This window comes from Salvia miltiorrhiza, chromosome 2 (genome assembly GCF_028751815.1).
Source record: "Salvia miltiorrhiza cultivar Shanhuang (shh) chromosome 2, IMPLAD_Smil_shh, whole genome shotgun sequence".
Taxonomy (NCBI): Eukaryota; Viridiplantae; Streptophyta; class Magnoliopsida; order Lamiales; family Lamiaceae; genus Salvia; species Salvia miltiorrhiza.
In genome coordinates, this window is record NC_080388.1 from 55,637,603 (window position 1) to 55,781,781 (window position 144,179).

A 144,179-nucleotide genomic window follows, 5' to 3' on the forward strand; every position below is an offset into this window, starting at 1 on the left:
TAAGATTAAAAGTAATTGAGAAATATAAGGAAAGGATATTTTAGTAAAATCATAAATTAGCAAAAAATCGGTTCAATAAAAAATTCATATAAAAACCGGTTAAAACCAAGGTGTCTAGACACCTTGGTGTCTGAAAATCATTATTGTACCACTCTTCGATTCTCTCCGACACGTGGAATGTTTGCGTAATATAACTTAATTATGAAAGATAGGCAAGATAAAAAAAATGGCTATACAAAAATATATAATAGTCATTTTTCATATAAATAAATTACATTACTACCTTATTTGGTGTTGTATATTTTTCAAACTTTATTAAAATAAAAATAAATCTTTTGATATCAATATCCTCCCCTTGGCAAATTTTATATATATATATCTCAAATACTTAATCGTAGCAATTAAGTACACAGTACACACAGTCATATGTAGGGTTGTAATCGAATCGAATACTGACGAATATCTCAATATTCGATTCGTATTCGTGAAATAATTCGTATATTCGATTCGGTATTCGTTTAGATTTCGAATACAAAATGCGATTCGATATTCGATTCGAATTGATTTTGAAATTATTCGCTTCGATTCGTGTATTCGATTCGTTTTTTAAAATTACTCTAAATTAAAAAATTCGAATATTCGATTCGTTTTCCCTTCTATTCGATTCGATTCGAACTATTCGATTCGAAATTTTAGAGAAAAAAATATGTGAAATAATATTCTAAAAAATATAGTGATATATTTCAATACATCTACCTAATAAAGACACCCATAAAAAAAAAAGCTCATTTGATGATTCCACCATTTAAATTCTCAATACACATCATAACATTCAAAAGTTTGCAATACATAAAATAAAGATAGGTTTCAAATTCATCAAAACAACACTTCAATAAAACAATGTCAAACATTCAATCTTCCACCAAGCTTGTAAACTAAGTGGACTTCAACATCACATGGAAAGGTTCTTCTTTCTCCTACAAGAAGTAATAAAATAATTAAAACACAATTTTATGAAAACAAACAAATACTTCAAATAAATTGGACTTACATGAGACATAATAGGCTTCTTGACTCCATGAAGATGACGAACCCAATCTGCTCCACAAATTAAAACTTCTATCACATCAGAATCTAACCTTGAACGATAAGGATCTAACACTCGACTTCCTGCACTGAATGTGGCCTCTGATGCCACAGTACTAATGGGAATAGCCAAAACATCACGAGCCAAAGTGGATAAAATCTTGAACTTCAATTCTTGAGATTTCCACCAAGCTAAAGCATCAAACTCAGAAGCTACAGCTCCATCCCCATCTTGACTTCTTACAACCCCCTCATCCAAGTAAATGTCCAACTCCGACTTCGAAGGACCATTCACCTCAACACTGTCTAGATACTCATCAAACATAGACAAACCACTAGGCACTAATTTTCCTTGAGATGAGGAGTTTGCACATGTAGAAGAGGAGTCAGAGGATTTTTTAGGACAGTAACTTAGATTGATTTGGAAATTAGGACAATAACTTTCGGACTTGTAAAAATAGGACACTAATTTTTTTTAGAGTAAAAATAGGACACTAATTAATAAGCGTCGTAAAAATAGGACATTTTTCAGTCGATAATTGGCCGAAAAATGTCTTGCGGATGCAACATTTATTAATTAATGTCCTATTTTTACTCTAAAAAAAATTAGTGTCCTATTTTTACAAGTCCGAAAGTTATTGTCCTAATTTCCAAATCAATCTAAGTTATTGTCCTAAAAAACCCTCTAGCATCTGTCAGAGGTAGTAGCCTTTCGAGACTTTGCATTGTCAACTTGAACATACTCAAAGTACAAGCTATACAATGCATCTCGAACCTTCATAATATTCGTGCGAGCTTCAACCTCATTATATACCTTATTGAAAGCAAAATCAACCAACCTCATTTTGAACCTAGGGTCAAGTATTGCTCCAATAGCCATCAAAAGATTGCAATTTCCCCAATATTTATCAAATTTCTCCTTCATCTTTTTAATCATCACTCTAATAAACTCATCAACATGATTTTCTTTTTCATTCAATACATGCTTAACTCTCCAAATGACAGCAAGATAGACATTAGAGGTAGGATAATCAACTCCAGAAATCACATGAGTAGCTTCATAAAAAACCTCTAAAATGTCAAGAACATCTTTCACTTTCATCCAGTCATCAAGACTAGGACAACAATGATATGAAGGCTCTCTTTGTTGAAATATAGGAAATGCATCTTTAACTCTATATGCCTCAAGTAACATCTCATATGTAGAATTCCAACGAGTTGGACAATCAATGATCAACCTTTTCACAGGAATTCCTAAGTGATGCACAACATCAGAGAATTTGTTCAACCTAGACTCTGATTGATTAATAAACCGCACACTATTTTTGACATCTTCAATGGTTTTTTTTTATCTCCAAAAGACCATCTTGAACAACTAGATTCAATATATGTGCAGTACACCGAACATGAAACAATTGACCTTTCAATGGCAATTTACGGCTCCTGGAAAATGTTTTTTTAGCAATTCGAATTGCCACATCATTATTCGAGGCATTATCCATAGAGATGATAAAAACTTTATGCTCTATTCCCCAATCCTTTGTACACTTTGTAAGCCCATCATAAATATCAACACTTGATAAAAAAAAAAAGCAAACTATTATCAACAAATATGATGAAAGACAATATTAAACAAATAAACAAATAATATTAAACACAGTACACACAGTCATATCATATGTACATATTATATGACGTCGTAACCCTACGCATGAGACGTAGACATCACTGAAATAGTAGCATACGAGTTGGCAACCATGGATTTCCACCTCAAAACGTGTTAGTCTCATCCATTAATGAATACTAGAAGAAGCAAAAAAAAATCATTAGCATACGTGAATTCCAATACACCTTTTGATTAATTAGGTGCAGCTCGACATTATTTAATTATGATGAAAAATCCATAGGTTAAAACCCCAGTAACTCATATTCGAATATAATGTGTGAGTTTGATGATTTTTCTTTCTTTTCTTTTCTATATATATATATATATTTTTTTATAAAGTTTGAAGATTTTTCTTGTAAATGTAAATTGTAATTGAAGGAGCGCCTGTTATTTCATTTATTAGTCACTCTATTTTGTCTGATTGAGCAGTCCTTTTCAATGGCGGAAATCAGACCCTTGTTTTTTGTATGATCATTTTCTTCAGGTTATTTAATTGGGGTAAATAAATAAAAATAGGTGCAATTATCAAATTTTGGTCCCCCACGGAACAGGTACAGATACATTACATGCCCTCTTCCTGAGCCATCAGACTCTGACTAAGGGGGCATGGCCATTGCTCGCCTTCAACTCTCCTTTATCATTATACTCACGCACACGCCTATACGAATAATATACTTATTATAAGAACTGTATATATTGGATGTATAAAGATATGGTATTTGCAGTGAATTAAATTTACTGCATTCCAAGAAAATAAAAATTTTCGGTTTTTCCAAAATTCGAATTCAAATGTGGCTTTCTCAATTTAATTAATCTGGATTTTATTATATATATATATAGAGAGAGAGAGAGAGAGAACTATATTATTTGTGAGAACGGGAGAACCATCAAATCTAATGCATCCACTGTAAAAATTAATGTATTCGCTGTTAAAATTAAGGGCAAATTGCATGAAAATACCTCACTTTATACCAAAATCTGGTTTTTTGACAATCTTTTCAATTGTAGCAAAAATTTGAACTACCTTTCAATTTGTTGCAATTGACTTCCGGAGTAATTTTCCGGCCAACTTAATGCTGATGTGGATTCCCGTAAAGTTGATGTGGCACGCCTCGCCGGCTAATCAAACGACAAATTGCATGAAAATACCCCACTTTATACCAAAATCTGGTTTTTTGACAATCTTTTCAATTGTAGCAAAAATTTGAACTACCTTCAATTTGTTGCAATTGACTTTCGAAATAATTTTTCGGCCAACTTAATGCTGATGTGGATTTCCATAAAGTTGATGTGGCATGCCTCGCCAGCTAATCAAACGACAACGTCTCTAATTACCTTAAACGATGTCGTTTTCCACGATTTTAAGCAAATTACAATTTCTAGTTTTATATATTTGTTGATTAGGGCTTCAAATGTCCTCATTTATTCCCCCAAATTTTCTCATCTCAGTTGAAATTCTTGTTCCATAAATTTTCTAAAGAAAAAAAAAATATATGAATTAAATAAAAGTATATTTTAAAGAGTACAAGATACTTGATGTGGGTATTTTTGTACATGATGAGAAGTAGCGCCTCTCCGGATTAGTCACACTATTTGAAGCCTGCAAGATGCACGGCTCTGGTTCTTCGCATCTGCAGAATTTTGGAGGTAAATGGAAATTGTATGAGCTCAGTCGTCCCGTTTGAGAAGAAGAATCCACCAGTTCAAAGATTTTTGCTACAAATGAGAATTTATGGAACAAGAATTTCAACTGAGATGAGAAAATTTGGGAGAAGAAATGAGAACATTTGAAGCCCTAATCGACAAATATATAAAACTAGAAATTGTAATTTGCTTAAAATCGTGGAAAACGACATCGCTTAAGGTAATTAGAGACGTTGTCGTTTGATTAGCCGGCGAGGCGTGCCACATCAACTTTACGGGAATCCACATCAGCATTAAGTTGGCCGGAAAATTACTCTAGAAGTCAATTGCAACAAATTGAAAGGTAGTTCAAATTTTTGCTACAATTAAAAAGATTGTCAAAAAATCAGATTTTGGTATAAAGTGGGGTATTTTCATGCAATTTGTAGTACGGCGAGGCATGCCACATCAACTTTACGGGAATCCACATCAGCATTAAGTTGGCCGGAAAATTACTCCGGAAGTCAATTGCAACAAATTGAAAGGTAGTTCAAATTTTTGCTACAATTGAAAAGATTGTCAAAAAACCAAATTTTGGTATAAAGTGAGGTATTTTCATGCAATTTGCCCTAAAATTAATGCACTAAAAAAATAAAAAAAAATGCTCCCTTCAGGATTCGAACCCAGGATCTGCATTCATCCAACAAGATGATGCATCCACCGTAGATCTTGATGATCGAATGGCTGAAAATGGTTCTCCGGTCTTCTTTTATTTATGGTTCTTTCTTGAACCTCTCCCTATATATATATATATATATATATATATATATATATATATATAGGGTGAATTCGTAACCATGTTGGATAAAATTATTTTTCACAATTCGTAACTATGTTGGATGAATTCGTAACCCTGTTGGATAAAATTCGTACATTAAAAAACGTTTATATTTATATTTTAAGAAGTGTTTTTACTGTAGCCCTCCCCTATATATATATATATATATATATATGGTGCGGTTATAGTGAGAACCACAATTATCGTGAGAACATAAGAATCAATAAAATTACTGCATCTGCTATACAAATTAATGCATCCGCTATTAAATTTAATGCATCCGAAAAAAATAATTTTTTTGCTCCCTTCAGGATTCGAACTCAGCACCTGCATCCATCCACCAAGATGATGCATCCACCGTAGATCTTGATGATCGAATGGCTTAAAATGGTTCTCCGTTCTTATTTTATTAGTGGTTCTTATTTGAACCTCTCCCTATATATATATATATAAATGTTCAACAGAGAATGCTAAATATTTAGATAATAGAGAATTCGTGAAACAAAAACGAACAGATCTATAATTTTTATGAACAAATCAATGTACAATTTGCCCCGCGTTTTTCTCTATTTTTACTAAATACGTCTGTTCATTACTTATGTTGATCTGCTCGTAAAATGTATAGATTTGTTCATAATGAACAAAAATATAATTCTCTATACAACTCAACCCTATATATATATAAAGGTTTAATAGAGAATATAATGCTATATATTGAGATAATGAAGAATGAATCTGTGACCTTTCGAATTAATAAGTCAATAATTCTTTTGAATAAATCAAGGTTCTACACGAATATGCATTTTCGTCTGGGTTTAATCCTAGAGGAGGCGTGTTTTTTTAACTAAAATATATTAAATTTGTTTGTTCATGATTTTTATTAATTTTATTTGAAAAAAAAATTATCGATTTATTCGTCATTTTCAAGTCTCTAAATATATAGCATTTTTCATAAAACGACACCATATATATATTTATATATATATATAGGGGGCCGCTCCAATGAGGCCCCCTAATTTTAGTGAGATCTAGGGCACAATCTGGTGCGTTTATTTCATCAATCCTATGGCTGATATTGTATCTGGAGGGTGATTTTTTTTTTGCAGGGTTCGAATCCTGGAGGGAGCAGAATATTTTAAATTTTGTTATTCATCGGTATATACTGCATTGTTCATCAGTATATATTGTCTTGTTCATCAGTATATATGTCTTATTCATTACCATTTTTAAAAATTTTATTTTTCATCAGTATATACATCTTGTTCATTAGTATTATATGTCTTATTCATTGTCCTCATGTTACACAAAAAATAGAGGTCTCACTGGAGCGCGCCCCTATATATATATATATATATATATATATATATATATATATGGGTGAGCTAAAATAAAAACACATTTTAGAATATAAAATAAGAACTATTTTCAACCCTTAGATCATCAAGATTTACAGTTAATTCATCACATCCAATATAGGCAGAGAAAGGAGACGGAATCTCAACCGTTGATCTTATCTAATCTAAAGGTCAACATTTGTTCGTTCAACGTTCAACGCGAAATTTTATTGAACATGAATGTCCATCGAACCCCCAGTCCCCAAAAGTTCAACAAATTATTTGTACGTTCAACACAACATTAACTGCCATATTCAATGTTTCTGATTTTTCTGTATAAGCTATGTTTCTATAGAACGCAACCCTATATACACACACACACACGTGTGTTTGAAAAAGGTGAGAATGGCTACATGTCTTTAGTGTTCTGCACAAACTTGTACTCCATCCGTCTCACAAAAACATGAACAATTGGAAGTGGCACGGGTCTTAAGAAATGTTAGTTGAAAATTATTGTGAGTGGAAAATTGGTCCCACTTTATAAAAGTGTTGTGAGACTAATGCATTAATTAAGGAAAAGTAGTAGTGGTGGGCGATGATGGGCTTTTTTTGTGAATAAGTATAAAAAGGAGGGATAAAAAGTAAGGGGGTAATGTACAAAAAAGGAAATGTTCATGCTTTTGTGAGACACCCCAAAATGAAAAAATGTTCATATTTTTGTGAGACGGAGGGAGTAAAATTTATGAATAATAAATAATTAGAGTCACCAACTAGATTTAATACATAAATAATTATTTGATAAAAAATACACCAAGTTTTAATTCTAATATTTCTAATTATATATTTGACCAATTCATTTACTCATTCCGTCTCATAAAAATATGAACATTTATAAGTGACACATATTTTAAGAAATTTTAGATAAAAATGTATTATGAGTGGAAAATGATCACACTTTATGAAAAGTAGAGATAAAAAATAAAGGAATTATGGCGGGATAATGTGCAAAAATAAAAATGTTTATGTTTTTATGAGACGACCCAAAATGACAAAAAGTTCATGTTTTTGTGAGATGGAGGGAGTATTATTTACTCATAATTCATTCTATATGTATAATGATATTTATTTCACTATGTATTTGTGATTATTTAGATCATTCTTTATCATCATAGATGTATTGATATTTATTGTTATTTCATACTAAATTGTTATGTATAAATTGTTGTTAATCGATTGATTTATTTTTATAAAGATTAAGTTCGATGATTAATTATTTTATATTATTAATTATTTCATTATATATATATATATATATATATATATTTACGTTTTCAACACACAAATGCATATTTATAAATTTAATTTTAATATTCTATTAATATATTGCATATATAATAAGTATTTATCTATTTAAATTATGAAATTATAAAATATCATACCAATAAATTAAATAATTTAGGTACATATGTAATAGGAACTATGTTAAATAGTAAATAATATTATACAGTAGTATATTTTTTATAAGGTCATATTATAATTGCGATTAAATTAAAATTTGATGTATTTTATGATCAAATTATAAAGTCATATTATAAATAAAAAAAATTGGCAAGCTGTAGATATTTTCCGGGAATAACCCAAAATTGATAAAATCTAGGTTAAACTTTCCTTGATGTATCAAGAGGCAGATTATGTCTGTGAAGTGTGCGACTCTAGTAAAGAATTCAAGCTGATGAATACCTAAATATAATTCTGCGCTTGTATGTATCATATTAATATTTCAAGATGTAAGTTTTAGATAATAAAGATAAGAGCATCTGCAACGCTCCTACTCGAGCGCTTACTCGAGTAGAGCGTTGCACTCGAGTAGGGCGTTGCGGGGGGGCCTTACTCGAGCCTTCAGGTATACCGTATACACGAGCGATCTAATTTTTTTTTATTTCTCTTCTCATCTTTAAAAATCTTTCTCTCCTCTTTAAAAACTAAAAAAATTAAGTAGACTATCAAATAACTCCAATTCAGCACTACTTACTAACTGTGGTCCTTCACTATCAAGTAGGCTATCAAGTAAGCCCATTGCGGATGCTCCAAGAAAGAATAAATATTCCTTTTTGTGTCTTTACTCAATGAGGCTGCTTATCAATTGCTAGGGTTGCACGTGAATGTCGTATTTTATAATGAAGTTCCTTCACATATGATATCACGCGTATTGTGTAATTTTATTTTATTTTTAATGAAGTGAATTGTTTTACCTCAAAAAAAAAAAAAGGTTTCAAAAACATAAAATTGTGTACTTAGATTGCAAGACAAGATATATGAATATGTCCTTATTAACCTGACTAGTGCGTAGTCCGTCAAAATTCGACGAAAAACTATTTTAAATTATTATTTAAATTATATGATACTCTCTTCATCCTTTAAAATTATGCATACTTTTCCTTTTTGGTACGACCCTCAAAATTATGTATACCCTATTTTTAGACATTATCCCACACATAATTCTTACAATTTTACCCTTTTAACTTACACTAATTACTTATAATCTATTTAACAATACCCTCACCGTGGGACCATTTCTCCACTATCATTACTACAAACTTCCATGCATAATTTTGGGGGAAAGGGGAGTATTATTTTTGTATAAATAATTATTTATATATGAATTATTTTTAAATTTATTTAATTTAAAGTAATATAGTTGAAATTATATTAATTTGAATCATATTCCTCAATTAAATGTTAAACTTTTGTTAGAATAATAAATATTCTTTTTATATAAATTTTTATTTAATAATATTTTGAAAATATGTCAATATTTTATTTCATCTGAGCATCATCTCGTCTGAACCACCTTGTAGGATCATATCATCATCTAAAGTCCGGAAGACGACATCTAATGTTTGAACACCAGATTTTTGAGCATCATCTGGTCTAGACCTTAAAATACAAAAAATAAACTTTTATGCGTCAATTTTTTTAACATCACTATCTAGAGGTTTAAAAATCAAATTTGACTTGTGAGATTTATGATTTGGAGCTTTTAATATCATAACTAACTTGTAAACATCATTTTGTATGGAACTTGAAAAAATCTTGACAAACTTTTATGCATTATTAGCTTCAAATATTATAATTGGGCTCCAAGAATCATCTCGTTTGGAGTTTGAAAGAACAAATTTAACTTGTAAGTATCATCATTTAATTGGGTTCCGAGAATCATTTCGCTTGAAGCAATTCAAATTGTATTAGTCTCAATCATTCCGTCAATTAAATATAGATTTTTAATTTGGAGAGCAAGAGCTTCTTCTTGTATAAGTTTTATTTTAGTGAAAACCTTATAAAAAAATCAATGTGAAATGAGGTGATTTATATGAATTCTTCACTCGATTGAGATTATTATAAATTTAATACATAATTAAAGATTTCTAATATTGTATTTTAACATCATATCTTCTATTGTTCTTTATTTAAATTCTTCATTTATGCATTACTGTTAGAGTCAATGTTGACTGCGACAATGTTGGGACCAATGTTGATAACAAACGTATTTTCAATGTTGGGTGGAATGTTGATAACATTCATGGTGTCAACATTTCTGGGTTGCAACCAACATTCCGGAGTCTGCCTTGACTCCATACTTTGACTCTCCATTGGTAATTGTATATATTTAATCTTTACCTTCCTTTCACGTTTTTTTATTCTTTGGTTGTGAAATAACAGTTCTATGCTCGTTGACCACGTTTCTAATAAGTGGATAGACGGTTATGCATGGTTCAAAGTAGTGGGCATGTTGTTGCTATTTTTCAGGGACCATGATCTCGTAACCAACATTCCAAGGCTGGTCGACTAGCAGTTATTGAAGACGGATTGTAGCAGTTATAGGAAGGTTCTGGAAGTGGGAAGTGGATGAAACCAACCACGACATGAAGGCCTATAAATGCAGCAAGAAGCTTCAATCATCATTACGTTTTGGAAGTGCAAAATTAGCGACTTAACTTTCACTCACAGCCAACTCGTCATTTTCCTGTTGCAAACGTGACACCGGTTCTTCAAGGATTGCTTTGACAAAGTAGACTTAGGCAGCGTATCTAAAGTCTATCTTTGTATCGACGGGACGTCGAGAGCAAGATTTGAAGTACAAGGCCATTGGAGCTTAGCAGGTTGTTTGCTTTGTCCGATTAACTCTTGTTATTCGGCTGATTTGGGTTCTGTGTTGTTTCAACATCGTTGTACATAAAGTAGATATGTTGATTTATCCTAGGCAGGAAATCTGTAAAGATAGATCTCCAAGAGATCCAAATCTGTACCTTGTATTGTTGTTTCATCATAGTGAATTTAGCCTTGAGGCACTCACGGGTTATTTATAATCCGTGAAAAAGTATTTCTGTGTGTTATTCTTTTCCGTTGCATGTTGGTTATAATGTTATTAACATTCTGTTGATAACATTCATTCCAACATTACTCTTTACGTTATACAGTTTTACTTTGTTGGTAATTTCAATTACTAATTTCATTATTTATTATTATTATTATTATTATTATTATTATTATTATTATTATTATTATTATTATTATTGACGAAACTGAAAAAAATAAGGTTTTTAGATATGAAAAATATATTTTTCTTCCCTATACAAATAAAATGTACGGATATATTTTATAAAAAAATAAAAATAAAATTTTAATTGTTTTGATAGACATAAAATAAGATTTTGTTTTAAAGTAATTAATTAGGTCATAGAATTTATGCCTTATTATTCAAACATGTAAATCAATAGCCAAACCCGTTTATAATTTACATACACGTGCATGTCTCAATTCAAATTCAATTTAAAATTGATTTTATTGAAAATTAAGAAGATAAATATTACACACACACACACACACACACACACACACACATATATATATATATATATATATATATAAATTCATACAGTATAATATATTGCAACATATACATATAATATATATACGCTTTTGAGAAATATAAAATTAATAACAAATATACATCTAATCACTAACATTCAATTAAAATCATTTATTGTATATAAATTATAATTTTTTTTCTTGTCAGACATGTAAATCTAATTTTTATCGAGATAAAATAAATAATAAAATTTATTAATTTAGATTATATGTAAGTTATTAATAATAATAACAATAATAATAATAATAATAATATTATTATTATTATTATTATTATTATATATATATTTATTATTAAATATATTTATTAAGATTAATTTTTGTCGAGATAAAATACATACTAAAATTTATTAATTTAGATTATATGTAAGTTACTATTATTATTATATATATATATTTACATTTATTATTAATTATAGTATTTATTAAGATTAATGAATCTTTATATGGAATGTAATAGTTCATTAATTAATAAATGATGAAGATTATATATAGTAAATTATTGAAATGGAACAATTCAAGCATGCTACATAGGTTAAAGTAAAACTTAATCAAATCAAATATATAATACGGTTAAGGAATCATGCGCTCTACTTAATCTGGGGTCCTACGTGGCATCATAAGAAATTAGGATTTTAAATCCCAGCAATTCTAGAGCATTTGAGTTTATAATATCTATCCTATGTGGCAAAATACCTCTTAGATGGCATATCTTATTTTAAACAATCTCTTAAAACACAAAATGAATATTTCTCTTCCTCAAATTCAATTTCCCTAACCCCCGTCTCCACACAGCTCTCCCCTCTCCCGTCTGAAATCGGCGCCGCGATTCGCGTCACCGCCGCTGCAGGCGTCGTCGCTCCATCTCCACAGCAGACTCCCCCTTCGGCCCTTCCCTGCCCCTATTCGCCGACGGCGTGGCCACAGTCCAGCCCCAAGTTGCGCCGCCGCCCCTTCCCCCGCAAGCCCTCCCATCTGCATCGCCGCCTCTTTCTTTCTTCAATCGGCGGCTCCACCCCCCACCGCTCTCTCCGCCGCTCCCGCAGCCTCAGCCGCTTCTCCCGCCCCATTGCGCCGGAGCCGGAGGCCGAGATGGACTACATCAAAAACGTGCCCAGGGGAAAATTCGTCAACACCACGAGGGGCTCGACCTCGCTGGCACCAACCGCGAATCGCCGAGCCCCTAGATCCCCAAAGTCTCACCGCCTCTTTATGATTTCCGGCGACCACGGCAGCCATGTCCGCCGATCTGCCACCTCCCTTCCCCCATATGGTAAGTATTAAATGTTTGACTATTTTAAATATATAATGATTTTTATTTTAGAAAGAACAAATTTTGGAAAGATTTTTAACAATGGAAACATAAACCCTAGATTTTTATGTTAATTAATTTTCGGTAGCTGCAAAGAAATTTTTTTGGAAACAATTTTATCAAAGGAAACTTAAACCCTAGATTTTCATCTATAAATTCATTAGTTGAATTATTAAAGATACAACAGACGCAAGGTAACCACCTTCTTCTTCTTCTTCTTTTGTTGTCTTTCTTTTCTTTTGTATTAACGCGGCAATACCTCCTTCTTCTTTTTCTTCTTTTTTCCAGATTTTTTGTTTAGATGATTAAGGGATTGCTTACTTCCCTGTTTTTACAGCCACACAAGGTATCTTTCTTTCTTCTGTTGCTGCGTTTTTTCATCTTTTGCTCTTCTTGAATTTCGACTGAATTTGGTGGCTATGTGTAGATTAGTTGCTTTACATTTCCTTTTAGTGATGAATAAGTTTTGGGCTTTGAACTTTTGCTCATTTTGTGATTGAACTTTACATTTTCATCTTTACATTTTTGTGTTGAATTGCGATTACATTTCATTATGGTTAGTACTAAATCTTAGAAATATGAAAATTTGGAAAGATTTACGTATCGATTAATAATTGGAAACTTTATAACCTAAATTTTTAGCTATAAATTCCTTAGTTAAAATGATTTAGGTCGTGTTTTTACAGCCACACAAGGTATCTTTCTTTCTTCTGTTGCTGCGTTTTTTCATCTTTTGCTCTTCTTGAATTTCGACTGAATTTGGTGGCTATGTGTAGATTAGTTGCTTTACATTTCCTTTTAGTGATGAATAAGTTTTGGGCTTTGAACTTTTGCTCATGTTGTGTTGAATTGCGATTGATTCGTGGATTGGAGTGTAGGAGGTCAAGTATTATCAATCTATAATACTAATAAGCACACGCACATACCTTTGAACATTTCTAAGAGTTTGATTGAATTTGGAATCAGTAACTGGAGGTGAAGAAGAAACTTCTTGCCGCTGTGCTCCAAAACTCAACGAGGGCCGTCGTTCAACCTTGCCTCCCCTTCCTGAAGACCCGCCATTGTCCCTGTGCCGTCGTTGGAGACTCCTCTGCCTCGACGAAAAAGGCAGCCACCCCGGGCTCTCGCAAGTGAAATGAGAGTCTCACACAAACAGGTAAACTAATAATTGTTTATGTGTAGTATGTTGGGAACAAGCTTAGAAATTGATTGAGTTCCACATCTATCACTTCCGTCTATTGATCATTGCTTCTGGTAGGGGTAGTTTCGGAACCCATGGTATTCTGATCTGGTGTTTTTCGAGATGATGAAGAACTATATGATTGGTTTTGGTTGAATTTGCGGATCTGATGGATGATTGATTCGTTTATTTTATAATTGAAACAGGTGCTTTCAATTTTGTATCTAATATTGATATATTTGTGGTGCTTTCAATTTGTCGTGATTCTTCGTGTTTATCAAATACTTTTTTTTTATTAAATATGGGGGCTGATTTTCGATTGAAGATGGGCTGATTTTCGATGGGTGTTGATGGGTGATTTAAATTTAAATATGGACAGGTTGGATTGAAGATTGAAGATACGAGGGAAGAGGAAGAAGAGGAGGAAAATGAGCAAGATGAATGAAGAGGGCTAACATTTTAGTGTTGTTGCCTCTGCAAATGGCCTCAATCCGAAGTAGGAGAAAACCAAGAACGGCCCCAAACCGGGCAGTCTGAAGCAGGAGAAAACCAAGAAGTTGATCTCCAGCAGCGCCCCAGATCATAGTGATCCAAAGCTGTCAAGTTTTCTACCTAAAAAGAAAGTTAAATGGAAGCCTGATGCCAAGGTGGTCGAAGCCACATTCCGCCTCGAGAAGCTGGTGGTTTCGTAGGGCGGAGAAACGACATTAACTTGATAATCACTTGGGTGTTGTTTATCTGTGTAAATCATTGAACTACTGTTGATAGTTGATTACAGTTCATAGTTGAGTAGTTTTTTAGTTAGATTTTTTGTTATGGTGTATTAATCTTTGTGGTAATTTTTGTAATTATTGCCACTGAACTACAGTTTATAGAGGATTTTGAAGGTTCTCTATTACAAGTTAGATTAGTTGTAGAGCTCATAGATTAAATTTGGCCATCTCTTTTCTCTTTTTGTTGTGGGGAAGGTTGACTACTATTTTATTGGTGAATTATGGATTTATAATAGATATATATATTTTAAATAAAAAAAATAAAATGTATTTTTGAAAGTATCGTATCATGGTTTTTGAAAAAATGACGTATTTATGTTCCCGTATCGTTTTCGTATTATGTATTCGTCCCCATACTTCATAGAATTATTATTCTATTATTCAACTAATATTTATCGTTATTTTCAAGCCTTGGCGGGTATCCGATAGGTAGCGGGTGACGGGTATCTGGCAGGTGGCGGGTTGGTGGATACCCGACAGGTGGGGGTATCCGCGAGTCGTGTGTATGGGTGACAAATAGTAGTGTACAAGAAGTTGAATTTTTTTCTAAAATTGTTGCAGTTTCGTGGTGATTTATTTATGGGGTGGTTTATTGCATTTGTTGGGTGCTTGATTGCAGGATGTCGACATCGAGAAGCAGCAATGCTCCTACCTCTCAAGTCTTAACGGGTAGCGGGTGATGGATATTCACGGGTTGCGGGTATGAGTGCAGCAATGCTCCTACCTCTCAAGTCTTAACGGGTAGCGGGTGACGGGTATTCACGGGTCGCGGGTATGAGTGGCAAATCTCAAGTCTTAACGGGTAGCGGGTGACGGGTATTCACGGGTCGCGGGTATGAGTGGCAAATCTCAAGTCTTAACGGGTAGCGGGTGACGGGTATTCACGGGTCGCGGGTATGAGTGGCAAATAGTAGTGGGTGGAAATAATTTTTTTTAATGTACGTTTCACTAAATCATGTTAAGGAGATTAGTTCTCTTTAATTTATTTTTTCATTTTAGTTTAATGTGTAATGTAGACCTATATCATATTAATAATTTTTTTAGTGAATAATCTCCATAATTTATAAATATATTAAGAAATAATTTTTACGCTTTTTTATATATAAATTATAACATCAAATGATACCCGTCGAAATTCGACGGGTTACACACTAGTTCTATTATAAAGAAGATTTTCACCCTTTGAGTTAAGCTATCTATCTCTCAAACACAGCGATTTCAGTACTTTCTAAAGTTCTCTTCCAAGTTCGAATTAAAGTTTTTTTATTTTTCTTTTCTTCGGTTTCAGGTTTTTCTTTGAAACACAAAAATACAAAGTAGCGTTGATAATTTTTTTTAAGTAGTGTGTTTATTATAGGGAACTGTCTACGCTGCACAGTGTTCATGTGAACATTGCTGCTAAGATTTCGACACGTGGCCCGAGATGTTTTTGAAGACCGATTTAGCTGGACCGAATTTCATGCATTTCCGTTTCTTTTTTATAAACTGCCGTTACTTTACTCATTTTCAACATTTGCTTTTATTTTTTATTTTTTTAACTTCATCCATTTTTTTTCTTCTTTATATATTTTATCCATTTTCTTCTTGTTTCTCTACGTCCAAAGTTCCTCAAAATATAATGGCAATCAATACAAATACCATTTTAATATATATATCCCCCCAATATATATATATATATATATATATATATATATATATATAGAGCATATAGATCGATAGAGAGATTTTTAATAATTTTTTATTTGTTATAAGATTTAGCAAATATATTAGTTATTGATTCATCTTCGTCTTCTTTTTAATAAAATTGATTCATCTCCTTTAATATTTTAGCACATATAATATATATTAGAATAAAGTAGTAATTTATTATTAAAATAATTAAGAAATTAGATTTAAATAAATATTTAGGAATTTCAATAATACGACTAAATTTCAATGAGGTAGTTAACAAATTATCGAACTTAAAGTTAGTGGTGCTCAACTTAATTTGACTCGAGCTCTAATTTTATACTAACTATTTTGTAGTATATAAATTAATTAATATTGAAACTTTAACAATTTATTGTAGTAAAACATTGACATGATGATATTCTGCTATACATGTCTATATATATACATGGTACACGGTACACGGTACACGGTTGCTTAATTTTTGGAATCAAAACCATTGTACTCAATATTAGGTTGCTTAATTAAAATATTAACGCAATCCGTTATAGCAGCTTAATTAAAATATGCACACGTTATATTGAACTCAATATTAGGTTGCTTAATTAAAATATTAACACAATCCGTGTGACCGTGTATAATTCGAAATTGAGAATTTCAATTCAAATTATAGTAATTTGTTTATATCTTTTAATGCTCATCTAAATTTCACTATTTTTTTACTAATTAAATTTAATATAAACCACAATATAACATTCACGGCTGCACGCTGCACGCTACACGCTACACGGCTGCACGCTTCACGGCTGCACGCTTCACTCTATTTTGATAATATGAAATGGTTTCACAATATAATTATTTCATTATTGTATTACATATTATAGTATGTTGTGTATCATAATATTAAATAGAACCAAAATGTAAATAATGCAAAATATATTTCAATAAATAAATAAAAATTTCATATACTTAACATAAACAAAAAGTTGTAAAAAAACTAGAGAGAAAACATAATATATTTTAAATTTTGAAATTTATTTGTTTTAATTTCATTTTTGATGATTCTTTTATACCATATTAAAGATCTTTTCACACGAACTTAAATTTAAGATGAGTATTAGATATTTTATCGTGAATCAAATCTAAGGATATTTAGTAAAAAATTAATAAAAGAGCAGCGAGAAAATTTATAGAGAACGGAGAAAAAATTGGTGGAAGAAAAGAGAGAGAAAAAAAGAAAAAGGAAAGAAATAGAGGGAAAACTCCTCTCTTTCATATATATATATATATATATATATATATATATATATATATATATATATATATATATATATTCATATATTATATATAGATTAAACAAATAAAAAAAATAAAACCAATGCATTTAATGCACAACCACGGTACACCGCCGCATATAGCGTGTACCGTGCACGATTTCTTTTTCAGCGTGGCCGATGAACTCCCCATCGTGTGCCCTAAACCCTAAGCGTGAGTCCTAACCGTGACTTGTTAGGGAATTGGCATTGATTTAGTGATTTTCTAATTTTGTTTGATATGCCTAATGCAGTATGACGAAAAAATGTGATAAGCTTATTGTTATGAATGTTTTTTTAGCTAATAATGGTTCGTTAGTAATCACATATGTTGATGGTTCTTTATTAGCTTCCACTATTAAGTCTAGGTTTCCACCTAATTTTGACTAAGATTTTCAATCAATGGCTGCAATTAGATGCCAAGATGTCACCATAGTAATCGTTCCACCGCATAGACGAGCCAATCTGTACCTTGGGAAACTAGTAAACTACATCAGTGATGATAAATTTAAAATCTAATTAATCAAAACTTAAAAGGAAGCTATGCATTTAATGTGAACACGGTTACACGATTGCACGACACTCTTCACGTTCATCCGCACACGGCCCACGATCGCCTGTAGCGTGTACCGTGCTTGAATTACGTACTTAGCCAAATTATATATATGAAATTCCATATGAGAATAGATAGTAGATTTTTTTTGCATATGAATAATAAATTAATAGTAATTCTTATTAGGTTGCTTAATTAGAATATTAACACAATCCGTGTGACCGTGTATAATTCGAAATTGAGAATTTCAATTCAAATTATAGTCATTTGTTTATATCTTTTAATGCTCATCTAAATTTCACTATTTTTTTACTAATTAAATTTAATATAAACCACAATATAACATTCACGGCTGCACGCTTCACGACTGCACGCTTCACTCTATTTTGATAATATGAAATGGTTTCACAATATAATTATTTCATTATTGTATTACATATTATAGTATGTTGTGTATCATAATATTATATTTTCTAATAAACTTATAATTAAAATAGAGCTTATATTTTATAATAAACTTATAAAACACACACATATATATACATATATGTATATATATATATATATATATATATATATATATATAGGGAGAGGTTCAAGAAAGAACCATAAATAAAAAAAGAACGGAGAACCATTTTCAGCCATTCGATCATCAAGATCTATGGTGGATGTATCATCTTGTTGGATGAATGCAGATCCTGGGTTCGAATCCTAAAGGAAGCAATTTTTTTTATTTTTTTGAATGCATTAATTTTAACAGCGAATGCATTAATTTTTACAGTGAATGCATTAGATTTGATGGTTCTCACGTTCTCACAAATAATGTAGTTCTCTCTAGAACCACACTCTATATATATATATATATATGTATATATATAGACATGTATAGCAGAATATCATTATGTCAATGTTTTACTACAATAAATTGTTAAAGTTTCAATATTAATTAATTTATATACTACAAAATAGTTAGTATAAAATTAGAGTTCGAGTCAAATTAAGTTGAGCACCACAAGTTCGATAATTTGTTAACTACCTCATTGAAATTTAGTCGTATTATTGAAATTCCTAAATATTTATTTAAATCTAATTTCTTAATTATTTTAATAATAAATTACTACTTTATTCTAATATATATTATATGTGCTAAAATATTAAAGGAGATGAATCAATTTTATTAAAAAGAAGACGAAGATGAATCAATAACTAATATGTTTGCTAAATCTTATAACAAATAAAAAATTATTAAAAATCTCTCTATCGATCTATATGCTCTATATATATATATATATATATATATATTGGGGGGATATATATATTAAAATGGTATTTGTATTGATTGCCATTATATTTTGAGGAACTTTGGACGTAGAGAAACAAGAAGAAAATGGATAAAATATATAAAGAAGAAAAGAGAAACAAGAAAAAAAAATGGATGAAGTTAAAAAATAAAAAATAAAAGCAAATCTTGAAAATGAGTAAAGTGACGGCAGTTTATCAAAAAGAAACGGAAATGCATAAAATTCGGTCTAGCTAAATCGGTCTTCAAAAACATCTCGGGCCACGTGTCAAAATCTTAGCAGCAGTGTTCACATGAACACTGTGCAGCGTAGACAGTTCCTTGTTATAGTAGTAGTTTGAAAGCTAGGGTGATATATATGGATATGATGGAAATGTTGGATGAAATCAAAATTCTGATTTGAAGATGATACCGTCCAAAATCAGTATCATGAATAGATGTCGGCAGGAAAATACTTATTTTAAATTTTAATAAAATTATTTATTCGTCATGTTGACAGCGAACAACAAACCTTTTTGGTGAAAAGGTTGAAAACTCCAGTGTTGTGCAATGGTTTTCAAGTAAAAAAAAAAAAAAAAAACGAAAATGATTCCTTTTTTTCAATTTTTTTTTTGTTTTATTGCCAAGAGACAAAGTTGATTTCGTTTTAACAGTTACAAATTAAAGTCGTAGTCATTGAAAAAGAATTGTTCTGGAACGATTTAAACAAGTGTATATATAGGGGAAATGTACCTATATTAAAACTCCGTTATCATTAAAAACTACTCCCTCCGTCCCCAAAATAAGTTCCTCTTTGGGGACGGCACGGGTTTTAAGGAAAATGGTAAAGTGTATTGATAGTGGAAAAAAATATGTTATAATTAGTATTGGGAGTGGTGAAAAAGTGAAAATGTGTTATAATTAGTATTGAGAGTGGTGAAAAAGTAAAAAGTAAGAATAAATAAAGTATTATTAGTGGTGGGGTAGTTGTCCAAAAATAGAAAGAAAGAAAGAGGAACTTATTTGGGGGACGTACCAAAATAGAAAAAGAGGAACTTATTTCAGGGACGGAGGGAGTAGTACATTCGCCCGTGCGATGCACGGCGAACGAACATAGTTTTGCATCAAAATTAAACGATGTAGCGTGTGTATCGGTTAAGCGATTAGGGGTTAATGTCTAAAATCGAAGGTCTTGGGTTCGAGCCCTGTGGTGCGGCCTTTAAATTTCTTTATTTAATCATGTTAATTTATCAATAATAAATAAATTAAATGATGTATCAAATAAATAAAAAATAAATATTAAATATAGTTAAAATATAAGTAAATGTAATTTTTTTTAAATAAAATAATCTACATCAATTACTCAGTAAAATCCTTAATTTTATTTTATAATTTTGAAAAGTATCATTTTTAATTTTCCATCTATTTGATGGAAAACTTTATTTTCTTCCTTAAAATTATAGAATAAACACATCATTAAAATTAAAAGAAACGAAGAAATAATAAAAAAGAGTTTTCACATCACAATATATAGTTTTAAAACATAAGTTAATCATGCATAATTTTTTTTTTCTAAAGTTAGGTCATTACCTATGTCATCTTATTAGAAAAGCTTCAATTGATAAGTAGAAAAATAAATTATATTATTAGAATTTATTAGAATACTAATAAAAGAGTTGAATAAATAAAATTTGATTTAAAAAAAAACCCATCAAAATATGAAAAAGAGAATATGAGAGAAAGAAAGAAAGAGAGAGAGTAGAAAATTGAAGAATGCGTACGATGAAAGAGAGTGGAGAGAAAATATATGGGATATGAGATTTGTTGAGTTTTATAAATACCATTTGATTGATTCTTTAATTACAATTTTGCCACAAACTGTGTTTTCATATAATAAATAGATTTTTGTGTATGTTTTTGTCCGTTATTGAGTATATCAAAATATATGTGGAGGTGGTGCATATATCTTTGAAAATTCATGATGTTGGTTTGTGTTTTGAAAAACGCATGTTAGTGATGAAATATGCAATTATGCAAATTTGTAGTGATACATGTTTCTTAGAATAACAAACTGACTACTTTATTTATTTAGCTGTCAATTTTGGAGTAGTGGAAAAATACGTGTCTAACTGACATTTAGATAGATGAATAATGTTTAATTTTTGTATTTATTTTTTAAGTTGGTAAACATTGTGGGTTAGTGGGATACATATATGAGTTAAAAGTTAAAACTACCGTTCAATAATATGAGTAAAATGTGATAAATAATGTGAAACTGCCGTTAAATAGTTATTGAGATTCCGTTAAAAATTTAACACTAAACATGTTTCCGTTAATTTTTCCGTTAAACTGCTTCTTTATATAATATATAGATTGTTTGATTGGAAAAAAAAAATTGTTGGTTCTGGAACGATTTATATATAGGGAAAGTATAAAAAAAGTTCGACCTGAATTATGAGTCAATTTCGGGGATAGTGAGCCTCATAGAGTTAGTGTCAAGTTTCAAGTAAGCTCTTGGTTGAGTCACCTTGAAATGAAATATGGAGTAATTATTGATCTTATTTAAAAATAATAATACACCCTCCGTCATACGAAACTTGAATAATATTTCTTTTTAGATTGTCTCGTGAAGCTTGAACACTTTTTTTATATAGTATTTTTTCCCCTCTTTATCCACCTACCACACTTAACATAAAATACAAATTAACTCCTTAAAACTCGTACCAAAAAAAAATTGCTCAAGCTTCGTAGGACGGAGGGAGTAAAAACAAAACTACTACTACTCATTTGGGTAAGTTTGTATTTAATAATTGGGGTTTTTGCAAATAAAATCACGAACAATTTTGAATTTGCAATTTTAACGCGACTTTTGAAGTGTGGCAAATTAAATCATAACCTTTTCAATTTTTACAATTTCGTCCCCTCAATTTTTTCCGGCCACCGGAGTGATGAGTTGGAGCTTATTTGGATTATTTTTTCCACATAATTAATTTCTGACTAAGATTAAATTGCTGACTAAGATTAAAATAAAATCAAAACCTAATTCTTTTATTTTTCTTCTTTTTCGTCGAACTTATTTCAGTATCCCCCATTTTCCTTAAACTAGTACGCCCTCCCGTGCGATGCATGGCCACGGTATATTTATTTATTTTTTTAAATTTGAAATTATGTTATGAATAAAATTAATTAATAACAAAAAATATATTAATTTAAATATTAGTATTTGATTTAAAATAGTGTATAGTAATAATTTTATCAACTTAATGAGTAGGAGTATAATATTAAGTTCAATGAGTATTGTACAATAATAGTTAAATTTACCGAAAGTTTTTTGTTATTGATTATTATTTTCTATTAAAATTAAAATTAATAAATACTTTTATAATATTGTCTAGATATTTGTTGGTGATTGTGCATTATATTTTTTAATTAATATTTTTAATTTAAATATTTTTATGTATGCTTTGATAAAATAATTCAACAAATAAATATTATATTTTTTTAATCAAAAGATAAGAGAAGATATATAAATTTTGTAGGAGAAAGAGATACAAATAGAAATAATATAATAACAAAATAAGGAGAAAGAGAAAAAAATAAAGAATATTGTAAAAGAGATAGGACAGAGAAAAATAATCGCTTTAAAATTTTAAATTATAATTAATTATTTATTTCAAATTCATATTTAATGAATTTTAAATCAAATTGAAGATGTTGTCATGATCTTTAACTTAAGATACACATCAAATGTATTTTTATAAAAGACGAAAAAGAAGTAAAATAAAAGAATTAGGTTTCGATTTTGTTTTAATCTTAGTCAGCAATTTAATCTTAGTTAGAAATTAATTACGTGGAAAAAATAATCCACATAAGCTCCAACTCATCACTTTGATGGCCGGAAAAAATTGAGGAGACGAAATTGTAAAAATTAAAAAGGTTATGATTTAATTTGTCATACTTCAAAAGTCACGCTAAAATTACAAATTTAAAATTGTTGGTGATTTTATTTGCAAAAACCTCTTAATAATTTCTACAATTAGAATCGAGTCAATCTTTGCAATAAAGAACATATATGAGAATTGGTTCACTCGTCTTAGTTAGAGTATAAAATTGTTATTTTCAAGTCAACTCTACGGTGTCATTGGAGAAAAAATGTCCTACTTATATATATGATTCTAGAAGAAACAAATACACCTCCAAATCTCCAATACACAACTTCAATCATGATCTTAGATCATATATTTTCAGCTTTTACATATTTGTACTCACTTTGGAGCTTTTGATTAGTTGTAACTTTGTTTTCTTTGGTTTTAGTGTGTTAGTTTGTGTGGCTACTTTCATTGTAGAGATCGAGAGTAGATGAATTGTTGGTTTTAAACTTAATTTTAATAATTTATAATCATGATCATTTCTTCCTCTTCATATTCATAGTTTGATTGATTGCATGATTAATTGGCTATTTATTTTGTATAATCAATTGTGTTTAATTTGTTATCGAAAATTTGTACTTAGAACTAGAACAACTTATCTACCAATATTAGCCTAAAGGTCTTAATTAGATTTATATGAGGACTTATAATCTAATGAATTTATTAGGAATAGCGAGTTTGAATACGATTTGAGAAAATTCGATACGAAAGTAAGTTTAAGCTGTTTATGTGACTGTCTTAAAAAGCATGAATCTCTAAATGATTGGTTTATTTAACTTGTTTAATCCATGAGTCTTTAAAATGAAGTTCTATAATAATTTCTCCCTTACTCGAATCTCTAATCTCCTTCATTCTATGTAATTTGCATGTTTTAGGATTTAAACTACCATTTGAATTCGATGTCTAACTAGAAGATCACAACTAATTAGAATAAATTGATACTTCCGAATTCAACATTGTTCCGGTATGCTAAAATATTCGTATACTAATGACGTGTGGAAAAATAAGCAAACAATAACTCATGATTATTCATATATGTAATATGATATACATAATGATGAATATAAAATATCTCTCCCCGATATCATGTAAAAATTTACTATTTTCCCTTTTTCTGGACAGAAATCGAAACTAGGTGTATTGAATTGAGAATCTGTAGAATTTTAAAGGATTTCGAAAGTCTGAGTGTATTCAATCCAGACTTTTAAAAGTCCTTTAAAATCTAGAGGTATTCGATTCAGATTTTTTAAAGTTTTTTAATATTCAGAGGTATTCAAACCAGACTTTTTAAAGTCTTTTAAAATCAGATGATATTCAACATTTCATGGATTTTAACAATCCATGGATTCTGATGGATTTGTCAAAAAAAAAGGACGAAATCCGAGCTTCAAACTTGAGATTTCGATGGATTCCTCTAAACTCCACGCGATTTCACCCGGAGTCTATGAATTTTGAAAGTCCTTTAAAATCCATGAACTTTTTAAAATCATATAGAATCTCAATCCAATACAAATATTGACATATTCGGAGGAAAACTATATTTGAGCGTGCACAAATCTTATTGGGGTGATTTTATGCATCGCATTAAAAAATACTCCATCCGTCCGCCAAAAGTAGACCATTTTGGTTGGGCACGAGATTTAATAAAATTAGTGATGATTTTGATGTAGTGGAGAAAGGGTCCCACCAATTTATGAGATGTGTGATTGAGATTGAATTTGGTGTGAGTTTTTTTGTAAATAAAGAGTGTTTGTAAGGATAAAAGATTAAAGTGGGTGGTGAGACATTTCCATAAGAGGAAAGTGGTCTACTTTTTGCGGACGCCCAATATAGTAAAAGTGGTCTACTTTTGACGGACGGAGGGAGTAATAAAATTATTAATAAATATCGTTCACGGCAGGGTGACACGAATTTTAAGAAAATTCGTAGATTTATTTTGTGAGTAGAGTAAGGAATTCGCAAATTAGCAAAATCATTAATGAAATTAGATTATGATATATTTTTGTGGACGAATGAAAATGATAAATTATATCATATTTTGGTGGAGGAAGAAATACTATTTAACTTTTATAATCCAAAATTAAAAGGCTATGTTAAAAAAGAAAAAGAAAAAGTGGGCTTCACATAGAAGGACCTTTGTTGTGGACCTATGGTGTATTGAGTGGCCCATCTAGCTACAGTAGTGAAACATGAATGGGCAAAAGTAAATGGGTAATTCTATACCTAGCCTCCATTATACTCCCTATAGCCTCTAACATTAAAAAATTAATAAAATAATAAAAAAAATACTATTTTACCTTCATATATACTAAACTAAAAAATCCAATAATAATTAACTGTTCTTTGCTTTATACTTGATATACCCAAAATCAATTTGGTGTTCTCCATCACATAATTGAAGTTACAGCCCCACATATTTTATTAATAAAGTCGAAATTGTTGACAAGAGCTTTTTCATAATTATCAATCAAAAAAGGATAAAAGAGTTGAGATCGACGGAAGAAAATTAACAGAGCTTTGGTTGTGAAACTATGAAAATTGAATTTGTGCGAGAAGTTGAATGATTGCTTGTCTCCCACTGCTTCACCGCCATCAATTTCAACCAGTTTGTTCTAGTAATTTTTTAGCTCCCTTCGTCTTTATCCAATACATTGTTCTGGGCAAAATTAATCTGATTTATCATTGTAAATTGAAACAGAGTGATTCCAAATTGAAAGAGAGTGATTGATGGTGGTAGTTGAAACCTACCTATTGAGTGAAAGCAAAAGTCAGATTGGCTGCTGCTTCGTTTCTGGCATTTAGGATAGCTTCAAGCTTTTCCAGCGTGCACGAGCACTCCGGCGCCGACCTCCAATCGTCAATCACGCAGCTTCATTCTTTCGACTGTAATTTAGTTTGAGGCTATGAAATATAGGGTAAAATAGTAAATATATATATTTTTAATTAGTATTAATTTAAATAAGAGGGCTGTAAAGAGTAAATTGGGGGGTGTGAATAGAATCACCCAAAGTAAATTAGTGAAAAAGAGATTTTCCAAGTGGGCCGGCCGACACTAGGTTTTCTATTTCATAACTTCAACCTTTGATTGATAGTAGGAGGAGTGGGTAAAATCCGTACAGGATCTTTTCCTTGTCTGTGTAAAATCATCTAAGCCTCACAAATTGAGACAGAACCCACGAATTTTCTCAGCAACTCACTGTTATTCCTCAAAATTTGCGGATTCTAGTAATCTGGAAAATATACAATTGTGTTAATCTTCCTCTCTTCTTACTTCACTTCAGTAAGTGCTGCATTTGAAATCCCTGTTTTTGCTTGAATTATTATTGTGCCATTTTGGGTTGTCAAGTCGTCCAGTTTATGTGTAACGACGTCGTGTCAGATACTTGTAGAATTTCTGAAACGTCGATTCTATCTTTTCTTTTTGTTGGGGTGGGGTGGTTTGTGGTGTGGAGAGAAACAATTATGCTTAAATACGGTTGGGAGGCATGTTTTTGGTCATTTCCTTGTTGATGAACTACGCCAGTTCCTTAAGCTTGGTAGATTCAAAAAATGATGGTGAAATGGACGACGATTGAAGTATTCTTCAGATTAGCTTGATCATAGACCCTAGAATTACTGGTTTTTTCTTCTTCTCAATATTTGGTATTGCTGCGGAAAGAATATGCTAGGGGTTCAACCTTTAAGTTAGCGCCTAATTTCTTGTGATAAACATTGCAAAGAGCCTAGAAACTCAAGATATTGTTTGTGATGTCTGTTCATTTTTCACGTTCCGAGTAATTGCTGTTTCTGTTTTGAGTTGGTATGTAGGAGTTTCGTGATGTCTAAGGCCCTGTTTAGTTTCAACTTAGAGAAAATTGTCTTTAGTTAGCTTTTCAATCAGTGTATTATGCTTAAGCTGAAAGAATTTAAAGTATGTGCTCTGAGTATATTACGTGGAGATCTCAGATAACGAGGAATTGAAGAAATTCTGTTCTTGATGAAATAGTGTACTGTTTTTCCCCTTAATATGATATTTTCTTTAATGTAAGAGTTGCGTGTACAGTTGTGTTGTTTCATGACGTGATTTTTTGTTTGAAAAAATTAGGTATGACCATCACAATCATCCTGCTGGAGTTTTAGTCTTCATTGGACTAAGCACCGAACACTTATTATTGTTCTTCATGAGTAATATGGTATGTTTCTACCTTCACCGGGTGCTGGTTTTCTATGTTTCATTCATTTTGATCTTATAAACAACAATGACATGTGTACTTGGTGCCGCTATTGGTTCCTTCGTGGTTCTAGACCGAGTAGATGTTGTTAGGCAATGACAAAGTGATAAAATGGCATGCATTGCTTTTGATTTACAAAGCATATATTTGTGTAAGTATCTTATTTCTCTGAACTTCAGTCATCACTTTGTTTGATCATCAAATGGCGTGTCGTTATCGGTGTTATGCGTTCTGCTGCTTCTGCATCTCTGCTGTGCTATTTTAAGTGTATGTTGATATTTTATCGAGTGCATGCTGCCCTCATAATTTTACTTGTATGATAATATCACTGATCTTGTTTTGTTTAAATCTACAGAAGCAAAGAGAACCTCATGAAGTTCCTTGCAGTTTAAAAATAGAGTTTGACACAATAAGCAACTTACCAGGGCACATTGTTGACAAAATCCTGTCACATTTATCTCTGAGGGATGCCGTTCGAACAAGTATTTTGTCGAGCAAGTGGAGATACAGATGGGTTACCCTCCCTTATCTTGTTTTTGATAATCAATCGGTTTTAGTCTCTACCCAAGATCAAACACTTATAAAGAACAAACTAGTGAGTATTGTTGACCATGTCCTATTACTTCACACTGGCCCGATACACAAATTTAAGTTTTCCCATCGAGATCTCCAAGGTGTTAGTGATATTGATAGATGGATTCTGTACTTATCAAGGGGTTCTGTCAAAGAATTCATTCTTGAAATATGGAAAGGTCATCGATACAAGCTTCCATCATCTATATACTCATGTCAAAAGCTGATACATTTAGAACTTTTTAACTGTCTCTTAAAACCACCACCACACTTCAATGGCTTTAAGAACTTGAAAAGCCTTGACCTTCAGCACATTACAATGGACCAATTGGCCTTTGAGTATATGATATCAAGTTGCCCTTTACTGGAGAGGCTGACATTGATGAACTTTGATGGCTTCACCCTTCTTAATATTCATGCTCCAAATCTCCTTTTCTTTGATGTTGGAGGTGTCTTTGAAGACGTCAGTTTCCATGATACTTTCCATCTTGCCGTTGTTTCTATTGGTCTATATGTTAATTCTGGAATTGAGAGAAATCTAGCTTTTGGCAGCACAGGGAATTTGATTAAATTCTTTGCTTGTCTACCTCATATTCAAAGGCTTGAAGTGCAAAGCTTTTTTTTAAAGGTATGATCTCCTTTATCGTCATCACTGATAGTCAGAGTATTTTGATAGCATAATTTTATTTTTAGTTGTACTATTACCAAGCGTTAGTAATGTAACCCCAAATAAATTTACACAAAACTAGATTTATCAGAAGAGTTATTGTAAGCATTCATACAAGTGTTCATCTCAGGTTATAATTATGTCATTCTTATTATCTCGTTCTTCTTCTCTCATTAATGTTTATCTCCAGTATTTGGCTGCTGGTACTATTCCTGGAAAGCTACCAACTGCATGTCTTGAGCTTAGTTTTCTTTCAATTCGCATCAACTTTAATGATATGGAAGAGAATTTGGCTGCTCTTTGCCTTCTGAGAAGTTCTCCCAATCTTCAGGAGCTTGAGCTGCTGGTGAGTTTTCTTGCAATGTATTGATCTTAGTATATTTCATATTTACTCAGCTCCAAATCACTGGCATTGGCATTTGTGTCTATGTTGCTTGTGTATATTAAATATAACATGCTCATTTTTGTTTTGTTTTCCTCCTTTTTAGTTTTTGGTTATTATACTTTTTTATTTCCTTTAGACATTGAAAATTACAATATATAAAAAGAAAGGTTAATCATGTTTTGTGTTCTCATTTTGTCGCCGGATTTTGTGTAGCGGGATATTTTTTGAAAATTGTTGAAAGTTGGGGGTTATATAGAAAACAGAAGTTGGGACATATTCTGGAACTCGCTGAAAGCTGAGGACACAAAACATGATTAACTCTAAAAAGGAAGCTCAGATTATTGATTATTTTAAGTATAAAAAAGTATATATTTGTATCTTTTCTCTTTGTAAATCTTTTTTTTATGAATTCGGGATGGGGGATTGGGACTCGTACCCACGTCTCTCGCCCTTTTGAAGTGGAGAAATACTAGTAAGCTGCAAGGTTTGTGCTCTTTGTAATTATTTAGGACCAAACAGGGCCTTTATGTATGATGACATTGATCTGTTGATCATTTTACAGGCTCGCCCGGAGGAACAGGTTACTGCTAGAACGGCTGCCAATGTAGACATTTTTCAGAACTGTCCTTTCAATCAACTGCGGCTTATTAGGATTGTTGGAATATCTGGCATTAGACAAGAGCTCAGTTTTATCAACTTCTTGCTTGCAAATACACCTGTTCTTGAAAGAATGACTGTGAAACCCTCCTCGGTGGATAGCGGATGGGATTTAGTGAAGGAGTTACTCCGCTTTCGACGAGCGTCCATGTTTGCAGAGATCATTTATCTCGACCCGTAGCTTAGTCGACCATCGTTGAACTCAGAACCACGTTAAAACAGTTGATGGATTTCTTCTTTTGATGTGAGCATTCATGCTGATGTTGAAAGAGAAGGAAATACGATTGTTGTCCATTTTCTTTTCTAGTATTATCTTTTTACTTAGTTGAGACATTCTTGATAGGAGAATGCTAAGTATCAGTTACTTTTCGAAATATTGGAATGTGATAGCTTGCTTGGAATTGGTTGCTGCTGAAGTCTTTGATTCTTCTCGTGACCATTTTGTTTTTTATTTGTAGTAAATGTTATTGTGAAGAATAGTCTAATGTATATGGTTAATTTCTTCAAAGCTTACTGAGCCTATGTTGCTTGTGTCAAGTTGAGTACTGTACTTTAATATGTTTTAAGGTGAATTCTAAACATGTAATTACTACGTCCACAAAAAATAGTTATTTATTATTATCGGATTTTCACAAAATTAGTTCTTTTCTATTTTTGGACAATATTCATCATATGTTATAATACAATTACTTATTATTATTATTAATTACTACTTTTGAAATGAGACTTTTTCTTCACTCACAAATCACTCAATCATTTTTATTAAAATTTCTACCATTCTTTTTTAAAATTATTTTTTGTGGATGAAAGGAGTATTTATACTATTAATAGTACCAATTCAATTTTTTAATCAATTGAAATTCTTCAATCTGCATAGCTGCCATATTTTTTATGAGCCATAGCACACCATTTTAGAGTAATATTTTCTCTGTTTTGGGCATAAAAATTAAGAAGGTGTAAATTGGTTAAAAGTAGTTTGACCTACACCTTTTGAAAGGTTAATTATTACTCTCTTCGTCTAAGAAAAATATGGCACTTTTGCCATTTTGGGTGTCCACCAAAAGTATGATACTATCCTTTTTTGAACATGGACTCGCATCTTTTCCTTATCTTTTGTCCTTATAAATACTCGTTATTTACAAAACAAATCACCATCAATTCAATCTCAACCATTCATTTTAAAAAATGGTGGGACTATACAAAAATCACCACCAATTTTATTAAAACTTATGTCCACCAAAAGTGTAACACTTTTGGTGGACGGAGGGAGTACCTTTTATGAAAATGAGACAATCCAAAATGGTAAGTGAAACAACAATAATGAGACGAATAGAGTAGTTTTTAGTACGTGTGCAAAACTATGAAACCACTCATTTGTTTTGTGGGTGAAAAGTGGTTGTCTCTTTTTGTCGAAAAGCAAAAGTCTTAATATACAAAAGTAACCAAATAAATAAGAGAGCATTCTTATTTAGCATCGCTTATAAAAAACATAACAAAACTAAGCCAAAATGGAGTAAAGTGACATAATTGCCCCTCTTGAAAGTGACATAAAGTAAAAGTAAATAAAAAATGAAAATAAAATTAAGAATTTTTTCAAGTACACAACTAACACAAATATTAAGTTGGACTTATATTATTCCAAAAGTGGCAAACTTCAACACCATGGGAAATAATTGGCAGATTGAGTTTTTCATCAATTTTTTTTTTTTTTTGCATGTATTAACTTTTATATTGATTATTGTAAGCATGATTGGTGAGGATTTATTAACATAAATAAGATTATATTGCTATAACATTTACAATATCCATTTGTAAGTAAAAATTCATTCTTCAGTATGTGATTTAAAAAATTCATTCATGAGTAAGGTCTTCCATTCATTCACGTCGAGTTTCGGAAGGTCTTCCATCTTGGAATATCGTGTTTCATTGTGAGTAAGATACATAATTTAAATGAAAGAAAACCCAGAATGCATAATTTAATATTTTAAGCTAGATACTGGATGTATAATATATAGATTATTTAGTTCATGAAGGATACAAAATTTTTGAATACATAGAATGGATGACTTGAAATTGTGCACAATGTGTACACTATTGAGTTTTCGAAACAAATATGATTTTATTGTTGATTTTATGTTGAGGAAAATCTATATTATATGTATAACACATTAGTTAGCAATTAAACAGGTATACGAAATCGAACACGACTAGGGTTTTTTTATACACAAAATTGTACACGAGTACTATTTTCGTGACATTGTTATGATGTATATAATTATGTGGATGATTATGTTCATTGTTAAGGTTTTGCGATATTGTTCTTAAGTACACGAATTGGTGCAAGAATTTTTACACGACTAGGGTTTATTTGTACATGAATATGTATACGACTACTATTTTTATGATATTGTTCTAATACATATAGTTATGTAAATAGTTCTGTTCATGATTAGGGTGGACGAAATCCCTTGTTCTTAAACACACAGATTGGAACATGATTTTGTACACGATTAGGGTTACGCTGACACGATTTATGATTTTTGTATATTGTTGTGATTTCGCTAAAGCTTATTATGTTATGTGTATATTGTTGCAACACAGATGACACATCAACCTATCATTATACGTCATGGTGGTCATTGAGAAAAAGTCGAGTACACGGGTGATACGATGTTGTTGTATTCATAGATGTGCAACAACTTTCTCGTGCTAGTCTATTGCGAGATATTCATGAGCAGTTAGATGACAATGATTGATGTGACTATATGCTTTTCTACACATCGAGCACTGATGAAGGGAGAAAAGTTAAGGTATCATTTAAGGTAGGGACTACTGTTTGGGATGCATCAATGATGTTTGCCAAATTTATGGTAAAACTCTTCTATTTGATTCTCTATTGAATATTTTTGATGCTTTCTTTCAATCAAATTATTGATGTTATCACTGCAGATTGTTGAATCTTCTCATCCAGGTATAATAATTGAATCTGATGGAACTTGAAATGTAAACTAGATTTCATTATTGGTTTAATCAGCTTTGTTGACCTTATTTATTTAATCATGTAGGAAGAGGAGATTTTCTCCATCCAAACTGAAAGGGAAGCGTGTGATTGAATCTTGGCAATTTATTAGATGGTGAAAGTCATGTACAATGAAATTGCTTTTGATCAAGAGCTCGAATAAAATTATGAGTCCTAGATTAATTGCGAGTTGTAGATTAATTGTGCTTAGCTATTTATACATTTAAAATTATACGTAGTTAGTCATTTCATACATATATTTTGATTTTTGTTGAATATTTGTTATGTAAATGTCCTGTATAATATTCTTGTTATATTTAATGTGTTGAGTATTATATTTAATTTTTGATTTTTGATTATAATTATGATTATGATTATAGTTGACTAATAAAAGGTTATAATATTTGAAAATAGTAATATTTTTTCTAAAGTTCAATTACTAAAAAAAATATTTTTCTCCACACATATAAATATACCTTTAGTGACATGTTCTACAGTACATGAAATAATACACAATAACAATTAAAATTCATCCACAATATCTAAACAAAAGATTCAACAAAAGATCCAACGATTCATCCACAACTTCCAAACAAAGGATCCAACAATTCATCCACAACATCTAAAAAAATTATCCAACAACATAAACCAACATTCATACACAATAACAACATTACAACACGATCCAAAACATAGTGTAAAGTGATAAAGTAGAAATCAACATAGTATGTCTAAGGGCAGTACACATGCAACTATTATATCAAACATAAGCTCTACGAGCTATCTTCAAACAAAACGAATGAACAATCATCTACTTGTTTAATGTGTGGATAACGTGTGACAAATCTATCCAAGGACATGCAGGTATAGCTCTCCAGCTTGAATATATATATATGCTTAGGTATCATCTAATTCAACAATTTTTTAGTGTTTGAATAGTAGAATTTTGTTTTCGCAATCGATTGTTTTGAATTTCACAATCGTGTTGTTTGTAACAACATAATCTTTGATTGCATAAACACTTTCCTTCTTTAATAGTGGCTTCAATTTGGTTACCGAAGAACAATTCACAGTGACATGAATTCTATTACCCTGCATTGAAAACTTAAGTTAATTTTTGTTATTTAGATAAATAGTATTGAAAATAATAAAAATATAGAAAAAAAATTACCTTCATTATCACGAAAGATATATGCATTCATACACATCGTCTCTATTGAATTTCAGAATTTCATAACTTCTAATGAGATGTAGTTATAATGCTATCTTACTTTTTCCAGGCTGTAGGTAGGGATGTCAATCTAGCCCGAAACCCGTGGGCTGACCCGATTAACCCGCCACTCGAGAGGGTTAGGGTTGAATATTTTCAACCCGATAAAAGTTACAACCCGATTAGCCCGTAACCGAATAGCCCGGCACCCGATAGGGCCAGCCCGACTGACCCGATTGGCTAGCCCAGAACCCGAATACTTAATATTAAATATTTAGATATAAAAATAAAAAAATGACAAAATATTATAAAGTCTCATCATTTCACTTTTCTGTATTTTTGAGATGCTTTGCTTCGATGAATTTAAACTATTGTTGGATATTTTATTATTTTTTTGTTAACAAAGTTGATCATTTTATTATTACCAACTTATTTTATATGTTATGCAATCTTGATGTTTTTTTTCAATATCTTATATTTTTGCATTTCATGCTTGCTATATAATTTATATCTTTGATTTCTATGTATATTTTATACATTATACATTAGATCATTAAAAATAACAAAATACAAATGATTATTTTATTTTACGCATTTAAGTCGACTAGGCCCCTCGTTCCATTATAAATGTCTCATTGCTTTTGGACGGGGAGATTAAGAAATGTGTACAAAATAGATAAAGTGGGCTGATGAAAATTGTTTAAATATTAGATATAGGGAGAATATATTGCCAAAAATGGAATGAGACATTTGTAATTGGACATCCCATTATAAAAAGTGGAACATTTATAATGGGACTGAGGGAGTATAACGTAGACATCAAAATTAATTTAATTAATTTAATACAAGAAATTTATAAAAATGATCATTTTTAATTTTAACTTAGTTAATATGGTCATTTTTCATTTCCACATGTAGCATAATTAATACCAATAATAATAATAATGATGATGATGATGATGATGAAGATGATAGTCCAATTAGAGTAGGATGGCAATGGGCCGAATTTGGATCGGATCCTATAAGTATCAGATCCAGATTAATTTCATTTTTATAGATTCAGATCCATCCCAGATCCGACGGGGTCTGAAAATTTGTGATCCAGATCCATATCCGTCAAATCCGCGGGTCCACGGATCTAAATCTGTGGATCAATTGTTGTATTGTTTTTAAATATTTATTTATGTTTTAAATATTTATATTTTAATATTTATATTGTGTAAAGTATTAGTATTGTGCATTGATTTTTAAATTATTAGTATTGTCTATTGATTTTTAATATTTATATTTATGTTTTATATTATTAGAAAAGTAAATATAAAATATAAATAATACTCCCTCCGTCCCACTTCTATTGACACTTTTGATTTGGGCACAAAAATTAAGAATAAAGAGTTAAGAGTGTAAAGTGAGTAGAGTCCACTTATTTTATGTGTGTAGAGAAGGTGCCATTTTTGGAAAGTGCCATTATAAATGAGACAAACTAAAAAGGAAAGTGTGCCAAGATAAGTGGGACAGAGAGAGTATATATATATTAAATAAACGGATCCATGGGTCGAATTTGAGGCGAATTCGGATATAAAAATTTAAGATCCAAATTTAAATTCGTTTTATAAATTGAGATCCAGATCCGACTTAAATTCGTCGAATTCAAAATTTTAAGATCCAAACTCTGAAAAATGAATTTGAATCCACAAATCTGAAGCGAATCCGAATCCAATATCCATTGCCATCACTAAGCTAGAGTACCGCACTATATATAATGATGATGATGATAGCCCAACTAGAGTACCGCACTACATATAGGCTCAGCGCTCTATATAGTGTTTGCACTTTGCACTAGAGATTTACACATGTTATAATTCACGATAAGAAAGACTTATCCCATGCTAAGAAGGTCCCATTACAATATTTAATGATGCTTTGATGTATAATTAAAGAATCAATAAATCTATGCAGCTACATTGTGGCCACCCACAATTTAGTTGAATAGAAAAACTTTCAATTAATTTAATTTATTTTTTAAAATAAAAATAGGATTTAGTTGTTTTATTGTAGTATCTATATTGTAGTTATTTTTTTGTAATTTTTTTTGCATTTTTTATTTTTAATTTATTTTTTAATAAAAAAATTACAAAAAATTACAAAAAATTATAAAAAAACTCACAATATATAGAATACAATAAAATACCTAAATCTTATCTTTATTTTTAAAAAATAAGTTTAAAAAATTAATATTTTTTCTATTTAAGTGGATTGTGGGTGGCCACAATATGACTGATTAACGAAGATTAATAAAAAAAAATGAGTATTTGGTATTGTAGTTAGATGCATCTAATTGTGTTTGGTATACATTGCATTCTTTACCTCTATTGTTAAAATGACATTTCTATCCCTCTATTATTTATGAATATACGAGATTGCATATTTTAGATGCATATTGTAGTTTAGATGCGTCTAAAATGACTCTTGTGTATTTTGAATCACAAAAAACGAGGAAGGGCAAATAGGGGAGAGCTTTACCATTGAAAAATTCCAGCAACCGCATCAAAGAGGGGGTGGTCGGATGCATAAAATGGAGTGAATAGTGATTTATTACCGGGCCGCATGATTTTTCAGGGCCAGACTTAATGAATATAATGGAGGGCCAGACTTAATGAATATAATGGAAACCAAATTTCCGTAATATGTAAGATTAGTACGCTAATCCAGCGCATTCTATCTAACCAAACTAGGCCTTAAAGAATAACCCCCAAATACGGTACCAGACTTAATTAAATGAATACATAATCAATTAATACCAATATAACATAGTTAATTAATGGCAACAACTATTGGACGATATTTTTATTTCCACAACATGATCATGTCCAAAAAAAAACACATAAAAAAAACAAAGCAAGCCAGTCACTACTACAGTACACCAGGTTTGGTGAGCATTCAGGCGGTTTGCCCCAAATTTAATTTATAGTACTTGAAATGAAACCAAAGCGAAGGCAGCTGACGAAAACATTTTTCAAATTCCAGACTTGAAGCTCTTGACGAACTCAGGAGAAACATTCAATGCAGCCTCCAAAACTGATGAAGACAATGCTTTATATGCTGATGACTTCCCACCTACATGCATCGATAAAGCTCTACAACAAAAATACATTTAATTACTCTTTCATTTAACTAATTTAGTTAAGCAACAATAACTGAGATCAACCATCCCCTCTCCCAATTGTTTACTTAATAGCCAAAGTTAATATATTTTCAATCAACGTAAGGCTAATTTGTCTTAAAGAAAAACATCAAAACTAATAATACCCCTACAAATTTGTAGGGGTATTATTAAACAATTATTAAAATGCTTTAAACAACTTAAAATGCTTTTTTAAATGCTTTTTAAACAACTTAAAATGCTTTTTTAAATGCTGAAAAAACTACGAAAACTTTGTTAAGTTTCACCATAATTGTGGAATTAGGTGAACAACGAGATAAGTACAATTTATAATTATAATATTTAAAATTCAAACAGAAAAAAAATAACATATGAATACAAATTTGGTGTTATAATTTATGAATAACCCTTTTTGCCACCCACGTATATAGCACAAGAACGAATCTAAATATTGAAAGTGTACATATATACCTTGGAGATGTGGAAACACAGAAGAATTCGAAGCCTTTGTGGGTAGCCATGAAAGCAGCAAGAAAGAATTTGGGCACAAAAATGAGGTGGCCCTCCTCCACAACCTCATCCAACACTCTCGCACCATTCAACCCCACCATTTGAATCCGCCCCCCACCTTTCGTAACATACATAATCTGATGCGCCATGCTGTAGTAAGGGTCGAGCATCGTGTCAGCTTCGAGTCTCACCAATTTTGGAGTAAGCCCGACTTCATCCACCAAAGGAGACGTCATCTCCACACCTACACCTAATGAACTGATGATATATTCTTCTTGCTTGCAGTTGGATTCCTGAGGCAAGTGAATGGTTGCGCCAATCTTTACGACCAATGCGTTGGATTGACTTTCGACCAACTCCTTGGACTGCTCGCCGCTCAGACCATACATTTTGCTGACAAACTCGGTGGAAAGGCCACGGAGAATGCCGATGGCGCCGCTCAGAAAAAAGTAGTCGAACTGGCCTCGACTGTGCGATTGGCTGCTTTCGCCTAGGAATATAATGCTCACGTCTGAATCTCCGCCGTTGTACCACCACGAAATGCTTCCGATTTTAACCGGAATGGCGTCTCCTTCATTGATGATAACGACTTTCTCTTCTGGCTTGTCTTTGTCTGCCAATATGAGTCCTACGGTGCACCTACCTATATCATTCAACGTTAGCCTAATTAAATTCATTAACCTCTAAAATTTTCATTAGAAAAAAATTAATAAAAATATATTACTCTTTCGGTTCACAAAAAAGTGTCCTATAATTTATCGTTAATTTTGACCTTATTTTGAACTCTTGCAATTAAGACTCAATTTTTTTTAGTTTTATTTTGTAACAAGTGAAAGTTCCATAAATTTCCAGTTGCACGTCAATTAATCCATGACCGACAAATTTGAAGCTTTAATTTGTTATATACTAAAAAATGTAAATTGTGTATAAATTACTCAATTTTTTTAATAAATTCTCATTTTACACACTTTAACTTTAAAATTAATAATAAAATTATTTAATTACTATTATTTTTTTTTCTCATTTGCATAATCACCTATTTTCTATATGCTGACATGTTATAACTATACTCTCGTAACATATATATGAACGCTTGAAAAAATAAAATTGACGGCATCATATTATATAATTGGATGGTAATATTTTAAGGCACAAAGTTTGACTGACCGGAAAATTGGTGAGTATGCAAATATATTAATTGACTGACGTCGTATACAATTAATGGAAGCGAATTTTTACAACAAATGTAATACTACTAATTATAATATTTCTCACATTGCTACAAAATTATAGACACACACATACACACATATATATAGTATTATATATATAATACAAAAGAGAATATAGTATATTATTTTAATAATTATAGTATCCATGTTAATTGCTTAATATTTTACATTGATTTATTATATTAATTTGTTAAATTTATACTCTCTCCATCCCATTACAAATAGTGTATATATATAAAAATATTGTCTATGAAAAATACCCACCCCTACAAATACCTCATTCCTTTTTTGACAAATTATTAAAAGATTAATTAACTTATGGGCCCACCACTTACTCTCTCTATATATATATATCTACTTTTACAAATTTCAATACATTTTTCTCTTTCTACCAATTCACTTTATCTACTAATTTCACATTTCTTAATTTTCGTACCAAAAGTAATTAAATGAATGAAGTATTATTTTTGTCTCATTCCCCTTTCTTAATTAATTTTCAATGTTGGATACTTAAATTTGAGGCAATCCTCATGGCTCAGATTAAAGTAAAATTATGAACTACTATTAATAATAAAATTAGTACCTCCGTTCCGCGAATCTTGAGTCAATTTTTTTTAGTATGAGAATCAAGAAAATACGTATTTAGTGTGTTAAGTGTGGTAGATGAAAAAGTGAAAAGGTGAATAAAGAGGTTTTTTTTTTGCCATATAAAAAAATGATTCAAAATTCGTGGGACGGCCGAAAAAGGAAAGTGATTCAAGATTCGTGGCACAAATGGAGTAATTTTTGTTTTAAAGATGAAACATTTATTTAAAAAAATTGCATAGAGGTAGGTCTTTATATACTTTGAATGTGCTTATTGTTAAATTAATGAAATGCAAACAACTATTTACTATAATAAGTGACCGAATTTTAATTGTAAGCCAATTAAATTCTACTTAAGACATTTTTATGAATATAAGAAATGCTTAAAAAAAAGTTGACCAAGAGTCTCCCGGCCGAACTCCTTGCAAATACTTTTAGACCATATACTTCAATAAATTTAGCTCTCTTTAACAATAAATCTTAGATCTGCTTCTATTTAAATTTAATAAGCTCTTTAAAATAAGCTTAAGCAAATTAACACCCTCCAAGGCTAGCTCCAAATATACCCAATTTTATGATAAAATGTTTATCTTTTATTTTATCAAAAATTGTGGACGCCGGACTAATTAATGGATCAAAATTCATAAAATTAAGCTTAATCATATTCAATAATTAATTTTTATGATGTTGGATGTGGCTATGAGGCGTAAAATTACGAATCGAGTAGATTTGATGAGTTGGATATTAAAAGCATAATTCTGAATCTACACTTACCTTGGATGACGTAACCAATCTTGGAAGCGTCGGCATAGTGAGGCAGAGCGAAGCCTTGTGGCTGTAAAACAAGTCTACCGGCGCCGATCACCGCCTCCTCAACCACCGGAGTTTTGGGTGGTGTCCATGCGTAGTAACCGCCACCTTCTCCTTCAAATACGGTGGTGTCAGCCTTTTGGGGTTGTAAATGGAACTCCATCAAATTCACTTCAATTCGCCAGATGCAATATTGTTAGAGGTACGAACGTAAGATGGCCCCTGCCCCTATATATAATAGACACAATATTTAAATTTCTGTAAACTGTCGCCATTCGCCAATAATATATAATAGACAAAAATATTTAAACTTCTGTAAGATAGCCCTATCCCTATATACTACTCCCTCCGTCCCAAAGTAAATGTCCTCCTTCTTTTGGGCACGGTTATTAAGGATGCATAATTTGCCTAATCTAGTAGAAACTGAAATGATGCATAATATGTCATTGAATCTTATATGCTGCCTAATCTAGTAGAAACTGAAATTTCTTTAATATTCTACTAGATTAAGTAGATTATGCATCCTTAATAACCGTGCCCAAAAGAAGGAGGACATTTCCTTTGGGACGGAGGGAGTATATATTAGGGTAGTATTAATCGTTTTGGATTTGGACAACTACGGCATGCAATTCAGCTTCCCTCACGCTCCGCCGAATAAGCTGTGTACGATGCGCACTATATGACAGCTAGCATTACAAATTAAATTTAAAAAAGTTATTATATGATCATATAATAATATCTGAATATTAATTTAATAGAAAATGAGTTATTACTCTCCATACTCAATCATCTCATCTCTTTTTGGCATAAAAATTAAGAAAAATGTAAATTAATTAGTTAAAAATAATAGGATCTATACCTTTTCAATGATTAATTATATTACTCCCTCCGTCCCAGCTTTTTGTATCCACTTTTAGTTATAAATACAACTAAAAGTGGATACAAAAAGCTAGGACGGAGGAAGTACATTTTATGAAAATGAGATGAGAAAAATGACAGAAAAAGTATATACTAAAATTTAGAGGAGTAAATAAATAATATAAAGATAATGAGGCGACATGATATAATAATAATAATAATAATAATAATAATAATATAGTTAGCAAAGAAATATAATATAATGTACTCATGATAATTAAGTCTTACCGACCTTGACTTTCTAATTAGAAAAGGTAGATTTATTGAGAACTTTTTTCTATTAATTAATTACTAGATGGCGATTGAAATGTCGTTTAACGCAGAAGAAGACATTTTATCATCATTAATCACACACTATTTAAATTTTGGCAAACTTTTCCTGCTTTCCATAGCTTCAGTTCAGGCGAGCAAAGCTATGAGCGGATAAGTCTATATGATCGTCTGATCTTTACATTAGTGCCATTGCCACAATCCACTTATTTTTACACAAAAATGTATATAAGAAATTGTAATGAAATATTCCTTTATTTCTCATAATGGGTTGTTTTATATGTCAAAATTTATAAATTCGGTCTAAATCGTTTCGAAACTTATACTATGTGATAATAATAATTATATACTTGTATAAAAGGTCTCACACGATAAAAGTATCTCTCCTTTGTGAGATTGAATTGGGAATATTATTACTATAATCACAAAGATTTGAGAAAACGACCGCAGAGATTTTGCTATATCTTCTTGAGAGAAGAAAACGGCAACTCAGGAATAAGGATAATATTGTATATTCGTATTCCACGTAGGGACATTGAAGAATGGTCACCAGAAATTTTGTTAAAGACTATTATTCATAATCCTCACCAATTCAATTTTTTAATAAAAAAATTATTTCTCCTTTTTCATATATATAATACTATATAATTTAATTTAACTCTATAACTTTTATACTTATCAATAATCTATATTAATCTAAACATATGTTATTTTTTATTATTTATTATTATATTTTTTAATAATAAAATGTCAAGTAGTATATCTCTTTTTGATAAAGTAGGTTGTTAGGTCCTGAGGGTCTCGAATAGGTGTATGGGGGGAGGAATACACCTATAGGCTATTTTTAACTTAATCTACTGACCTCAATCAGAGGGATCTCAGTCAGAGATCAAAACGAAACTTTGCACGCAAACAAGGACTCCTGTTTTACTAAAATCAGTTTTGACCAACATGGTTGACGACTGATACTGAAAGCTCTTCAGTAATGAGTTATCAGTTAAGTTGCTGGAACTTAATTGATGCAAGTAAGGGCTTCAGTCGTGTTTGCTAAAATAGAGATGATATCACTCTTCATGACTATCAGAGGATAATTCAGTCAGATCGATATCATACGCAGCCAGGGACGGAGCCAGGAATTTAGTTCGGGGGGGTGAACTTGTACGGGGGTTCGGGGGCGGTAGCCCCCGAGAATTTTTTTTTGGGCATTCAGTATATTTAAGGTATTTTTTTATTAAAATACGAACATAATACTAATAATAACGAACAATATTTTCATAGATTATATAGTTTCAATATATCAGAAAACTTTTTCTGGAAATTCCGTATATTTAAGACATTTTTTATTAAAAGGCAAGCATAATAATAATAATAACAAACAACATGTCCATAGATTATATATTTTCTATACATTACAAATTAGTTTCAATACATTATAATTTTGTTTAGCATTTCGTACATATTAGGCATTTTTTATTAAAAGACAAGTATAATAGTAATAATAACAAACAATATTTCATAGATCATATAGTTTTAAAAAACAAAATTATCCTTAAATTAAGTATATATGAGAGAATATAATTACCAAATACTCTTTTATAAAATAAAATTATTTTATAATAGGTATAAACATATATCTATATATATTTTAAAATTAAAAAAAAAAAAACTCAAAATTTGGGAGGGGGCTCTAGCCCCCTGGCTCCGTCCCTGTACGCAGCGGAAATTAAACTTAGTTTCGTAATAGCCTCGGTGGAGCAGGTTGTTGGATTAAGGTTTCTCTTTGTTGTTAGTCAGTGTTCAGTTTTATCAATTGAAATAGCACAAGTAAGAATGTAAAACTGAAAGCTGTAAATAACACAGAGACTTTTACGTGGTTCGGAAAAATCCTTTCCTACATCCACGGTTGGTTGATCAGACCAACAATCCACTCCGCAAGTGCTTCACTGGTGCACTGCAAACCGTACCCGTGTGCTTGCCTGGTGCACACAACCGTGAACTGAAGAAAACCCTTCTTCAGCACCCACACAACCTCGCGTAGGATTTCCCTGCTAAGCACACCTCGTGCTCAGACTTTTCACTCAGAGTTCAGAGTACCTTCCTGAACTCCGAACCACTCAAACACTCTTATGGGGGGGAGGTTTGAACGAGTGCCAACTATACTTACAAAGAACAAGTTCTTTGAAGCAAGTTTGACCTTTGGCTTCTGGGTAAACAGATATGTGCCTAGGGTCTAAGAGAATGTATGTAATCAGCAGTGACTGATTTTGGATTTGGAATTCTCTTCTTCGATTCAAGCTTTGGGGAGGTTAAGCTTTAGACTGAGTAGCAATTTTGGCAGAGCTTCAGCTTATGTCGTTGAATCGGTGAAGGTTGAAGTGATCCTCGAGCGCTATTTGTAGGAGAACTCTTGAATAGATCCGTTGGCGTAAATCGTCCTCAAGATTTCTTCCGTTGGAGAGCAATTCGAATTTGGGCTGAGGCTTCAATCTTCGAGGTTCCTTGTCTGTGTGGAAACGACTCTCTTTGATGGACATGAGATGTGACGTCTCTGAAAAGTTACCACCAGATAGGAATGACCTCTGCAGAGATAAGATATTCTGAGATCTCTGCATTTAATGCGGCTGTACTTGTGCGTACGTGGCTTCCTCTGAACGTTGGAAGATCAGTCCTAGGAGGAATGTTCAACTGATACTTGACTTTAGTATCAGTCCATTGCGCGCATTAAATAATCAGTCTTCAACTGATTCTTCAACTGATACTTCAGTTGGTATCTGCAGTCTTCAGTCTTCGTTCTTTAGTCTTCAGTCTTCAGTCTTTGACACCGCAAGCTAAACTAGAAACGAACTCTAACACTTGAGTTCAAAACGATTCTAGTCTATTACATTTAAGTCCTATGAATTTTGGTATCATCAAAACAAGGGTTAGGATATTCCTCAAAGTTCCCAACATAGGTTGTTGAATCGCTTGGTATTCTATCATTTTTCTACGACCGATTATTGATAAGAAAATATTTCATCCATTTTTTTCAATCAAATACTTTGTCTTTTTAGTATGAACAGTTGGTGTGGTCATGACTAAAGAACTAAATATAGTCTAATTGAACACTTGCACTCTGAGTTTAGGGATGGTAATTTATCCGCGGATAATGGATATTCGTGAAAATTTGAATCTATTAGGGTGGGTTTGAGAGGCATTTGATATCCACGAATAGTTTCGTGGTTGCAATTCACTATTCATTTAGTTCGTGGGTATGAGTTTGAATACTTACTATCCATACCCGCGAAACTCATACCCACGAAACCCGTTTACCAACAAAAAATATCCGCGAAAATACCCGCCAATTACTCGTGAAACACCCACAAAACAATTCTTAAAATATAAGCTTTGAATATCCAATTGTAGGATTTTATATTTTAGTTGATGAATTTGAATTTAAACTTTGTTATTTGTGGATTTCAACATGGATGAAAGATGTGGATTTGAACTATGTTATTTGTATTGATTTTTTTTTTGTATTAAATTTGTTATAAATTTATAATTAAATTTTGTTTCGCAGGTATCCAATAAATAGTAGGTGGGGTTATCCGACAGATAGTAGGTGGCGGATACCCGGCGGATAGCGGGTTCGTGGATACCCGACGGGTAGCGGGTATCCGCAGATCGCGAATGATGGGTTTGGATACCATTTGATATCCATAGATAATTTTGTGGTTAAAAATCATTATTCATTTTATTCGTGGGTATGAATATAAATAATCATTATCCGTATCAGTCGTACCCGATTGCCATCCCTATCTAAGTCATTTCTTTGACTTTCAGCTATTGAATAATTAGGCAATATTTTATGGCCGGTGGTCACACCATAATTTCCAAATACAACAACGCCACCAACATCGGATTCTTGCCACATCAAAAGAGATAAGAGAAAATACCAATAATTCAATTAAATTATTATTTATCATTTTAATTGAATGAATTATTTAATCATTCACCAACTTTATAATTAATTTTATCAATCTTACATTGAAAAAAGAATTATATGAGCCAATGTGCGTTGAGGAGGACCTTTTTCATTTAATCTTATATCATTGATTTTCTTATATCATCAATAACAAAGTACAAATTTAGTGAATACACAGATGGTAAAAAATTTAGATTGCAATTTTAAAGAAAAAAAACGCAGTTTAATAAATTAAAGATATGGACATGTTGCACAAAAATCCAACCTATTGGGAGACCAAAAAAAAGGAGGAATATAAATTAAGAAATAGCTTTAGATTTGTCTTCGATGTGAGACCGCATTAAAAAAATTTCAAGTTAGGCAATCATTAAAATCTACCTAATTAATTAATTGAAACGCCAAAGTCTATAAAATGAAAACAAACAAGGAAAGTGGCCTCCTCTCTCTCTCTCTCTCTCTCTCTCTCTCATGTTTTTTTAAATGGTGCAATAACTAAACAAGGAGCCCACCATTGTAATGGGAGTAAGTGAGATTCCAGCTGTATGTATTCACGTGCTACATAGTCTTTAATTTCTCAGAACATAAAAAATGTAAGTAAATTTATTAATTAGTTCATAATGTACTAATGTGTAACCCGTCAAATTTCAACGGTATCATTTGAAGTTATAATTTATATAAAAAAATATAAAAATTATTTCTTAATATAGTTACAAATTATAGAGATTATTCACTAAAAACTAATAATATGATGAAAAAATAAATTAAAAAGAACTTTGATCCTTAACATGTATATTCGAAAAAATTATCACCCTCTACTATTTTTCACCCAAACTCGCAACCCGCGAATACCCGCCACCCGTCGGGTATCCACCATTCGTTACCTGTCAAATACCCGCCACCTACTACCCGTCAGATACCCGTCGAGGCTTGAGAGATAGTCGGGTATCCACCACACGCGGATACCCGCCACCCTCTTTCTGCTTTTTGTTATTTTGAGACAGACATAAGATTTGTTCATTTTCATTTTTGAAAACTTTCTATCACATAGTAAATTATTTCTCTACTCGTAAAATAATTAATAATCATTATTGACATTATTCTTTAATGTCATAATTTATAAGAGAAATTTTGTGAAATTATTTCATAGTATATATATAAATTGTGGATTTTTTTAATGACAATGTATATCAAAGAGAACTTTCATCCCACCTTAATGTAACTTAGCAAAATATATATTCAAAAAATAACCCTTTTCCTCTTTTCCATTGGCTAATTATCACCCCACATCACAAGTATGAGAAATAAAAATTAAAAAAAAAATAATCAAAATCTCAATAAATTGTACAAAAAAAAAAGATTTAGAATTCGACGGGTTACACGCTACAAAAAAAAGTTCTATAACTAATAATGATTCGAACTTCAAGCCTGTTGCGGTTAATATGTTGGGTACTGTCAGGGAATTATTCTCCATTTACGAACTTATCACCTAAAACCATTTAAAAAAACAAACAAACAATGAGCATGCATAGAGAATGATAAAATATAACACAATATCATTTACATGTTAGATTATAAAATAAATTTAAGAAAATGACCAGCCTACCCGTTGAAGCTTAAAACGCCAGGGAGAAGAATATAATTGTTGATAAGCTACTCAAAGAAGACCCTTAAGTGAAGAATATTCCATTAAGAAAAATAGAGCTGGCAAGCAATTAAACTCATATTTTACAAACTTAGCGAATTCAGCTATTAGATAATTCGTTTCCCTATCCGAATGCAACAACGACGACATCATAAACAAACTCGTGTTAATGAAGAGAAAAGTGTATAGTGAATACATAGAAACACGATAATTACAGTTTCATCAAGAATAGAACTAGTGGATTAGTCAAATTTCATATGGGACTTTGATAACCAAATATTTCTCTTACCCTTTCCCATAGTTTTTCAATCACATTATTCATGACTTCATGCAAACATGATCCAACTGTAAAGATCCAAAAGTGAGGATCACACTCGTAAGATTCCAGCAGCCTGCAAGCGTAACCAATAGGGGTGAGCATTCGGGCGGGTTGGGTTGAAACCGAACCGAAATACCCAACCCGAAACCCAAACAGCCTAAAAAATTTCGAACCAAACCAAACCGTTTGACTGGTCAAAACCGAACCGTAAATTTTCGGTTCGGTTCGGTTCGGTTTGGCCAAAACCGTTTTTTTTTTTTTTTTTTTTTTAAAGCTATAAGCAAAAATTAAAGTACTATGAATAAGCAAAAATTACCACATCTAGATAAATCCATTTACTTCTACAATCAAGAGTTTGTAAAAATTAAAGAACAAGCACAGAATAAAAATCTTATTTACTTTTGAATTTAATGTAAAGTGTAAAATTCTAAATTTATTTTTTAAATATTTATTAATTAATTATTTAAAAATAAATATTTATTAATTATATTTAAATCGGGCGGGTTCGGTTTATAAACCAAACCGTTTTTCTCAAACCGAACCCGAACCGTTTTCTGGCAGTTTGAAAATTTTCAAACCAAACTAAACCGTTTTCTCTACATAAACCGAACCAAACCACCTGGTTTGGCGGTTCCGGTTTGGTTTTGCTCAGCCCTAGTAACCAAGACACCATTTCAATTTTCAAATATGAACATTAATTACAACTATCATCAACTCTTAATAAATCCAAATTCACACATATAGCCACCAAATTGAGTTGTGATTCAAGAAGAGCACTCATGTCCTTGATAAACTGACTGTTCAATTTTGAGAAGCACCCATAACCACAAAATAATGATAAACATCCAAGATTACTCACATCAGTTAGTTTTCACTCAAGCATTTCACCTCGATCGCAATTTTACTATTAATATTTAATCATCTAAAAAAACAAAAATATTCAATTTTGAGACATCCCACAAACACAAAATGACCAAAGATTCATCAAGATTACTACTCACATCAATTAGTTTCCCAGAAAATTCACCTAAATCTAAGTTTTAAGCAGATATATAACCATCTAAAAACAACAAAAAGATTAAAACTTGAGACATCATACAACCACAAAATGACCAAAGATTCATCAAGTTTACTACTCACAGCAGTTGGTTTGCCAGCAAAGTCACCTCAATCCCAATTTTTTATAACATCTAAAAACAACAAAAAGATTCAATCTTGACAACCCACAACCACAAAATAACCAAAGATCCATTAAGATCACCACTACACTAACATGCGATAATTATTTTTTCATCTTTTCTATCTCTTATAATAAATTTGCAATAAAAAGAACTCAATCTTAATGTATATTTAGATGAGTGTATTTAAGTTCCAGCAGTTATTACCATGTAAATATAAGGATCAGAGCGTCCTCCAGCTCCAAATCTCTTCACTGCTTGCAGCTTCAGCAACCTATTGATAACAAACAAATTTTATATATAGTAATCAAATTCACAGAATACAAATTCGAAATAAATGAAAATCTGAATTCAACAGACTCTATGATTTGCTGATGTTATAAGTCCAAAGAAGAAGTAAAGAAGTTCCAAGATAGCTTGAGTTGTGATTCAAGAAGAGCACTCACAATTGTAGATGGAAGGAAGCAAAAAATATTCGATTTGGGTGCTGCAATATGGAGAAATACAGAGAGAAATCAATCCAATGCAGAAATACATAAAGAAATACAGAGAGAAAATACACAGAGAAACCAAAACAGGGAAGTAAAGCAATCAAAGTCAGCATCGGTGAACTCTTTCAAGTTTCAAAGTTTATTTTCTCACCTTCGATTCCTTCCTCGATAATTTCCAGAGAATGAATCGGAGGTGAAAGCTCGTTGCTTTTATAGATCAAAATCTAGGGCTTAATTTTCCTTTGATAAAATTATTTCCAAAAAAATGTCTTTCTAAAGTTTACCATCAATAATTGTATATTTCCAAAATTTGTTATTTCTAAAATTAAGCACTAATCATTCCATATTCAACCCAGTCAAGCATAATCTTTAATACTTACCATGTTAGAGCAATGGTGGTTGAGGCGGCGCCGACGTTTTAGAGCAATCCGTGCGTCTGTAAGAGTGGATACAAAGGTGAACTAATGAATTTATCACTAAAAATCTAGGTTTTGAAGTTTCCATTGTTAAACAATTACCTAAATGATTGTATATACTTTTAATCTTTCCAAAATTTGTTCTTTCTAAGTAGAGACCCAATCATTCTATATTTACAATTGTACTTTCCTAATAGAATACTTACCATGTCAGAGGAGGTGGCAGCGGCGGTAATGGCGATTTCTAGCCAGACGGCCGAGTGGCGGCCGACGAAGAGAAGCAGACAGAGGCGATTGCGGCCTTCCCGTACGCAACATTCATTGAAATATCTCACTCGTTGATGTTCACACGAAGAACGGGCCATCGGCGACGGGGGAGAGAATGAATTTGGGGACGAAATTGAGGCTTGAGCAGCAGATCACGACGGTGGGAGGGGCAGATCACAGCGGTGGGGGAATGGGGAAGGAGGGTCGGGTGGTCCAGCGAAGCAGATCGCGGCGGTGGAAGGGAGAGTCGGTGTGCAGAAAAGACAATGAAGGGAGAATCTATCGCAGCGGTGGGCGAAGGTGGAAGGAGAGCCGGGTGGTCCGGCGAAGCAAATCGCGGCGGTGGGAGGGGCAGATCGAGTGATTGGGGAATGGAGATCCGGTGGGGGTGGGGAATGGAGAGCGTAGACAGAAAAGATTGCGAAGGGGATTTAGGAATTATGAGTGATAAATTATTTCATTAGTGTTTTAAAGATTAAATAGCAAAATATTATGTGGAATTATATTGCCACGTCAGCTATAGAGAATTGACCTAGAGGCTCTAGAATTGCAGGGATTTTGAATGGTGAATTCTTAGACATGCCACGCGGGACCCCGGATTAAGGAGAAGCCAGGAATCGCTAATCGTATTATATATTGATACTTGTATTGGGTCAAATTGATTACCTTTGCTCCCTTTTTCCTTGAAGCCAGCGGTCGGGCTGGGTCTCAAGCGCTCGCGTGAACCTAGCGCTCGCGGGGCTTGCAGCGCTCGCGAGATCTCCACCCTCGCTGGTTTTGTGGATTTCAACTCCTAAAAAATCACGACAAATTTTTGCTAATTCATTAAAAATTCGATCAAGAATTCATTCAAAATCATAAAGAATCCATGAGAATTCTATAGACTTTTAAAATCCACGGACTTTTAAAATCTACATAAGTCTTGAACTAATACACCCCTCTTAATGTCGGAGTACATAGTAAATGCATCCAAACTATTGAATTGCAGAATATGTATGAAATATTATACATTTTGTGTTACATTCAGTATTTCATTGTAACGAATTAAATGCGTGTTACATGTATTGAATATGTATATTATCTTTCTGTTTTTTAAGTGTCCTATTAAGAAGTAAATTTTGTTCTTAAAAAAAGTGTTCCATTTATTAAAAAGAAAGCGTCCCATTTTAAAGTTTCATGATAAAATTATGCACACTTTTTCATTTTACCCTTTCTTTAGTGGCATTTTTCTTTTACTTTGTTAATTTTTCATGCAATAGTTCAGGATAAAAATGAACAAATAATCACTTTTTTAGTACGTGCATTTTAACTATATGAATGATATGGAACACTTGAAAAGACTGAGGGAATATATTATAAAGGGAAAATTAAGGTGCACATTGCCCCCTGAATTACACCCCCTATAGCTTTTAACATCCCATACTCGGTCAAAGCGCGTTGACTTCCAGCATAATCTGTTATCAACAAATTCATACAGGGCTTCTCCATTTCTGTCCTTCTGCTGCTTGAACAAAAATTCAACATTAAGAGTTCTCTTTGAGTACCTCAAAATATACTTTAAAGCCTCCTAATGAGCTCTTCCTGGATTAGACATGAACCTGTTAGTCACATTGATTGAGTAAGCTAGATCAGGTCTAGTGCACATCATTGAATGCATAATGCTCCCAACCAAATTTGAATAAGGAACACCTTCCATCTCTACCTTCTCTCTGTTAGTTTGTGGCCTTTGATCTTCAGATAATTTGATATGTTGAGGCAAAAGAATACCAGCAATCTTTGCTTCGTGCATTTTAAATTTCTTAAGAACTTTACTAATGTAATCAGACTGAATGAGAATCAGCTCCAACTTTTCTCTATTCTTCTTAATATCCATTCCTAAGATTCTCCTTGCTTCTCCCAAGTCCTTCATATCAAACTCTGAATTTAAAGCTTCTTAACTTCATTTACTTCCTTCATTGATTTGCTAGCCACTAGCATATCATCAACATATAATAGTAGATACACAAAAGTACCATCTTTTGCTTTCTTAAGATATACATGATAACACTCATGTTTCCATAGTTTTTAATGTTCATATGATGTTAATTTTATAGGAAATTGAGTATTGAATGATTGTTTTGTGCTTAAATTGTTTTATCTTGTGAAATATGTTACTTGCTCGTACTTTGATGAATTTTATAGAAATATGGAGTTTGAATTTGGACCGATGGTCTTAATAGAAGATGTATATCGTCTCAATACGAGTTCTTAGGCGCAAACGGTTTACAAATCTGAGTTCGAACGAGCAAGATAAGGCCGAAACAAGAAAATCGCGCGCAGTAGTAAATAGTGCCCGACGAGAATTTCCAAATTTTCGGGATTTTGCGGGATTTTCGGATTTTATCAGTATTTTCGAATCCTACACTGTATTGATCTCCTATGCCTATATATAGTTCATTTTCCTGACTTATTAGACACATCTCTTCACCTCATTTTCTCATCTTTTCATATTTTTCAGTTTTAGACTTAGGATTTTAATGCTTTCATAGATTAGATTTCCTTTCCTGCAAGATTCAAGATTCAAGATTTCCAGTTGTTCATCCTGAATTCTTTCCGGGTTTTATCTATTTTATTTATTTCAATTGCTTTATTTTATTTTATTTTATTTTATGATGTCTAGCTAGTTCTTTATCTGATTATAGGGTTTGTAAATAGTTAATTAGATTCATGTGGTTTATTTTTTAGTACCTATTTACCTTCCAGTTTATGATTCATAAATCCTAGTGCTTGATTTCTTGTGGATTATCTGGCCAATAATTTGCATGTGTAGCTATTCGGTTTGAGACCTAACGGAGATAACTGTTTAGCGGATTCAGGAATGTACGATATGATTTTAACCTTAAGACCTAGCGGAGATAGGTGGATCATAGGGAGCTATTCTTGTAAGCTTTTTGGAGTTAGTAGATTTTCTTGAGACCTAGCGGAGATAGAGAATTTATTAATCTACTGTCATATGCTGCTCTAGCGAGAGTGCTTGATTATATTTGTGATCTCTCATCATAACTGGATTAAACTGGTAATTAGGATTAATAGGTTGATTATGAGAATTTGATTAATGAATTTATATCCCTAGGATCAGTCGTTTTATTTATCTGTTTTATTTATATGATTTTATTTGTCTTGCCTTGAGTTTAGTTTTTATTCTCCTTCTTATTTTTGGTTGCCTGAATATTGCTATAGGAATTATTATGATTACTTAGAGTAATTTTGTTTATCAGTCCCTGTGGATAGGATACGATACTCGTTTACTGATTATTTGCTACAATTGCACCGTGTTAGTTGCGGTTTTTGTTGCTAATAAAAATAGTGATCAATACACACCTATCATAAGAAGACCTTCTGAAATTTATACTCAACATAAACTCATCAAACCGTTTGTTTCACTGCCTTGGGCTTTGCTTGAGTTCATACAAGGATTTCTGTAACAAGCATACTTGAGACTCCTTTCCTGGAACAGTAAAGCCTTCAGGTTGATCCATATAGATTGTTTCTATTAGTTCACCATTGAGGAATGATGTCTTTACATCCAGCTGATGTAATTCAAGATTAAACTGAGCTACTATTGAAAGTAGTAGCTTGATTGAACTGTGCCTAACAACTGGAGAGTAGATTTCATTGAAGTCTATCCCTTCTTGTTGAGTAAAGCCTCTAACCACCAACCTGGCTTTATATCTCACTGTTTCTTTTCCATCAATAACCTCAACTTTCCTTTAAACAACCATTTGCAGCTTACACACCTTTATGTCTTAGGTTTAGGAACAAGTTTCCAGGTCTTGTTATTTGATTAGAGAATTGAATTCCTCGTTCATGGCCTCAATCCAGAATTTTGACTCTTTGCAGGATACAGCTTCTTTGTAAGTTCTGGGTTCTTGATAGCTAATCTTCTCAGCAACTGTTAGTGCAAATGATATTTGATATGCTTCAGCAAATCTGGCAGGAGGCTTGATGCTCCTTCTGATCCTGTCTCTAGCAAGTTGATATTCATCTAGATCATTTCCACCTTGATCTAAAACTTCTTCTCCTTGTTCAGCATCAACTTCTTCCTTAACTGCCACATCTTCATTTGCATTTTCAGTACTAGCTTATGCCTTTGAGGACTCCACCTCAAAATCAATACCAGAACTTTCCCTATTAAAAGGCATGATATCCTCTCTGAAGATAGCATCTCTTCTTATCAGAGCTTTTCCTTTTCCAGCCTCAATACACCACAGTTTGTAACCTTTTACTTCACTAGAGTATCCTATCATAACACATTTCAATGCTCTTGGTTCCAACTTATCTTTCTTTATATGCATATAGGCAAGACATCCAAATTTTCTCAAATTTGTGTAATCTGCAGGCCTTCCAGTCCATCTCTCTTCTGGGGTTTTGAACTCAATAGCTGATGATGGACATCTATTGATGAGATAAGCTGCAGTAGCAACTGCTTCACCCCAAAATCTTGCTGCCATTCCAGAACTAGATAACATACATCTTACCCTTTCCAAAAGGGTTCTGTTCATCCTCTCAACAACCTCATTCTGTTGGGGATTACCAGGTACAGATTTATGCCTCTTGATTCCCTTACTTTTGCAGTAATCTTGGAATTTTTCAGATACAAACTCTAGACCATTATCTGTTCTTAAGCATTTAAGTTTGAGATTTTTCTCATTCTCAACTACACTGCACCACTCAACAAATTTGTCAAATATATCTGATTTATTCTCAATATTATACACCCAAACCTTTCTTGAAAAATCATCAACTAAAGACAAGAAATAGTTTCCTCCACCTACTGTGGTTGTTTTAGAGGGACCCCATAAATCAGCATGCACATATTGAAGTGGTACAGTAGAAATATGTTTACCTATTGGATATGACAGCTTTTTACTCTTACTTAACACACATGCTTCACAATCATTCATTTTAATATCATGTTGTATCCTAAGGGCCCGTTTGGTTTTCATTTATGGATTACTCAAGACTAGTATCCCCCTAGATAATTAGCGTGGATAACTACGCATTACTAATAATGGTTGGTTGTTTGCTATTATGGCTAATTAATCCTAATTTATGTTTGGTATTCATTGTAACATGTTGTATAAACTTAATAATGGACACAATTGTCCCTTTAAATTTTTGAATATTCCAGGCGTGTCCTCATGAAATCGACCCACCCCATTATCACACTCAAGCCTATTTTTTGGAAGTTACTTTCGTCCGCCAATAAAAACCTCAGAAGAAGAGGAACAGGTGCCCTTCATTTGTTGAAGCAGAAAGGTTGTCGAGCAGCCCAGGGAACAACCGCCCTCCATCGAAGCAGTAAGAAGGTGGTCCGACGTCTGCGACGATGAGTCAAGCAACTCAAGGTTCGTCCCATTGTTCTCAGCAATCCCTTCTCTTTACTGAAATCTGCTATAGTTATAAAATCATTTGGTGAAAAAGCAACGCTATGTATTGATTCTGTTTTTTGATGTGTGTTATAAATCTTCTAATATTACGATATGCTAAAGCTTTGTTCTTATGTTATATCATGTTAAGAAGAGTTTTTGGTAGCGTGTTCTTCGATTGTCTTCGCAATGTATTATAGTGAAAAAAGCCTTGTTGTTTGCCATATTCAATATTCTGCATTAACAATTTGTTCTTCGATCCGTTTTATATTGTACTAAAGCTTTGTTCTTATGATATATCATGTTATATTTCCCATATATTGCCGTGTTATATATCATGGTAGATTACAGTACTTTGATGTATAGTAGCATGAAAGTGTACGTGCTAAATGTTGGTGGTTTAGGTAGCACAGGAACTACACGTCCTGGCCGTGTTAACAAGACGGACCAAAAGCGTCGTAGTTGGTCGAGTCATGAAGAAGAAGTTCTAATTGCTTCACTGAAAGAGCTCGTTGCACAAGGCTGGAAATCCGACAACGGATTTCGAGCCGACTATTTGAGTAAGTTAGAGGAGGCAATGAAGAAGGAGTTTACCAACACCGATTTGAGAGGAATGCCTCACATAAACTCGAAGGTGACAACGTGGAAAAAAACTTACTATTCATTATGGAATATCCTCAAAACTAGTGGAGTTGGCTTCAATAGCAACGGGAAGCACATGATTGACTGTGATGACGAACAGTGGGAGAACTTTGTGAGGGTAAGTTTGAGAATCAATATTTATGTTCGTGTATACCCTTTTTGTGATTGTTGTATGAACCTTTGTCATTACAATTCAGGTTGATAACAACGTACGCAATTTTCGCAAAAAAAGTTGGCCTTACGTTGAGGATTGGAAGATTATATTCGGCAAAGATAGAGCTACGGGCGATGAGGCGGCGGATATGATGGAGGCGGCACATGAGCTGTATCGGAAGTTAGACGTTAGCCAACTGAATAAAGATGGTGATTACGAGGTCTCTCTTGACGATATAGTTGATACCGGCGAAACGGGTGACAATGTAAGCCAAACTCAACATCATGAAGCAAGTATAGATGCTGAAAAGGAAGTTCAGACATCCGGCAAGAAGCGGCGCCGTAGTGTCGGTTTCGATGACAGGTTTTTCAAGGCTCTAGCTAATATTGGTCGGGGCACGGAGACTAGACTTGAAACAATATCAAGTCGGATGGGGTATGACTATGATATATCAAAGGCAAGGAAAGAAGTTTTCGCTCAGTTGAGTGGTATTCCGGGGCTATCGAAGACCGAGAAGTTCGACATCTGTAATATGCTTGCTAAGGAGGTGGAGCTTCTGGACGTGTTTTCGAGCCTCCTGGAAGACTCTAAGGAAGAGTACGTGCTCTACTTGCTTGCTTTGAAACATAAGAAAGTCATCGGCATTTGAGAGTGATTTAATCTTTTTTTGTGCATATACATCGCTGCTTTTGTTTGGTGTATACTGCAATGAATTGATTAATAATTATTTCATCTTTGAATTGCTTTTTGATGGGTATTAGTTGTCCCATATTTTGCTGTTCTTGGTACTCTATTTTATGGATGTTCGGGTTCTATTTCTTATGGTTTGAATTTATTGTTTTTTCATTTGATGTTGTAGCGGTTCTTGGTAGTTGTTCTTGTAATTTTTGGTATATGCTTTGAGTTATATTTATACCTATTTGAAATCTTCGTCTGGCTTTAACTTAAATTTGTTGAAGTCTATATCATTTTTTGGGCAAAAAAAGAACTTCATAACAATTCACAAAAACCAACAGGCTAATGTGATGGGAAAATTGTACGAAAATACTAAAAAACAAACGACATGGGAACAACCTTAGCCGTGAATTAACTTCAGAAAACAACAAAAAACAAACTTCAATATTCAAGGGATGAATGCTCTATTTGAACGACGAAGAAGAGGCGCACGAACTTGCGCCATATCCGTCATCGGCCTCGCGGTCATCTTTTAGCTTAACGGGACGAGCAGTTGGCCGGCGAAATTTTTTTTAGCGACATCCATAGGACAGCCACTTTAGACTTGAAGGGGTTTGGAATGGACACCGAAACACTAGAGCATGCATCGTCCGCGAAAAGCTTCCTATACACCGGTGGTTTTGGAATAGGCGATATGACCTCGTCGTCGCTTGAATCACATTGTTTCTTAACGGTAGACGAGTCTTCAATTACGATAACGGTATGGGAAAGCTCTATCTTAACGTCATGAATGCCAAACAAGTTGCACATTAGTAGAAATTCAGGATTGCCTTGATGATAGTATGCTCGAAAGAAAGCATTTTCCTATTAACAAAAAGAAATGGCTTGAATCTTTAAAACACAAAAATTTAAGTACTTAGCATCGAGAAGAAATAAACCTTAAACAAAAGTTCCCACACTTCGTCTGTGGTGTAAATGACGTTGTTTGCTTGATCCCAATCGGTACCTCGAACATTGCACAAATACTTATGGCACACATAGCGCTCGTGCAGAAATTCAACACGGCCCTCGACTTCATTTAGCGACATATCCGCTTGTAGTTGTGAGTTTAGCTTCAACATGGCATGAATTATAGTGTGTGGAGATAGATGTGGTGGGGATGGGCGGCATTCTTCAATTTTTTCGATAAGAGAAGCGATGAGCAATTTGTCTTTGGTTGAATCCCACTTGAAAGGATATAGATACAAAGATTGCGATCCTACCGGAGGGAAAGACATTTTGGTGCTTACGAAAATGGAATTTTCGAATAGTACTTGTGGGGCTTGTTTTTTGACATGAGCTTGAGTCTTGATTTGAATGGTTTTTATAGATAGGTATTGATGCTCTTTTTGAGGTGAAACAAATCATGTTGTTGGGAGTTAGTGGTTAGGTGTCCTCTCCTCAGCATAGGTAATGACAGATGGTATTAATTCATGTTTAGGGGTTGACAATCACCAACATCAAACTTTTTGAAATTGGTGGCTACTAATCTGATTCCTATGAAAAATTGATCCACTGTTCCCCACTAATCTCATATGCATTTAATAGCAATTAACAATATTTGAATCACAAAATAATGGTGAGCTTTGACCGTATAATTAATAACATGAGAAGTTTGAAATAGGGTACAAATAACAGGTGGCGAATCAGGGAGTCATAAAGCCAATTGTCTTACAAACATTACCAGAAATTGTTTGAACCTAAAGCAAAAAAAATAAAACCGAAAACTTCAAAGGAAACTGTAGCAGAGTACCAACTCAGAAGCCCTCACATAATTTTACCAATAGCAATACCGAGAATTATAACAACTATTGTAAGATATAGAACGGCGCAAGATAACTCCAAATATCCACGGGCCGACGTCAATCCGTTTCCAAGGAAATCAACATTGTTGACGGCACGAGGGGATCTTGGCGGAGATGTTGTTGGTTGGCTGAAACCTAAGCTTCGAGGAGAGCCGATAGTCGAAGTAACAACTTGTGTGCCAAGCCGGTGGTACTCGTCATACCAATGAAAATCATTCCAATGATCCTTACCCGTTGGACATTTGTAGTATAGACGCCCGGGATTCCGTGATCCATATCCGGCGCACTTGAGGGTCATATTTCCATTGCCACAACTACATTGAGGGATCTCGGAAGAGGCGACCATCCTACCAATGAGGGACACAACAAACACAATGTTATTTAGATTGGAATTAATAAAATCTATTACAAAACATAACAACACAGCAGCAACAACTATAAAAAAATGCTGAAAAAATTGAACTTTATTAAATTGTTATTGCAACACACCTAATTAGAATTCAAATATTGCAACCACATAGCTTCGGCCAAGGCATTACGCGCCGCATTCCATTGGGGGGAGCAATCAACGACTTCTATGAATTCATCATTACTCGCATCTATGTCCATACCCCCATTGTCTTGAGGCGTAGCGTCTAGCTGTTGTTCTATGGGGTCAATTGGCATTTCCATTCGAACGAAATTGTTGAGTAAGAAGGCTGCCATGATGAGTCTATTCTGAACCCGAATTGGATAAAATGATGGGGATCTAAGGATACCCCATCTCATCTTCAATATGCCAAATGCTCGCTCTATCACGTTTCTTGCCTTACTATGTCTCAAATTAAATAGCTCTTCTTTATTTTGTGGTCTTGCATGGTTCGGCTCCCACTCTTTTAAATGGTATCTAACACCTTTGAAAGGAGTTAGAAAACCATCACTATTCGCGTATCCGTTATCACACACATAGTATTTCCCTAGCAAATAATTAATCAAGTTAAAACATCAATCAAGGTTCATGTAATGATTTAAACTTAACTAAGCATTGATTTATACCCTTTGGGACCTTCAGGCCATGAGGCCTATTTATTGCATCACGTAAGATGCGAGAGTCCGCCGCAGATCCTTCCCATCCGGTTAGAACATAACTGAAATTCGAATTACGATCACAAACACCAAGCACATTTGTAGATATTTGTCCTTTCCTTGTTCTATACCGGGGTTTGTCTTCGTTAGAAACCATGACACTTACGTAAGTGCCATCTAAGGCCCCTAAACAACCCTAAGACAAAGTCAAAAATATAATTAGTTAATAGCATATTTGGTCTATAAATGCACTTGTTGTATTGAATATTGATATATATTATGTATACCTTAAACCACCGCCACCGTGGGTCAGTACAATCCTCGGGAACTGGCTCAGGTTTGGCTAGGAATATGTCATGGATGCGGATAATTGCTCCTAACACCACATGTACATAATGCGAGATCGTTTGGCCAGACCTCCAAAAGTCGAATCTTACTACTCTATTTTTTTTATGATGGGCTAAAACTGAAAGGAACATTGCTACTTGTTCCTCAACGGTAACAAACCGGCCATCTACTAACCCCCCCCCCGTTCACGTAAAATCACACAAAGCCTAGCAAAAGTGTTGCGGTCCATACGAAGGTTTGAAATACAATCGACATCATTTAAACCAACTAAACGACATAAATGCTTTTCCTGATCGGGAATCTTACTTATTATCTCGTATGTCAAGGCTCTTTCACCACGCTTTCTTTTTCTTAATTTGTACTTAGCATAATATGCAAATAATATATCCACTTGTATGAGGTGATCACGCAAAATCTCTTGCAACAAAACGAAACGCATGTCACACACACGACGATTTTCCAACCCAGACATTTCAGACAACAAGCACAGATTCTAACAGGTAGTGGAGGATCCTAGATGCAAACAAATATTTCAATTAATTACCCACTTTATACTGGACAAAAATTGATTAGTATGAACAAAATAAGACTGAACAAGATAACCAGTATGGACAAATCAAAAGATCAAAAATCACATTTCAAACACACTACAAATCAAGAATCACTGCATGACTAAAATTAAAAAAGACAATCCAGATAATCAGCATGGACAAATCAAAAGATCAAGAATCACATTTCAAACAAACATTTCAATTAATTACCCGCTTAATTGCAGAATAGTAAAACTGACCAATACGGCAGCATGACCCAGAATCATAGAACAACTACAAATCAAGAATCACTGCATGACTAAAATTAAAAAGACAATCCAAGCAAAAACAAATGTAATCTTGAATCACAACATGCTCAAATTTGTGTAGACAACGGAAAAGGTAAATCACATAACACCCCACTTCAATGACAAGATGCCCCGCAATCACACATATTGACAAGTTATTTGGGTGATGGAACTGACCTTGTGTTATCCGGGGCTCTGATTTATTCCTGCCTTGGTTACCCTATATATGTGTGTCCATAGAAACATACAAATTTCAAAATGAAATTAGAATAATCATAATATATGAAATTCAAGTGAAAAATAATCACATGATTTGAATGGAAAATTTTCAGAAACTAGAATTTCACAGGGAATGAATCAGTCGGCAGGAAACGAGGCATTTCATTTGGAATAGATTATACAATCCCCAAATGTAACCCACACATCACCAATTCACAAGGACAGAAACAAATTTTCGAACTTTCGAACATTGCACAAATCATTGGCGAGCCCAAAACTTCAATTTATGCTCTTACGCAGAAGGATGCAGGCACACAAACAAGAGTCCCAAAATCCCGAGCCCTAAATCACATATAGGAACCATAAACAGTTTCGAATATTTTTTTTGAAATCCTAGGGCATGCAATTCCATAGAACTAAATTGTGGAAACCATGAAATCGGTGGGAGATTTCGTTACTTCCTAATGAGCGACCCCCAACCAATGAGTTCCCAAATCAACAAACCAAAGACAAAGGAATACCACGAAACCAAAAACCCATCAAATGCTGTTGCTTACCGTTTTTTGCACCTGCCGAGGATGCATTTGAAATTTTGTCTCCCATTTTTCCTTTCAACACCGCTGGAAGATGATGGTTTGAAATCGCAAAATCGAAGTTCAAACCTTTCGAAATTAGATGGAATGAGAATCGAGTGGGGAAGATGAGAGATAGGGCAAAAAGTTTGTCATCGGAAGTCGTGCGAGGGTATCGAAATATGTGGGGATAAATTGTCTAGATTATTAATCGGATGGGGTTGGAGGGATTATTAATGCAGCGTAATACAGAGATTTAGCAACGGGCCCTGGCTTATTACAGGGCTCTCCACAATGTTTCAATAGAATACCAAACTCCATAATAACCTGGATTAAAATAACTAATATGGTGTATAAACCGAAACCAAACGGGGCCTAAGAGTACCTTGTTTCTTAAGTTCAGTCAGCCCCTTTTCACTAACATGACCTAGTCTAGCATGCCATAACATAGTATTATTCTTAGCAATGCTTTTAGTTTCACCAGTTATAGTAGAAGCAATCAAATGATATAGACTATGTTTTCTCATGCATTTTATAACAGTTCTAGAGCCCTTAATCACAAGTAAATAATTTTTATCAAATTTAAACTCATTTTAGCTTGTAGGAAACCAATAGAGATTAGGAATATACATGACCTCAGATAACATTCTAATGGTGCCATCATGAAGCTTGAGCTTTATTGAACCTATTCCCTTAACAGTGAACACCTCATCATTCCCTAGTATCACTGATCCCAAGCTTTCTTCCTGCAAATCACAAAACCAGGATTTAGTTGGACACATATGAAAGGAACAACTTGAATCAAGAATCCATTCAGATCCAAGTTTAGAAGAGATTATGTTTAAGGCTCCTGCTTTTTGAAATTCTGCAATATCAGCAGAATCAGTTGTAGTGCCCTTTTGAGCTTGCTTCCTCTTCCAGCTGTAACAATCCTTCCTTATGTGGCCAGGCTTTTGGCAGTAATGACACTTCCTAGATTCTGCCTAGATTTTTGCTTATCCTTCCATGGTTTCTTTGACTTGCCCTTTGTGAATTTTCCTTTGATATTCAGACTCTCATTTTGAGCTTCTGGTTCGGAGTCTGTAGCCTTCTGGAGTTCCTTTGATTTCAGAGCATTAATCACTTCTTCAAGAGTCATGGAGGCCTCTCTTCCATAGAGCATGTCATCTTTTAGATTATCATAGGATTTGGGTAAAGCATTCAAGAGAATAATAGCTTTATCCTCATCTTCAAGGTTTACTTCAATGTCTGCAAGATCATCAACTGCCTTATTGAAGTCATTTAATTGATCCAAGATTGCCTTATCCTCTATAATCATATAGGAATACAGTCTCCTCTTCATGTAGAGCCTATTTGCCAATGATTTGGTCATGTATAGGTTCTTCAATTTCTCCCAAACTCCAATTGTTGTCTTCTCTTTGGCTACCTCACGCAATACTTTATCCCCCAAACAAAGTATGATAGCACTATAGGCCTTTTGCACCATTTCCAAATGCTTTCTAGCCTCTTCTTCACCCTTAGGAGGTTTCTTGGCAGTTAGAGCACCAAGAAGTCCCTGCTGAGTAAGAATTGCTTTCATTTTCAATCTCCAAAGGGAAAAATCATTTTTCCCTTTGAATTTCTCGGTTTCAAATTTTGCAGCTGCCATAACAGAAAGTACCAAAGACTTGTAGATTTGATTTCACTTTTTTCCTCGCAATACACCTTGATGCGCCTTACTTCGTTTCCCATAAACAGCGATAATTTGTAAGGAATCGATCTTAGTGCAGTTGCAGCAAACCAATTCTAACACAACAACAAGAATCGCAGCAAACTAACTCTCAACACTCAAAGCTAACACTCAAGTTTGTGATAAGAATTAAACAAGAAACAAAGAAAGAAGACAACAGATTTTTACGTAGTTCGATTGTAAAACCTACATCCACGAAAGATCACACAAGAACTTTCACTATCACGATCAAGATGTTACAAAGAATTACACAACAAAGGGCTAGAGATGGCAGCTCTCAAGTCTAAAATAAGACTACTGTTTCTCACTCTCTTTTCACTCTTCTTCTCAGAGAATTCTTTTAAACTTCTAACCTGATCTATGAGGATTACAGAATGTATTTAAACTCACAAAATGATCAAGTAACCAGCTCACAAATTAAGCCGCAAGAAGCTCCACGTGAAGACGGATCTGTTAGTTTGTTAATAACAAACTAACTTTATGCTTTGCACTTAAGCCCTTCAACAGTTGTAATTTGCTTTCGAGCCCTTCACTTAATAACTGCAATTATGAATTCACACTCTACAAATCTCCACCTTGAATCATCAGTGCAGTTCTTCAGCAGTCTTCACCATCAACCTACTACATCACTGAGACAGACACTCTCCTCATGAGAGTTAAGCTTAACCAGTTCACAACAGTACTTAAACTTGCTCTTCGATAATGCTTTAGTAAGCATATCAGCTTCATTATCCTCAGTTCCTATTTTAACTATTTGAACATCACCTTTCTCAACTATATCTCTGACAAAATGTAGCCTCACATCAATATGTTTAGAACGTTCATGGAATACCTGATGTTTAACAAGATAAACTGCACTTTGACCATCACAAAATATAGTAACAGAACCTTGAATAATTCCCATTTCTTGCACCATACCTTCGAGCCATAATCCTTCTTTAACAACCTCAGCAACCGCAATATACTCTGCTTCAGTTGTGGAAAGGGCAACCACAGACTGAAGCATAGATATATACCCTCAATACCCTCAAAATTACAAGCATAGATATATACCCTCAAAATCCTTCTTTAATAGCCTCAGTGACCGCAATATACCATGTTTCAGTTGTGGAAAGAGCAACCACAGACTGAAGCATAGATATATACCTTCAAAATTACAAGCCTTTAAAATATAAAGGATAAACCATAATATATTTATAGATATATTATATGTGTAATATATTAAATTACATAATTAACTTTAAATTAAGTATATATATGAGGGATATAATAGGCAAATCAAATTTTATAAAATAAGACTCTTTTATAATAGGTATAGATTTTTTTAAAATGACTAATTTTTAATTTTTAAAGTATGGACCATTGTAAGAGCGCTTATACAATTTACCTCGAATAATGGAGAATCGGGCTGCTTGGGCTTTGAGTCGGCGGGCTTCATTTCTGTCATCTGGAAGTGTGTCTTGTGCTAAGTAATCCATTATGGGGGTCATCCAGGTTGGTTCGGCTGACACTTCATGGACTTGTTCCTCCTTATCCTTTTGAGTCGCTGGCCATTGGAGGCAGGTTATCTGAATGACCTTTGGTTGTGTGGTCTGGATGGATGACCCTAAGTTGGCCAATGCGTCGGCATGGCTATTGTCCCCTCGTGGGGCTTGGCTCAAGGTGAACTCCTCAAAGCTCAACTGTAACTCTTTTGTTTTGCCCAGATAGGCTATCATTTTGGCATCCTTGGCTTGATAGGATCCTTGCATTTGATTGACCACAAGCTGGGAGTCGCTGAAGACATTGATTCGTTTGACCCCCATCTCCTTGGCCAATTCAAGTCCAGACAGCATTGCCTCATACTCCGCCTCGTTGTTGGTTGCCTTGAATTGACACCGAATTGATTATTCGACCATGTCGCCCTGAGGTGAAATAAGGACCAAGCCAAGTCCACTTCCCCTCATATTGCTGGACCCATCAACATAAAGTTTCCAAATCCTCGTTTGATCGGGTTTTTCGGTCATGCAACATAGTTCCTTGTCGGCCTGCATGGTAAGGTTATGAGTGAAATCAACAATGAAATCTGCTAGTACCTGAGACTTGAGTGCCATTCGGGGCTTGAAGGTAATGTCGTATTCGCTTAGTTCTACTGCCCATTTGGTCAATCGACCCGATAGCTTCGGCTTGTGGAATATGGCTTTGAGGGGGTATGTGGTCACCACTGAGATCGGGTGACATTGGAAGTAGGGTCGAAGTTTTCTTGCTGCGTGGACCAATGCGAGAGCTAGCTTCTCAAGTTGGCTGTATCGGGTCTCCGCGTCTAGGAGGGACTTGCTCACATAGTATATCAGTGCTTGCCTCCCTTCGTCCTCCTTGACCAACACGGCACTGACAGCAGTCTCGGACACGGCCAAATAGACCAATAGGACTTCATGGTCTTTTGGTTTGGCCAGAAGGGGCGGGTTGGTCAGGTATTGCTTGAGTTGTTGTAATGCTTCCTCACTCCTCTGTCCACTCAAAGGTTTTTGATTTCCTAAGAGTGTTGAAGAATGGGTGACACCGCTCTGAGGATTTTGAGATGAATCGGCCCAATGCGGCTATCCTCCCGGTTAATTTTTGTACGTCCTTAACTCAGTTGGGGATTGAATCTTCATGATGGAGTCGATTTGGGCTGGGTTGGCCTCTATGCCCCTTTGGGTGACCATATAACCTAAAAATTTTCCTGCATTGACACCAAAAGAGCATCTAGCAGGGTTAAGCTTCATATTATACTCCCTGAGAATCTTGAAGGTTTGGTTGAGATGGTCGATGTAGTCCTTTGCTTGAATTGATTTGACGAGCATGTCGTCGATGTAGACCTCCATTGTCTGTCCTATCTGGTTTGCAAATATTTTGTTGACCAAGCGTTGGTATGTTGCCCCTGCATTTTTCAACCCGAATGGCATAAAGATGTAGCAATAAAGGCCCATGTTGGTCATGAAGATTGTCTTTTCCTCATCATCAGGGTGCATTCGTATCTGGTAATACCCTGAGTAAGCATCCATGAAGCTCAGGAGCTCATGGCCGGCGGTTGCATCCACCAACATGTCGATGTGGGGCAACGGAAATGAGTCCTTCGGGCATGCCTTGTTGAGGTCTGTAAAGTCGATGCAGACCCTTCACTTGTCATTCTTTTTCTTTACTACTACCACATTAGCGAGCCATTCGGGGTAATGAACCTCTCGGATCAATCTGTTCGTCAAGAGCCTTTGAACCTCTTCGTTGATGACTTGATTTCTTTCAAGGGCAAACTTTCTTCGTCTTTGCTTTCTTGGTGGATAGCCCGGATCAACCTGTAGCCTGTGAACAATAATATTTGGGTCAATGCCCGTCATGTCCGCATGGGACCAAGCAAAACAATCGTAGTGTTTAGATAAGAAATTGATAAGCTTCTCTCGGGAGTCGGGGTCAAGTTGTGCTCCAATCCGAACTTTGTGGTCTGGGTGGTCCATGTGAATTTGGACTTCATCTATCTCTATAGCTTCTTCCTCGATCAAACTACGTGGTCGTTTTGGGCGAGCAGGTCGATCAGATTGATCTTCTATAACAGCTCTGCTGCTTGGATGACTTTGGGGTGGGCTGGTGGGCTACGACTTGCCTTAGGGCTCATCTGTTCGTGCAGGTTGACATGATGGGGGTGGTTGATCCATCTTTGGGTGGGTCGAACCAGTTTGCTGTAATTGCTATTGAGTGGTTTGCTTTGCCTTCATGGTCGTTTGGTAGCATGCCCTTGAATCTTTTTGCTTGCCCCTGATCTCCTTGATGCCCCATTTAGTTGGGAATCGGATGACTTGGTGGTAGGTAGATGGCACTGCTTCCATATCATGGATCCATGGTCGACCCAAAATAACGTTGAACGCGGAAGAGGCGTTGATCACTAAGAACTTGGTTGATTGATTCACCCATTCGGCATAGACAGGAAGGTCAATCTCTCCCATCGTGGTCTTGGTCTCACCACTGAAGCCTATGAGCACCGCAGATTTTTTTATTATTTTGGACTCGTTCAGTCCCATCTCCCTGAAAGCATCAAAAAATAAGATATTGGCAGAACTACCATTATCGATTAGAACACGCTTGGTCAAACAATTTGCAATAAAAATTGAAATAACTAAAGCATCATGATGAGGGTGAAGAAGCTTGTCTGATTCAGTTGTATGAAAACTGATTGTTTGGGTCGGAAGGGTTGAAGCGGTCTGGCAGGGCATGTTGGTTTCTGCCTTGTTAGACATAGCCTGTCGAGTATGCTTCTTTGCTGCGGAGTGGGTGACCCCGCTTACTTCGGAGCCACCAGATATCACATTCACGGTTCTTTCATGAGATGGTGGGATTGGCGGTGTAGCTTCTCTATGGTCATCATGTCTATCCCTTCCTTGTTGTAGGGTCTGCTTGCCCTTCTCGGTTAGGTAATCGATGAGGTGGCCTTGTTTTAGTAGGTGGGCCACTTCCAATCTGAGGGCGATGCAATCCTCTGTCCGATGCCCATGGTCTGCATGGAACTCACACCACTTGGACCTGTCCCTCTGGTCGGCTGGGGCCCTCATCCTCTCTGGCCATTTAACCTTGTTGCCCAGGTTCCTTAGTGCTTCAACTGCTTCGGAGGGGGAGATGGATAGGGCATACTCTGGAATCTTTGCTTTCTCGCGGGGGCATGTGTCGGGTGCCCTATCATACTCATCCCTTCCTCTACTTTGTCGATAAGGTGGGTATGGTTCAGCACGTCTATCACGACCTGACCTCCTGTCCACCTGGTGGTCTTTTTCGGATCTACTAGGTGGGAAGACCCTCTGCATGTTGTATTGGTCCTCCTCCCACTTAATCTGTGCCCAAGCCTGAATCAACACGTCCTCCATGGTCTTGCACGGGTACTTGGTGAGAGTTTTATAAAGATCTGAGCCGGGCAATAGACCCTTGCGAAAAGCGGTGACAGCGGTTTGCTCGCTACAGTTGGTGATTGACACCTTCTCCTTGTTGAAACGTCCAATGTAGTCTCGAAGGGGTTCTCCATGTCTTTGGACAATGGCGTACAAGTCCTCCAAAATCTTCTCCAATTTCCTGCTACTTGCATACTGTTGGACAAAAACATCAGTTAGTTGGGTAAAAGAGCTAATAGAGTTATTCGGGAGATTCGTATACCACTGGAGGGCCGGTCCTATTAGACTAGAACCGCACGCCTCCCTCATGTCACGAGGGATGGCCACGGTGAACATCCTCTGTCGATATTGGGCGATATGGTCGTCTGGGTCAAACGCGCCATCAAACATCTTCATATGGAGGAAGCTGAACTTCCTCGGCATTTCCACCAAAGCTATTTCGTCCACAAAGGGCGAGTCAGCATAACAGCTCTCTGCGCTTTTCTTGATTGGGGCCGGGACTCCTGGGATTCGTTGGATGATGGCCTCCATATCCGCCAATCTTCTAGCCAAGGCGGGGTCTAAATTCTGGATGGTGTTTGACATGCCCTATCGTCCCTGATCGACCTGAAAGGGTTGATCTTGGATGCTGATTTATGCCTAATTGTTCTAATTTTGGGGGTTTACATGCGCATATTTTAAGTTAAATCTTCTGGAAATTGGTGCGTTTTATGGTTTGTTTTATGCTTTTCAGAAGATTTAGGTCTTATAGAAGGAAGAGTGCGATTTTGGAGATTTTGGGAGTAGAGAAGCCCGCTTCAAAGCAGAGGAGTGCGCTCCAGAAGTCGCCAGCGAAATCCACTCAGGCCAGAGAAGTCAGGCCAGAGAAGTCAAAAGCCAGAGCAGAGGAGAGAAAACCAGAGCAGCGAAGTCTCGCCAGAGAAATCACTTCGCTGCTGAAATCATAAGCGCCAGAGGATTCGAAGCGCCATAGGAATCAAAGCCAGAGCGGAAGCCATTCCTCTGGCGAGAGCCGCGATTTCCGCCATAGTGGAGATTATTTCCAGAGCGCGCGTCACAGCTGGACTTACCTTCCTTTGCACGATTCTATTCCTTTTAGAGTCCGGCTTTGCATGGCAACTTCCATGGTGATCCATAGGGATTCGAAGTCTATAAATAGGGCCATACTTTTCATTGTAAAAAAAAAATCCTGGCCCTAATCTTTAGTTCCGCCAAGTTAGCTAAAGCTTAGGTTTATTGCTTTTCTAGTTCTAGTTTCGATTTCTGTTCTAGTTAGTTTAGTATAGTTCTTTAAATTCAAGTTTAGTTTAGTTTAGCTTAGTTTTGTTTCGAAGATTGGAATTGAGTGACAGCAGTTTCATCTTTGCGACGTTTTACGGTATTTCGGTATTTAATTTAATTTACTTGCTTTCATGTTTATGCTTTCCTTTAGATTTTGCACTTTTAAATTATGCACTTTAAATTCTGTAATTTCGTTTCTGCCTAGTTAGATTAGATTAGAAGTTTTTAATTAAAGTTATTTAAATTTGATTTGTCTAGTTAATTCTTTACTTTAAGTTCATTTAATTCTTGCCTAGGGTTTAATAGTTTCACGCCTAGATAATTTTAAGATTAAGTTTTTAGTTAAGTTTAAATTACAAGTGTTAGTTAATAATTCATTTTCGCCTAGTTAAGTTTAAATTCATGTTAATTTACTTTTCATGTTTTAGTTTAATAATCTTAAATTTTACAGCTTTCTTGTGACATAATTAAAAGCCCTTAAAGATATTCCTTGAGAGATGACACTGGGTCAACTTACCATCGCTAGGATGTCCTTGTTCTATTGCAAGTCAACTTAGAGGTGTTTCTAGTTGAGTCAGATGCTGCCATTATGACCGAGTGGATCTGTTCGCCTTGCTCCATCTGGTTGTCCCGTTGGGTCACCTTCGTGCGGTCCCGTTGGCACAACATGCCCATGGGTGGTATCGGTCCGGCCTATCGGGGTAGAATGGTCCACTCCCCCATTCGTCATGTTGACTTGAGTGAGGGCTCCCATTACGTTCGTCCCGGTTGTTCTGGTTGTCCCGGGTGTTTGGTCCAAAATGTGGGTTTCACCTGCATTCACATGAAGATTTCCCGTGTTAGGATGAATAACCTCCGATCTATTGTTTCTTACCGAGGATGAAGGGACATCTGGGTTGATTTCAGTTCCATTGGGTGTAAGCGGGATGTCCTCAATATCCATCATGGGGTTAATAGAAACCCGGAATCGATCAAGGCGTTGCGTTTGAATTGGCGGAGGCGTTTGGATCTGAGTGAGAGCGTTCAGTCGGGCTAGTAGCTCTTGGTTTTGTTTTTCCAACAACAACCGACTCTCCCTTTCCTGGACCATCTGGTCCATCAGGGCATTGAGCTTGGCATCTATCTCCACTTGGGCCAACAACTCGGTTTGTGAGGGAGCATCGGTCATGTCGCGTGTGTCGTTTTTGGTACTCATGGTAGAATTCGGTGATTGTTTGTCGGGAATGCTTGATTGCTAGGGCCCCACGGTGGGTGCCAAATTGTTGGGGATTAATCCAACAATTACGGATAAGGACGTCGGGGTCGTCCGATACGATGGGCACTAGCAACCTGAAACACGAACAACGTTAGAGCCCTTCTTGGAGCACCGGTGGGGGTGTCGATGGAAGGGCCTCCGACGCTCAAGTCAGTAAATAATATTAATACAAATCGTATTCAAAACGATTGAAAGTAAATGAAAGATTAAATCGGGTCGATCTGGTCAACGGAGTTGAAGGCGATTGAGCAATGAGCGAGGGTCGCTAGGTCGTCTCGGTTGATCTGATCACCGAAAAACCTAAGGCTGAGAGCGTGGAGGCAGAATAGTGCGTGAGGGGAGAGAAGAGCGAGAGAACGTGTTGGAGTGCGATTGATTGTGTGTCGAATGACCTAGTAAATTCTTATTTATACCGCGATGGCCTGACGGCTAGGGTTTTGCTTGCACGTCCCCTTAAACCCTGGTCGTTCTGATATTTGGGGGCCCGTATCCCTGGCCTCGTTCCTTTCTTTCTCCCCAAGTCGCTGCCCTTCTAGGGTTTGGGACGATGGACCTTAATGACCCAGAGTACGGGCTGAATTAATTAAAATTAATTCAGCTTTTTGGATTGGGCTTGACGTTTTGGGCCGCGAATATTTGCTCGAATGGGCTACACGAAATCTGCCCACTACAAATACTAATATGGCTGTTTTTGAAAAGTTGTATCTAAGTGAGCATTCGGATGGTTCGATTTCAAACAGAATCAAACATGAATTAATATTTGAATTCAAACCGAATGAAATTGTTTTACTCACTAAACTAGTGCATAACCCGTCGAAAATCGACGAAAAATTATTTTAAATTATTATTTAAATTATATGATACTCTCTCTATCCTCCAAAAGTATGCATACCTTTCATTTTTGGTGCGGCCCCCAAAATTATGCATACCTTATTTTTAGACACTACTCCACATATAATTCTTACAATTTTACCTTTTAACTTACATTATTTACTCATAATCTATTTAACAATACCCTCACTGTGGGACCCTTTCTCCACTATCATTACTACAAACTTCCATGCATAATTTTGGGGGACAGAGGAGTATTATTTTTGTATAAATAATTATTTATATATAAATTATTTTTAAATTTATTTAATTTAAGGTAATATAGTTGAAATTATATTAATCTGAATCATATTCCTCAATTAAATGTTAACCTTTGTTAGAATAATAAATATTCTTTTTATATAATTTCTTTTATTTCGAAAAAAGGTCAATATTGAAGATTTTATTTCATCTGAGCATCATCTCGTCTGAACCACCCTGTAGGGTCATATCATCATCTAAAGCCCAGAAGGCGACATCTAATGTTTGAACACCAGACTTTTGAGCATCATCTCGTCTAGACCTTAAAATACAAAAAATGAACTTTTATGCGTCAATTTTTTTAACATCACTCTGGAGGTTTAAAAATCAAATTTGACTTGTGAGATTGTATGATTTGGAGCTTAATATCATAACTAACTTGTAAACATCATTTTGTATGGAACTTGAAAAAATCTTGACAAACTTTTATGCATTATTAGCTTCAAATATTATAATTGGGTTCCAAGAATCATCTCGTTTGGAGTTTGAAAGAATAAATTTAACTTGTGAGTATCATCATTTAATTGGATTCCGTGAATCATCTCGCTTGGAGCAATTCAAATTGTATTAGTATCAATCATTCTGCCAATTAAATATAGATTTTTAATTTGGAGAGCAAGAGCTTCTTCTTGTATAAGTTTTATTTTAGTGAAACCTTAAAAAAATCAATGTGAAATGAGGTGATTTATATGAATTCTTCACTCGATTGAGATTATGATAAATTTAATACATAGTTAAAGATTTCTAATGTATTTTAACATCATCCTCTATTGTTCTTTATCTAAATTCTTCATTTATGCATTACTAATTTCATAATTTATATATTATTATTATTATTATTATTATTATTATTATTATTATTATTATTATTATTATTATTATTATTATTATTATTATTGACGAAACTGAAACAAATAAAGTTTTTAGATATGAAAAATATACTCCTTCCCTATACAAATAAAATGTATGGATATATTTTATAAAAAATAAAAATAAAATTTTAATTATTTTTATAGACATAAAATAAGATTTTGTTTTAAAGTAATCAAGTTTATAATTTACATACACGTGCATGTCTCAATTCAAACTCAATTTAAAATTGATTTTATTGAAAATTAAGAAGATAAATATTATATATATATATATATATATATATATAAATTCATACAATATTATATATTGCAACATATACGTATAATATATTCGCTTTTGAGAAATATAAAATTAATAATAAATATACATCTAATCACTAACATTCAATTAAAATCATTTATTGTATATAAATTATAATTTTTTTTCTTGTCAGACATGCAAATCTAATTTTTTTCGAGATAAAATAAATAATAAAATTGATTAATTTAGATTATATCTAAGTTAATATTATTATATAGATATATAAATTTATTATTAATTATATTTATTAAGATTAATTTTTATCGAGATAAAATAAATAATAAAATTTATTAATTTTGATTATATGTAAGTTAATATTATTATATATATATACATTTATTATTAATTATATTTATTAAGATTAATGAATCTTTATATGAAATGTAATAATTAATTAATTAATACATGAAGATTATATATGGTAAATTATTGAAATGGAGCAATTATAAGCATGCCACATAGGTTAAGGTTTAATCCTATTATAAAGAAGATTCTAATCAAATCAAACCAAATGAATTCAGTTCAATTTGGGTAAAAATTAGTATTATTTTAAATACATGTAGAATACTTGTACATCATCATAAGATATTTTGTTACACTAATACAAAGCTCAATCACTATAAATTCACAATTTAAAATGAGCAAATTAGGATCCACACCGAGCTAATTTGATTTTCAAATTTTCGAACACCCAAACCGATAGAAAATTGAATAAAATCATTAATTTCGGTTCGATTTTCCAAGTCCGGTTCAGATTAGCTCAACGTCTCACGTTAAGGCCTATGGCTAATATTTGAGGGTATATTGGTCAGTTCAAGTAACATTATCTGCATACTACAAACTCCGACTCTTGCCTAACGCCTATCCAAACCACTCCGAAGTGAACCACCACCATCAATGGCGATGGCTACCTCTATTTCTGCTCTTACCTCATCCTTGTCTTCACTCTCTTTCTCCTCCCAAATCTCTCAGAAACCTATCCACTCCCTGTCTTTTCCTTCGCCCAAACCCCTCTCTCTGAAAACCGCCTCCTCCAGATTTCCCGCTCTCGTCGTCGCTGCCTCCTCCGCCGTCGCTGACCCGACCATTGACACGGATGACTTGAAGAAGTTGGTCAAGTCAAGGCTTCCTGGTGGATTTGCGGCCCAGACCATAATCGGCACCGGTCGACGGAAATGCGCCATTGCAAGGGTTGTTCTTCAGGAAGGCTCCGGCAAAATTATTATTAATTATCGAGATGCTAAGGTAATTCACTTTTCCTGCTTGCAATTTATTAATTTTTATGGCAATTTGTGTATTCAACGAAAATTATTGACTTTGGATTATTCGCCCTACGAAATTAGTTGTAGCTGCTGTAATGCAGTTTAAGGAAGGTGAAATGTGAAATGTGAAATGTGAAATGTGAAATGTGAAATGTGAAATTTGAAATGCGAATGCCTTGATTCAATTAGTGCTGTAGCTACATTAGATTTGTAGTAATTTTTATGTGAAATACGATCGTTGAACTGTTGTTGATAGCTTCAGTGATGCTGTTTCTGAATTTAGGCCAATAGAGTGTGATTAATGATTTGGCTAAAGGCGAAATGTAAAATGTGAAATGCATTTGATTGAATTTGTACGAACAGACCATAGAAACGTTATCTAGGATTAGAGAATTTGTGATGAGATTTATGACATGTGAAGATTTGGCTGAAGTTCGTAAAATTCATGTAGTTAGAGAGGTTTGATTTTTGTTAATAAATTGATGCCCCAAGCCAACGAGATGATGGGGGGCATGATACAAATTTTGACGATTTCTTAGACTACTATTCAAGCTTTCAAATGGTTGGTAGTGTGTGTGGATGATGAAATAATTCGAATGGGTTATGGTGATTAAATGCCATGATATGTCATGGAGTTTGGACAGAATTATTCAGTGGTACATTTATTAGGACAACCAATGTTATATACGGAGATGGTACTGAGACGGAGCAGTTCTAGTTTCAAACGTTTTGGGTTGCAAAGATGAAGGCTAAATTTATAAAAAGCCAAGTTTCTTTAGTTGGTCGCATTCGTCAACCTGCACACTTCATAGCTGGTAGGTTTTGATGCTACTTAGAAGTTAGAACCTAGAGTTGAACGTGATAAAAAAAAAGCCTGTGCTTAGAGAAAGAAGGGCAATCTTGCTTGCGATTCTTGAGCCTGTGGAACGGATTATAGGCGACTACTTCCCTCGTCTGTCTCATATAACATTGGCTTGTAATGATGATTGGTGCAGGAATACCTCCAAGGCAATCCTCTATGGCTGCAGTATGTTAAGACTCCACTCGTGACATTAGGCTACGAGAGTAGCTATGATGTATTTGTGAAGGCGCATGGTGGGGGCCTTTCTGGTCAGGCTCAAGCCATTTGTCTTGGCGTTGCTCGGGCCTTGTTGAAGGTAAGCGACAGCCATAGATCGCCTTTGAAGCAAGAAGGCCTTCTGACTAGGGACTCGAGAGTTGTTGAGAGGAAGAAGGCCGGACTGAGGAAAGCTAGAAAGCGCCCTCAATTCTCCAAGCGTTGAGGTCAGAAATGTTACTTTGCTGGACATCATATATATACATTTCCTCTGTAATTTTGCAGAAAATATAAGGTAGCAAAAATTACATGGTTATTTTGAGCTTGATTCCGCATAATTGCAATTGGAAATCATATTCAAGGGTAAACTTAATATTCGGAGGTTATGTAAATTTTTGTGTTTATTTCTTATGTCGGCCTATGTATTTGATCCATTCAGCTGCGTCAACTGTTAAGATATTCAAGAATTGATTGGTTACTAACTTACTTAATATCCATCGTTAGGATCATTCTCATCAACACAGTCAAGATCTGCATTAGGAGGTAATAAGTAAAGATAATATTGTGATTACTATAAAAGAAAAATGAAAAGAGAAGAGTGTACACTAACATTCTAAAACCTTAAGAAGATCAAATGAAAATTTGAAGAACAAGCCTTGTTAAAACCTCACCGGGTGAACTTTGTCGGAATACCATTAGTGGGGGGGGGGGGGGAAACTACTTGTCTAGAATACAGAGAATTTTCCTAAAAAAAAAAAAGAATTTGGAGAATTAAAATAAATCTAAATGAACGAAAAAGAGCAATAAGAAAATCAAAAGATAAGCCGAATCGAGATCAATAAGATGAATCATGGAATGATAGGTGTCAATTCATTCATATTTTTTTTCCGTATACACTAATGGCTATAAGTAGAGAATACAGTGATATGATAGTTGATCATATATAGTGTGGTAGTTTGTACTATTTTACAGAAGATTAAAAGGTAGTTAAATTTATGTTAGTATGATATAGTGGTTATTTTCGGCGAAGGGCTTCCACTATTTCTAGCATGTATACAGCAATTAGGTACCACGTAACACCTGCTAAGCCAACTTGCATCCACCAACTATTAACGATCGCCAGCGCCACAGAACCGCCGATGTGTTCTTGCAGACCGGTCGCCGGTTCTCCAAGCCGCAACCGGTCGGCTACAACTGCAGCAGCAACAACCGATGCTCCTATTGGCACAACCCAACCAAAAGGGATGCTCGAATCCTTCTTTCTATTCAACGATTTGTCAGCATCACTTGCTCGCTTCTTCTTCCTACTCGGAGCACGATCGTCTCGAGATTCAGGAGTGATCAGTTGTGGTAGCGCGAGGGCTGCCGGCACCCAGTAATCATCGTCTGATGTCCGAGCAGTGGTTGTTGCTTGCTGTTTTCTGACTGCTGCAGCAGCTTTGAGCTTCTCGAGACTCGGCTGGGCGTCGTGTTTCCCCGTGCCTAGTCTCGAGTTGCGGATAGCTAGAGGAGCGGCATCTCCGGTGGGAGATCGCCAGTAGAGCCAGTTTGATATCATTTGAATGGCTTGCACAGCTGAGATCCTTGAAGAATTTTGAGGCTCGGAATCCTTGATTCAAACGAGAGATCATTGTGTCAAGTTATGAAACTAGAGAGAGAGAGAGAAAGGTGTTGAAGCTGACCTTGGAGTGGCGTTTAGAAGCTTTATACCTAGCCTGGAATTTGTGGACCTCGTCGAAAACATCTGCTGTCCGTACACCTGCAGTGTTGCTTGCACCGATTCTAACACTGCCGCGGGGCTGCTTAGACATTACGAATTCAAGGGCAGGCAACTCGGATCTCTCCACAAATCTACCAAGAGAGAGAGAGAGAGCATTTAATTTTGTGATGGATGCAAGAAGGGTTGTGGAAACAATTAAGTGGTTACGAGATGCAGTCGACTGGACAAGCGGCAATAGCATCGTTGATTTTGTGCTCGGGATCAGCCCATTGAGCCACCACTCTAGCTCTTCCGTACACGGATTCAACAGCAAATGTTTTCTGAGCGAATAATGCACATTTCAAGCACCCAACGCACTTCACTTCATCAACAAAAACCGCCCTTTCCTCACTTTCCGGACCAGACCATATCGAATATATAGGCCTCCCTGTGTACCCTTGTAGATCTGCCACTTTTGCAACCTCCTGACTCATTTAAGAACTAAACATCAAGTAGTGGTTAAGAAATTAGAAATGAAAATGAACTGAGAGATGGAGAGGGAGAGACCCTATCGTAAGCCATGCGGGAGATGGGGTCGGAGAGAAGAGCATAGGCCTCGTTAAGGACGATGGCCATGTCGTGGCCGGGCGGGCCGGCTATGTCGGGATGGCACCGCTTCTGCAGCGCTCTATATGCCTCCTTTATCGCCCTCGTGTCGGAGGAGGAGTCGATGCCGAGGAGCTCGTACAGATTGAAGTCCGTCACCGCCAACTCTTGCGAATCTCTGCATGCTGATAACTTATTCTTACTTTGTCTTTTCGTATTGATGATCCTCTGCTGCCGGAAGAATAGATTTCCGATTCCTAACTCTATCGCTTTCGGATCGGTGTTCGGGATCAATGAAGAAGGAACGCTATGAAGAAGAAGAGTTGTAGAAGCGTGCATTTTCTTTTTTTTCTTTTTTTTTGGTGTGAAAGATGATGAAGATGAAGGGGAGGATGACCTGAGAGCTCTTGAGAAAGTTGAGTCTTCGGCTGGAAATGTTTGCACTTTTCCATTTTGTTACTCCTCTCTACAGATATTTTTATGCATATATTTATTAGATATTTTGAACCAAATTTCAGAAATAAAAGCAACAATTTGTCGCGCTGAAATGATATACACGTCAAAAGAAAATGTTAGTTATTACGAGTATGTCATGATGAATAGCTATACATAATAACTTATTGCTTCAATCTCATCTTGTTTTTTTATCTTATAAACAATAAAAAAAAATATAAAATGATCTTACTATAATTTATTATTTTCAATATACTATCACTCCAATTTTATATCTATTTAATATTTTCTTAATAATATTTTTTTTGTAACTTATAATTCTTTCTCTATTTTGCAATTTCAATTGTCCAGACATATTAATAATTTGTAAATTCTTTACTTCTTATAAATTTTTGATGTATTTTATACATTTATTGAAAATTCATAAGCTGTCTAACCACTTTACCGATATCTCTAAAAAGGAACCAATTTACTAATAAAATGTCTATTTAATTCGGTAAACAACATCTGTTTATCGATAGATATTGTTGGGTGAGATTTCTACCACGTGGAGTAGCCAAGTACACAATTTACGTATTGGAGTCAAATGAGCACAACATTTTGTTTTTTATTTCATTGCCTTAATCTATTGTTTATTATAAATAAGCCTTTTCTCATAAAATTTAATTTACCTATTATATCCACCATATATACTTAATTCAAAATTAATTTTATAATTTAATATATTATACATATAATCAATCTAAAAATATATTAATATATTTTATATTTTAATAATTATTATATAGTAGTATTCATTAGAACTCTTCATCCACGTAAATTAGTACTCCCTCCGTCCCACGATGCATGACACAGTTTTTTTTTTTTTGTCCCACGAAGCTTGACCTATTTTTAAAAATGACAAAAAATTTACCCTTTATTCACATTTTCATTTTTTCACCTACCACACTTAACACACAAAAATACTAATTTCTTAATTTCGTGCCGAAAAGAACTAGGTCATGCTTCATGGGATGGAGAGAGTATTTTATATTATGTAAATTTAATAATTTAGAATTATAATAATTTTATTAGAACTCTTCTAATGATTTTATTAGAAGTTTAATTTTTCTAGAATTTTTGAAATTAAAATTAATTGTATAAAGATGAAACTTAAAAAATAAACATGAATTTCATATCAATTTTCTTTTCTTTTTGGTCATATTTTTTTTTCTAATAATGATAAAATTAGGTGATGCTTACTATCCAATAATTTTTCTAATCTTTTTATAATAAATTTAGATGATTATTTTTTTTCAATTTTATGATTTTTATAATATTAAAATTTTCAAAATTATCGAATAATTAGTTCAAACAATATATTAAAATAATAATTAATAAATGTTACTATAAAATGCAATAAAATATAAATTTACACTTATAAAAAATTATTTATTAAAATAATTTTTTTTAACGTACAAATGCACATCATCTCGGCGAGTAGTATATAGAAAGAGATGTAATTTACGTTCAGAATACTACTACACTTTTTTTTAAAAAAAAATTGTTTTTATTGCATTAAAACAGAAATTTGAGACATGTTTGTGTATTAACCGACAATTAATTCAAAATAAAATAAGTAAGAATATAAATATATCAAAATAATTATATGTAGAGTGCAGTAATAATCAAACAATTATATAGTTTGGCCCCGATATGAGTGCTGTGACAATGTTTAGTTGCTGAAGTTGAAGAACAAGTCCATACCATAAAAATGGAGATTTGATGCTTCCAACAAACTTGGACGCCACCCGCACCAGCTACATCAGATCTTCCGCTAGCAGCCGCCGCTCAACTGAGGGTCACTGTATACTACTCCACTACTGGTATCTCTAAATTCGATTGTCGCCCGTCTTTAAACAAATAAATGATTAAGAAGCCCATATCTTTAACAATATTGCATTTTGGACCCAACATAACAGTGCTCTTCTGGTTTTGCTTTGGTTGCTCCGCTGCTACAAACTAACACTCAGTTTGAAGCTTTTTCCCCTCTTTTCACTCTCCCTCTTGTCTGATTTGTGTTTTTCAATACTCAAATTCTGATTCCTACCCCGATATGACCTCTTTCTTCACGTAGATAAAACTACAATGTTCAAATATGAATTTATTGTGCAATCCAACTCTAACCTATGTGCCGACGCCATTGATTCAAAACCCCTCTAAAAGAACCAGCAAAATCCATTCTTGTCAACTTATTTCAACGACCCACAAAACCAGAAGAAGGTATTCCTTTGAATTCTACTTTTGGGCTTATGTATGTGTGTGTTTTCCTATATTTGGGTATTTGTACTAATTCATGCTCTGAGTTTAGATGTGATTTGTATGACTTGCACAAGGAGGTGGTGCCATATGCAGAGGCGTGGTCGTGGCAGAAGGCCATTGTGACGGAGAGAAGAGCACTGAGTGACAGAAATGAAGATTTTTCGGACAGTTTGATTATCTTACAACACCACCCTGTTTACACCATGGGCACCGGCAGCTGTGACAATTACTTGAATTTTGATGTCAGCAATGCTCCTTTTGATTTGTACCGCACCGAAAGAGGTGGTGAAGTTACATATCATGGTCCTGGTCAGGTATCCTCTATTTACTTAATGCTTGCTCTTCAATATGTTTGCTACCAATGGAGAATTGTTTCTCATCTTAAATTCAGCTTATTGGCAACCCCATTTTTCATCTTCAATTGGTCAAATTTTGCGGAATTTCTCATCTTTCTAGTTATCACAATTCTTGTTATTTGAATAATGGATCTCCAAATGAAGACTTGTAGTCCGGGATGATTTTTTAGATTTCTTGGTGTCGCAGTTGGTTAGTGTTTTGTAATAATCTGACTTGTCAAAAAAGTTTGGAATTACTAAATTTTGTGAGGAATTTTCATTTTAGGTAGTGTGTGAATAGAACTTATATGATTAGTTTAATGCAAGAGATATATATGTGTTTAATGGTAGATGTGGTGACCAAATGCAATCTAGAGGTGAGTGATAATGTTGATTCTTTGTTCTGATCAATCTGATTATTTCTATGTAGTTAGTCATGTATCCTATCATCAATCTCCGGTATTACAAGATGGATCTCCATTGGTACCTGAGGTCACTTGAAGAGGTGGTTATTCGGGCTATTTCTTCGACATTTTCTATTGAAGCTTCAAGAGTTGAGGGCTTAACTGGTGTTTGGGTTGGTATGTATTGTGATTTCAATTTCAGTTTCAATGTTTGTCTGGTCTATAAGGCACGTGGCCGTTTGTGTGGAAACACATAGTATTGATGTTTGTGTCAAGACATACGAAGGTCCACTTTAAATAGGATTCTCTGCATGATTGCATAGTGGGGGATGAAATTCATGGGGTCCGAACTTGAATGTGAGAGTCATTGTGATTGCCTTTATGGGTTCATGTCTAATAATGGTGGGGGAATATAGTTTTACAGAACTATATGTAAAATTTTCTAAATATTCTTCGAGCTAACAGACAAAACAAAAAAATTCTCTTCCGAGATGCATTGAACAGTAGGGGAAGACCATAAGATGAATCCTGATTTGTTTAATGACAAAACCCATTCAAATGCACAATAAAGAAAAGAGATATGTGATTTGCCTTGCGAAGATTGCATCTTTTCAAACAAGTAGAAAAAAGGAAAATCATTAAAGTCGCCTGCAGAACTAAGGATCTCTCTATTCTTATTTCTGATGATAGAAGTTTGATTACTTAAAAAGTTCTTGAAATTTTTGTGCTGCCTATGATAGACATGCTCTTAAAATATTCAACTGAAGGGAAAGCATAATCAGTCCTTATTTATTTCTAATAGTATTTCTATCGCATTTAGTTCATTAGGTGTTAGAACATTAAGCTCTCCTACATTGAATTTGTCACTAGGAATAGTTTCATGCCAGTGGCTCTTTAACAAGGTGATCAATAAATTAGAGACCCATGTTCTTGCAACTTTTTGGGTATTGTATAATTGAACTTTCGGTTCTATTGGCTGAATAAATTTTGTAGTGTCGAATGACTTGTCGTACTTGTTTTGCTGTGAAGTCCTGGAAACCATCTAGGATGTGATTCATTTGGCCTTAGCAATCTTTACTTGCATCTAAATATTCCAAGAAATTAGCATGGTTATTGGAAGATGTCTTGTCATTTCAGATTGTTGCTTCAGATATCTATTCACCATTCATATTTTGCTGGTGTATCAAGCTTTTATATAAATTATGAAATTTTTGAAATTCCTGTTAATTGTTTACGCCTTTCATTCTTTTCCCTCAATTTGGTTTTCCATTCTTGAACTGAATGTTCCATCTATTACCATAAGCATCTTTCTTATCCTCTTTTTGCCACACATAAATTGATTTCCTATATTCGGTTTTTGGCCTGAATAATATAAAATGTTTGCATCTTCGACTGTTTCAGGTGACGCGAAATTAGCTGCCATTGGTATTAAAGTATCAAAATGGATAGCATATCATGGCTTGGCACTGAATGTCACCACAGACCTAACACCCTTTGATCAGATCGTCCCGTGTGGGATTAGGGATCGCCAAGTTGGGAGCATCAAGGGGCTTTTAAATGACAACAGGCACCGAGTTGAAGATTATGATCTCAATGATGATCAAGATTTGATGCACACTGCTTGTAAGTCGCTTGTTAAGGAGTTCTGTGACGTTTTCCAAATCGACTTTTGCCAAAAATCTTTACAAAGATCGGCTACTCAGAACTCCGTTGGCCTAGCATCTTGAAGAGGTGATACAAATGATTCAGGAAAGGGATTGAACAGTCGGCATTTCTGATTGTGTGTTTAATTTGCAGAATATACTGAGGAAGAAAGGGTTTGAGCAGATGCACACTGTTACTAACTATAAAGTTCAGTCTTTCTTTGTTACGTGAAAGAATAAATAATTTTAAAGATCATGTGACGGAAAAATTTAGACCTACTGTTTTCCCGCGTGATCACACAATTTACTGGTGGAAAGGGTGAAAATAGAAAGAAAAATTAAAAAAGAGGAAACAAACCACACTCTTCACTGGTGGAAAGGGTGAAAATAGAAAGAAAAATTATAAAAGACGAAACAAACTACACTCGTGCAGTCGTTGCCTTGTATAGTTGTATGGGTTTTTGCTTGTGAGATAAACAGCGAATGTTGGAGCAGCTCTGTTTTTCTTCTCTTTGAAACAGTTTTGAGATGTATGAGAGGTTATGCACTAAAGTATCCTATATCTTTCAATATACCATGGTTCAGTGTAATTACTGATTACAATTTATTAGCCAATTAAGATTTATAAAAAAAAAATTCATTTGCATTTTATTAATTTCAACTTTTTTTGCAATATATTTTAATTTTATAATACTATTAAAATAATGAACACGTATAATGAGACAGTTTAGACGTCCCATCAGAAATTTATGGTCATGAAACGTTCGGAAATTTTGAAGAAATTGTCATTAGTTCTCAGAATAAAACGCGTTATTTGTGAGAGTAAGGTTTCAAAATCACAAGAAGTACGTCTCAAATAAGTTGTAGATATTTTGAGGAAAGTGGTTTTGAGAAGTCCAACTAGTGTGGATAAGGCAGCACCCATCCTTTTTTCCTTTGTAATTCTAATCTTTCAATTTTTATTATTTTTTTTTCTTGTGAAAGAACGTCATTTAAATTGAAATGGCACAAGCTATAGCTTCCATGAGTTTCTTCTGCACACGTCCAATTCTCAAAGGCTTCATCACTCCTCTGCAAAAGAAAAACTGCCCTCTGAAATTCGGGGCCTCCAACTCGAACTTGAACTCGAATACAATTCAGTTCGCCATCGAAGCACTAGAAGAGATGGCCAAGAATCATATTCTTGCAGACTCAAACCATGTATTGGAACTAATGCAGTTGGCAGTCGACACGCAATCCATGGAGGGTGGAGATCGAATCTACGAATACATCATCAGATTCTCCTCCGGCTACAATGTTACAATTTTCAACCAATTGATCCACATGTATCTCAAGCTGGGAGATTACAGAAGAGGCGGCCGTATCTTCGAGCAGATGCTTTGCAGGAACATTGATTCCTGGAATATGATGATAACAGCGTTGGTGGAAAATGGAGAAGCAGAAGCAGCAATTCAAGTTTTCACCAGATTATCCAAAGAAGACGATAAACTTAAGCCCGACAAGACTACATTTGCCGCTGTTCTGAAAGCATGCGAATGTGTAGGAGATGTGGAGAGAGGGAGGGCATATTTTGCATCAATGAGCAAAGATTATGGCATCACTCCCTCCTCGGATCACTGCATGAGCTACGCAAATCTTGTAAGGAAATCCAACGAGAATGCAGCAGATGACGACGCCAGAGAGATCCTCTCTAGAATACCTGCAGCACAAGTTACACAGCAGCAGAAGGTAATAGGCAACAAGAGGATACAGCAGAGCCTTGTTTCTAGGAGAAATCAAGCACCCGCAGACAGAAGCATGGCTTATGACAAGCTTGTCTCGTTGAGCAAGAAGGCGAAGGAAGCTGGTTACATACCTGATACAAGGTATGTCCTCCATGACCTGGATCGTGAGGCGAAAGAGAGAGCCCTCCTTTATCACAGTGAAAGATTAGCCATTGCGTACGGGCTTATCAGCACGCCACCGGGGACTACGTTGAGAGTCATCAAGAACCTCAGGATTTGTGGAGACTGCCACAATTTCATCAAGATCCTGTCCACTTTTGAGAAAAGAGAATTTATTGTAAGAGATAATAAGAGATTTCATCATTTCAAGGATGGAGAATGCTCCTGTAGAGACTTCTGGTAGACAAATTACACCATTTGGTTATATTAGCAAATAGTATCAATTTATTAGTTACATGGCCAACAAAGGCTATAATAGCTGTAGGTAATTCTGTATTTCAATGCTGCAAAATTCGCAATCTCGATCTCATAACGCTGAACACTACATTCTCTGAAGCAAGGAAAAACAGAAGAGTGTATCGACATTAAGGAATGCAAAATAGATCCTATCTCTATATAAATCAGTAGTTCTCAGCAACTGGTCTGGATGGAAAGAGCCGCAGTAGGAATGTCAGGAACGACCAGAGACAAACGACACCAACAACTCGAAAAGTGACTATCATCGAAATCAATGCCCCAGTTCTTTCCATAACTGCAGGGGTTGCAGATGCCTCCCTCATTCCATATATTAACCTCTCGATGAAACCTGTAGCCCTCGTCAGCTGATATATCCTATAGACCTGAGGACAATGAAAATATTTTAAGCCACTACTCCTGTTTGAATAAAAAAATAATAAAAAATTAATTCAAGTGCCTTGTACCTCGAAGATGATGGGTATAAGAGGCCAACAGGATGAGCCATTCCTCTCAAGACGCTTCTCAAAAATATATTGAGCCAGACAGCCAGCCAATAAAGGAGCGACAGAGACCAAGGCGGAGATGCCAAGCACTGGCCAGGTAACATAAACAGCGATAAGCGGGGCAAATACTTTGAAGCCCATAGTAAAGTAGGCGGATGCCAAATATCCTTTAAGTCCTGTGATGAGGGACCATCTCTTTGCGCTAAACTCAAGATATGGCTTCTGGACATGTTCAGTTACGAACAGAAAGATTGCGAGTCCAACATAAAAGATTATCTCAGTTGAGAAGGAAGAAATAGTTTCTGCAACAACATTGAAATTATAAATTGTTAATGTTTTGTGATCTGAAAATGTACCTCTCATGCAAAGGTTAATATGAAAATGCAAAATCCTGACCCTCTGACATTCATAACAAGTTACGAAGAAGTGTACAATACTAGGGGCCCGAAGGGTAACAGAGGACATTACTATGTTCATTTATTTAGAGAACTTAAATTGATATTTTTCTATCATACATGAGAGGAAAATGCAAATAATGAATTTATCCTGGTCTTTTTTTCTTTAGAAAACAAGCATCAAAGTAGAAACACAAAAGCTTTCCATAATCATAACCATCCAATTAGTGAGAATATTATCAGACCAATTTTGATTTATTATGCTATTCAATCAGCAGTCCTATCCTTTAGCATTCAAACACCTATTTGCTGAAGTTCATTTTATAAATAGGCTAAGATCGCTTTCCAATAACACAATCGCAGGTAATTCAAAGCCCGAGATTTTAGCATTGTCAACCTCAATCTGCTCAGTAGCTCTAATCTCTCATCTGTCAGCTTCTTTTTATTACATTCATCCTTTTCTTACAAAATCATATGCAGTTATACACCATGCGAATAGAAAGTCGAGTTAAATCACCCTAATCATGTCAAGTTTAATGATGTCATTGGATCTCTTGCAGGTTTAATGGCCAAGACAGGTGAATTAGAACTTAGACCAAAAAGATAAAAGTAAAATAGATAACTAATAACATGACTCATTGAAGTTTCAGAAACTTCGAGTCGTGAGAAAATATCCAAACTGAGTTGCACCAAAACATTTATATTACAGGATAACCAAGTACCATTCCCAGTAGGAAAACGAATCCAGATAAAAGATAGTTACAAAAAATTCAGATGGAGCATTCCTTTCATACTGGAACAGTACTTGGCTCGCCAACTACAAGTGGAGCTTCTAACATGTATTACAACAACACTACCAGATACATTAGATCGTAACTCGACATCCGAGATAAGCAACTTCAAACATATTTATGTTTTCAGGAAATGACTGCATTGTAGTCTTAAGCACAATATACAAGTTAGAACCAACAGGCAATCAATCATCAATGCCAAAAGCATATGCAATTAAAGGAAGCTGGAGAATACCTGCAAAAACCTCATTCCTGAAAGCGTCCTCGACAGCGCTGGCAATGAAGAATTGGGGAACAATCAACGCCGAAATCAAAGCAACCGGGGCCAAAGCCCACAGTAAGGAGCCAGTCCCTTCCTTAAAGGGTGCCGAAACCAATTTACCCTCTTCAACTGAGTGATGGCTCAACCCGCCAAAAGAAACCGAACCAGACTTCCCCTGAAATGGATCCGACCCTTTTCTTGCAAAAACCCGAAAATTTATCTTCCTTGGAGAAATCAAACTAGTAGCGCGTACAGAAACCTTACTTCTTAAAGATGGAACCACAGCTGAAATGCAGGAAAAAATGGGCAAATAAGAAAAAGGGTCGGCTACGCACAATCTTTTTTTTTTTTAAGGCACCAATAAAATGAGAAGGAAATTAGGCAAACTTACATTTGAGCTGAATATGGAATCCGGGCCTCAGACTTATCAACCCAGTTTGATTTCTGTGATGCTTGTTGACCTAGGCGTAGATATATTCTCAATTTGTGAAGATTATTGTGAAGAAATGAGAGATTGAAGAAAGAACACTTACGGGTTGAAATTGGCGGGGCGAAACTTGGATTGGCGGAGGACAGCTTTGGAGGAAAACACACGCAGATTGCAGCTTCATCTTTGATCTTTCAGTTGTCTGGTAGATTACAATTTCGGTGGGATTTCTGAAGGGTAGGGTTTTAGCAGAGTTGAATTATCCTAAAACCCTTCGCCCAACACATTCGGCTGCATTGTCGTCACACCTAACTTAGTAAATACTTGTGTTCCATAAGGAAAATATTTTGTCTTTACTTCTGTTTTTGATACAAGATAGATATTACTAATAAATTATTAAGATACATTAATGAAGTGCCCAAGGGGACACCAAGTGGGGCGACCTCCTGTGTGTAAACAGTGAGGTCTCGGGTTCAAACTCCACTGCTCCCTCTCCCCAACTCCCCCAAATCAAAAAAAAAATACATTAATAAAATGAGCTCGAGCTATCCACTTTTGGGATGAGACAAATGAGCATGTGGTTCCACGACTCAATATCTGCTTCATTATTAAGGACTGCTAGAACTTGTCGAGTGATGTGCTCCCTCATCGCCGGCCAGAATCTTTGATAGAATCTTGCGTTGAAGTTGTCAGGTCCTGGAGACTTTGTTGGATGCATATCAAACAAAGCTATTCTGACCTCCCGCCGTGAAAGGTCTGTCCAACGTCTCAAAATCAGTGGTGCTGATTCTCTCTTCAACCAACTCAGTCACCGCTCTAATATCCCCCACCTTCGGTTTGCTAGACAAAAAAAGCTTCTGGAAGTAATTCATAATGAGCTCAGCCTTGTCCTCTTCTTCCGTTTTCCAAGATCCAAACTTATCTTTCAATCTTTCAATGGTATTTTTCTTCCTCCTCTTCGATGCTTGACAGTGAAAAGCCTCGGTATTCCGATCACCATTGGCTAACCAATTCACACGAGCCCTTTGTTTTCCAGTGCTTAGCTTCGGTTTCCACGGCCTTTTCAATCTGGTTTCGAAAGCTTAATGATAATAGCCTCAGAATTCTTACTCCCAATCTCCTTCATCATCATATCACGCATCTTCCGAAGTTTCTTTATCTTTTTGCCTAGCCCATCGAACCTCTTACCGGCCCACTTCTGAAAGAAGACTCCACATCTCACCATTTTCGTGGGTAGGTCATCATCGTGACCAATCGCCGTCCATTCACACAGGAAGTTAGGGACAAAACAATCCTCTATGAACCACTTGTCTTCAAAGTGGAAGCGACCTTTGCCCATTTTCATAGCCTTCAATGTCTCGTTTGCAAAAAAACATAAAAGGGCTTTGTGATCGGACCCGTAGAAGTCCAGTATCTGAATCGTGACATGCTGGTAAATTTCATCCCAATATCTGTTGCCCACAAAATGGTCAAGTTTCTCGAAAATAGCATCCTCTTTTCTTTAATTAAACCAGGTGAACTCGTTGTTCTCCGGTGAAATGTCCCGGAGTTGGTAGAACATGAGAGTGTCATTGAAAGGATGCATTTGGCTTGCAGACCTCGAGCGGCCGCCATATTTTTCTCTGATCGAAATTATCTCGTTGAAATCCCCTCCCACCAGCCATGGAGTGTCCGCCCCAAAATGTAGATTACTCAGTCGTCGCAACAGCTCCCACGAGAATTTCCTCTTGTCCGTCTCTGGGTGCCCGTAGAAATCGATAAAATGAAATCTATGTCCATTCCCAATCACTATGCAATCAACGTGTCCCACCGAATACGAAAGAATACTCACATCTATACCAGTTTTCCACATGAGGGCCAAGCCCCCACTTTTGCCTTTTGCATCTACAAAGAATATTCCCTCAAAATCGAGAATAACTTTCCACAAAGTGCACTTACTAGCAACGAGTCTTGTCTCACACACAAAGACGAGATCCGGGGAATGTCTGGACACCAAGGTCCTGAACTCATGGAATGCACGCGGTTTTCCCAGCCCACGTGCATTCCAAACCAAGCAATTCATAATGCTCGGCGGTGGCTGCAGCCGATTCAATCTGTCCATCATCCGCCGCCTTCTCTGCATGTTTAACAAATTTTTTAGTTGGTTTCTCTACTTTCTTATGCTCCATTTGATTAATGTCACGTTTGTGGGGTCTCTTTTTGAGGGTTGAAGGGTCCACAAAGGATTTTTCAATAATTTGGCTGTTGTCCCGAGCTTGCCTCTTCCACCCCTTTCTATGAGGATTAATTCTTGTTTTTACTGGAGGAGTTGAGTTAATAGAAATGGGTGGGGTCCCACTCACCGACTCCTTTCCCGAGCTCTTCGTGCCCTCAATCGAGATTCTTTCGTTGGTGGTGGATATAACAACTTTATCAGCTCCCTCCTCTACACTCGCCTCACTTTCCTCCTGCATCAAATCTCCCTCACCCAAAGTAGCCTCCCCACTTTCCTGTCCTTCCTCTCCATTGACCATTCCCCCATTTCCGTCGTCTTCCATTCCCCCTTCTTCCCCATAAATGTCCAGCATCTCTTTCCCGCACCTTTCTCCTCCATTCTCCTTCTCCCCTCTCTGTTCCCTCTCACATTCTGTTCCAATTTACTTCTGCTTGGGAGCAAATTTATTTTCAAAGCCCGGTGGAACTGGAATAGCCCCTGTGCGATCGTGCCCATATTCTATCATCTCTCCCCGTGGTGGCGATCGTGGCTTGAGAGAGCCCACTAATAGGCCCGGCTTTGGGACTGTAGACTTTGGGTTCAGATAAGATTTAACAGTCCCTGGGCTTCGTCTGTATTCCACACCCCTGCCTACGGGGCGCCAATTCCCAAAACTTGGGGTGGCTTTCATCTCGTCGTCCTCCTCGCAATTCTTAATGTGATGCCCAATTTGGCCACAAGCAAAACAGAAAAGGTCAAGTAGCATTTCATAGAGAACCAAAACTGTAACCGCCTCTTTATTCCCCTCTACGGCTAGTGGTACGCAATGAACTAGGGGTTCGTGGATGGATCTAATAACACGGACCCTAGCAAATTTTCCCAAACACCAGCCTCCTTCGCCCAACTTAACTTCCATCACTGTCCCTACTTGTGCTCTGATCCTCCTATCCATCTTTTCATTCATACATGCTAGGGGTAAGTTATGGAGTTGAGTCCATATAGAAATGTTCTTAAACTCCGTTGCCACACCGGCTTCATGGGATCAGGTTTACGCACCATTACCAAATCGTTGAATAGATGCCATGGGCCTTCCTCCAGGATACAATCAATATCATTGTCAAGGTCCACATGAAGCACAAAAATATTGAAACCCACAATTTCCACTTCAGAATAACCGTGAACCAGAAGGATAGATGGTAGCTTTTCCCGGAGAAGCTCTCGTGGATGTTGTTGTATTTTACGTGGCATCATCCCAACGGCGGAGTCATTGAACGTCATCCAAAAGAAATTTACCCAAAAAAGGAAAAGGTTTGGATTCAATTTTAATTCTCCAGTTGACCAACTTAAGAAAATATGTAAAAAGTACTCCGTAAAAAGCATGATGCCCCACCCCACCCCACCCCCACCCCCACCTCCACAGTAATAGCAATGCTCTCCCTATTTTATATACACGTGCAACAGGGGTGTTGTACATTTGGCCGGTATTCTACAACTGTACATCGGTGTAGTGGTCGGAAGCCACCACACTAAATTTTAGTCAATTGGAATCCAATTTATTTTGACTTCCAAACCCGACGTAACTCCGTCCTAATTAAATAATGAAATCTTTATTTCGCATTACTCCTACTGCTAATTAAATAATTGTAACAAAAGTATCTCATTAATTTGCGTTCGTTATCTATTATCGACATTATATAAGTTGAATCATATCATGCGTGCGTAATTATTTTATGTCATGCTAATGTTACATATTTGACTCATATAAAAGTAGTTTTGGGTTTCCACTATCTAAATATAAATATCTCATATGTCTTACTTGGAATTAATATAACAAGGATAATTTATGAAAGAAAAACAATTCATTTGACGTCGTACTGTAGCTAGAAAGCAATAGTACACTGCATTTTTCACAAAAGTTAAACGTTTCAACTAAAACTTCTAAAAACCCATTTTATTTAACTCTCATCGCTCTTTTCTAGATGTGTCATTAAACGTTTTTATACTAATCTCATACATAATATTCAAAGTGAGTGTCAGCGGTGCACCAACTTAAATACTCATTTATAATGTGTAGATAGCAACATGCCAACATGCATGTGGCAGCACAAAGCGAGCTATAGTGGAATCAATTAATTAATGCACATCTTCCCCATAGATTTTGGTAATCCACCCCATTCCATCATCATTTCTATTATTTTATAAATGGATTATAAAAATAAAAAGTATTAGTATAAAGATCTTTATTTAATATTTACGTACTGTTAAAAATCAATTATTAATGAAAATTTACAAATCAAATATGAAAATCACTATAATTAAATCATGATAAATTAATGAACATCATTAATAATCTTAAACCTAAGAAATAAAGAAATACTATAATTAAAGAAAAAATAGTTAAAATTAGGAAAAAAATTGAAAGTAGGTAGAATTATAATTAAGTCACTTGATGAGGTTCAACCTAGTCAATTTGGTGTCCTACATTATGTATATTCCATTAAGATAATTTATTTATCAATTTGTTTAATTTTGTTTATTGAATGCGTATTGATGAATTTCTAAAGATTTAAAATTGTAAAAAATTAAAATGTATCTAAAATTATTAAATATACTTTTTCTTTATATAAATTTCAAAGTAGTAATATGATCATATATCAATTATTTACAAGTATATAAAAATATCACATTAAAAATAATAAAGGATAGTATTATGTTCACCTTCAATTTTATTTATCGCTTGAGATCCATGTGGTCAAACTCTCCATATACAGTTATATAATAATAAAGTGAAACCTAGCTAATGGGCCATCTTCTCCACTTATTAATTCTCTTCCTAAATTATTCATTCATTAATTCTCTCTCTCATATAGATATCATATGCTCTCCCACCAATTCTCTCTCATATATATCATATGCTCTCCCACCATACTTGCACAATTATTCATCACCAATTTTGTACTAGAATTATTAATCATGGCTGCTTCCTCTTCTCTATCCACTCTCTCTTGTTTCTCCACTTGCAGTCTCCCATCTTCTTCCCAAACCAAACCACCACGAAAAGTGGCTTTGCGGCTCATCACCGCCACCTTATCGGAAAAGCCACCGACCTCGAAACCAGCGGCGCCGGCGAAACTCCCGATGAGAAAGATCCCCGGCGACTACGGGCTCCCCCTGATCGGGCCGTGGAGAGACAGGCAGGACTACTTCTACAACCAAGGCAGAGATGAATTCTTCAAATCAAGAATCCAGAAATACCAGTCCACCGTCTACAGAACCAACATGCCGCCGGGTCCCTTCATCTCCTTCCGCCCCAACGTCGTCGCTCTCCTCGACGGCAAGAGCTTCCCGGCGCTCTTCGACACCGACAACGTCGAGAAAAGGGACCTCTTCACCGGCACCTTCATGCCCTCCACCGACCTCACCGGCGGCTACCGGACCCTCTCCTACCTCGACCCCTCCGAGCCCAACCACGCCAAGCTCAAGAACCTCATGTTCTTCATGCTCTCCTCCCGCCGCGACCACGTCATCCCGGAGTTCCACGCCACCTACGTCCAGATGTTTCAAGGTTTGGAGGCCGAGCTCGCCGCCAAAGGGAAGGCCAGCTTCGGCGCCGCAAACGACGTCGCCGCGTTTAACTTCCTAGCCCGATCCTTCTACGGCGTCAGCCCCAACGAGAGCAAGCTGGGGCCCGACGGCCCGAGCATCGTCGCGAAATGGGTCCTCTTTCAGCTCCACCCGCTCCTCCGCCTCGGGCTGCCCCGACCCGTGGAAGACGGGCTGCTCCACACCTTCACCCTCCCGCCGTTTTTGATCAAGAAGGACTACACGCGCCTCTACGACTTCTTCTACGACAACTCCTCGCCGATCCTGGACCACGCCGAGACCCTGGGCGTGGCCCGCGACGAGGCCTGCCACAACCTCGTCTTCGCCACGTGCTTCAACACCTTCGGCGGCATGAAGATCTTCTTCCCCAACATGCTCAAGTGGGTCGGCCGCGCCGGCGCCAGGCTCCACGCCGACCTGGCCAGGGAGATCCGCTCGGCCGTCAAATCCAGCGGCGCCGTCAGCATGGGGGCCATGGAGAGCATGCCGCTGATGAAGTCGGTCGTGTACGAGGCGCTGCGGATCGAGCCGCCGGTGCCGTCGCAGTACGCCAAGGCGAAGCGCGACTTCGTGATCGAGTCCCACGAGGCGGCGTTCCAGATCAGGGAAGGGGAGATGCTGTACGGGTTCCAGCCGCTAGCCACCAAGGACCCCAAGATATTCGACCGCGCCGAGGAGTTCGTGGCGGATCGGTTCGTCGGCGAGGAGGGGGAGAAGCTGCTCAAGCACGTGCTCTGGTCAAACGGCCCGGAAAATGAGAGCCCCACGCTTCATAACAAGCAGTGCGCCGGGAAGGATTTTGTGGTGCTCATCTCCCGGTTGCTGCTGGTTGAATTCTTCCTCCGCTACGACTCCTTTGATATCGAGGTCGCCGCCTCGCCGTTGGGCGCCGCCGTAACTGTAACGTCGCTCAAACGGGCTACTTTCTAATTAACATTTCTTGATTTTTATTATACTCAATAAGAGATTTTTTTTATTGGAGACTGTTTTTTTTCAACGGTACTGGTGGCTTAATTTGTGATTAATTAATGAGACTATACTGTTTTGGATGTATGGCGAATTATTTTAAGTTTGTGTAACTAGATTCTGGTGTTAGATCCACTAGGACTACTGTACAGTCTTCTCTCTCTCTCTCGAATTAATTAATGTATGGGTTAAGATCCTCTACATGTTGTGCACTACACACCACTTTTAGCATTTTCATTTTTTTCATGTTTTTCATTGTGTGTGTGTTTGGTGGCATAGCACCTTGCTGTGCACATCAGCAGGTGATCCTAATCCCAATTGTATCTTTTTGTTGGAGTTTGATAGTTGGAATATTCGGATTCAAATAATTAGATAAGACGAGTTGTAACCTTTTGAAAATACATAGATTGATTTTAGTCAAAAAATTACAATTTCTCTCATTTTATATTGTTTGTAATTTATATTGACTGCCATTCTTAGGCCGGAGCACATTAAAGAAGCGACCAATTATGGCGTTTCGATTTTGGAAAAAATTAGGACACTACTAGTCTAATACTAAATCCACTACATCTTAGAGCACTCTCAGCAGATCACCTAAATGCATCACTAACTCTAAATTTAGGCTAAAACAATTGAAAATAAGATAAAAAAAATTCATCCAGCTAGATCCCCTAAATTGGATGGGACCCACAAAATTTTTTACACCTACCTAAATTCAATCTTAAATTTACACCCACCCTAAATTTATTTTAAGCTTATAATTAGTAGGGCCCACACATAATTATTATTTTTATGTAGAAAATAGGAGATCTGGTGTATGTATTTATAAAATCGAGATCTTAAAATTAAATAGGGAAGCTTTATGAAGGAATATAGGAGCATAATTTTGGGATTTCTGCTGAGAGAGTTGTAAATTAGGAGACAAGACTTTTTTTCTTTTAAGGAGCAAGGTTGTCTCTTTTTCCTTCGCTCTGTAAATAGCTACTGCAACATAAGAAACATACTTAACCACCAAAAAAGTCCCAAAATGTACTAGAGATAATCGAAAGTTTAACATTAGATATATAAGTAATTCTTTGTCAAAATTATATTTGTAATGTCATCTATATATATTTGAGCTCAGAAAATCTACCTAGAAGAACCATTAATTTCTTTCAAGTCGTGTCTATGCTTGCATATTAACACATCAAACATATAACTCATTTGATACTTTTTTATTTGTGAAATTAAGAAAGAGATGAATATGGAATTAAAGCAGTGGAACACATTGCTACATGAAGTGAGTGAAAAGCTAGGTAATGCCTAATAGTATAAGACAATAAGTAGAGTTAGAAAGAAGTGAAACATGGAAACAAGTATAGAAGAAGAAGAAATCCTGTGTCCGTAACTAGATTGCTCAGCTAGTTGAGCTACTATGAAGACTTCCATAGCATTGAGCAATGGCGGCAATATGGTGCCGTTGGCCGGAGAAATAGTGAGATTTGCTATATCTTGGACCAAGATCGGGTACAAAGTCAAGACTTGACCTGAGTTAAATGTTTCAAACTTAACATTAGCCCTCACAAGGCCGTCCACATAAATATCCATATACCTGGTGGCGTTTGCAGTTTCAGATGCGTTGAGATTCTGGAAGAAATACAAGACCATATATGTTGATTGAGGATCAGAGTTTGGGAGAGTAATGGATACATGAATTGATTGTGAAGCATTTTGTGGTGCTACTGCATTTTCGACGACGGGCCGAGGAGGATGATTTTCGTAATACCATCCGGCACCAATGGTGGGCTCGAAGCTTAGATTTACCAAACCAGACATTGATTGTGGCATCCAATATCTGTTTAAGAACTCCTCTTCCGGATTCTCAGACCATGGCCTGTGGATGTGGAATCAACATAATATCCATGTTTACAAACTATTAATATATAAAACTAAGATAATGTAGTACAAAAAGAAATATATATCGCTAAAACTAATTTATTTCACAGGTGAGGTGAGATTGTTTTTCAAAGAGGAATACTGAAATAAGAGAGGGCCTTCGTTTTATTCCGGACCCTCTTGATTAATAATCTGGGAACCAAACGTATAACTAACTTCAAATTATTCAGCTATCCAGGCTTATAAAGCATATATATGTTAGTCAAAAGTGGCTGCCACCAACCTTCTTCACCAACCACCTCACACCAACCACCTCTCACCTACCACCTCCAAATCTTCCTATAAATAGAGAGCTCTTCTGCAGCATCCAACACAACAACACCAAAACAACAATCTAACTTTCAGCTAGAGAGAGAGAGAGAAAGAGAGAGAGAGAAAATTCTTGTGAGAGAAAACTTCAGTGTGGAAGTTATACACGAGTGATAAAAGAGAGTTGAGAGATAGCCTCTGCGTAGGCAGATACAAAATACAGTGTGGTATTTTTGTTGTACTCCTCCTTTTGAGATTCTCTAATATATTGGTGTGGGTCCGTGGACGTAGGCAGTTTGGCCGAACCACGTTAAAAATATCGGTGTCATTTTTCTTCTCGTTTCATATCGGTCGATATCCACAATATTGAGTCACACTTGATCCCGGGCGGAATTAGTTGTGTCTAATTTCCTAACAACTGGTATCAGAGCCACGTTGGTGGCGAAAATTTTTTTTCTTGCGCAGGTACTATTCACGTGAATAGTGAATTCGTGAATAGTGAATTTTGCGAACAGTGTTTCGTGCGCAACGGTAATTATTCTTTTAAAATTCTTAGTATGCTCTGTGGTTGCAGTGTAAACTGAACCTCCACATCAGAAACGAATTTTTTGAGAAAATTATCGTGTTTTTTGATCGAGTGGGAGCAATGTCGACAGACGATAAAATTTCCAAAATGGAGAAATTCAATGGTGTGAATTTTGGATTTTGGAAAATGCAAATGGAGGATTACTTGTACCAGAAGGACCTGTATAAGCCCTTGAAGGAAAAGCCAGTGGATATGAAGGACGACGAGTGGGAGGTGCTTGATCGAAAAGCACTCGGCGCAATCAGACTGACCTTATCAAAGTCAGTCGCCTTCAACATAAAGCATGAGAAGACAACAGCGTCTCTCATGAAAGCTTTATCCAGCATGTACGAGCAGCCGTCTGCAGCAAATAAAGTTCATTTGATCAAGAAATTGTTCAATATGAAAATGACGGAGAGCGGAAGATTTGGAGAACATTTGAACGAGTTCAACGAAGTGACGGACCAACTTACCACGGTGGACATCGAATTCGATGATGAGGTCCGGGCTTTGTTAATTCTTGGGCAGTTACCTGAGAGCTGGAATGGCACAGTCACGGCCATTAGCAGCTCTGCCGGTAAGTCCAAAATGAAGTTCGATGATGTCGTGAGCATGATCTTAACCGAGGAGATCCGGAGGCAGTCAGATGTAGTCTCCACTTCAGGTGCCGCTTTAAATGCAGAAAGCAGAGGCAGAAACTCAAACAGAAGTCAAGGGCGTGGACGGAGCAAGTCAAGGAATGGCAGGCAGAGCTCCAGGATCCACAAGAATTCCAACAAATCAAAGTCTGTTGAATGTTGGAACTGTGGTCAGATCGGACACTACAGAACGCAGTGTAAAGTACCTTCAAAAGGAAACGAGACAAAGACCGAAGCCAATGTTGTGGCTGAAGAAGAAGGCGATGCCTTGATATGTTCCATGGAGAAAAGGGCCGAGTATTGGGTCATAGACTCTGGAGCATCTTTCCATGCCACCTCGAATCGAAATTCCTTCATAAATTACATGTCGGGAAATTTCAGAGAAGTATATCTCGGAGATGATCACCCATGCAGCGTGGTGGGCATAGGAGAAGTACAGATCAAACTCAATGGATCTGTATGGAAATTGAAGGACGTGAGACACATTCCAGAGTTGAGGAAGAACTTGATCTCCGTCAAGCAATTGTCAAGAGAAGGATGTGATACACACTTCTCTGGTGATTATTGGAAAATCACTAAGGGCGCAATGATTCTTGCACGTGGCAAGGATACTGGAAGCCTATACACAACGATGAATGCGTGTGTGACAATTGCAGTTGCTGATAGCAAGAAGAATGCAAATCTGTGGCACCAAAGACTTGGGCACATGAGCCAGAAAGGGCTCAAGTATATGCATTCGAAAGGGAAACTACCAGAGCTTCAGTCTGTTGATATAGACTTTTGCGAAAGTTGTATCTTCGGGAAGCAGAAGAGGGTGAGTTTCAATACCAGTGGTAGAACTCCGAAGCAAGTAAAGCTTGAGTTAGTCCACACAGATGTTTGGGGCCCAGCAGCAGTTTCATCCATTGGCGGAAAGTCTTACTTTGTGACTTTCATCGATGACCACTCGAGAAAGGTGTGGGTTTACTTCTTGAGACACAAGTCAGAGGTGTTTGAGGCGTTCAAGAAGTGGAAGGCCATGGTGGAGAATGAAACTGGCTTACGGATAAAGAAGTTGAGATCCGATAATGGTGGAGAATACGAAGATATGGCGTTCAAGAAATTTTGTTACCAGGACGGCATCAAGTTAGAAAGGACGTTGCCAGGGACACCACAACAAAATGGAGTTGCAGAACGCATGAACCGGACGTTGACAGAAAGAGCTAGAAGCATGAGGATACATGCAGGACTGCCAACACAATTTTGGGCAGAAGCTGTCAACACAGCGGCATATCTCGTTAACCATGAGCCATCTGTACCATTGGAGTACAGAATACCTGAGGAAGTTTGGAGCGGCAAAGAAATTAAACTTTCTCACTTGAAAGTATTTGGTTGTGTCGCGTATGTACACATTAGTGATAATGCCAGGAGTAAGCTCGACTCCAAATCACTAAAATGTACTTTCATTGGATATGGTGGAGATTAGTTCGGGTACCGTTTTTGGGATCACAAAAACAGGAAGGTCATTCGAAGCAGGAATGTCATATTCAATGAAAATGTGATGTACAAGGACAGGAATGCAGTGCAGTCCACCGACACAACAAGTGACGATCCAACATACGTTGATCCAGATGATACTGCAGAGTGCAGTACATCAAAGCAAACAGATGAAGGTTTGCAGACGGAGGAGCCCAACTCTGAGGCTGATCCACCACAGTCTCCAGTTCCAGCTCCAACTCCTATACCCAGGAGGTCATCTCGACCTCATGTTCCAAACAGGAAGTACATGAATCAAATGTTACTGACCGATGCTGGTGAACCTGAATTCTATGAAGAAGCATGTCAAGTCGGAGATTCTGTCAAGTGGGAGCTTGCAATGAAAGAAGAGATAAAATCTCTTATCTCTAATATGACGTGGGAACTAGTTGAGTTGCCCAAAGGAAAGAAAGCTCTACACAACAAATGGGTGTACAGAATCAAAGAAGAGCATGATGGTTCAAAGCGATATAAGGCAAGATTGGTAGTCAAAGGTTTCCAACAGGAAGAAGGAATTGACTACACAGATATCTTTGCTCCGGTTGTAAAGTTGACAACAATCCGATCGGTCCTGAGTATTGTTGCAACGGAGGACTTGCATCTAGAGCAGTTAGATGTGAAAACTGCTTTCCTCAATGGTGACTTAGAGGAGGAAATATACATGCAACAACCAGATGGATTCTCTGTCAAAGGAAAGGAGAAGCTGGTGTGCAAGTTGAAAAAGAGCCTGTATGGCTTGAAGCAAGCTCCGAAGCAATGGTACAAGAAGTTTGATGGATTCATGCAGAAAAATGGCTACATGAAGTGCAATGCTGACCATTGTTGTTACTTCAAGAGGTTCGAGTCCAGCTATATCATCTTGCTACTTTATGTTGATGACATGTTAGTAGCCGGCTCAGACTTGAACGAAATCAAGAAGTTGAAAAGGCAGCTTTCAGCGGAGTTCGAGATGAAGGACTTAGGAGAAGCAAAGCAAATTCTCGGGATGAGAATTTACAGAGACAAGCAAAAAGGTGTTTTGCAGTTGTCTCAAGCCAACTACGTCAATCGAATCTTGCAAAGATTCAACATGAGCAGTGCTAAACCGGTTAGCTCATCATTAGCTAACCATTTCCGCCTATCCAAAGAGCACTCTCCAAAGACTAAGGAGGAAAGAGACTTCATGGCTAAAATTCCTTACGCCTCAGCCATTGGAAGTCTGATGTATGCCATGGTCTGTACTAGACCAGATATCGCTCATGCAGTGGGAGTTGTGAGCAGATTTATGGCAAATCCAGGAAAGCAGCATTGGGAAGCAGTAAAGTGGATATTGAGATATCTACGTGGATCTACTGATAGATGCTTGTGTTTTCGACGAGGTGATGTAGCACTACAAGGTTTTGTAGATGCAGATTTTGCCGGTGAGGTAGATCGCAGGAGAAGCACTACCGGTTATGTCTTTACTGTTGGCACGACTGCTGTTAGTTGGATCTCGCAGATACAAAAGATTGTTGCTTTATCCACTACAGAAGCAGAGTACGTGGCAATCACCGAAGCTAGCAAAGAAATGATCTGGTTACAAGGGTTGTTGGCAGAATTGGGTTTTGATCAGACGAAGAATGTCTTGCACAGCGATAGTCAGAGTGCGATACATCTGGCAAAGAATTCAGCATTTCATTCTAGAACAAAGCATATTGGACTTCGTTATCATTTCATCAGATCTCTGTTGGAGGATGAGGTGTTAATACTTGAAAAGATCCAAGGAGCTCAAAATCCAGCCGACATGCTTACAAAGGCAGTAACCATTGATAAATTGAAGTTGTGCTCAGCTTCAATTGGTTTGCTAGAATGACAAAGACAGAAAGGCTGCTGCGTTGATCGAGGTGTGAAGACAGATTGAAATCAGTCTTCAAGTGGGAGATTGTTAGTCAAAAGTGGCTGCCACCAACCTTCTTCACCAACCACCTCACACCAACCACCTCTCACCTACCACCTCCAAATCTTCCTATAAATAGAGAGCTCTTCTGCAGCATCCAACACAACAACACCAAAACAACAATCTAACTTTCAGCTAGAGAGAGAGAGAGAAAGAGAGAGAGAGAGAGAAAATTCTTGTGAGAGAAAACTTCAGTGTGGAAGTTATACACGAGTGATAAAAGAGAGTTGAGAGATAGCCTCTGCGTAGGCAGATACAAAATACAGTGTGGTATTTTTGTTGTACTCCTCCTTTTGAGATTCTCTAATATATTGGTGTGGGTCCGTGGACGTAGGCAGTTTGGCCGAACCACGTTAAAAATATCGGTGTCATTTTTTCTTCTCGTTTCATATCGGTCGATATCCACAATATTGAGTCACACTTGATCCCGGGCGGAATTAGTTGTGTCTAATTTCCTAACAATATATATGCCAAACATATACTAAATTTTTATATATGCATGCGTAATAATATTGTTATTTAGTAGCTTGCATGCTCAAACTTGATGCAACTTCCTGTAAGAAAGCAATTCATCAAAATTTCCACATATATTGCACGTATATTCTCAAACTTATGCCTTTTATATATTAATGGTTTAGAAAAAAAAAATCTTACTAACTTATATTCCCTCCATCCTAGAATCTCTAATACATCCTAGAATCTCTAATACAAGTTTTAATAAATCTTAAGTGAGTGTATTGTGAGAAAAGATAAAAAAATAAAAGATTTGTGATGGGTCTGAGCCATGTTATATAAAGTTGTGAATAAGTTGAAAATGTGAAGATAAAAAGAAAGGCATTTATGTTAGAATAATGTTAAAAAATATATAGAGTGTGCGTATTTTTATGGGACATATCGAAATGACAAAAATTGCATACTATTTCAGAACGGAGGGAGTATTATTTTGTCCAATTACCACGTCAAAGATATGAAAATCTGTTGTTTTGAGTGTGGATATATATGTACGTGAGTTGTAAAAAACAAAAATCACTTTGCCAAATTATCATGAAATATTAATTTATGAAAATTAGAAGAAGAGAGAATTAATGAATAATGTATTAATACTTACTGTATTACTTTGTGATAACCAAAAATGAGTCTGGTGAGGAGATGATAAGCCGTGCCATTTTTGACCTTGGTATAAATTGTGCTATTTTGGATGTCAGAAGAGTCCAAGAAATTTGTCTCAAGAGAAGAAATAAAAGGTGTGCCGCCATTCTCCCTTCTTCTCAAACACACTGAGATATTATCCTTTTTGGGCATATACATAAGCTCATGAAATATAGGCCCATTGCTCGCAGATGAGTTAACCACTGCCCACAGCTGGCCGCCGAGTAAGAGATCAAACACCGGCGGCTGCGATTTCCCGTCGTAATTTGCATAGTTAAATCCGGCACGAAACATAAGTTTTGCTCTAGTAGGTAATGACAAAGCGTAGCAGTTGAGCTCATGTTTGGGGAAATATCTTAATGTAGTCATGAATAGGGGGATGTTGGAGGAGTTGATCACTTGCTTTCTTTTACCAGAATCTATGATCAAGCTATCCGGGAACCATATTTCTTCATTGTAATGTACACTAGATGTACCATTTAATCCACAATCGATTACTGCAAAACAAATTTCGAGGATTCAATTTAGTTCAATCATATCCGTCCGTCTCAATTATATAGGCTCTTTTTTTTTTTTTTTTACCAGCTGGTATTTCAAATATATAGGTCGATTTTCACAAAAAGTAGTACTCCATGTTCTAAGACTCTTTGATTGGCTCTAGCATTGATTCTTCGTCAAATAAAAAATATAAAGAGATTAAGAAATTTGCTTGTTAATTTTCTTTTTTACTGATTTTCTTAATCCTTATGCAAATTTTGAATTTTGAGTATGGTTGGTTGGTTTTGTGCTATTTCTAGAGAAATATTCCAGGCATTGTTAATTACAAGGGTTATTCTTAAATTTTTAATTTGAATTTAAAAGTATTTAATTTTCATTGTTCACGTAATAGCTCGAGTCACAATTTTTGTGCAATTTAAGAGAGTTTTTCTTGATTTTTCAGGATTTAAAAATACATTTCGGATTGTTTATAGGCATTTTATTGGTTTTGATGGTTGTTTCTTGAATACACGTCAACTTATGTTGCTTGGAAATATTGACGTTGTACGTACAACGAAGATAAATGCAAGCTATTTATAATATTTTAAATTACAATTAAAAGGTAACCATAAGATGAAAGTTGAAGCTACAATTTAAGAATCTTTGGAATATCTATATAATTTTGTATATTGCCATACACTCACGTGTATATAAATAGGAATTCTATAATATTATTACGAGGGGTTAAGCGTGATAATACTATCCTGAGAAAATGATTGGTATAATAGGTTTTTTTTTCGCTCTAGAAAATACAAGATAAAGAAAAATGGAAACAATTAAAATTAGACTTGTAAGTTCTGAATGAAAGGAACAAACTTACATGGATATATCTCACCCGCTTCCGCTTGACACGCCCATACGAGAAGTAGTACAACTGCCAATTTCTCCATTTCTAATAGTATTAAGTTTTATGGCTTCTCAAACTCCAAAAATAATGAGCTCTATGTATAAGAACAATGGGTTACAAATTAAACATGATAATCTCTATGCTTGCGCTATTTTATTTTTATTTTTTCCGCATATTCCTGGCGAACTAATTAAATGCTAATCCAAAGTCCAAACTCGTGGATATTTGTTCCAACGTTAGGGGGAAAACAAGGGCCTAGTTAAAAATTCCAATCATCATATCAACGAAAGTAGAGAAAAACAAAATATAGTGACAATGTAGTTACAAGAACAAGGCAGCATTAACAACTGCCATTCGAGTTTTGAGTGGCACCATAACAAATACTCCATCCGTTCGTTAAGAGTATGTCACAATTACCATTTTGAACGTCCGTAAAGAGTATGTCACTTTCCTTTTTAAGATATGGTCTCATATCTTTTTCTTATCATTTTTCCATTATTTACAAAAAAAAAAAAATACCTCTTATTTAATTTCAACCACTCATTTCAAACAATAGTAGGACTCTTTTTCCTCTACATAAAAATCACCAATAATTTTATTAAATCTCGTGTCCAGCCAAAGTGACATACTCTTGGCGGACGGAGGGAGTATAATCAATGGGCTCAATAAAAAGTTAAATATTTTGATATAAGCAACTGTGATCATTAGAGCATCCACATTGGAGAGCCAGTATGAGCTTTTAAAAGTGGTCCCACTATTTAAGAGCTCACCCTCTACATTGCAAGAGCCAACACCTTGACTCTTAAACTTTGTTTTTATTTTATTTTTAATGTTGTTTTCAATTACTTTTAACATTATATTTAACAACATTAGTTTTATTAAAATAAAAATTAAACATTACATTAATTTTAAAACGACTGAAATCATTAGAGCATCCACATTGAAAAGCCACTCTGAGCTCTTAAAAGTGGTCCCACCATTTAAGAGTTCACCCTCCACATTGCAAGAATCAACACCTTGACTCTTAAACTTTGTTTTTATTTTATTTTTATTTTTAATGTTGTTTTCAGTTAATTTTAATATTATATTTAACAACATTAATTTTATTAGAATAAAAATTAAACATTACATTAATTTAAAAGAAAAACACAATAATTGAAAAAATATTACAATAACTTGAAAAAATAAAAGAAGAAAATAGAAAACAAATAAAAAAGTGGGAATAGCCATTGAACGGCTGAAATCAGATTTGAGTAAATAAAAAATCACCAAACAGAGAAGAAGAGAGCCGTTCACTTTTTTTTTCTTTCTTTCTAATGCAGCAAATTCTCTTATCGGTCGTGCTAATCACACGCCCAATCCTTTGGATGTCTGCATTGGGAGCGGAGGCCCAAGTCGGGTGCAGCATTGCTGGGGGTTTTCGCGAGCCCAGTGCGCGCCGGCTCCCCCACTATGGATGATCTTATATTGTAATAGCAAATCACAGCCATAAAAAGAAAAAATTTAAACGCTGAGTTTTTAATAAAACTTTTGAAAGACATTTCTGTACACAACATTATAATTTTTACTTTTTTTAGGAAGGTACACAGCATTATTTATTGAAGTGCAGTAAACACACATATTAAGGTTTTCAAACTTGTAGAAGTTATCTAGAATACACTCATGTAGTTTGTCCTTTAAAGAAATCCCCAAATCAGTAATCGACAATCAAGTTGACCTATCTGTGTATGTACAAAATATATACACATCTCACGCAGCACAATTCAAATACTACAGCTAATGCAGAACTCTTCCTAGAGCATGTCTAGCTAAAGCTGAGAGTGCCTTCAAATCTTTGTGCAGTTCAATTAGAAACAAGGGCTTGTATACATACATTATAGCAGCAACGTTGATCATGATGGACGAAAGGTAACAGAACCAGGAGCCTTCGTTAATACCCCCGCCATCAGACATGTAGAAACAGTTATAGTTGATACGAGTAACTAGAGCCGCCAAATGAGGGAACTGCCCCACATTGAGCTTCACAGAGAGAATCTGAAATGCCAAATAGATAATTAAGACAGCCAAACCATATTTGTCGTATAAAACGAATGTCCTTATTCTTGTGGTTTCTACTGGATGAGATTTAAGGTGATATATTCTTGGTCACATGAAGCATGCTAGAAGCTACTACTTCTCTTTACTCATAGTTAATTGGTCATTCATAATTGTCATTACTGATACACCTACAAGTGCTTTAAACCAGCTACCAGGATACCAAAATGAAAAAGGAGAGAAGCCATAGAGATACCTTGGCAGATGTTCCCGCAACAAACGTAATAAAAAAAGGTAATAAGAAAACAAAGGCTCTATTTAGTTTCCCTCAGTAGGGGAAAAAGAAAATGTAAAATTGGAAAACAAATAGGGCCCACAACTTAGAGACCCAAGGGAGAGCAAAGTGATTGGTGTAAGGAGAAATTCTATGAATTCAAGATAAAGATAGATTCAAAAGAGATCAAATATGAAATTGTTTTAGGGTTAATTGCAAGAGGATTCACGAAGATATAGTCACTATGGCAATTTAATCATATCCTTTTTAATTTCAGTTATTTAAGTAATAGACTTTCACTTTTTTGTAAAAAAATTCACAACTTTAGTTTCAGTAAAACTAAATCAAAGTTAAGCCTAACTCTTTTTTTTTTTTTTGAGTTAATTTCAGTTGAATTTGCAAATTTAGGGGTTCAGAAACAGATAGCAATAAACTGAAAGTTGTCTATTGACATTGCTAAATTTAAAAAGGTATTATTTAATTGCAAAAACAATTAAAGGTCGTGAATTGTTTTGCAAAATCAATTAAGATTCTATAACTTTTGGAAAGAAGCTGGATTCAGCACATAGGTGGAAATAAAGAAGGATGAAAAAGTCTGAATAAAACTTAAAAAAAAAAAGGTTCATGAGAGAGGAATACCCTGAGAAGGAACGCCATGCAGTCATCAAACTGTTTCTCTATTCTCTCCACTTCCTTCTCACATCTTGCTTTTATGGCAGAAACTGCTCCGATGCTGCTTATAGTTTGCTGTACAGAATAGAAATCCAGCGCTAGCCCAAGGATACTGTTTATACGGCTAGCAATCAATCCCCACTGTGAGTAACAGGGACTCTCATCAAATGCTCACAATTTTCACGTTGGTTCTATGAAGTACATGAATAATTGCAAATACTGAAAGAGAAAACGGCAAGGACAAACCAGCTTGTCTGGAACCACAAAACATTGTCTCTGAATCGACAACAAGTAGGCCTCATGTACTTCAATTACTTCATCCAGAGTTCCAGCTGCTGCCACACCCTCACAAAGTTCACGCCATGCATTATGATATACCTGTTCATCATATCCAGGTTACAGTCTAGAAGGAGCATACCTACAAACACTTCTTATTCACAGTGGTTAACCATATAATGAAAATATCAAATTTAACCAGAAATGAGCCACGAGTTTCAAGATAAAGCCCCCAACTGATGCTAACCAAAACCCAAAGCAGATAATGATGATGGACTTAACTAACAGGAAAAAGCTCTACTACAGAGAACTACTAGTCAATGACTACCTACGGTAATTGTGCGTATTCAATAAAAATATAAAATCATCCATAAAAACATACTTAAATTAAGCCTCTAATTTATCCATTTTTTTATTGTAGTTGCACTTTAAATGTGTCTACAACTGCTTTCCCTCCTAATGAGGATATAGTCCAGAGAGAGAACATTAAATTAAGGTGAAGAGAAGCATTGGGGAAGAGGCAGAAGAAGATTGAGAAATTTCATTCTAAATAGCCAACTCCTTGGCCTCTTCTTCTTTGCAAGGCAGTCAATTCATAAACTGAATTGCACAGCATAATTCCTCCCTAATTTATTATCTATTTGTATAAAATAATCTTCAAATAAGGTCTTCAATGATCTTAAATTTAATCCAATGCAATGATTGAACACAAAGAGATCTTCAAATAAGGTCTTCAATGATCTTAAATAAGGTCTTCAATGATCATAAATTTATTCCTCCCTAATTATCTCTTTTTATCCTGATCTGCATCAGCCACCTTGTCGATAAAGAAAACGATACTCCATATAGGAATGCTGGAAGTAGGAACTTAAGAGTGGGATTTTGTTGAAGAACTCATCTTTGATTTTCCATGTATCATGACTTGATGAACAAAGAAGTGAAAAATTCCTCCAGTCAAAGAAGTCACATACTCTTATCAGGAAGAATATCATCTATCACATCACATGTCCAGATGGAGCTCTAAGGTTGGTGAATATAGAGGAAACCAAAACTAGAGGTTTGTGTGTGCCTTGAAGGCAAATAAAATTGACTCACTAAACATAGGGACCAATGATATATATTTGGAAGCAATCCAAGTTCATATGCATCAAATTTAATCCTATTAAAGAGAGAAAAAGGCTAGTGACTCAGACATGGCATCTTTAGATCTCAGGGGAAATGCAGACCATGAGATAGTTGTCAACTTCGACTTAATTATTTCAATGATATGTCTCAGTAGAAAGTTCATAAAACTCAAAGCAACTACAGTTGATATCTCTCACAAAAGTTACCAGTTCATGGTCTAACATAATATTTACCATACAAGCCTTATAGTTAATAAGGAAAACCTCAGTACCTAGTTATTCAATAAAGCACAACAAGATTTTAAATAAAAGTTTTCATGTTTCAGCAGTTAGGAACCACATTACTCTGTCCATAACATATTGATGAAAGGCATCTACAAAATGAAGCAGTTTGTGCTCTAGCAACCAGTGGCGCTTGTGTTTCCTTCTTGCAGTGCCTCTATCCTGAAAGATTCAAAGTTAAAATATGAAGATTCAAAACAGTGTCATTAGAGGCAAACAATGAATGTGCAACTTAACAGATCAACTTTGTTTGCTGGAATAGTTCTAGAATGAATGTCAGCCACTTTAGACAAAATAAAGGCTGCTAATTGGCAAGACATACCTTCCACATCCACTTCCGAGCTTTATCAAGCACAAATTTTGCACGTTTAACTTTCAATAAGAAATTCATAACCTGCAGCAAAATACAGTGATGATATAATCAAATATCACAAACATGAGCTATTCCTATCAACATGTCGGAATGTACCTGATTGTACTTTTTCATTGCTTCCAGGTTTGCTATTAGTTCAAGTGGCCAAGAGACCTATTGTATTGACACAAAAGAAATTTCAGTTCAAATTGTAGCTACACCACTAAATCAAAGCTGAACAAGAGAGAAACATGTTTGAAAGTACATGCCTTATATGTGAACTTCAGAGAGTCGAGGACATCCATGCCAGAGCTCTGTCCTCCACCTTTGCGAGGCGTTGAGACAGAAATAGATGGGTTGCTTTGTTCGTCTTCACCGAGATTTTTGCCTACTGATACCACTAATGAATCAGGCGTACTCAGCAGCACATTATCAGAAGAATTCCTAATTGACTCCTGAAGTAAAGTAAAATCTGGTATTAAAACACTTCTGACTGATATTCAGAAACAAATGAAGGAAAATACTACTCATAAGACTTCCAGAGCAGAAGTTAATAAAATGCTACTCATGCTTCAATAAATTATACACATGAGCATTTCAGTGTCTCTAGACAAATACAGTTACCACAATTTGGTCACTGTGCTATGTAGTGATCTTTTCATTTCCGAAATTATCTAACTTGAGTCTGCAAATGCTATAGTTTGCATGACACAGAATTATTCTCCAAAGGTATTGTTGTTTTTGGTTGTCAAAAACACTATATGGGGCGTAATCTAAGATGGAGAGCTATATTGAATACCATTAAATATTGGAATTAACAAAGTTCGGGAAACAAGTCCAAGAAAAACAATTGAGTTTTGAAACACTTACGACAGCAAAATAAATTGTGTTTTAGAACATATTGTATACTCAAAAGTAGGTTCAATTAAGTCATGGATGAATGTTAGTTATGAGCATAATTATCCATTTGATGATCACAGATTGGATCTTATTTAATAATTGCCAGAATACTACAGTTTTGAGCCCAGACACTAAACCTGCAATATTGTGTTCAACTCAAAATCATCATCCAAAGGTTCTCCTTTGTCTAGCTTATTGAAGATAACTGACAAGAAGTATTGAAGCAGATCACCTGTAAATTGCAAGATTCCAGCCCAGCTGTTAATACATGTATAATATGTTGATGTACGAATATTTGGAACAGTAAGACCTTGTTACCTGATCCTAATAAATATATGGCGCGTAGAAAACCCAACTCATCTAGCAATCTCCAGTCATTCAGTAACTTTGACAACATAGTCCTCCCAATATAATCAGCCTGCATATTGAATCTAAAAGCTGAAGTAGCATACATCAATAGTATTATAATTGTAAAGTAGGTAATAATTATCATGAACCTGTTTCTTTATATAGAAGATAAGGCATTCTTGAATAATCACCGCAGGAAGAGGAGTTGTTTTAGGCTCAATATTCTTGATCCAGGTAAGGATTCTTGATGGAAGAGTGCAATTGTTCTGAAAAGGTAAAACCTCTGACATCTGAAGATCCTCCTATGACATAAAACAAAGTAGTAAATGTTAGACAAAATTAAGATTAGCTACGATCTTACTTAAATAATGCAAATACAGGATACAATACCTGGAAAAATGGAAGAAGAGTGGGAAAGGGAAGTAAAACTTCAAGTAATTTTGTATCTTCCAGGAATCTCGTATCTTGTAACTCACCAAACTGAAAAGTATTTTCCATGTTCTGGAATGTCAAAGCGCCTTCACTGTTATTACTGAATATAGCCTGCCTTAGTGATTCATCATTTAGGGGGGGAAGATGAAAGGCCTGAGAAATATTCAATGAGCCCCAAGCATCCTTATTCTCATGAAGAATCTCAAGACAAACAGTAATAGCAGGGTTTTGGGAACAATATAATTGAGAAAGTATGTCCATTTTATTTGTATGAGCTCCCAATGCATTCAGATTGTGGTAATTAATTGCACCTGTCCTTGAAGACGTTGCCAAACAAACATTTCTTTTCTGGGCTAATGTATCATCCAATAACTTCTGCCAGAATTCTTTTGGCTGAGTCTTTGCTGCTGAAATCCTATCAATCTCATCTGGCTCCCCACTGTTTCCAACAGATCCAACTAAGTGTTTGTCATCTTGCCATAAATGCTTAGCAATGTGATCACCATGACCAACAAGAGCTATTAGTGACAGGCAAAAGACTTCTGACAAAGTCAACCCAGCTATGCTATACACACTTTTAAGATCATCGCCAGAAGATGCTGAAAGAGACGCCATAGGAGCATGTCGGATCAGCTGCAATGATTTACCTGCAGAAATGATAGCTTTTGCAATGTCTTTGATGAATGATGGGCAAGCTTGAAAGTCACTATTGGTATCTTCTTTTCCTGCAGCCACACTTGACATAGATACAGATGCTCTGCCAGTCATATCTTCTTTCGATTTAGATGAAGGATGAAAATCTGGAGCTAAATCTGCAAACTTTAACTTTCCTGACATAGATGATCTCTGCACATAGCTTTTCTCCCAAAACTCAGCCTCCTCTATAGCAATTTTTTTATTTGCAACAAAAAAAATCTGCAAAAAGCACACAGCACCAGCAAAGGAATTGCACTCATATAAAACATTCATAAAGAATGGTGAACAATACATTATCAATAACAAGACATGCTTCCGAACTAATGTCTACATCAAGTTTATATCACAAATGACAGAAAACTATATTGACGTTTTAGGATCTATAAACAAAAGATGAAGACAAACAATGACATTGAGGAAATCAAACAGGACAGAAACATCAACAAAGGATGTCCAGTTACAGACTTTTAAAGAGAAGCTTAGGAAAATGGAAAATCACAGATAATGCTAGTGATCTAACAGCTTTTGCCTCCAGAAGGTAAAAAGATGGAGGCTAACATGCATGTATATGAAGAGAGAGATTGAGCAACAAGGAACAAGAAGGAGACATTTAGTCTTATCGGGATTGTGTAAAGTAAAGCTTTTTATTTCCTCAATCTATCTCAGAACTTGAAACAAACAAAAATACTAGATTTGAAATGTAAAATTATTCATCAAAGAACAATAGGAAATAGTATTATCAGCAAGCTGCAATATCAATACACATGAGGACTTTGTTTGGACCTAATCTAGCAGGTAAAGTGACCAAACAGTTGACTGCACCCAGTCCAAATATCAAATTTAAAAAATATCACGCATTTCACAGTTGCAGTGGGTAATTCTCTGGACTTGAGAACATCCGTTTCCCATATTTCTTCAAGCAAAACTATAGGTTTATCATCAGGTTTTCTTCTCCCTCAATGAATACTTGATTCCATCTTTATTTTATTTTATGTTGGAAGCATATAACAAGAACCTATCTATCAATGAAAGTAATTTGACCAATGGCATTCTACTATTTTAACAAGGGTAAAAAATGAATATATGATTCCCTTGTAGCTAAAAAAAGAGTATCAGAATGCTTAACACTCAGTTAAATAAACACCAGAGAAATATCCCACCTTAGTGAAAGCAAGCAAATAGCAGAAACAGATGAGAGATAAAACTCAGAAGGCAAGGGACAGCAGCTGCATCCATTATGTGGAAATGGATTTTAGTTGGGGAGGTGAAAGATCTTTAACATCTAGAATAAACTCTTGATACTAAAAGGGTAAATAATGACGAATACAGCAATGAATACAAACAATATACATGATTATGTATACAAAACAAAGTCAGATAAACTGTTTTCATACTCTGGAAATTCCATCCGTTGAGAACTAAACATGTTTAAAAGGTACAGATTTCTGTTACTGGGAAACTTATTTAAAACTTTTTGCGATATAAAATGTTCTTTTATAATTTGATTTTAAAACCAAACACTTGTATCCAAATTTCATGTTAGGAAATACTCTCAAGAGCAATGAATTAGTCTCAATTGAAAGCAGAATAGGCAAAATCTGACTTCAAAACATCATCAATAATTCAATATACACCTACATAAAAATGTTAAAAAGGAAATACCTCATCAAAAGGATCATCAAGAGTTCCTTGGAAAAGCCAAGAATCAAGGGTCTCAATATATGGCAGCAAACTTCCTACGAATATATAAAGCAGCATCCGGTATGCATCATCCTGTAACCAGCATATTTTTTTGATCAAATCTCAATAGTTAAGACGTGCATTTCACAAGTATGAAATCTCACTAGCAAAGTTATCTGATAACCTCTCCTCCTTGCACAAGACAAGCTCCACTGAGCTTCCCATAAAGATGGTTTAAAATGTGTACAGCAATATCTGCTGCCGGGACAGAGGGATCAAGCTCCAAAAAGGATTGTGGGATGGTCCCATGCACTATTTGAAACAAATATTCCGCTCCTGAGCACAGACTGCATCACAGAAACAGTTAGCAACCATGATAGGAAGCTAAAAATGGTAGGGAGGCTCTTAGACAAGCTCATCAAAAAAAGGCCAGTGAAATGAAATTAGAAGTTAAGATACAAGTACAACAGCTTGAATGTTAGCTATGCACACGATTAGAACAGAAATGGAATGGAGCAAGAACGTCTGTTGAATATAACAATGTTTTCAAAAAAAATTCTAAGCTTGTTCTGAACAAATAATTTAAGTGACTCGCAGTAAAACCGGAAAAGAGAAACATTGAGTGCTGTTCTTTGATTGGATTTTGACAATATGCATTTTCTTTGTTTCTATGAGAGTATGAATCAAGGCGAATGATGGTTTGAATACCCACCATTACTGGCCTTTCATATACCAATAACGAGAAGATGCACCATAATTCAGCTTCTAACATATCAACAGAAAATCTCAAGTGCGTGACTGCCATTTGATTGCCAGCACAAGATTTTCATTTTCATTTCCAGAAAGCAATATGATATACAATATTCCAGCTCCAAAATCAAGTAATATGCAAACAAACCTTGATAAAGAACTTGACAGCCCCAAGATAGACACAGCAGTATTAACATTTGGGCTGTTTATTTTCACCTCTTCTTGCAAAGCAATGTCACGTATCCTCTGCAACAGAAAGGGCTTAATTGAATTAAAGCACGAAGAAAATAGAATGTAGAGGTCACTAAACTAGAAAACAACGTAAAAATTGATATAGAAAACTCATATCAATTTGACATACTCTAAGCCAAGTGCTAACAGAGCAAGAGAATGCTCTCAAAGTTGGTGGAGTGAAGCTCTTAGTTTTCTCAACTTTGTTCACCACAATATCAACCAATTTTAAGCATGTTCCAGCATATAAAAACTGTTCAAGAATGTGATACAAACTGGTCTGGGAAAGATGAGTCACATAAATCCCACTTTTGAAGCGAAAAAACAGCCCAGTGTCATCCCAATAGAATAGCGAACTCGATAAACCTTGAAGCATCTGCAATAATCCTCGGACCTAAACCCGGGAAAGAAAATTTCAAACAATGAATTAAAAAAAAGTAATGAGAATAAGTTTTTCCCAAATAAGTGAAGCACATTACCAAGTCGGATTCATTGGTCCTCAAAGAGGCAACAGGAGTTGCAAAATGTATTCCACCACCAGTGAAGGAATTATGGATTGTATTGATTAGATTTGCTGATACTTCCATCTCTGCGCGAACCATGCTAATTAAAGGTCGTGAAGATCAATGGAAAGAAAAGAGAATTTGGTTCGGGCAATTTGTCAAACAGTTGAGTAGCAGTGGCTGAAATGTTGAGCCACGCAATCCCGATAGGAGATCTTTCGGTATCATAGTCTTTGAGGAGCAGGCTAAGCACTATAACAGCATTTTGAGATTCTAGGCAACGTGAGAAAGAGTTTAAGGGGATAGAAGTATGGGAATTTTGTTTTCGTGAAGAAAGCTTGGAATTGAAAAACACTCAGCCTCTCGCTCTCTCTGGGTAGATCTACAGTATCGTTGGTTGAATTTTACTATTTAGTTGGTGGTGCCGGAGATAATGGTTGGGGAACGGCAGCAGTTGTGGTGGTCGGCGGCGGGGGATGCGAGCTCTAGTGGTGGCGCAGTCCTTAAAATTACTCTGAAATTTAGAAATAAATCTATACTATTAGTAAGTTAATATTTTAATTTAAAATTAATTTTAAATAGATTTCAAAATTGAGTATTTATTGTAAATATGTACTCCCTCCGTCTCATTGGCCTTGTTCCATTTGGTTTCGGCACGGTTATTAAGGAGAGTATTAATAGTGGTAAGTGTCTAGATAAAGTAGGAGAGAGAATGTGATAAAGTAGGAGAGAGAAAGTGATAAAGTGATAAAGTAGAAGTGTTATTTATAGAAATTGGACAAGATCAATGGGACAAGCAAAAAAAGAATACGAAACAAGATCAATGGGACGGAGGGAGTATAATATACTCCCTCCGTCCCATTATTCATGGCCTATTTTTCTTTTTGGGCTGTCCCAATATTCATGGCCTCTTTCTTATTTTGAAAATAATAAGGGTGTAATTAACTATACTAATTAACTACACTAATTAATTAAGACTACCTAACCCTAAAAGAAAAAAACGGACGGTTCACTCTCTCTCTCTTGCGCCGCACATTCCCTCTTTTCTCTTTCCTCTGAAACCCTAAATCGCGGCTCTCTCTATCTCTCGATTGCTCATCACTGCTCTCTCTATCTCCCGATTCTCTGCGAATCTCCGCCCCTTTCGCCACCCTTAGATCGGCGAATCTCTGCCACCGCACGCTGCCCTTAGAACGGCGCTTCTCTGCCGCCGTGATGAAGTCCAAGTGGGAGGCTTACCTGAGCGGACAGTACGTGCCGGACAGCGAGGACTCGTGCTTCGATTGGGGATCGCCGCCGGAGGTAGATTTCCCGTTCTCGGCTGAATTTTCAGAAACGACGGAAGACTCTCTCGGCTTCAGTGAGATCGAGAGTCTCTGTGGAGATGGGAGATGTCTTGTTTCACCACGGGCTCCGATCTATCGCCGCCCCCAAAATCCTGTGAGAAAATCGGTCTCTGATATAATTACCCCTGAATCTCCTATTTTGAATGATAGTACTGACTATCCCCTTTGTCAATTACTCTGTGAGGAATCGTGGGATGAAGTTGTGGCCTGGAATGCTACTGTTGGACCGTGTGTGGCTTCTCAGCTGGTGGGTTATACCCCAGTTCAAATGAATATGTTAAAGAACCTATTGCCAGCCTTATTTCGGGTGAGATCTCACCTTTTACTTTGACCTATATTTGCATGTGAATGTACTAAGGGAGATAGGGTTACTTTCGGTTTTGAAGTGATGAAAAACATGCTCACTTAATGGAAAATTGATTCTAACATCTATGATTCTTGCATGAGATGTAATTAGCTGCTCATATTGTGTAGTTGTGGCCCTGTGTGGCATCTGCTTGCTGCCTTGTGTTGCTTATGTTTGCTGCCAGTTGTGCCTTATATTTGTGGCCCTGTGTTGCTTATTGAGTGGCCCTGTGTGGCTTCTGATTGTTGCCTTGCGTTGCTTCTAATTGCTGCCTAGTTGAGCCTTATGTTATGGTCCTGTGTGGCTTCTATTTGTGGCCCTGTGTGGCTTATGCTTGCTGCCGAGTTGTGCCTTATATTATGGCTCTGTGTGGCTTCTGCTTGCTGTCTTGTGTTGCTTCTGCTTTTGTTAAGTTGTGGCCGTGTGTGGCTTCATGTTTGCTGCCTGTGTGGCTACATGTTTGCTGCCCGTGTGTGAATATACATCAATGATTAAACTAGTCCATGTATGAGATGATAAAACAAAATATTCATTCACGTTTGGCCTTAGCAAAAGCATAGAGGTTCACAAAATAACTTCACATACTAGTCTAATCTAGCAAAAGCATAGAGGTTCACAAAAAGCTTCACATACTAGTCTAATATAGCATTGGTGGCTGTTGAATACCTAAGTTATTCATTAGGTATTCAATGCCATCTAATGAGTAGTTTGCTATGCGTAACTTATTCATTAGATGGTACATTCCATCAACAATGCCCTGTTCCATTAGGTAGGAAATGCATTCCGTTACCAACTCGGCTGGAACTTCCAAATTCAATGGAAGTTGATTAGCCCTAATTAGAGCCCCTTTCTTCATGTGAGGAATTTTGTAAGAATTATGGCCCTTTACCTTCATTATCTCCACCATGCATCCTTGTAAGCTTAAGAAGACGTTATTGAGTGTTGTTGGAGATAACTCTTCAAATGATTTCTCAACTGCCTTCACTAATGAATCTACATTGTTGCAAACTGTTTCGTTTTGTAAGCTTTGAATGGCTCTAAACCATCCTAAGTCGTTGATGTTTGTGTCTGGAGAATTTGGAGGCTGATTTACTATCCTTATATCAAACCCATCTGCACTTGCTACCTCTCTAAATTGAGGATCATTGTCTTTGATGTGTGGTCGTGCATTGTCTTGTTGAATAAAGATAACTTTACTAGCAAATGCTGGCCATTTTTGCTTGATGGCTGGTATGATCTGCATTCAAATGATTTCAATGCATTAAGTTATAATTCAGTCACAATAATTTACATAAATCACATGTAATGAATACCTTCCTGAGTATGAAGTCTTTGATTACTTCCTTTGTTATGGACTGAATCGGTTTTTGCTTTTGATTACTTCCTTTGATTACTTTCTTTGTTATGTAAATTTTCAGAGTTCAAACTTTTACTGTCAGCTTTGATAGCTTTTGTAAATTTTCAGATTTCAAACTTCTACTGTCAGCAGCAGCCGATTAAAGGCTTTTATAGAAGCCTTGGGAACATATTAGAGGGAAATTTGAACTTTTAGTAAAAGTGTTATGGAAATTTTGTACTTTGCCGCCACTTTTTATGCTTGTGTCATCATTTCTTTTTCTTAAATTATTCTGCACTGCAGTGTTTCAACATTTAGGAAACAAAAAAAATAAACATGTTTTTTATTTAATTAAATAAATTATTTGATTAATTTATTTATTTATTTATTGCAAGTCAATATTTAATTTAGAGTCAACAATAATTAGTAATATTAACAACATTCTTAAACATGTGGGTCATCCTATTTATCCATCTACTTTAACTTTCCTTAGTTCCCGTGCCGAAAAGAAACAGGCCATGAATAGCGGGACGGAGGGAGTATATATTTCCCAATTTAATTACTTAACCCTAAACCCTAACCCTAGCTTTCTATCTCCTATAAATAGAGGCATTTAGTCCTCACAATGTGACGCTCCTGCAGATTTTTTTTTTTTTATGCTCTCTAAGCTATTATATCTTTTCTTCTACTTTTCTTTCTACTTTCAACACGTTATCATCACGAATGTTCTATTTTCAATATTGATGATCCAAAATTATTGAATTCGGAAAAGAGGTCGCTTCGTGAAGAAAGAAGAACGAAAAGCGCATAATCATTGATTTGTTAGGGCTCCTCAAAATGGTACACGTTAGAAATTGCGTGAGTTGCGTATCTTATTTTGTGCAATACGGTATATTGGTATGCACTTGATCCCAGTCTATTTTAAAATTAGCTATAGTCATTTTTTTTGGTCTTTAAAATTTGCAAACCACTAATTGGTGCTCCATTAATAGATAAATGTGGTTTTAAGAATACTTTGACTTAATCTGAATAGGTATGAATCATATTGAATGTGAGGATGCTTTTTATAGATAATTATATTATGTTAATCATTTTGATTGTGTAGATTTCTATGAATATGTATAGATCAGTTTGAATAATATTAAATGTCACGATTATGAAAATCAAGTTCTAAGAGTTCTCTTGTTGATATTGATTACACATTTTGTTAGTATAGTGTTTATAACTATTAATATATTTTCATAGTTTCCTGAAGAAACATGAATTTATAATTATTAATAATTTATGAGATTATTAAAAATAAATCGTTGAAGTCTTTGATGAAAACACAACGATATTGCTTCATATTTGTTAGTTCCGGAGGGTCTCGAATAGGTGTGTAGAGGGAATACACCTATAGGCTATTTTTACTCTTCAAAAACAGTGGGATCTCAAAATAGAGATCAAAACGAAACTTTACACACAAACTTAGACGCCTGTTAACTGAAAGAAATTTTGACCAAACAGGGTTGACGACTGATACTGAAATACTCTTCAGTAATGAGCTATCAGTTAAGTCACTGGAACTTAACTGATGCACGTTAAGGCTTCAGTCGAGTTTGCTAAAACAGAGATGTTACAAGTCTTCCTGACTATCAGAGGATAGATCAGTCAGACTGATAACATATGCAGCGGAAAATAACTTTGTTTCGAAATAGCCTTTGTTGAGCACGTTGTTAATCTTAAGTTTCTCTTTGCATTTAACTAGTATTCAGTTTATCAATTGAAAGAGCACAAGTAAGAATGTAAAACTGAAATATGTTGTTGGGAACCTTGTGGAATATCCTAACCCTTGTTTTGATGATACCAAAATTCATAGGACTTAAATGTAATAGACTAGAATCGTTTTTGAACTCAAGTGTTAGAGTTCGTTTCTAGTTTAGTTGCGGTGTCAAAGACTGAAGACTGAAGACTGAAGAACGAAGACTGAAGACTGAAGACTGCAGTTACCAACTGAAGTATCAGTTGAAGACTGATTATTTAATGCGCGCCATAGACTGATACTAAAGTCAAGTATCAGTTGAACATTCCTCCTAGGACTGATCTTCCAACGTTCAGAGGAAGCCACGTACGCTCAAGTACAGCCGCATTAAATGCAGAGATATCTCAATATCTTATCTCTGCAGAGGTCATTCCTATCTGGTGGTTACTTTTCAGAGATGTCACATCTCCTGTCCATCAAAGAGAGCCGTTTCCACACAGACAAGGAACCTCGAAGATTGAAGCCTCAGCCCAAATTCGAATTGCTCTCCAACGGAAGAAATCTTGAGGACGATTTACGCCAACGGATCTATTCAAGAGTTCTCCTACAAATAGCGCTCGAGGATCACTTCAACCTTCACCGATTCAACGACATAAGCTGAAGCTCTGCCGAAATAGCTACTCAGCCTAAAGCTTAAACCGCCCAAAGCTTGAATCGAAGAAGAGAATTCCAAAGCCAAAATCAGTCACTGCTGATTACATACATTCTCTTAGACCCTAGGCATATATTCTGTGTACCCAGAAGCCAAAGGTCAAACTTGCTTCAAAGAACTCGTTCTTTGTAAGTATAGTTGGCACTCGTTTAAACCTCTCCCCCATAAGAGTGTTTGAGTGACTCGGAGTTTCAGAAGGTGTTCTGAACTCTGATAGGGAAGTCTGAGCACGAGGTGTGCTTAGCAAGGAAATCCTGCGCGAGCTGTGTAGGTGCTGAAATCCTGCGCGAGGTGTGTAGGTAGGGAAACCCTACGCGAGGTGTGTAGGTGCTGAAGAGAGAGTTTATCTTCAGTTCACGGTTTGTAGTGCACCAGGGAAGCACTTGCGGAGTGAATTGTTGGTCTGATCAACCAGCCGTGGATGTAGGAAAGAGTTTTTCCGAACCACGTAAAAGTCTCTGTGTTATTTACAGCTTTCAGTTTTACATTCATAACTGTGTTATTTCAATTGATAAAACTGAATGCTGACTAACTGAAAAGAGAAACCTTAATCCAACTATCTGCTCCACCGAGGCTATTCGAAACTAAGTTTAATTTCCGCTGCGTATGATATCAATCTGACTCACTATCCTCTGATAGTAAGGAAGAGAGATATCATCTTCATCTTTGCAAACACGACTGAAGCCCTTACGTGGATCAGTTAAGTTCCAATGACTTAACTGATAACTCTTTACTGAAGAGCTTTCAGTATCAGTCGTCAACCCTGTTGGTCAACACTTATTTCGGTTAAACAGGTGTCTTGTTTGCTTGTAAAGTTTCGCTTCTATCTCTGACTGAGATCCCTCTGATTAAGGTTTGTAGATAGTCACAAAAATAGCCTATAGGTGTATTCCCCCCCCCATACACCTATTCGAGACTCCCCGGACCTAACAATTGGTATCAGAGCAGGTTGTTCGCAAGAACTATCTGTCTCTGACTAGTTCTACTTGAACTAGATCCTTATTAAAGGTCTCGAAAAAGTTTTGCTCTTTCTTATTGTTTTGTGCTTGCTACTTGTTTTATCTGCTGTTACCTGTTCTCTCTTTTTTGATGGAGACTAACCACAGCAGATTATCTTCTCTACCTATGTTTTGTATTGAAAAATACGACATATGGAAGTTTCGGCTTGAAAGCTTCCTCATTGCCCAACATTGTAGAATGTGGGAAGTCATCACCAGCGGTCCAATCATTATCACCGAAACTGTAAAAAGGGTTCCTACTGACATCCGTCAGGAACCTTACGATGAGGACCAGCCCAAGTCAAAGGCAGACTTCACCACAGAAGAAAGGAAGCAAGACGAGCTAGACAACCTCGCCAAAAGCATCATCTCCGGCACCGTTCCTGACAAGTATGTCATGAAGATCATCAAGTGCAGGACAGCAAAGGAGATGTGGGATATTCTGGAAAGAATGTGCGTAGGTTCTGAGGAGATCAAGGAGAATAAGCTATCCATAGCTTGTCAGAAATTCGACTCCTTCCTCATGCTCAAGAATGAATCTGTCGAGGAAATGGAACAAAGATTCAATCTCATATTGAATGAAGTTCAATCCATTTCCAAAGACAAATACACTCAACGAGAAATCAACTTGAAGATTCTTCGAGCACTGCCACGAGGAGAATGGCAGATCTACTCAGTCGCTCATCAGCATAAGCCAGGATTCAGTCAGCTCCCGACAAACAAGCTTTTCTCCGATCTCATGGCAAATGAGTTCGATCTTCTGAGAAATCTTGGTAACAAGAAGGCTGGAGGATCAGACGAAGATGGTCCATCAACCTCAAGAGGAGTTGCACTGAAGGCCTCAACCAGAGAAGGCAAGAAGCAGATCAAGGAGCCAACGGAACTCAACCCTGAGGACTTCTTCAGTCAATATGCCTTGTTGACTGACAGATTCAACAAGATGGAGTCCAAGTTCCGAAAGTACAGAAGGTTCCACAAGCAACACTACAAGGGAAAAGAAAGAGAAAGGGACTCCAGACATTCCACAGATCGAAGCGGAGAAAGGAAGTCAGCCGCTTACGACATCAAAGAATTGGAATGTTATGGATGTAGAAAGAAAGGACACTTTAAGCATGAATGTCCTGATCTGACTCCAGCTGAGCGCAGGGAACTGAAAGCAAAGAAAGATCGCAGATCTTTGAAGAAGAAAGCGATGGTTGCTGATGATGCTGACTCTTCCAACGACACATCAGAATCATCCGACTTCGACAGTTCCAGCTCAGATGATGAGAGCCGAGCTCTGATGGCCAACGAATCAGAAAGTGTAGCTGACAACAGCTACGACAATGGAATGAATGGCCCAGAGGTAAAATCTCTCACGAAAACTCCATATACTGATAACTTCCTGATGGTTTCAGGAGACCACTCAGAATCTGGAGATAGCTCATCCGTTGAAACTGACGAGTTTGATCAGCTCCTGACTGATCACTGTCAGCTGAGGAAAATGTTCGAAGATCTCCTCAAGCAGAATCAGAAAAAGGACAAGGAGATCGATGATGAACGAGCTAAACATCAGACAATCATCTACTTTCCGGATGAAACATGTCTTGATCAGCTAATCATGGAGAACAGCCGACTGGAAGAAGAGCTCAGAATCTCCAACTCAGAATGTGAAAGAGCTTCTCATGAAATCAAAAGGCTTAATCACAAGCTGGAAGAAACAGTCAAGAACTGCATGATGCAGTCTCCCATGATGAGCAACTTTCCATCGAAAGGACTGGTCAACAGCATCGGAGGAAAGGTTGCAGCTGCCAAAGGAAATGATATCATGATCATCTCTAAGAATGATCCTTCTGAAATCACAACCTCAGAAGAATCAAGAGATCATGATATGGATGAAGTTCACAAGCGCAGACTGATGGCTAGATCAAATGTTCCACCTCCACGAAGCTACAGACGAGCTAAGGAGGCTCCCAACCAGATCATCATATTGAAAAGGCTGGAAAGCAGATTTCAGTCAAAGATCCGGGAAGGAACATCAGGAGCCAAGAAGAATCTTTCTCATCAACCCAGGAGGAAGATGGACCACATCAGTCAGAAACTGACATCCTCAGTTCAGTTTCAGAAAGAACAACATCCATGGAGATCAAGAAATGCTGAGTCCAGTCGAGCCATGCCACTTCCTCGACGACAAGCCACTGGACGTCAGACAAATCTCCATAAGTCTGCAAAGACTAAAGTATCTCACGGAAGATACTTCGGCGAGCAAAGAAGACCTCAACCACTCACCAGACAGAACTGCTACAAGAGTGAGGCCTTCAAAAGGATTTCTCAACGGAAAAATGCTCTTATGCTACCTGAAGCGCCAACGACATCGATCAGACATCCAACAATGCGCAAGAAATCAGCCAGACCAATTCTGAAGCAGATTTGGGTTCCAAAGGGAACTCGAACTAACATTGAAGGACCCAAAGCTTGATTGGGTGCCTGAAGCAACTCTTTCTTGCAGGTCAATGTCAGGAAACATAAAAAGAAGGAAGAGGCCAAAGCTTCAATCAGAACGTGGTATCTGGACAGTGGCTGCTCGAAGCATATGACGGGCTACAAAGAATATCTATCCCAGTATGTTGAGAAAGCTGGATCCAAAGTTGCATTCGGAGACAACTCGATTGGAGAAACAAAAGGCTATGGTGTGCTCAACATGGGTAACGCCAGTATCAGTAATGTTAGCTTTGTTTCTGGTCTTAAACATAATCTGTTGTCTGTGAGTCAATTTTGTGACAGTGGTTTCACAGTGAAAATCAAAAAGGATGAATTCACTGTTAGAAACAATCAGAAAAAGGTGGTTCTGAAGGGATTCAGACAAGGAAGTCTCTACGTCGTTTCTTGGGAAGACAGCCCACCAGAAACGTGCCTCATCAGTAAAAGCAGCTCAGAGCTCAATTGGCTATGGCACAAGAGACTCAACCATCTCAACTTCAAGACGATCAACAAACTTGCTAAACATCAACTGGTAGAAGGACTCCCTTCTATTGTATTCCAGAAGAAGCAAGAATGTGAAGCATGCCTCAGAGGAAAGCAGACGCGGACATCATTCAAGTCAAAGACAGGACACTCCTCTGAAAGGATTCTGCATCTACTTCACATGGATCTGTTTGGCCCGATCACTCCAAGAAGCTACAACGGTAGGAAGTACAGAGAAATCATTGGATCTTTGCTGTATTTGACTGCGAGCAGACCAGATATCGCATTTGCAGTCGAGGTTTGTGCAAGATATCAATCAGATCCTAAGCAAGCTCATTTAGATGCAGCTAAGCGGATTCTGAGATATCTCAAGGGCACACCCAATTTAGGATTGTGGTACCCAGCAGAGGACGACATCAAGCTCACCGGATTTTCAGACTCCGACTTCGGTGGATGCAAGCTTGATCGCAAATCAACCTCCGGAACATGTTAATTCCTAGGTAACAAGCTCATCTCTTGGTTTTCTAAGAAACAGACTTCAGTCGCCACCTCTACAACTGAAGCTGAATATGTTGCTGCCGGAAGCTGCTGCTCACAAATCATGTGGTTAGTCCATCAACTAAAGGACTATGTGATCGAGGAAAAGGAAGTTCCTATCTATTGCGACAGCTCCAGTGCTATTGCAATCTCCCAGAATCCAGTTCATCACACCAGAGTCAAACATATTGAGATTCGACATCACTTCATTCGTGATCATGTCGAAAAGAAGAATGTCTCTGTGGAATGGATTCACACTGCTATTCAGAGAGCGGACCTACTGACCAAGGCTCTTCCAGAAGAGAGGTTCAACGATCTTTGTGCAAAGATTGGCCTCATCAACCCTGAAGAGTGATGTTGTGTTTGAAGATTTTCTCAAACAGTCATGCTGACTGGTGGTCAACCAACTGCTGCTTCTACGATCGTCGACGTAAAAAGCAATGAAGTCCGAGTGCTCATCTGAAGAGGAAGTCATCCTGATGAATCATCCAGGATCACGTGGTATCAACTGACTACTATGTTCAGTTGATCAGTAAGTATTTTAAAATGCTTACTTTTTCAAAATCAGTTATTTCAGTTTAGAGCTTTAAGTTTTTAGTTCAAAATCTTTTCTCTAACTGATCAGTTTCTTTCAAAAACTTTAACTGATTATTGGAATTGTTGGAATTGGAATATCCGAAATAGGACAAGATTTTTATAAAGTGAAAATCTGTTTTGATTGAACTTGTCCTGATCTTTTTGCCAAAAATCCTTCCAACCTTTTTGCCTCTGCAATAAAATTTCTTGAAACGCTCATTGACATGACATATGTAATGATGCCTTTTGAAGTCCCTCGCAGTGACGGCGGACGCGAAATTTTTCTTCAATTGCATTTAAGGCACAGTTTTCGAAAAACCTTTTCATCTTCTACATGGTTCACATCTTGTCTATTTATACCATGTTGTCTTCATAGTGTTTCTGCATCAACTAACAACTCTCCACAGCCTTCACTGTGAGAAAAAGTTTCAATTGTTTCCAAAGTTGCAGAAAAATTGTTCCGACTAAAGGAGAAATCTATGACTGCAAAGTCATGGAGTGGAAGAATGACGCTCATAGTCTTGGTCTTCACCGGACCCTTCCACTGGATCACAACGTCTCTCCGGCGTCAAAGTTTGCTCTACCCTCACTTGTATCCAGCGAAGCGAGCGTCTTCCATTCTCATGCCTGGCGCCAAGAAGCTTCACCGCTTCTGGAGGAGATATACCGTATCGCATATCTCGTGCTCCTCCCTGGCTTGCAACAAACAACGAGATCACTCTTGTTGTTGGCCGGCATCTTCAACCGCACCGGGTCTATTCTTCACAGACCCTGGGTCGGCGAATCGACGGTGTTAGTCTTCTCAGCTGCCACCGCTTCGATTCTTCCTTCTCACACCCTTCTTCTTCTAATCTTTCTTTCCAATTCACCAACCTGATCCTTCTCCTCATAAGGCAGCCCTCTCCTTTCTTCCAAGGCAGCCTTCTTCTATCTTCCGCCTTCTACGTTTTCTTGTCCTCTTCCACTTCTCCGTCTCCCTCATCTCCTCACCCCACCACTGACGTCATCCTCTTCTGTTTATCCGGACTCACTCTGTTCTCAAATCTTCTCACGAGGTTCTGAGACTAGGAGTTGGGTAACGTCTGATCATAGCCTCCATCGTCATCTCTCTTTTTGATGTTGCCAAAAAGGGGGAAAGTTGGGAAAGTCAGAAGTCAGAGAGAAACCTTTTCTTGAGGTTGCTCCTGTCCTCTAACTCTTGACTGATGATGGAACAGCAAAGGATCACCAGAAGTTAGAAGGATGACGTTTCAGAAGAGACCTCAATTCAACGGAAAACAAGTGAGAGTGGAACAAGCTTAGGAACATTGAAGACACGAAGACAGAAGATGAAGATCAAGAAGTTCAAGGCGCAGCCAAGCAGACTGCTGGAGTCCATGGTTTATCCATGATGTTTTTGTTTTACTTTTTACTCCAATGTAAGTCTTACTCTGTACCTAGACTGATGGCTTATCAGTCCGTTTAATGAAATGAACTTCTTATTAATCTCACCCTGAAGACAATGACTCTTTGTCCAGGCTCTGATTTATGGTTTTTCTGTCTTCTTGTTGTTCTGTGTTTAGAACTGTTTTCGTTCTTTCTCTGAGTACAAGTTATTTAGGTTCTGTTGTTAAGGGGGAACAGCTTTCACCCCTTGTCTAGAACTTGTACTGTGAGCTCAGTCTTTTTGCTGTCTAGAACTGCTATGTGGTTTTGGCATCATCAAAAAGGGGGAAATTGTTGGGAACCTTGTGGAATATCCTAACCCTTGTTTTGATGATACAAAAATTCATAGGACTTAAATGTAATAGACTAGAATCGTTTTTGAACTCAAGTGTTAGAGTTCGTTTCTAGTTTAGTTGCGGTGTCAAAGACTGAAGACTGAAGACTGAAGAACGAAGACTGAAGACTGAAGACTGCAGTTACCAACTGAAGTATCAGTTGAAGACTGATTATTTAATGCGCGCCATGGACTGATACTAAAGTCAAGTATCAGTTGAACATTCCTCCTAGGACTGATCTTCCAACGTTCAGAGGAAGCCACGTACGCTCAAGTACAGCCGCATTAAATGCAGAGATATCTCAATATCTTATCTCTGCAGAGGTCATTCCTATCTGGTGGTTACTTTTCAGAGATGTCACATCTCCTGTCCATCAAAGAGAGCCGTTTCCACACAGACAAGGAACCTCGAAGATTGAAGCCTCAGCCCAAATTCAAATTTCTCTCCAACGGAAGAAATCTTGAGGACGATTTACGCCAACGGATCTATTCAAGAGTTCTCCTACAAATAGCGCTCGAGGATCACTTCAACCTTCACCGATTCAACGACATAAGCTGAAGCTCTGCCGAAATAGCTACTCAGCCTAAAGCTTAAACCGCCCAAAGCTTGAATCGAAGAAGAGAATTCCAAAGCCAAAATCAGTCACTGCTGATTACATACATTCTCTTAGACCCTAGGCATATATTCTGTGTACCCAGAAGCCAAAGGTCAAACTTGCTTCAAAGAACTCGTTCTTTGTAAGTATAGTTGGCACTCGTTTAAACCTCTCCCCCATAAGAGTGTTTGAGTGACTCGGAGTTTCAGAAGGTGTTCTGAACTCTGATAGGGAAGTCTGAGCACGAGGTGTGCTTAGCAAGGAAATCCTGCGCGAGCTGTGTAGGTGCTGAAATCCTGCGCGAGGTGTGTAGGTAGGGAAACCCTACGCGAGGTGTGTAGGTGCTGAAGAGAGAGTTTATCTTCAGTTCACGGTTTGCAGTGCACCAGGGAAGCACTTGCGGAGTGGATTGTTGGTCTGATCAACCAGCCGTGGATGTAGGAAAGAGTTTTTCCGAACCACGTAAAAGTCTCTGTGTTATTTACAGCTTTCAGTTTTACATTCATAACTGTGTTATTTCAATTGATAAAACTGAATGCTGACTAACTGAAAAGAGAAACCTTAATCCAACTATCTGCTCCACCGAGGCTATTCGAAACTAAGTTTAATTTCCGCTGCGTATGATATCAATCTGACTCACTATCCTCTGATAGTAAGGAAGAGAGATATCATCTTCATCTTTGCAAACACGACTGAAGCCCTTACGTGGATCAGTTAAGTTCCAGTGACTTAACTGATAACTCTTTACTGAAGAGCTTTTAGTATCAGTCGTCAACCCTGTTGGTCAACACTTATTTCGGTTAAACAGGTGTCTTGTTTGCTTGTAAAGTTTCGCTTCTATCTCTGACTGAGATCCCTCTGATTGAGGTTTGTAGATAGTCACAAAAATAGCCTATAGGTGTATTTCCCCCCCCCATACACCTATTCGAGACTCCCCGGACCTAACATATGTAAATAACACAGAGATTTTTACGTGGTTTAGAAAACACTTCCTACATCCACGGTCGGTTGATCAGACCAACAACTTTACTCCGCAAGTGCTTTTACTGGTGCACTGCAAACCTATCCGTGTGCTTAGCCGGGTGCACACAACCGAATCAACTGAAGATCCAATCTTCAGTACCAACACTTCACTCGTGTTGGATTTTCCACTCCTAGCACGAACCTGCACTAGGATCTCACGGAGTCAGAGTACCTTCCTGAACTCCTTTTCAACTCAAACACTCGATTCTATATTTCGACTGGAGGTTTGAAATCTTGCCAACTATACTTCAAAGAACAAGTTCTTTGGAGTTAGTTTTGACCTAGGCTTTGGATAAACAGGGGTTTGCCTAGGCTTTTGCCTAAGGTCTAAGAAAATGTATGTAATCAGCAGTGACTGATTTTTTGCTTTGGTATTCTCTTCTTCGATTCAAGCTTTGGAGAGATTTAAGCTTTTGGCTGAGAAACAATTTTGGCAGAGTTTCAGCTTAAGTTGTTGAATCGGTGAAGATTGAAGTGATCCTCGAGCGCTATTTATAGGAGAGGTCTTGAATAGATCCGTTGGCGGAGAACGTCTTCAAGATTTCTTCCGTTGGAGAGTTTTTCGAATTTGGGCTGAGGCTTCAATCTTCGAGGTTCCTTGTTTGGTGAGAACGGCTATGTTGAAGAGCAGGAGATGCGGATGCGACGTCTCTGATAAAGTAGCCACCAAATAGGAATGACCTCTGCAGAGAAAGGAGGATCCTGAGATCGCCGCATTTAATGCGGCTGTACTTTTGGAGTACGTGGCTTTATTTGAACGTTGGAGGTTCAGTCCGAGGAAGAATGTTTAACTGATACTTGACTTTAGTATCAGTCCGCTGAATCCACGTGGCACGCATTAAGTAATCAGTTCCAGACTGATTCTTCAACTGATACTTCAAGTAGTAACTTCAGTCTTCAGTCCTTCGTCCTTCAGTCTCCAGTCTTCAGAACAACAAACTATACTAGGAAAGAACTCTAACACTTGAGTTCAAACAGTTCTAGTCTATTACTCCCTCCGTCCCGTTAATCATGGCTCAAAACTTTTCGGCACGAGTATTTAGGAGAGTAAAATTAAGAAGTAAAGTGTATATCCCACAAACTTAATTTAGTGTTAATTTTAGTTAGGAATTGTTGCCATTGTTCTCTCTCCCTCCCTAATCTCCTTCCACAGTCAGCTCCTTCCCCTAATATCCTTCCACAGTCCGACCGGCGAAACAACCGGCAAAAACCACCGCACCACCGTCTCTTTTCTCTCTTTACCGGATCCTGAAACCCGCCCTCCTCTTGCTCCGATTTATAGCAACAGAGCCGCCGCCAGAGCTCTATATCACCAAATCCATCGACACCACCCTTCGTCTCATCTCCCTCCTCTAATTCTCGCCGACGGCGACGCCACCCACCTAACGCCGCCTCCCTTCGCCCACAAACCCAACAACAGAAAACTCAACAGCAGCACCTAAAAGAGATAATGATTTCAGAGATTTGCTGCACCCTTTTCGTACACCGCCCTTGGCATCCGAGATCTGCAGCAACCTCGGCGTCGCGGTGGAGGGAGGTCGGCGTCGCGGTTCACCTCTGCACCGCCGCCAAAGCTCCTCGTTAGAGGCGCCACGAGTGAAGAGATCTGTGGCTGTAAGGCACGAAGCTCGTGAACCGTCTCGCCGTTGCTAGATTGAGTGTAGAGATAGCGTCAAAGAGAAGAGTGTAGAGAGACACAGGCGGTGAAAAAATCGATGAAATAAGAGAGAGAGAGAGAGAGAGAGAGAGAAGCGAACTGGAAAGAGAGAGAGAGAGAGATGAGAGAACTGAGCAGTGAACTTTTTCTTTAATTAAGCAATTAATCTAGCCCTAATTATTGCCCAAAAAGGAAACGAGCCAAGTAGCTTGGGACGGCTCAAAAAGGAATACGAGCCATGAATAATGGGACGGAGGGAGTACAATTAAGGCCTATGGATTTTGGTATCATCAAAACAAGGATTAGGATATTTCAATAAGTTCCCAACAATATTAAATATGATATATAATGTGTTCCCGACGAACATGTGAGATAAAATTAATATTCCGGAAGAATATTAAAATATTGAGATTCAATTTTTATTTTAAGTTTTATTTTGGTATTTTCTTATTATTTAGTATTTAATTTATTATTAAGTTGCTTTACTTTATATTGAATTAATATTGATGCTCCCGAAGTAGCACAATTAATATTCCTGAAGAATATTACATGTTCTTGAAGAACAATTTATATTTTAGGTGATATATGTTTATTCTTGATGAAAAACAACATATACACATAATTTAAATATTACAAGCTCTTAAAGAGCAATTGATCTTCTCAATTCAATTGTTTTTGAACTTTTATTGATAGGGGTAACACAATTGAAAAATGATATTATTTTTGTATGGGCTTCGGAAGAGATTCATTGATTCTCCCATGAGAATTGAATAATTATACATGATTTATTATTGTATCATATAGTCATGTCGAGATGAATTTCAAATTCATACACCCAAATGATTTTAAAATAACTCAAGACTTGAATATTTGGGTTGTCTACATTACAATTAGTGAGTGATTAAAATAACTCCTGAAGAGGATTTCCCATCTACTAAATTCTTTTATTACCATTCAAATGCACTCATAGCTCTATGAAAATTATATGTATACTTTGTGAAAAATACATATATACAGCCAATAATTGAGGATCAATTCATATGTTGATACTTTGATTTATTCAACTTAAAACTTTTTTTGGCATTAGGGGGAGATGTGAATGATGAATTGTACAATGCCGTAAATTTCTCGTTGGATTAATTATGTTAGATTCATGCATTAATGAACTAGAAGTTCAACAAGTTATTATTGACTGCAAAAAGAATGAAATCTCATATACATGTCATATTGCACCACAAATAATTGAAGTCCACAAAGGACGAAATTGATTCAATTCTTATTGACGCCAGAAGCGTAAACGACCTATTGGTGTCCAAGATAAAATATCTGCGGATTACAAAATCAAATAAAGAACTCAAATCATTCTGAAACCTCATGAAGAAGATCGTCCTGAAGACGATAATCCCAATACATTTTGCACGTGCACTAAATTATCGTAATATTGGGATTACGAAACAACTAGACCAAATATTATGGGAAATGAAAAATCATAGTTGTCAACAACACTTTTGCCTCAACAAATTGCTAGTTGAACTTGAAGATTATTTGGATCCAAAACAAATGATATTAGTGTGCCAGAAGCACTGAAAAATATAAACATATGCAATGAGGCAGAACCGAACTCACTAAATGAAAATAATTAAGTGATATTAGTAAGGGTTTGAGAAACCCAAAATCAATCATATATATTCTCATGTTATAGATGACATTATGTTTCGTTATAATATTTTATGGCAGTAATCATTGATATAGATATCAAATTTATGGACGTTATGGCTGTATTATTATATAATTCATTAAACATGAATATATATATGTAAAAATCCATAACCGACTACGTGATCTTCCCGAAGAAAGAATATTTATGAATACTTAAAACTCATGAGAAAGTGAACTCATGCTTAATGATGAAGTTTCAATGAAAAGACTTAGTTAAAACTAAGTATTGTCTCGACTTGTAGATCGAGCATATTTCCGATGGAGTATTTCAAACCAATCGACTATATTTTATATGTATTAGTCGACCTACCCAAAGAAGATTTTAAATAATATCACATATGTTTAGCTACCAAATTATTATCCTACCACTTGAAGTGGATAAGAAGTCATCTAGACCAAAAGTTAATAACAAAGTTATTGAGGATCCGAAGTTCCTTATTTATGTGCTATTGGAGCACTACTTTTATTATGCATGATATACAATTTGCAGTTAACTTGCTAGCAAGATTAATGGGTGAATTCGGCTGGAATGGCCTCCCCGCCAGCCTCGCCTTTTGTTACGACGCACGAGGTTGCTTTCGATTGGAGTCTCTGTTCGGCCTTCGCTAAGGGTAGGGCTCCGCCGCCGTTGTTGGAAAATGAGCAATCCTGGTCTAAGGCTCCGACCGCTCATCGGGCCCCAAGGGCAGGAAGTTCCGGCCATGACCCTCTCTGGCAGTCTTCGGCCACAAGGGCCTTGGAAACGACCCTCAGCGAATTCAAGGCCCCCTTGCTTAAGGAGCCGTCTCTCTCCCATGGTTTTCAGGTTTGCAATAATAGGATTTTCTTTTCTGATCCGACCCAGTTCGGATCTTCAACGCCGCCGGTTACTGTTAGGTTCCCAGCCGACTATGCTGTCGCCTCGATGGCGGGATCGACGAACTCTACTTCCAGCACCGTGGAAGTGCAGCCTGTTCCCTCTTCGGAACTGATGGGAAAGGACCGTGATCGCCTTCCCAAAGGGATGTCTTTTGCTGAGACTCTTAAAGCTGGCTCGGGGCGTCCCGCTGATGTCCCTGCTCATAATTTTACTGTCCTGAAACCGGGCATGCTTGCGGACCGCCCATGTTTGTCGCTTTCTTCGGCTTTCCGGCAAAGACAGATCAAAACTTTCTAATTTTCTCTCCATGGTAGGATGTTTCTCAAAAAAGGGGAGGCGCCTCATTTTGCTGCGGATCTTTTCGCCGAGCTTTCTGCTGTCTGGCAACCTAGCTCGGCATGGGAGGTTATTCCTTTGGGAAAGGGCTACTTCACTCTGAAATTCACTTCTCCAGCGGACTTTGATGTTGCTTTTGCGAAATCTGCTTGGCGTCTTCGTGTTGGAATTCTCTTCTTGCAAGCCTGGACTCCAAATTTCAACCCTAATAAGCTGGAGTCTTCCACGGCACAGGTTTGGGTTCGTATTTTTAATTTACCCCATGAATTTTGGCATCCGGAAGTCTTGGTTGGTATTGCTAAGCATGTGGGCACTCCGCTCCTTGTGGATGGCTTGTCGGCAAGGGCGTCAGTGGGTTATTTTGCTAGAGTTCTTGTTGAAATGAATTTAGCGCTGTCCACACCTGATTCTCTTGATGTGCAGTGCGATGAGGACATTTTTGAAATTGAGTTTAAATATGAGGAGTTGCCTTCTTTTTGCTGTCTTTGCTCTACTGTTGGCCACTCTACTGGGAATTGCAGGAAACTCCCCTCGGAGACAGATGGTGTAGTGACCCGCTCTTTTATATATTTTAAATCCAGTAATGAGTGTGTATTTTTGTTCATCAGTGAATGAAAATGGATATTATTCTGATATGAATTCAGCTTATGATCCTGAATTTATATTGTTAAAGCAGTCAATGATATTATTTCAGAGTTATAACTGACTTAGCAAAGTCACGTTATTTATTTAAGCGAGATGGAATTAGATTTTATTCTTACTCAAGTTGTGGATTATTTCAGACTCGTGAGTTAATTAAATCTGCGGATTTAATTTAGATATCAGATCAATGAACGAATTAAATCTACGGATTTAATTTAGATTCATTTTATAACTTATCGTTTTTAGTAAGATATCACATGTCGAAATCGGGATTTATTTAAATAAACAGTACAAGCAAATATGAGCACGTGATTAACTTTACAGTTACAGAATCACCGAGTCAGAGAAAATACATCAATAATTCTCCTCTACATTTTTTTTTTCCTTTCTTTTTCTTCTCTTTTTTCTTTCCATTAAACTTTGTTCCCCAACTTCTATACACCACTATCATTATGTTTTTCTTTCTTTTTCCCCACCATTACACTCAAGTCTTCACCAATGAATTATTAGTATCAACCCCAGCCAACAAACTCCCTACTTCATTCACTGTCCGTCAAGTTTCAAGGGGAGTAAAGTACTCTTCTTCTTGCCAAACTTCAAGGAGGTAAGCCTTCTTTGAATTCTCTTTAATGCACTCAGGATTCCACCTACATTTATGAACAGCAACTTGGTTATTTCAGTTCATTTTGCTGCATATAATCCAACAACGAAACAGCCATTCAACAAGACATTCAAGGTATTTACACTATTCCATTCCTTCAATGCACCCACATCCATACCAGCATCATATCAGTTTCAAATGATAGATGACCATAAGCTTGAAAAACTTAGCAAAGTTACATACTCTATATGAAATAGCATCAGTTACTTTCCTGTTGTATTCATATCTATAGAGCTCATAGCAAACCACATATGCGAACCCATGAATTATGGCATTTCACGGAAGTAGTATGATTCATACATTGAAATATTACCACTGTACAACCAAAGCCATGAGAGCTCCCATCATGTAGCAACATGAATCAAAATACAATAGCAGGGGATAGAACAAAGACATCTCACACTCTATAAGGCAGAACACCAATCACTATACTTGTATGTAAGAACTTAAGGGACTCAACATACTAAGCACAACAAGGAAAATCAAGCTTTACAATAGAGTAGATGGAGACTTAGCTTTTAGAGATGAGGGGCGCTGCTCTACTTAGTCAAGCCGAGAGACGATATCTGGGCGGCGACTCGCGAGAACAGCAGCGTCGACGGCGTCGAACGGTGAAAGGCAGACGACTCCCGACCTCGGTGATGGCCCTCGCCGATTGGATTGCAGCAGCGGCGGAGTACCCTTCGCCCAAATCCAGCAGCAGCGGCGTACTCTTCTCGCCGGTTGCTCAGTGACAGCACGGCGGCGATGGAAGGCTTAAGCAGCGGGCGGCGGCAACGCTCCTCCAGCAGGCGCTGACCACCGGACGAGCAGCTGCAACTCCAGCCGGCGGCGACTCCAGGCGAAGCAGCAGCCACTCCCAGACGACGACCAGCGCCGTTTGAGTCGCCGGATTCAGACGAGGATGTGACCGCGGCGCTGATTCCAGAGATAGGGCTCGACTGAGTTCTACGCGGAGAGAGATAGAGGACGTCGCCGGGGTTGGACGCGTCGCCAGTCGAAGCTGACCGGAGCAGTGACGGCTGGATGGCCGGAAAAGATGGAACCGACTGGATTTTGAGGAGCGTCGTGCGTCTGCTTTGAGAGAGAGAAAGGACCGAGTGTGTTGAGAGATGACTCGAGATGAGAGGAGTCAGGCGGCCTCGCCGGAGCCGCGACGGCCGACACCTCGGCTGGAGGCGGATCGAGAGAGAGAGAGAGAGAAAACCGAAGGGAGCGGCTCCAACAGAGAGAAAGAAAGAGAACAGAGATGGGGAGGAATTGAGGTAGAGAGAGAAGAGCTCTCAGCCGAATTTGGAAGGAAAAGGGGGAAGAGAATTGGGTGTTGGGCCATTACTTTGGGCTCGATTTTTTTTAATATTTGGGCTTTCCATTTATTTAGATTGGGCTGGCTTATTTATTAATATTGGGCTTCTGATCTTATTTAAATGGCCGATTTTAATTACTGATTGGGCCTCCGATTTTATTTATATGGGCTTTGATTTAATTGTTGTTTTGATTTGTATGGGCTTCATTTAATTGAGTTGGACTTTATTTATTTTAATAATTGGGCCATTTCATTGGGCCGGAGTTTATTTAATTATGTTGGACTCCTTATTTGGGCTTCGTTTCAGTGGGCCGATTTTATTACAGTGGGCTTGAGTTGGGCTGAAAATTTGGGCCTTTATTTTATTTTCTTTGGGCTTCATAATTATTTATTTTTGGGCCTTGTTGTATTTATTATAATTGGGCCTAATTCAATTATTTTGCTTGGGCTTTAGTTTAATTCATTGGGCCTAATTTAATTAATTCATTGGGCCTAATTTAATTAATTCATTGGGCCTAATTTAATTAAATTCATTGGGCTTTGTTATTTTATTCCGATTGGGCCTCCTAATTATTTTCTTTAGGCCTTGGTTATTTATTCAACTGGGCCCTAAATTTTTTTTAATTACTTGAGTCCATGAATTACTCCAACTAAACTTTTCAATTTAATTATTGGAATGTCACGATTTATTTAAATCAAGCCCATATTTGTTTAATTAATTATTAGGCTGCCTTATGTTGAGCCTTTTAATTATTTAATCTTATAACATTACTATTCCTATTTATTAAGCCGAGAGATTTTATGAGATTATTCAGCGAATAAGCCGAATTAGTTATATCTTAGTAACGACCACGAAGGATGGATTTATTTAATTGGCGAATTAGAACACCCTAAGAGAACGGATTAATTTTTATCCGGCTTCATGAGACGAGACTTAGCTTTTGTTTAAATCCAATAGCTTGGATTAACAATAGAAATTCCCTGATTATTATTTCATAATAATAATTCATGCATAAGGATCATGCATAGTTAAATACACATTCTCATTTGATGATTTTATTCGAGCAATATCTTATTTATATTCTCGTAATAAAGGTCAAGCACGAGATTAATAATCAGTCAAGGAGCTACTGTACCACAAAAAGTTTCTAACAGGTGGGCATTACTTTCATATATATCAAATGAGTTTAAATGTTACGTTCAAGCAAGTTATTTCATGACTAAATTAATTGAAGTTATTTCAAATATTGTCTTGCCATAAAATATTTAAATTTCGGTATGATATCTATCTGATGTGACTTTTATCATGTAATCGAATTCGTGTCTTGAGCAGTTGATAGCTATCCTGCCAGGGCTAGTGTACACCAGTGACCGTGAGTCATCTAGCGGGTTGGCCGGTCAAGTGACCGTGAGAGGTGGCCACCTCTCCGGCACAAAGTTCCAGATATGATAGATTACAAGAGAACTTAGACTGCAGTCGAACTTTAAGAATCACAAATGAATTTAGTAAGCTTGGGCCTTTTAGCGAAAAACTCCCTTGCTGTACTGTTTAATTATGGCATGACAATTTATAGTTTTGAAGCATGTATTTTATACTTAGGCATACGTGCCCACTGAGTACTTTTGTACTCAAGCCCTGCATATATTTCTAAATGTGCAGGTTGAGCAGCTGCCGATGGTGATGAAGTGACGAACGGGATTCTTTTGTCTTATTATGTATTAATGAACTCTAGGGTTACATGTCTTCATACATGTAATCAGAATCATATTCCGCTGCGTACTCAGAAGTTTTATGTTTATTTGGCTAAGTCAGAGATATCTGAACTTACTAGTTATTTGAGTCTATACGACTAAACTTCTGTTATATTATAAATATTCCTTTTGTTAAATTATGAAATGTGATTCTTCTTTGTTTAATTATTCCCTTTCTACCCCGTTTCTAATCTCCCTCCATTAGTCACGGTTTCCCCGGCTTAATTATCCTTAATTAGGACCGGTCGTGACAGAGTGGTATCAGAGCAGTTCATTTGCTCTGAACCCTAGAGTTAATAAATTTTTCTAGTATGATCACTAGTATGAAAGAGTCAGTCGGCAAAAGCTCAGCACTTCATCACATCGCTATGCTCAACAGAAAGGAATGCAACAGAAAGTTTTGAATGTTGAAGTTTATATTTCGCCTTGATGCAGATGTTGATTTTACTTATGCCTTTTTATGGAGATGTTACTCAATGAACTTAGATGCGCTAAGGATGCATGATCACTGTTATGAACACAACAATAGAAGGAATTTAGCAAGAACATTTTTGCTTTTCTCTGTAAATTGAGGCGATGAGTAAGTTACAAAGTTAGTGAACCAGACGAGAAATCAACAAACAAAGTACAATGGGGAGTAAAGAAAAGTGTCACACACGAGATAGTGACACGGGCATAGATCTTCGTTCGGATTATTCACGCGAGGCGGATACCGAATCAACTATTGCCTTAATCAGAGTATGGTGGGAACACTTTTCATAGTAATAAGAATACCCTACATAGTTTGGAAACTGCAACATAGCGGAGTTATCTCTTTTCAAAAACCTAGTTAGTACTAGTTGCAGCATATTTAAGACTTCACGAATTATATTCGAGTCTAGTGTTAGGCTATTATGATTATAATACCGTGGTTTGAATTTCGAGACCTCAAGTAGAATTATTACCTTACTATTATAGATATGTTTGAACCCTATTATTTTTGCCACCTATTTTGATATTCGTGAGTTTGATTATGCGACCTTCATGTATAGATGGCAAGGATGCGCTTTACCAGACGACGGCCGTTGCGTCGAGATGCTAGTCCGGATGCTATCAGGAACTCATATTTTACTTATCGCCAATGCCACGGTGATGACTTAGGCCAATTCTTGGCCGGCTTCCATCGACACTGGGTCGCTGCAAGAGACCATGGGATATCGGACTATGACGGAATGGAGCGGCTAATGGATTTGCTGCCATCAGAATGGCAGGGATGGGCGAGGATGATTTCCGCTCACTACATCACTCGTTCTGGCAGGTCCTATGATTTGCATTATGACTTCTCTGGATTTACTGCTGAGATCCAGGCACAATTCACTCGTTGGGGAAATGCTCCTCGAGGGCCGTATACACGTCCGGGAGACCTTGCTCGAGTCGGAGTACCTTCGCCCGACGAACTACTGGACCCAATTCCGGAGCCGACTCCACCAGCAGCCCCTATCTTAGGGCAACCCAGGAGGCACGACGCTGAGGCAGGCCCCTCTAGGCCTCAAGCCTACAGAGATTTTCCACCTGGCACGGGTTCAATGCCATTAGTCTGTGAGCCACCATTGTCATCGAGGCAGTTGAGCAAGGCAGAGATAGCAGCCGCTATGGTCGACGTTGACAGAGTCTTAGCCGATACCATGGATTTCCTCAATAAGGGAAAAGCCCCGGCCATGGACGACCGCCCAACTCTTCGAGTCACCTTGAAGATGATTCGCTCAGCCATCATTGGCCAGGCAGCAGGTGAAGGAGGGGGTGAGTCGCACCCATCTGGCGGAGAAACAGATGAAGACCCAGAGGAAGATCCGGAAGAGGATCCAGAGGAAGACAGCCATGCCCCGACCCAGGGATCTTGTACCCGATCTTCTTAGACCGGTTTATATATATATATATATCTAATAGGATGATATTTAAATATTCCAGAAACATAGATTGTTTTAATGCTCTTTGTATGCCATATGCCGGCATAGTCTTTTGACTAGTATTAGTACGGATACGCGAAACCTTGGGGCGTTCTGTGATTGAGTACTTTTTGTAATGGCTTCGCTGGATAGCCAGTTCATCATGTGTGGTACTTACATAGATCTTTGAACCTAGATTTTTATGATGATGTAAAGTCCTCATTGAGGCAATTTTCCCTATGTTATATATGGTGACCTTATTGGTCTTTCGTGGCAAGTCATTCCGCTATGTTTTATTTATATGTTCGCTTAAGTTTTAACAGGAGCAGAACTCGATGAGTTAAAGAGTAACTATAGAAATGATAGTATGTCCTTATTACATTTTAATGCGTTGACAACTTATGTTTTGACCTAATAGAATGCCGCCAAAACGAGGACGACCAAGAGGAGGGGGCAGGATTCCCCGAAATGAAAGAAGAGACCCAGAAACAGTGCCAGAACCAGAACCCGAAATAGTTCAACCACCTGTTCAGCCAGAACGACGGATTGAAGAATTATTTTTGCGACAGAACCCACCTACTTTCAACGGGACAGGAGACCCGGCAGAAGCTGAAACTTGGGTTCGCGCTATTGAACGCATTTTCAACTTCCTGCGTTGCACCGACCAAGAACGCCTGACTTGTATGTCCTTTCAGTTGACTGGGTCAGCTGATTTCTGGTGGGAAGCAAGGATGAAAACAATGACAGCAGAGCAGTTAGAAAATCTGACCTGGGAACAATTCAAAGCCGGTATATATGACAAGTATATACCCAAGAGCTACCGCAAGAAAAAGGAAGCTGAATTTTACAATCTGAAACAAGGGAAGATGTCGGTAACTCAATACGACAGGATGTTCTGCGATATGTCTAGATATGCACCGGAACAAGTTGACACAGATGAGAAGATGGCTGAAAAGTTTTGTGCCGGTCTGAGGCACGAAATTAGGATGGCTTTGGCAAGCCACGGAGGATTGTCTTACACTGAGTCGCTCAGCCGAGCATTAGACATTGAAGCAGCCATGCCAGGAGAAAGACCTGCAACTGTACCTACGCCAGCACCTTCACATGATCAGAATCATAATCAAAATTTTAGAGGAAAGAGGAGATGGGACAACAGTAACCCGAACCAAGGTGAGAAGAGGCCATGGCAGGGACGGGTTTTCCAGTCACAGGGCTATGGAGGCCAGAGTGCACCGAAACAGATGGAAAATGACCAACAGAGGGCCCCACATTGTCCCAAATGTAACAAAAATCATGTAGGAATCTGTAAGGCCGGCAGTGATAGTTGCTATATCTGTAACCAGAAGGGGCACTATGCAAACCGGTGCCCGAATAAGCAACATGGAACGGGTTCAAGGCCAAACCCACCTATCCAGGCTCCACCTCTGCGAGCAATTCAAGCTTTGCCCCAATCATACCCAAGGCAGCAACCACAGTATCAGCAGCCACAACAGCACCAACAGCTACAGTACCAACCCCAACCTCAACAACCATATCAGCAACAGGCCCGCCAACAACAGCAGCGACAACAGAAACAACATGAAAAACCTCGTCATGCTAGAGCCTATGCTATGAGGCAGAAGCAGCCCGAGAACAACCAGGGAAACCTGGCAGGTATGGGCATGCTACTCAATACTCCTGTTGTACTTCTATTTGATACGGGCGCATCACATACTTTCATTTCAAGTACATGTGTTGACACATTAAAACTTAAAATGGAAAGAGCTGACCAAGAGTTGAGTATATCATCACCTATAGGAGGGATGACGACAGTAGATCATGTGTGCTTGAACCTAGAACTGAACATAGGGTCACACAAGATTGTAGTGAACAACTCGTATGTTATTCCAATGGGAGATGTGGACATAATCCTAGGAATGGACTGGCTAGCCAAGAACTATGCCACCATCCTTTGTAACGAAAGACGGATATCGTTTCGACCCCCAGGAAGGGAGCCGTCACATTTCCACAGAATTAGTATGGGAAGAAGAAAGATGATCATCTCCGCCCTACAAGCAACGAAAATGATGAAGAAGGGATACCCAGCTTACCTCGTATATTTGTACGGAGAACTGGGTACTGAAAAGAGTATAGAAGATGTAGCAATTGTACGGGACTTTTCAGATGTATTTCCAGAGATTCTGCCAGGGCCACCACCGGACAGACCAATTGAGTTTACCATTGATTTGGAGCCCGGGGCAGCTCCCATTTCGAAGGCACCATACCGGATGGCTCCTAAAGAGTTGGAAGAACTCAAGATACAACTGCAAGAACTTTTGGAACTTGGATTCATTAGGCCAAGTGTATCACCTTGGGGTGCACCTGTACTTTTTGTGAAGAAAAAGGATGGCACATTGAGAATGTGCATAGACTATAGGGAACTGAACAAAGTGACACTGAAGAACAAATATCCTTTACCAAGGATAGATGACCTCTTCGACCAGCTCAAGGGAGCAAGCGTGTTCTCGAAGATTGATTTGCGGTCTGGTTATCACCAGCTGAAAATTCGACCAGAAGACGTACCTAAGACGGCATTTCGAACTAGGTATGGCCACTACGAATTTGTAGTTGTGCCATTCGGGCTAACTAATGCGCCAGCCGTGTTCATGGACCTCATGAATCGAGTGTTCCATCCGTATTTAGACAAATTTGTCTTGGTATTCATAGATGACATCCTGATCTACTCGAAGAACGATAAAGACCATGAGGAACATCTGAGAATTGTTCTAGAAACGTTGAGGACAGAGCGCCTTTATGCCAAATTCAGCAAGTGTGAGTTTTGGCTCAGCGAAGTCACGTTTTTAGGACATATTGTATCATCAGAAGGGATTAAAGTGGACCCTGAAAAAGTGCAAGCAGTGCGCGAATGGAAATCGCCTACTAACCCTAATGAGATAAGAAGTTTCTTAGGATTGGCAGGTTACTATAGGAGGTTTATGGAAGGATTTTCCAAAATTGCAAGGCCAATGACGCAACTACTCAGGAAGGGAATAAAATTTTCTTGGACAGAGGAGTGCGAGAAGAGCTTCCAAGAACTTAAGGAGAAGTTAACTACGGCACCAGTGTTAGCCGTCCCAACAGCTGATAAGGAATACATGATCTACACAGACGCGTCCAAAAATGGACTTGGTTGCGTGCTGATGCAAGAAGGAAGAGTGATAGCATATGCGTCACGACAGCTTAGGCCACATGAACTGAATTACCCGACTCATGATCTGGAGTTAGCTGCAGTGGTGCATGCGCTGAAGATTTGGAGGCACCACCTATATGGAGTTAGGTGTGAAATATTCACAGATCATAAAAGCTTGAAATACTTTTTCGAGCAAAAGGACCTCAACATGAGACAGAGGAGATGGCTCGAACTAGTGAAAGACTATGACTGCGGTATTAACTACCACCCAGGCAAGGCCAACGTAGTGGCTGATGCATTGAGTCGTAAGACCCAATCTAAATTGGGAGCTCTCATCACTCGAGAGACGGTGCTCATAAGGGAATTTAGCAAAATGAGCATAGAAGTGGTTAAACCACCAGGGACGATAGCAAGCGTTGTGGCAACAGTACCTAACTTGAGGAAGATGATCGTAGAAGCACAAAGAAAAGACGGGAAGATGGAAAAACTACGGGAAGCAGTAAGAAAAGGAGGCGTCAAGAATTATCAAGAAGCATCAGATAATGTTATCCTCTTTGAAGGAAGAATATGCATCCCCCACGATGATGAGCTTAAGGATAAAATCATGAGTGAGGCTCACGATACCCCTTATACTGCCCACCCAGGCAGTACTAAGATGTATCAGGACCTAAAGAAACACTTTTGGTGGGAAGGAATGAAGAGAGACATAGCGTCATTTGTGGAAAAATGCCTAGCATGCCAACAGGTGAAGGCCTTACATCAAAGGCCATATGGAAAATTACAACCGTTGGAAATTCCAGAATGGAAGTGGGAGCACATAGCAATGGATTTTGTGACCAGTTTGCCCAAAACAAAGAAAGGAAACACTGCCATTTGGGTAATAGTGGATCGACTCACAAAATGTGCTCATTTTATACCAATACCGATCACACATGGATCAGACAAGCTAGCTCAGTTGTATGTTCGAGAGATTGTACGCTTACACGGTGTACCAGTGTCGATCACTTCAGACCGAGACTCAAAATTTACTTCTAGATTTTGGATGAGCTTACAAAAGGAGTTAGGCACGAGGTTAAATTTCAGCACCGCCTTCCACCCGCAGACAGATGGGCAGTCTGAAAGGACAATTCAGACCCTCGAAGATATGTTGAGAACAGTGGTGTTAGATAGAGGTGGAAGTTGGGAAGTAGTGCTGCCGTTGATTGAATTTGCCTATAATAACAGTTACCAGACGACTATCGATATGGCACCATATGAGGCATTGTATGGAAGAAAATGTAGATCACCACTTTATTGGGATGAAGTGGGTGAGAGAAAAGTTTTAGGACCAGACATGGTAAATGAGATGGTTGAGATAGTCCGCCAAATCAGAGGGCGAATAAAGGAGGCGCAAGATAGACAGAAATCTTACGCTGATGCACGCCGAACCGAATTACAGTTTGAAATAGGAGACAAGGTCTTCCTAAAGGTATCTCCTACCAAGGGGATAACTAGGTTTGGTGTCAAGGGAAAACTTAGGCCCCGATTCGTAGGACCTTATGAGATTTTGGAAAGAATAGGCCCAGTAGCCTATAGGTTGGCATTACCGCCAAGTTTTGGAAACGTTCACAATGTTTTCCACGTATCACAACTCAGAAAATACGTTTTCGATCCAAAGCACATAATCCACCAAGAAGAGATGATCCTTTGCCCAGACTTGAGTTATGAAGAGAGACCAGAGGCCATTCTAGATCGAAAAGTACAACAACTCAGGAATAAGGCAATCACATCAGTGAAAGTCTTATGGAGACACCACGGACAAGAGGAAGCCACGTGGGAGCTTGAAGACAAAATGAAGGATAAATACCCCGAACTGTTTTAGAAGAATTATGCAAATTTCGGGACGAAATTTTTGTTAAGAGGGGTAGTATGTAGTGACCCGCTCTTTTATATATTTTAAATCCAGTAATGAGTGTGTATTTTTGTTCATCAGTGAATGAAAATGGATATTATTCTGATATGAATTCAGCTTATGATCCTGAATTTATATTGTTAAAGCAGTCAATGATATTATTTCAGAGTT

General features: G+C 36.6%; 11 protein-coding genes and 2 long non-coding RNA genes across 22 annotated transcripts; 5 read left to right on the forward strand and 8 right to left on the reverse strand.

Moving 5' to 3' along the window:
* Positions 1–25,809: 25,809 nt before the first annotated feature.
* LOC131010414 (uncharacterized) lies at positions 25,810–26,372 on the reverse strand. The gene is made up of 2 exons (XR_009096547.1): positions 26,232–26,372; positions 25,810–26,139 (listed from the first exon to the last, which is right to left on the reverse strand). It is a non-coding gene; the product is annotated as an uncharacterized LOC131010414 (long non-coding RNA).
* On the forward strand, positions 25,945–30,484 carry LOC131010413 (F-box/FBD/LRR-repeat protein At1g13570-like). 6 transcript variants are annotated; one of them, XM_057937929.1, is made up of 5 exons: positions 25,945–26,098; positions 27,568–27,655; positions 28,050–28,895; positions 29,125–29,280; positions 29,882–30,484. In XM_057937929.1, the coding sequence occupies exons 2-5, from the start codon at positions 27,644–27,646 to the stop codon at positions 30,155–30,157; spliced, it is 1,290 nt and encodes a 429-aa protein (XP_057793912.1). In that variant the 5' UTR covers positions 25,945–26,098; positions 27,568–27,643; the 3' UTR covers positions 30,158–30,484. The 6 variants fall into 6 exon arrangements, with proteins under 6 accessions (XP_057793912.1, XP_057793910.1, XP_057793911.1 ...); XM_057937927.1 differs by lacking the exon at positions 25,945–26,098 and adding an exon at positions 26,259–26,398; XM_057937928.1 differs by lacking the exon at positions 25,945–26,098 and adding an exon at positions 26,395–27,469.
* Positions 30,485–37,023: 6,539 nt separating this feature from the next.
* On the reverse strand, positions 37,024–40,791 carry LOC131010415 (cocosin 1-like). The gene is made up of 3 exons (XM_057937930.1): positions 40,470–40,791; positions 37,840–38,521; positions 37,024–37,342 (listed from the first exon to the last, which is right to left on the reverse strand). Exons 1-3 carry the CDS (start codon positions 40,666–40,668, stop codon positions 37,222–37,224), a joined length of 1,002 nt encoding a protein of 333 aa, XP_057793913.1. The 5' UTR covers positions 40,669–40,791; the 3' UTR covers positions 37,024–37,221.
* A 6,073-nt stretch (positions 40,792–46,864) lies between these two features.
* LOC131010416 (uncharacterized) lies at positions 46,865–50,586 on the reverse strand. 4 transcript variants are annotated; one of them, XR_009096551.1, is made up of 4 exons: positions 49,907–50,586; positions 49,240–49,720; positions 49,001–49,067; positions 46,865–47,140 (listed from the first exon to the last, which is right to left on the reverse strand). It is a non-coding gene; the product is annotated as an uncharacterized LOC131010416 (long non-coding RNA). The 4 variants fall into 4 exon arrangements; XR_009096550.1 differs by having other exon boundaries at positions 49,154–49,720; XR_009096549.1 differs by having other exon boundaries at positions 46,963–47,688.
* Positions 50,587–58,475: 7,889 nt separating this feature from the next.
* LOC131010418 (uncharacterized) lies at positions 58,476–61,991 on the reverse strand. 2 transcript variants are annotated; one of them, XR_009096552.1, is made up of 3 exons: positions 61,718–61,991; positions 61,119–61,161; positions 58,476–59,037 (listed from the first exon to the last, which is right to left on the reverse strand). XR_009096552.1 is itself a non-coding variant. In XM_057937931.1 (3 exons), the coding sequence occupies exons 1-2, from the start codon at positions 59,910–59,912 to the stop codon at positions 59,180–59,182; spliced, it is 654 nt and encodes a 217-aa protein (XP_057793914.1). In that variant the 5' UTR covers positions 59,913–59,952; the 3' UTR covers positions 58,476–59,037. The 2 variants fall into 2 exon arrangements, 1 of the variants encoding a protein (XP_057793914.1); XM_057937931.1 differs by lacking the exons at positions 61,119–61,161; positions 61,718–61,991 and adding exons at positions 59,180–59,646; positions 59,726–59,952.
* Positions 61,992–67,165: 5,174 nt separating this feature from the next.
* LOC131009764 (uncharacterized) lies at positions 67,166–68,938 on the reverse strand. Its single transcript, XM_057937173.1, has one exon. The coding sequence runs from the start codon at positions 68,936–68,938 to the stop codon at positions 67,166–67,168; it is 1,773 nt and encodes a 590-aa protein (XP_057793156.1).
* A 5,012-nt stretch (positions 68,939–73,950) lies between these two features.
* LOC131010420 (30S ribosomal protein S9, chloroplastic) lies at positions 73,951–75,923 on the forward strand. Its single transcript, XM_057937934.1, has 2 exons — positions 73,951–74,438; positions 75,451–75,923. The coding sequence occupies exons 1-2, from the start codon at positions 74,091–74,093 to the stop codon at positions 75,736–75,738; spliced, it is 636 nt and encodes a 211-aa protein (XP_057793917.1). The 5' UTR covers positions 73,951–74,090; the 3' UTR covers positions 75,739–75,923.
* Positions 75,924–76,356: 433 nt separating this feature from the next.
* LOC131010419 (chaperone protein dnaJ C76, chloroplastic) lies at positions 76,357–78,388 on the reverse strand. The gene is made up of 4 exons (XM_057937932.1): positions 77,779–78,388; positions 77,440–77,696; positions 77,195–77,363; positions 76,357–77,121 (listed from the first exon to the last, which is right to left on the reverse strand). The coding sequence occupies exons 1-4, from the start codon at positions 78,154–78,156 to the stop codon at positions 76,528–76,530; spliced, it is 1,398 nt and encodes a 465-aa protein (XP_057793915.1). The 5' UTR covers positions 78,157–78,388; the 3' UTR covers positions 76,357–76,527.
* Positions 78,389–79,941: 1,553 nt separating this feature from the next.
* LOC131010421 (octanoyltransferase LIP2p2, chloroplastic-like) lies at positions 79,942–83,209 on the forward strand. The gene is made up of 5 exons (XM_057937935.1): positions 79,942–80,135; positions 80,232–80,532; positions 80,621–80,885; positions 81,337–81,487; positions 82,712–83,209. Exons 2-5 carry the CDS (start codon positions 80,408–80,410, stop codon positions 83,035–83,037), a joined length of 867 nt encoding a protein of 288 aa, XP_057793918.1. The 5' UTR covers positions 79,942–80,135; positions 80,232–80,407; the 3' UTR covers positions 83,038–83,209.
* A 746-nt stretch (positions 83,210–83,955) lies between these two features.
* Positions 83,956–85,144, forward strand: LOC131010422 (pentatricopeptide repeat-containing protein At2g15690, mitochondrial-like). The gene has a single exon (XM_057937936.1). It carries the CDS (start codon positions 83,956–83,958, stop codon positions 85,078–85,080), a length of 1,125 nt encoding a protein of 374 aa, XP_057793919.1. The 3' UTR covers positions 85,081–85,144.
* Positions 85,078–87,866, reverse strand: LOC131010423 (uncharacterized). Its single transcript, XM_057937937.1, has 5 exons — positions 87,618–87,866; positions 87,476–87,545; positions 87,058–87,369; positions 85,598–85,938; positions 85,078–85,516 (listed from the first exon to the last, which is right to left on the reverse strand). The coding sequence occupies exons 1-5, from the start codon at positions 87,693–87,695 to the stop codon at positions 85,298–85,300; spliced, it is 1,020 nt and encodes a 339-aa protein (XP_057793920.1). The 5' UTR covers positions 87,696–87,866; the 3' UTR covers positions 85,078–85,297.
* A 4,553-nt stretch (positions 87,867–92,419) lies between these two features.
* On the forward strand, positions 92,420–94,475 carry LOC131010424 (allene oxide synthase 1, chloroplastic-like). The gene has a single exon (XM_057937938.1). The coding sequence runs from the start codon at positions 92,583–92,585 to the stop codon at positions 94,236–94,238; it is 1,656 nt and encodes a 551-aa protein (XP_057793921.1). The 5' UTR covers positions 92,420–92,582; the 3' UTR covers positions 94,239–94,475.
* Positions 94,476–105,218: 10,743 nt separating this feature from the next.
* LOC131010425 (uncharacterized) lies at positions 105,219–114,720 on the reverse strand. The gene is made up of 16 exons (XM_057937939.1): positions 114,155–114,720; positions 113,806–114,069; positions 113,593–113,690; positions 112,879–113,041; positions 112,677–112,787; positions 110,277–111,233; positions 110,036–110,188; positions 109,857–109,956; positions 109,676–109,770; positions 108,908–109,093; positions 108,756–108,812; positions 108,609–108,680; positions 108,350–108,448; positions 106,851–106,982; positions 106,572–106,745; positions 105,219–105,658 (listed from the first exon to the last, which is right to left on the reverse strand). Exons 1-16 carry the CDS (start codon positions 114,275–114,277, stop codon positions 105,401–105,403), a joined length of 3,042 nt encoding a protein of 1,013 aa, XP_057793922.1. The 5' UTR covers positions 114,278–114,720; the 3' UTR covers positions 105,219–105,400.
* Positions 114,721–144,179: the final 29,459 nt, after the last annotated feature.

Bases quoted from the DNA above. Each gene is read 5' to 3' on its own strand.
- LOC131009764 (XM_057937173.1), bottom strand. From the start codon at position 68,938: ATGTCAAACACCATCCAGAATTTAGACCCCGCCTTGGCTAGAAGATTG.
- LOC131010420 (XM_057937934.1), top strand. From the start codon at position 74,091: ATGGCGATGGCTACCTCTATTTCTGCTCTTACCTCATCCTTGTCTTCA. The intron at 74,439-75,450 runs GTAATTCACTTT...TGATTGGTGCAG, and splicing joins TTAATTATCGAGATGCTAAG to GAATACCTCCAAGGCAATCC.
- LOC131010422 (XM_057937936.1), top strand. From the start codon at position 83,956: ATGGCACAAGCTATAGCTTCCATGAGTTTCTTCTGCACACGTCCAATT.
- LOC131010423 (XM_057937937.1), bottom strand. From the start codon at position 87,695: ATGAAGCTGCAATCTGCGTGTGTTTTCCTCCAAAGCTGTCCTCCGCCA. The intron at 87,370-87,475 runs GTAAGTTTGCCT...CCTGCATTTCAG, and splicing joins ATTCCATATTCAGCTCAAAT to CTGTGGTTCCATCTTTAAGA. The intron at 85,517-85,597 runs GTACAAGGCACT...CATTGTCCTCAG, and splicing joins TTATACCCATCATCTTCGAG to GTCTATAGGATATATCAGCT.
- LOC131010421 (XM_057937935.1), top strand. From the start codon at position 80,408: ATGAATTTATTGTGCAATCCAACTCTAACCTATGTGCCGACGCCATTG. The intron at 80,533-80,620 runs GTATTCCTTTGA...CTCTGAGTTTAG, and splicing joins ACCCACAAAACCAGAAGAAG to ATGTGATTTGTATGACTTGC. The intron at 80,886-81,336 runs GTATCCTCTATT...ATTTCTATGTAG, and splicing joins CATATCATGGTCCTGGTCAG to TTAGTCATGTATCCTATCAT.
- LOC131010419 (XM_057937932.1), bottom strand. From the start codon at position 78,156: ATGCACGCTTCTACAACTCTTCTTCTTCATAGCGTTCCTTCTTCATTG. The intron at 77,697-77,778 runs GTCTCTCCCTCT...TAAATGAGTCAG, and splicing joins CCCGCATGGCTTACGATAGG to GAGGTTGCAAAAGTGGCAGA. The intron at 77,122-77,194 runs GTCAGCTTCAAC...GTTTGAATCAAG, and splicing joins CTTCTAAACGCCACTCCAAG to GATTCCGAGCCTCAAAATTC.
- LOC131010413 (XM_057937929.1), top strand. The intron at 28,896-29,124 runs GTATGATCTCCT...GTTTATCTCCAG, and splicing joins TGCAAAGCTTTTTTTTAAAG to TATTTGGCTGCTGGTACTAT. The intron at 29,281-29,881 runs GTGAGTTTTCTT...ATCATTTTACAG, and splicing joins TTCAGGAGCTTGAGCTGCTG to GCTCGCCCGGAGGAACAGGT.
- LOC131010418 (XM_057937931.1), bottom strand. From the start codon at position 59,912: ATGGTTTCTAACGAAGACAAACCCCGGTATAGAACAAGGAAAGGACAA. The intron at 59,647-59,725 runs GTATAAATCAAT...ATTATTTGCTAG, and splicing joins TGGCCTGAAGGTCCCAAAGG to GGAAATACTATGTGTGTGAT.
- LOC131010424 (XM_057937938.1), top strand. From the start codon at position 92,583: ATGCTCTCCCACCAATTCTCTCTCATATATATCATATGCTCTCCCACC.
- LOC131010425 (XM_057937939.1), bottom strand. From the start codon at position 114,277: ATGGTTCGCGCAGAGATGGAAGTATCAGCAAATCTAATCAATACAATC. The intron at 110,189-110,276 runs GTATTGTATCCT...TTTATGTCATAG, and splicing joins CTCTTCTTCCATTTTTCCAG to GAGGATCTTCAGATGTCAGA. The intron at 106,983-108,349 runs GTAATGTGGTTC...TATGATGAACAG, and splicing joins ATCAATATGTTATGGACAGA to GTATATCATAATGCATGGCG.
- LOC131010415 (XM_057937930.1), bottom strand. From the start codon at position 40,668: ATGGAGTTCCATTTACAACCCCAAAAGGCTGACACCACCGTATTTGAA. The intron at 38,522-40,469 runs GTAAGTGTAGAT...TGAATGATATAG, and splicing joins GATTGGTTACGTCATCCAAG to GTAGGTGCACCGTAGGACTC. The intron at 37,343-37,839 runs GTATATATGTAC...TTTTTGTTGTAG, and splicing joins TGTGTTTCCACATCTCCAAG to AGCTTTATCGATGCATGTAG.